This window comes from Musca vetustissima, unplaced genomic scaffold, assembly GCF_032173495.1.
Source record: "Musca vetustissima isolate MV318-11 ecotype Yass unplaced genomic scaffold, APGP_CSIRO_Mvet_v1 utg77645, whole genome shotgun sequence".
NCBI lineage: Eukaryota > Metazoa > Arthropoda > Insecta > Diptera > Muscidae > Musca > Musca vetustissima.
Window position 1 is genome coordinate 1 of NW_026875371.1, and position 103,171 is coordinate 103,171.

The 103,171-nt window shown below is 34.5% G+C and overlaps 1 protein-coding gene across 1 annotated transcript; it reads right to left on the reverse strand.

Moving 5' to 3' along the window:
- Nucleotides 1–6,618: 6,618 nt before the first annotated feature.
- LOC133337821 (uncharacterized) lies at nt 6,619–60,387 on the reverse strand (the record flags this gene model as incomplete). The annotated part of the gene is made up of 3 exons (XM_061546025.1): nt 60,226–60,387; nt 53,841–53,974; nt 6,619–6,729 (listed from the first exon to the last, which is right to left on the reverse strand). Coding segments are annotated over exons 1-3 (377 nt in total), but the record flags the coding sequence as incomplete, so codon positions are not given.
- Nucleotides 60,388–103,171: the final 42,784 nt, after the last annotated feature.

The window sequence follows — 103,171 nt, forward strand, 5'->3', positions numbered from 1 at the left end:
ATATGTGCAAAATTTCGAAGTCATATTTTAAATATTGTGAGCTATATCATGCCTTCAACAGATAATCGGACATGGCTATATCGACCAGAATTTAATTCTGGCCAAGAAAATGCATATGGGGTCTCCGAATAATACTATCATTCGTAAAGCGGTTCGATTTTTATACCCTTCACCACACTGTGGTACAGGGTATTATGTCTTTGTGCATATGTTTGTAACAGGCAAAAGGAAACGAGGTAGACACATGGTTCCTTTGGAGAATATGCATAGAATCACATTCTGAGTCGTTTTACGTATGTCCGTCCGTCTGTCCGTCCGTCCATGTAGTTTTGTGAACAAAGTACAGGTCGCATTTATGATCCGATTTGGATGAAATTTGGCATATGTCACTTATTTGGCCCAAGGACGAACCCTATTGAAATTGGTAAACATCGTATCAGATTTATATATAGCTCCCATATATATTTTCGTCCGATTTAATGTAAATGGTGCACGAAAGTCCCTATATACCTCTCGATTTGCACGAAATTTGGCACAGCGTAATGAATTAGGTATAGAATGATGTGTGTTAAATTTACTGAAAATCGGTTCAGATTTAGATATAGCTCCCATATATATTTTCGTCCGATTTAATGTAAATGGTGCACGAAAGTTCCTATATATATATCTCTCGATTTGCACGAAATTTGGCACAGCGTAACGACTTAAGTCTAGAATGATGTGTGTTAAGTTTCCTGAAAATCGGTTCAGATTTAGATATAGCTCCCATATATATTTTTGTCCGAGTTAATGTAAATGGTGCACCAAAGTCCCTATAAATCTTTCGATTTGCACGAAATTTGGCACAGCGTAATGAATTACGTGTAGAATGATGTGTGTTAAGTTTACTGAAAATCGGTTCAGATTTAGATATAGCTCCCATATATATTTTCGTCCGATTTAAGGTAAATGGTGTACCAAAGTCCCTATATATATCTTTCGATTTGCACCAAATTTGGCACAGCGTAACGAATTGGGTCTATAATGATGTGTGTCAAGTTTCCGGGAAATCGGTTCAGATTTAAATATAGCTCCCATATATATTTTCGTCCGATTTAATGTAAATAGTTTACCAAAGTACCTATATATCCATCGATTTGCACGAAATTTGGCACACGAAATTAGGTCAAGAATGATGTGTGTTAAGTTTCCTGATAATCGGTTCAGATTTAGATATAGCTCCCATATATAATTTTGTCCGATTTAAGGTAAATGGTATGCCCTTAATATCATTCGACTTGCACGAAATTTGGTACCGCGTAATGAATTAGGTCTAGAATGATATGTGTTAAGTTTCCTGATAATCGGTTCAGATTTACATATAGCTCCCTTATATAATTTTGTCCGATTTAAGGTAAATGGTGTACCAAAGTCCCTATATATCCTTCGATTTGCACGAAATATAGTAATGAATTAGGTCTAGAATGATGTGTGTTAAGTTTCCTAAAATCGGTTCAGATTTAGATATAACTTCTGTATCTGACCAAATAAAAAAGTTAGTATCGGTTGCTAAATGACATGTTTATGGATCCAATTTCCTTTTACTGGTCCTTTAAAAATGCGACGTCCAAAATGGTGAAGGGTATTATATAGTCGGCCCCGTCCGACTTTACTACTTTCCTTACTGGTTTTCGGTTCATTTTTTTAATAAGAAGAGAAAGGCCTTTCTGAAAAAGCCTTTCAATAGTTTACGAGGGCCTCTGTATCTATTTTTGGTCTAATAATTTAAATGCGAATATTTATCATCAAATGTGGTGTTATTGTTTTGCAAAGTATTTTCCAGTGTTCGACCATCATGCGCTTGACCCAATTGGCGTAAAACTTTTTGAGAACTCCAAATACAATTTTTTGAAGCTTCAACAGTATTTGGCTATAAAAAATCGTTGACCATACATATATTTTTGATTGATGGGGTGTTAAACAAAGTCAGTCGTTTCAAGATAGCATTGTACGGGGGATGACCCAACGTTAACACCTTTTGACCGGTCAATGGGGCGCCGGTTTGAGACGATTTCAGAGTTCACGTTCCCATAGTGCAAAATGACTCGTCTTCTCTTGTTCGTCTTCCTACATCGGGCAAACCAATTGTGGTGTACCTCATAGATTTGCGGAATTAGATACAATAGAATTAGATCATTAATGAACAATTGAACTCTAATAACTCTGTGATACCAAATCGAATTCGTGGTCTGGGGTGAAAAATTACTTACGACAATGAAAGCCCTTGGGAGTATATTATGAAAAGTTGCAATAGATCATGTTTTTGGGTTGAGGCATAAATAGGCGTTCAAAGTTTAGCTTGGGCCCTTTATTTCAAAAATTGTCTAAGGCAACGTTTTGAAGTCCTGCCTTCAAAATTGTAATTTTCTTATAGAATGTACTTTTTTTAAAGACATTGATTTGAAAATAAATGTATTGGGACACAATGTTTATGCAGAGGAGATTAAGTTGGATAGCCAGAGTTTCCATTTGTCCATAGGAGAAAGTCATAAATTGCCGGCCGAATGCAATTAAAAGGAGATTCCGTCGACCACCTACTTCTAAATAAAATAAGAACGTCTCCCAAAATATGGACTTTTTTTATTAAGATAATTATATTTTAACAACTGGCTTTTGTGTCGTTTTGAATTGATACCCATATTGTTTTTAGGAATTTTGAAATGGTAACGCGGAATTTTAGAGGCCATTTTTCGGGATCTATGGACTTCAAGCAGGTTAATAGAGTGAAAAGATTACTTTTGACATCCCTTCTACGTAGCAGCGTATTTATAATTGTTTTAAAACTTCTTGTAGATCCTTAAATGATCTCTGATACACTTCAGATGTTCTCTTAAAAAAACATAGCCTGCTCTCTGCAAAGACGGATCCTTCTAAGTCCAAGAGGTACACTCAGTACCCTTGTAATACATTTCAGATTCCAATGGGTATTCCCAAAATGTATGACAAAAAATAGACCACTGAAACTCTTTGTAGAAGAGTGTATTGGAAATATATTTTTTGTTTTAACTATTTTTACCCATTTGTACCCAACATCGTAAAAAATGTGCTCTAGGATATTTAAATATTTAACCTCACCCTAAAAATACCTAATACATAAATTAAGTTTTAACAGCCTTTGCAACCAGAAAACACATTATTTCTTCCTCAAAGGACTATCCTCACAAAATGTGTTTTGCTATAAATAAATAAAACTACAAATCTGTAGACATTTAGATTTTGCCCAAAGCAGTTAGCATTTGTTTTCTTCTCCTAAAACATCTAGGCCTCTGAGATTAGCCATATGTTTAAAACTAATGCAATTGTATGGTTAGTGGGTCATGATGAACATCGCTTTTTTGCAATAAGAAAACATGATTTCTCCTCCTCCGTTTGTTTGAGTGAAGGAGGTGTGTCTTTTCACTATTTGTCGCATCTATCTTTTGGGTCAACAACATTACAAAAGAATGTACGACAAATCTAGTTCACACACACAGAGAGAGATGCAGCAGCACTCAAAGATGAGCTGCAATGTTCTGGGCTTCTGTATCTTAAAAATAATCCTTAAACGAATGTGAACTTAGATACGAGGAGGTTAGTTTAGATTTCATTCAAGGACGTTTTTCAAAGTGGCAAAGTGAGAGATGAAGGATGAGAGGTAGACAGAAATTGATATGCTTGGTAGAATATTTAATTTAGAAATCATGTCAAACATTATTTTTAGATTAGAAAATAAATTACCCGTTGTGCAATAGGTAGAGTAGAGGTGTGATGGGGTGGTATTGAGGATGCAGGGTTTTAAATTGAATTTGGTTTAGATATCAAAAAGAGGGGCAACGTTAAACGACTAAGGCGATTTCCGGATAAAATGGATATTGTTCATATTAAAAAAATCCATGATGCTTCTTAAAAAAATATATTTTATTTAAAAATATACAATTGTGGAAGTCCCTAGGAAAAACATAATTAAAAAAAATATGTTTTTATAAAATTATTTTATAAAAAAAAACATATTTTTCTAATAGTAATTAAAACATTTTTGTTAGAAAACATACGCTTGTTGTAATCTTCTAAAAAATATTTTTAAAAATCTACCCTTGTTGTAATCTTCTAAAAAATATACGCTTGTTGTAAGCTTCTAAAATCATCTACGCTTCTTACAGTCCTTAAAAAAATAAACTCTACGATTGTTGTAGTATTTTTAAAAGATCTACGGTTGTAGTAGTATTTTTAAAGTATATTTTTTTAATCTACGCTTCTTACAGTCCCCTAAACATATTTTTTTTTTTAAATATCGGACTGGGCCGACTATGTGATACACTTCACCACTTAGGGTATATTCTACATGTGTCTCCTAACAGACGTCGCCTTTTCTAAGGAACATTGACATGAAATTGAACTTCAACGTATAAAACATTCAATTATAGTAACTTCAGTACATTGTACAAAATTGTATGCCCGTCGGACGAAAATATATATGGGAGCTATATCTGAACCGATGTTCCCCAATTTCAAACCAGTGAGCGGAGCAGTATAGTCGGATGGGGCCGACCATACGATTCCCTACACAACTACCACGGAACTCTAACTTTCTGCGGATATTTATTCCAGATTCCCTTTACCGTGGGTTGTGTTGTGATGTTCGGCTTTCAATTCAGTTTTCGGTCCACTTCATCCCAAAATTATTATATGATCATCACCAAAAATTATAGGCGTTGTCGGTGACCATAACTTGAACCTCATGGAAAATTTCAAAGCGATCAGCGCTATATTTCCGCCCTCTAGTGTGGTAATGGGTTACTAAATAATATATGAATACGTAAGCACCTGTAAATATTTATGTGTAAGTCCCGCATCCGAGTACATACGACAATATAATTGGTATCAATTTAAAGATCAACCACTCCTCTTGAACATACTATCAACTTCTCGAGTCTAGGACCTTCAGGTACAAATGTATACCCCATAGAATACAAATTTTGTAATTTTTCACACAAAAGTCAGGGTCCATTTGACACGCTAAATATTGACCGATCTTTATCAAAACAGGCATACTTATTCATAGGCCCAATCCCCTTCTCCTTGCAAAAATTTTCGGTGTTTGGGTCATAATTGCGGCCTCTGGAGCGACCAGAAAAACCGACAAAAATAATGTTTTTGGTCCATTTCATCCCCTAAATATTAACCAATCTTTTCCAAAAATAGGGGTCTTCATTGGCCAGAACCCATCCTACATGCAAAATTTCGTGAAGATTGGTCCATAACTGTGGCCTGTATCGTGTTTACAAATTATAATGGACAGACGGACGGACGGACATACATGTCTAGATCGACTCAGCTAGTCGAGATATGACGATCGGTATACTTAAAGGTACGTCTAGGACCAATATTTCGGGGCGTTGAAAAACTCTTGGGGCTGCACAAAGCTATAATACATAGTTGTGTAGGGTATAAATATAATTAAAAATCTTAACCGATTTTTATGAAACTTAGCGCACACCATTCTGGACCTAATTCCGAACTATATGTCAAATTTTATACAAATCGAAATATATATAGGGACTTTAGTGCCCCATTTACCTTAAATCGGACGAAACTATATACAGGAGCTATGTCTAAATCTGAACCGATTACGAAACTTGGCAGACATCACTCTAGGCTCAATTCAGTTATGCCAAATTTCGTGCAAATCGAAATATATAGGTACTTTGAGCCGATTTTTATGAAATTTGACACACATCGTTCTCGACTGTATTCAGTACACTATGCCAAATTTTGTGCAAATCGAAGAATAGATAGGGACTTTGGTGCATTATTTACCTCAAATCGGACGAAACTATATATGGGAGCTATATATAAATCTAAACCGATTTTTCCCAATTTCAATAGGGTTCGTCCTTGGGCCAAATAATTGAACTGTGCCAAATTTCATCCAATTCGGATCATAAATGCGACCTGTACTTTGTTTACAATTTAACATCGACAGACAGACGGACGGACATGCATAACTCGACTCAGAACTATTTTTAAAACATAAAAGCTTCTGATAGCCCTCAAAAAATATTTTAAAAAATCCAACCTTAGCCCGGGATTAAGTAATAAATCAGCCACTTGGAAAATGGGGACCAAATTAAAATTTTTCGATACATGCGATCTTAGAAATTGGTTTTTTAAATTAAGAATAGGAACTTTTAATAATTACAAAAGTTCAAATACTGTTTTCATTTTACACCCTACGAAGTGCAATCTCATGCATTAATCCTAAATGCAGATGATTATGACAGTTGAATTTTGATATTCAATTTAAAAAGAGGATTTTTGCACACCTGATACCAAAATTTTTAGATTATATATATTTTTTTTTCTAAAAACTTAAATCGAAAACCAAATTTATTGAACTAATTATTAATTCAAATTTTATATTTGAAATTCATAATTTTGAAAACTTCTATCACGTGTGCAAAAATTAAATAAAAAAAACATCGGCACCATTCTTAAATTTAAAATACTTTTTTTTTGAGATACACTTTTTTATAATTTTGTTGAATATGTTTTTTTTTTTTTTGAAATAAAATAAAAAATTACACAATTTTCAAATTTTACCATAATTCAATTGGTCCGGTAATGATATTGGTGTGATATGTGCCATGTACGGTTATATTTGCCGGTAAATAACTGCGGCTATTCGAATTTGGTTTTAGTGAATAAACGACCCTAGAATGCAATCAAGAAAAATATTGGAATAAAAAAAGAACGCACACAGAGAAAAAATTGGAACAAGTAGGGAAACACACACAGAGCAAAATAAACCAAATGCAATAGCCATATTACCTAGGTGGTGGGGATATTCGTAGGGCACTAATACTCTCTATGCTCTATGTAATGGCTTAAGTTGGGGTGGGGCCGGGAAACTGTTGGAGGCTAGAGGACCACAAAAAGTATACACATACACATTTACGTAAATCACTAACATGTTGAAATAAGCCAACCAACATAAAATTGAACAAAAAAGAGGAGGAGAATGATGATGCAAATAATAAAACAGAACCTACAAAAGAGGGTTGCTTGCCCGTTATATGGTTTATAGAGGTATATACGAGGAGGCTTACTTATTACATACATAGGTAAAGGGGTTACTTTGTGGATATGGGGGCTTACAAATAAGGTAGCTAGCTACTAAATACGTATAAATTATAATTTTTTATGATGCTTCATTGCATAATATAAGCATTCGTTAAAAAATACAAATAAGAAATTAATATTTATGCACCCAGGTATTTTTTTATTTTTTTGTAAAGATGGAGTAGGATATTTCAGTATGTATGCACCATTAACCAGGAAACTTGTGAAGAACGAGAAGTTTCCTTTCATAGTAATTAAATAATGTATTTTTAATAAAAGGTCCGGTAATAATTTAATATCAAAACATACAAACTGGATCAAAGCCCTATATATCTCTCAAGTCTGCGAATTGAGAAAAAAAAACTCAAATTTAATTTATTTTATCAACCCCAAATATTCCATGGAGTCTTCATATAGAATATAATCCAGTGTATGTCGTTTATAGTCCCTTACTCGTATGGTAGAATTTCAGATATTGTCGTTTTTTATACCCTCCATCATAGTATGGAGGGTATATTAATTTTGTTTTTCCGCTTGTAACTCATCGAAATAATCATTTCCGACCCTATAAAGTATATATATATTCTTGATCAGGTAAAATTCTATGACGATAAGCATGTCCGCCTGTCTGTTGTAATCACTCTAGCGTCTAAACGAATTGAGATAGGTCGACAAAATTTTGCATTGAGGCGTATTTTTGTCCGCAGGCAGGTTAAGTTCGAAGATGGGCTATATCGGTCCACGTTTAGACATACCTCCCATATAAGGGTACCCCCAAATTTTCAGTATTTTGGGGTTCTTGAGCGCGTTTTTCAACCAAATTCGCTGAAATTTGGTAAAATGGGTTCTCTTTAGATACCAAATTTCTCAACTAAAAATTATAAATATAGGTCCACTTTTTCTGGTAGCCCCCATATAACGGTACCTCCCAATTTTCAGTTTTTGGGGCGTTTTGATCGCATTTTTTTCACCGAATTGGCTGTAATTTTGTATTTTGGGTTCTTATTGGGTATCATATCTCCCCACAAAAAATTATAAATATAGGTCAATTTTTTCGGGTGGCCCTCATATAAGGGTACCCCCAAATTTTCAGCATTTTGGGGTCCTTGAGCGCGTTTTTCAACCAAATTCGCTGAAATTTGGTAAAATGGGTTCTTTTTGGATACCAAATTTCTTACCTAAAAATTATAAATATAGGTCCACTTTTTCTGGTAGCCCCCATATAACGGTACCTCCCAATTTTCAGTTTTTGGGGGGTTTTGACCGCATTTTTTCACCGAAGTGGCTGTAATTTAGTATTTTGAGTTCTTATCGGGTATTAAATCTCTCCACAAAAAATTATAAATTTAGGTCCATTTTTTCGGGTAGCCCTTATATAAGGGTACCTCCAATTTTCGGTATTATGGGGTTCTTGAACGCGCTTTTCAACAGAATTCTCTGAAATTTGGTACTTTGAGTTCTTATTGCGTAGCAAATCTCTTCACAAAAAATTATGAGTATGGGTCAATTTTTTCGGATAGCCCCCATATAAGGGTACCCCCAATTTTCGGTATTTTGGGGTTCTTGAGCGCGTTTTTCAATGGAATTTGCTGCAATTTGGTATTTTGTAGTCGTATATGGTAACAAATCTTCCTACCAAAAAATTTTAATATTCGCCCCTTTTTTGGGGTAGTCCCATATAACCCTCTTTTTTATATTAAAATAGTTATCTGATTTGTTCCGCGTTTTGAGTTTGGTTCTAAGACTCTCTTGTAATCATTTCACCTGCGGAAGATAGCGAGATATCAAATTAGAACGTAAGATTCGATAATGAACTATAGCCGCATTTAGTCCCTGTGTGGAGGTTCCAGAAGGAGTGGACCGATTTTCCCCATCTTCGAATTTGAACTAAGTTTGGAGAAATAATAAAATGGGAAAAGTTTGAATGAAATATAATTTTTCTGAAACGGATTTGGTCCAAAGAAACATGGGGTCTAGAACCACATTGAGACACATTTTCACCGTGTTAAAATGTATATACCCTCATTGGCCATAATGCTGAGGGTACAATTATCCATTATAAAAAAATTTAAATAAATTTCTGAAATTTGTATTAAGGTTTACATAATCCGTTTTTAGAAATGTTGGCATAGGTCCACTTTTTGGTATGTTCCCTATATTTTCATTTCTAGTACCTGTCAGTATATCTATGGTGGAGAGTATCCAAAGTTCGGCCCGGCCGAACTTAACGCTTTTTCACTTGTTTATATTAAAATAGTTATCTGATTCGTTCCGCGCTTTGGGTTGGGTTCTAAGACTTAGTTGTAATCATTATACCTGCGGAGGATATCGAGATAAAAAACGCAGGTAGGTCATGATACCTACCGATTTTCGGTATTGTTAATATTTAGCGTAAAGGAAGTTATTTTGATGCACAAATTTTAGTTTCGAAATTGTGCTATATCAGTACTCAATTAGGCATAGCACCTCAAATAATGATAACTTCAAATGTTCGGTAATTTCTACACGATGTAATGAATAGTGGTCCAGCTTTAGGTATCGCCTCCAGGGACGTACTCATACAGATTTTTTCTGCAATGAAAAATTTCAATATATTGACCGATCATCATCTAAACCGCCGTTCGAAGTATTTGGTCAGATCCCATTCACCATGTAAAATATGTGATGTTCTGCATACTATAATGACCTCTAGAGTGACTAGAAAATCTGATAAAAAATATAGTTTTCGGTTCATTGCACCCCATAAATATCATCACAACATCACCGAAAATTATAAGCGTCGTCCTTGACCAAACCCCAATCTTCATGTAAAATTTCAAGGGGATCAAAATACAGTTTTTAATACAATACAAAAATACAGTTATTGGTCCATTTCATCCCCTAAATATTAACGGATCATTACCAAAAACAATAGGTGTCTTCATTGGCCAGAATCCATCCTACATGCAAAATTTCGTAACGATTTTTCCATAACTGTGGCCTGTATTGTGTATACAAATTATAATATGGACAAACGGACGGACGGACACACATGTCTAGATCAACTCAATTAGTCCAGATATGACGATCGGTATACTTAAAGGTGGGTCTAGGAACAATATTTCGCGGTGCTATAAACTCTTGGGGCTGCACAAAGTTATAATACCTGACAACATAGTGGCGTAGGGCATAAAAATAATACTTCGGATAATCCTTCCAATATTATTGAAAAAATATATAAAATTCCCATTACATTTAAAATAGTTCACATTTTAATTCCACTGTGTCTCTCGGCATATATTTAATTTTCATTACATACATATATACATACATATATACATATGTATATATGTATGCACATATGCAAATTGTATGTTTTTACATTTACATTTGCATAAGAAACGTCGTTCTGATTTTTCACCAACAATTAGTTCCTTTTAATTTCTGGGACAACAATGTGTGTCTGTCTGCCAACCAGCCAGCCAGCCAACAAAGCTTCCTTGTCCGTGTGGGGACAGTCAACAACCATTCAACACAACGGTAGTTATAAAAAAAATCGGCTTCTGGCTGCAGTCGCATTTCTCTTCCACATAGTCTCGGATATTTTTCGCGTTCAGTGGCGTTCACTTTTGCCTCAAGTGCCTGCTGCTTAACGATCTGAAAGTTTTTCTGTTTGCCAGCAATCGAAAATGCAACAAATATTTACACCCCAATTCAACACTGACAACAACAACAGCAGCAAAAATACTGAAACTGAATAAATAAATGAGTGAATGAATGAAAATGCCTTTTTCCAATCCTTCCTTACATTGTTGGCGTTGGTAACAACAGGAATATTGTTGGTTTTGATTCGGTGTTTTTTTCTTTCTGGTGTCATTTATTAAACTACCTATATCGGCGGTATAACACTGTCTATCGGCTCTTCTCCTCCTCCTCTTGCTCCTATATTCCATTTGAAATTAATGTATACCAAACTATTTGATTTTTTTTGTTTTTGTTGTTGCTTTTGTAACTAGTAGTGTTTGACCCAATTCGGTAGCTATTATGCAAAGTGTTGGGAGTTCCTCCCACTTTTCACTTTGGTACTTATAACCGAACACACACATACGTATATATGCATATACGCCGCAGGCTCTTAAATTATTATTCAAATAGTAACCGTTATAAGTGTATCCTATTTTCGCTTATATGATGTTAAAATCTTTTTGTTTTTAAATCGCGCGCGCGTTCTTCTGCTTCATAGAAGCTGAAGTACTCTCTGCAATGTGGCAACCAGGAAAAATAAATATAGTTTTTATTTTTTTTCCTTTAAATTTCCCATTGCGGCATAATCACGTTCGTGGGATTATGATTTCAATTCAATTGATTTGCTGAATTTTTTGCTTACGCTTTAACAAAAATCAATATAGTGAAAATTTGCCAGCATTGCATAGACATTTGAAGGTAATATTTTCAGAAGGTATTTAAACTTCCTGAAACATGTTGGAAGCTGGTAGTGTTTATTTTAATATTGAAATAGTTGCAATCAGGCAAACATTTGTATGCTTATTTTACAAAGAAATCGGAATTTTGTTCAAACATTTTTTTTGGAAATGCTATCTTGGAACTATTCCAGATATACATTTTTAAAAACCATTTAACTAGTTTGAAACAAGGATTTTTCGATATTGCGACATTTTAAAATTTTGCGGCCTGTGTAAAATTTTTAAATGTTGGAACTTTGCAACCTTGTTTTCGAGCAAAAACTATTTCGTGTTGCCATTGTTCAGAAGGTGTTGGACTCAGTGCGAAACACAGAAGTTCTACAAAGGGTCATAACTGATGACAAAAACTGGCTAAACGACACAAACAAAAAAAACGGGATTTGCGAACCGTTAAAGCAAGACACTAATATCGTGAGGTAGAGGCCTTGGGTATTTCTTTAAAATAAATCCTAAATATTCCCTCGAAATGCCGAAAATTGAGCTGGACCTTTATATGGGGCTATGTCAAAATACATACTTATAATAGGGTTTTCCAAAAATGCGATTGAAACTCTCGAAAAAAAAAAACAAAAATTGGGCTGAGCCTTTATGGGAACTATGTGAAAAATGTTTTGATAATTTTCTTCAAAATCCTGGTATTACAGATATAGTCGGACGGGGCCGACCATATGATACCCTACACAACTTCCACGAAAAACTACCTTTCTGTGGATCTATATTCTGAGCTTGGGCAATATTTCACGATATTTGAACCATATGGACCAACTAGAGGCCGACAATTATAACTAATGTTCAGTACAGCCCTTCTAATTACTTGTCGAGATTCCCTTACCTTGTGTTGTGATCTTCTTATTCCCATTGAAGCCTATAGATAGACTCGAAAAAAACACAAAAAATTAAGTTTTCGGTCCACTTCATCATAATATAATTATCTGATCGTCACCGAAAACTGTAGGCGTCATCCTTGACCATAACTAGAACTTCATGGAACATTTTAAAGCGATCAGCGCTATATTTCCGCCCTCTAGTGTGGTAAAGGGTTACTAAAATAATATCTAAATACATAAGCACCTGTAAATATTTACATACGACCATATAGTTGGTATCAATTTAAAGGTCAACCACTGCCCTTGGATATACCAACAACTTTTCGAGTCTAGGGTAAATCTATACGCTATAGAATACAAATTTGGTAATTTTTCACACAAAAATTAGGGTCCATTTGACCCACTAAATATTGACCGATCTTTATCAAAACAGGCATGCTTATTCTTTGGCCCGATTCCCTTCTCCATGCAAAAATTCGCGGTGTTTGGGCCATAATTGCGGCCCATGGAGCGACCAGAAAAACCGACAAAAATAAAGTTTTTGGTCCAATTCATCCCCTAAATATTAACAGTAGGGGTCTTCATTGGCCAGAACCCATCCTACTTGCAAAATTTCGTGAAGATTGGTCCATAACTGTGGCCTGTATCGTGTTTACAAATTATAATGGACGGACGGACGGACGGACGGACGGACACACATGACTAGATCGACTCAGCTAGTCGAGATATGACGATGGGTATACTTAAAGGTGGATCTAGGATCAATATTTCGCGGCGTTACAAACTTCTGGGGCTGCAGCTATAATACCCTGACAACATAGTTGTGTATGGTATAAAAATACGATCCCGTTGTTCACCTGTTTTTTTTTGCGAAGGAAGGAATCTCAGGGCCATTTTGACTGACAAAAACGTTCGCAGTGCAACACTTGCTTGGCACCAAATGACTCGTTGTCTAGACAGCCTTTAGCCCCGAAAATGTGGACTTAATTTAAAAAAATCCTAATTCTCTCCATAAGTTCGATTAAAGACTTTTGGTAAAATATAAAAAAAACATATAAAAATACGATCCCGTTGTTCATCTGTAGGAAGTTCGAAGTAGGAATCTATTGTTCAATGTCCACACAATGACTCAAATCAGGACCAAATGACTCCATCAATAAAAATAGATGGTTAACGATTTTCGTTGTCCGGACTTCATTTTGAAAAAAATCTTAACCATCTCCTTAAGTTCGATTAAAGAATGTTTATAAAATCGAAGAAACATTATTTTATAGGGGATATTTAACAAGAACAATGTTGGAGAACTCTGTTCCCAATTGCAAATTGAAATACCCAATTTCAGGCCAATATGGGACCAATGTTGACTATTCCCTGCAAAGAAGTATGTTATACTCTAAACCCCAGGCAAGCCATTTACAAGCACTACCATTGACAAATGAGTCTAGAGACCACAGAATATGAGAGATTAGTAGGGACCGTTATATGGGGCCTACATGGAATCGTGGACATGTATGTCTTAATAGAAATAATAGGCAAAAATTAGGCAAATTTTACCCTCTTAGAACCCGAAATATTTAATTACAACTTTTTCGGATTAAGACCTTCATACGCTTAGTCGAGGTGAGGAACTATATTGGTGTTCCTCCATAACATGGGCCTATTCTGAACATTTCCTGCGTTAAACTCTGTTACCCATCGACAACCCAAATAAGAAATTTTCGTAACTTAGGTTAGTTATATCCTTCAAGCCTTTATGAACTCCAAAGGACAAATTCAAATGTCAATTATTAATGTTATGGCGTGGTGAATTTTTGACTTGCGGTTTAATACGGTTATTCTTGGAACGTCATATCTTAAGTCAAATCGAATGAGGAATATTTTTGTAAAATATATCTTTCATATATCTCGAGTCCTTGTACATAGTCTTCGTCACTTTTTTCATGACCCCTTAAACATAATACCAACAGACAATATTTTTGGACCCTCCAAATATTCTACAGAAATTTCAGTAGTGTTGGCGGTTTATTTGGGATACCATTTGTATTTTGTTTTTGCAAAATACAAATGGTTGAATCCCAGTTTCTTGTTTTGATAAAAACAACTATTTATTAGTGGGGAATGTATGGCATTGATTGCCGAGGGGTAAGGCAGGGAAGACTATAGTTTCGGATCACGCCACTGATCCTCATCAGTTTCCTTAGTTTTTTGTTGGGATACTCTCCCCAGAAGCGATTTATTGCTTCTATACAAAAAACCGTTCATACCCAAATGCCTCTTGTAACAAAGCGAAGTACTTAGCTGACCAACGAAATAAACTGCATGAGAATTTTGCTGGTGCCCCACTTCGAGGTTAACAAGACATTTACAAACAATACCACACCTTTGCCACTGAAATTTCGCTCAAAAGGTTTTAAATATGGTCAAAACAGGCAAGAAATCGGTATTCGTATGTATTCATCGCCATAACTGTAAAATATGGTATATGACCATGACCCTTACCATGAGCTCGATTTTGTATTACACGGTTTTGAGTGCTATTGAAATTTCAGATGCCTCAAGCGGACAAATATATCGAGTTGTCACAAAATAAAAAAATATAGCTTCCAGTATTTTAACATTATAAATAAAAAAATGTTCATACGTAGCCATATAGAGCGAATTATTTTTCCCGAGCATACATGAATTAGTGTTCTTCCTGATTTAAGATATTTAACACTTTAACAAAAATCCTAAATATTCCACTTTTTGCAGTATTTTTATCCAACTATAAATCAGTATCTAAGGAATGATTTCTTATTCCCAATTATTTTACCCTTGAACATTCATAAGATATACAAATAAAACTTCCATTGGAATTAGCATTTGAAACAATAAACAAAATCCATGTCCTTCCTTTTCATTCAGATTTGTTTTAAAATCCCAACAAAACCCCGTTTTCTATCTTCTCCCTGTTTTAATATCACGCTTAATTCACAACTTTTTCCACCACAGGCAATAAATACGTGACAAATTCACTTTTAATATTTTCGTTTCTTTACACAGCCACCACCCCGCCCCCTTCTTTATCCGTCAAACGACAAAATTCACAATCTTTTGTTTTCCGCTCCACATCACTTTTGCTGCGTTTCTGTCAGTAAGTCTCTTATCATCAAGTCTTCTTTTTTGACTTGCTCGAGGGAGTTTTTTCTTCTTCTTCGTCGTCTTTTGCTTTAGCAGGACGCTAAGAAATTACAAATGAAAACAAACGTCCGCAACATTTCAAAGTATCGCTTCATCCACTTATTATCAAGGGGTATACTTCTCCTCTATGTGTGTGTGTATATATACACACACACACTTTTCTTTTTTGTCGCATTTCGAGGACTCCATATTCCCCATTATCGCATCCTGTCAAGTTTCTGTTTGTCTTTTATTTTTTGTTACGTTTTCTGTGAGCGCGAGTCAGCTCTCCAGAGCTGCATGTTTACAAACAACACTAAAACAAAATCTGTGGTGCGGTAGGCAATGGTTTGTTCGTTCGTTTGTTTGTTTCTTTGATGATATCGTCTCGTTCTGCATTTTTTTTGGGTGGCTGGCTAGCTGGTTGGCAGGCTGGATGATGATTATGGAGTAGTAGTTATACTTTGCAGTCCAAGTACTGCAAGATGATTCAGTATGGAAAGTTTCACATATAAGAGGCGATGATAGAGTACATCTGTTGTCCTTTCATGTTACTGCAGTTTTGTTTTTTCTTTTTTGTATTCTTTGTCTTTATTTTTTCAACATACCATTGGGAATGTGTGTTACGTTATGTTGTAAAATGTTGAAATCTGTTTTGGACTCTTTCTCTCCTTAGACACATTTTCATAACCGGAGGACATTCACATCCGGCTTTTATTAAATTACAAAAAGAAAACAAGTCAAGAAACTATGTAACGGAAAAACGACTGTATTCAACTTGCAGCAGAACAAACTTCTGTTTATGTTGTGTTCATTTCATTTCTTAATTGAAAATAGTGTAAAATATCTGTTTGAAATATTGCAGAAAAAATTGCCAAAGAGAATATTGATTTTGTATAATTGCATGGAAAATATAAGTGTTGAACAAACTTTATGGGCATTTAATTAATGCAACAACATGCTGACACTGAGAAGAACAATAGGTTCGATTTTAACCTTTAAGTTAAGATGTGAAGGTGGTAGTAAATTTCACCCTTATACATTTTCAGAAATATTTTTTTATATAACTGACTTATTTCTAAAGTATTTTGCATTGCTTCAATGTGTAGCTTTGTGAAAACTATTTGATATCTCACCCAACTAATGCCTATCCCCATACCATACAAATTTCAGTACATATATTTGCGTAAAACCACAAAGGCTGCAACATTTTGGCATTTCCTGGGAAAGACTCTGTTTTGCCTGATATCATCTAATATTTCCATAGAAAATATTGAAATTTGTTAGCATAAACGTACTCAGTACGGTTTGACGAACCAAGATGTGCTGTGCTGTTTACATGATAAATCGGTTAAAAAACAATTAATTAATTTTTGAATCATTTCCCTGCGAATACTTTTCACAGCATTCGACGTGGATTATCACGACAAGAGTGCATCGATGATCTTAAATCTTTTTATGAAGATAAAACAGAATTTAATGACCCCGTGAAACTCTGGTTTATAAAAATTCTATCATGTGCTGATTAAGCCATGCAAGAAATCCTTGGACATTCCGGCATCAATTCGATAGTCTCCTTGGACCCCGCCCAATATAACAATCAGTCAACAAAGAAATATTGTAAAAATACCATATGCCTTATGAACCCGAATCAAATTTGTTATCGACCATGCGGACCTTTGAAGACGATTTTTCTTAAAAGTGACCATGTTGCGACTATTCAGCTTTAGCAAGGTAGGACGGTCAATTTTGACTGTAAAACCATAATTTGTTTGTCTTAAACCTTATATCGGCAAAAGGTGGAATTAATAGGTCATCCGCCGTGTTTTAATCCCGCACGTAAGGAAACAAATTGTAGTCAACAATTTTGCCAGAAACAAACACTTTTCAAAATCCAAATATTTGGTATGTTCATGTTTATTAGAAACATATAAATTTTTGGAGTCTATCTAATAATTTGAAAATTATAATTTCCCGGAATCCCGGCCATTTGTGACCCGAACCTCTTTTTATTTGTCATGGTTCAACATTTGTCTTCACACTAGAAACGGTCCTTTTCAAAATAGATTTTTGTTGTAGCGATGGATAATTAATCCACACACCTACAATTGCTTCCATGGTATGATGGTGCTTCCATGGTGTGTTGATGGTTTAGAGCGCAAAGTGGCAACATTTGTATTGCAGTGGGAACTTAGGTTCGATCCCTAGCGATGCTCAGATGGAATAATTTTAATTTGTTTTAAGAGTAAAGATAAATGTCGAACCTTGAAACATTTGAATCTAATTCGCAGATGCAATTTCGCATCAACTGCAGCAAAAATACAAGTTACCAACATTTGTAAAGCCACATAGCCCAATAGCGGTGAAACGCGTCGCATAATGGTACGTATGTTCTTCATCTGGCTTTAATTTTTATTGCAAAACTTCGATCATTAAGCTCAATTCGACGGGCAAAAACTCACTTAAAATTCATTCAAATGATCATTGCCCAAATAGGGACAATTCAAATAAATATTACTTGTCAACAGATTAAGTAAAATTGTAGGACATGTACATTTTGCAAAAATTGGGCTTTGTGATAATAAACCAAGTGTTTATGAAGAATATCGAACGCCGGTCTTGAAAAGTCGATTTTGTAATTTTCTCAAAGATCCATACCGATTTCCACGTTTAGACCTTTCAATACAAAAATTCGATTAACACATTAGTCGAAATCGATTTACTTATCCCTTTTAGAAGTCCCGCTAAAATAAATATTTCTTAGCAGAATTTGTTCAAAATAGGTGATTGAGTTGACATGGGAGCACTATAGAGTTCCTCGTACATTTTCGTTATTTTAAAGATTTTTAATCAGCCTTATTTTCGGTATATCCTCCACCATTAGGTGCAAATTCAAATTAACTAAAATCGATCGGGACTTTTGTGTGTGTGCTTTACCATGAAAATTTTGTGTCCAAAATACACAATATTGGTGACCCCTATAAATCTCATATTCAGTACCATACATACTCGAATAGTGGCAATGTATGTGCTAAAATTTCAAATTTTTGCCTTAAATATTGCGATCCCTTTAGCTTCCATATAACCGTACCGCCCCATATTCGGGATTTAGTGAAGATTTTAGCTCCTTTTTTAACGAAGGAGCTGTAATGGAATTCTAAGTTCCTTGATGGTATCATAAATATATGCAGAAAATATTCAATATAGATTCATGTTTTGGCGTAGTCCAAAAATTAATGTCCCTACCCACTTTCGGTATTTTGAAGCTTTTAATTGCATTTTTCAAAAAAAAAAAAAAAAAAAAATGGCTGGAGTTTGACATTCCGTGATCTTGAAATCTGAACAATGTGTTTGCCAAAATTTTTCGATATAGGTTGAAGTTTTGACCTAGCCCATTTTCACTATTTTGCATTTTCTAGTTGCATTTTCAAACTAAATGGCTGTAATTTGAAATTCCAGGATCCTCAAAGACATTGAAAAAATGTTCTATATAGGTTAAAATTTTAACATGGTGCTCATATGAAGGTCCCAATAAATTCAGGTAGATTTGAATATACACTTATACCCTTCACCACACTGGTTACTAAATCATTGTGCATGAGTTTGTAACATGCAAAATGAATCGATATGGACCCATTCTTTTGAGGTTATATATAATGACTTTATGAGTCGACTTATGTATGTCCGTCTGTCTGACCAACTATTATTATGAACAAAATAAAGGTCGCATTTATTATCCGATTGGGTATAGCTCATTTATTATTATTAGCCCAATGAAGAGCTCTATTGAAATTGCTTGTGTTTTAGATATAGCTCCCATATATAGGTTTATCCGATTCACCCAAGTTGTACTGAATTAAGTACAGACGTATGTGAAGTTTTGTCGACATCGGTTCAGATCTAGATATAGTTCCCATATATATTTTGGTCGGATTTTATGTAAATTGTGCACTTAACTCCCAAGATATGTTTGATTGAGACAAACTTTTGAATACCATACTGAATTGAGTCTAGAATGGCATGCGTTAGGTTTTGTTGAAATAGGTTCAGATTTAGAATTAGGTATGGTGCACCAAAGCCCCTATAGTTCTCCCGATTTACACCAAATTTAGCATAGCGTATCCAATTGAGTCTGAATTGATGTGTGTTATGTTTCGCCGAAATAGGTTCAGATTTATATATAGTTCCCATATATAGGTTTTTCCTATTTTTTGTAAATCGTTCACTAAATTCCTAAAGTTTGTCCGTTGACGACGAAATTTGGGTTACCACACCTTATTGAGTCTATAATGACGCATTTTATTCCGATTTCATGTATTGTATATACCCAAAGTGGTGGTGAACTTTCCTTATTGGTTTTTATTCGATTACTTGTTTCGATTATTTGACAAAGCATAGTAATCGATTTAAAAGTCGACGAACGATTTTACTGATAGTCGAATAGTTGGTTCTTCTTGAACTAAGACGATGTTTTGAAAATACACCTCTGGAAATGATTGTTTCATGAGGAAAGTATTTAAGCCCAGAAGGCTGAAAACTAAATTTTTACAATCCTAATTAAAACAAATAAGAAAATATTTCAAAATATTTTCGCCGGAGTCATATTAGCTTATTGGCTCAGAATTTGAGTCCATTATATTGACCGAAATGAACCCATAGGAAAAAAAGTCATTCTATATTCCTCATCTGTTAAAGCCCTTTTATATCGGACAAAACATTTACATAACCGAATTGACTACGGTTTTATCTTCTCTTAATCAGAAGACATGGGATCACTATAATTTATATATAAAATAGTAGAAAATATGTTACATTTTCATGTCAACCATAACAATTGACTATTCAAATTCCTTTTGACTACTGGCCAAAAAACACACATTGATTGGCATACGTGTTTGGCGGCAAATACTACTAAAACCATGTGGGTTTTACTATTTCCTCAAGAGAAACGAATAAAAAAAACAAATACTATAATAATTTCAACTTGGTCCTACAACATAACACCAGACACTTTGGCATCACTCCAAACTGTCTGGCTGGCTGGCCAGTTCCACATCAATGAATGGCAAACAGGCTCACAGGCTCACAGGACAAACACACACACACATACAGCCATACACTTTCAAAACAACACATACAATTTGAACAGATTTACACCATCAACAGTATAACAATATCCTTGAATAAGTCCTTTTTTTGTATTTCTCGGGCGTTGCTGTTATTGTTTTTGATGTTCGTTCTTTGTTTGTTGTGAACCCAACAATCGAAGCACTTTGCAATGTTGTGTTGTTGTTTTTATTTTATTGCTGAACATTTTCATTTCAATTGTTGGAACCAAAAAAAAAGAATTATGTAGAAAATATACATTTGAATTCAAATGAGGAACATTTAACCAAACCAATGTTGTTGTAATGTTAGCTTTATATATTAACCTTTGTAATGGCTGTGGCATAACATTTTTTAATTCCATTTCCTTGTTGGCGGCATTATTCTTTTCAGCACTATCGGTACTGCCGGTGGTATGGGAACGTGAAACTGGTAATGTGGCCATATTATCACCGCCCTCAACATCAACTGTGGCAACTTTGACTTCACCGCCGTTACCCATAATTATTAATTGTTTGCTTGGTAAGTTTTTTTTTTAATTTTTATTTTGTTTTTTGTTTTTAATTTTATTTTTTTTAATAAAATTTAAATTTATTATTTTTTTAATTTTTATATTTGTTTAAAAATTGTTTCACATTTTTCTTATTGTTTTTTTTTTAATTTTTTGCACAATTTTTGGACGTTTTTATTTTTATTTCATTTGTTTGTATTGTATTACAATTAAATTGTAAATTTTATTGATACGTTATGCTGGCGTTGTATTCGTTGTCTCTTAATCACGATTGAACTGTAAAACTATAGTAAAACTGCGTTAGGGATTTGTGTTCAGTTTTTCGTTGATCATTTCGTTGTGGTTTCCTACAAAATTTTCAGAGATAGCTCTCAGCATATCTTCCTACCCCTTATAACAAATGCGCAATTTGTGGATGCTATGTTGCAGAGAATTTCTCCTTTTTTCACAATGGAGAGAGAGAACGAGAAATACATTTTGAGAGAGAGAGGAGTATGACAATACCCCTTACCACTCTCAAGGACACTCCATAAGGACAACAATTATTTTTGGGATTATAAAGCTTTTGTTTACAACGTTCTCTCTTGACATAACTCTCTCTCTCTCATGCTTAGTTAAATGTCTCCTTTGTAATAAGTTTTGTAAGTTCAGGTTTAGCACAAAATTTCCTGTTGGCTTTCCTGCAGGATATGATAAAGCTTTTTTGTTTTTGCAAAAATTCGTTACAGTTTGAAAATTTGCCACAATTTTTAGTTCAAGATGTAATTCATTAATAAAATACCAACAAAACCTATTTCCCATTTTCACACAAAAAATGTTTCACACCACATCCCGGTTTCGGTTTCACTGAGAAAATCGAAAAAAAATTCCCTCCTAATGCTGTTCTGTAACACATTTTCCTTCATGTGGGTGTGTCTGGCAATTTGTTTCTATTGCGGGTGTGTATATTTTTTCCAACAGAATTTTTTTTCCTCCTCATTTATACACACAAACACATTTTCCTAATATACAAATACACACACATACTTGGTTCCTATTGTGTGATTTTCATCCACAGCTTCCTTTTATACAAATTAGCCCGAACAAAAATTAAATGAACACCCTGCACTCATAATTTTCAACATCACTTCCTATTTCCCTCAATTTTCGTGTGTGCCTAACAGATTTCCCAAAACTATAATAAACATTATTTTTAATTTTTGAAATATTTTATTTTTAAATAGTATCAAATGTTAAATTTTTTAATTCCCCTTCAGGACAACAACAAACAAACAAAGCACAACAACAACTCCCTGTGCCTATGGCTATTAACACCCTCAATGGCTAAATTAACCAAAAATGAAAGGTAATTTCACCCACCCTCACTCTTCTGTTGCATCGCCACACAACAACCAGCCAGCACCCCAGCATCCCTTATCACCAGATTTTACATAGCTTATTATAGAGTCTTGTGTGCATGTCCTTTTTCCACACACACACACGCACTCACCAACAGGGACGTGCTATTTACAAATGTTCGGGTAGGTTTCATGAAAAACACCAAACGTATGGTTGTTGTCCATAATGAATTAATTTGTGTCAAGTTTGTAGAAGTGATTTATTAGATGACCTACATTACGAACAAATGGTATATCCTTATAAGGATACTATGGTGTCAATTAGACCAATAAAGTTTTATGAGGTGGTATTAATTTTAAATTAACTTCCCATTTGATTTTTGTTTCGATTTGAAGACTTATTTGGGAATTTTCTAGAGAATAGACAAGATTCTGAATACCTTGTTGTGGGGCCTAGAGAGAAATAATTCCTCTATTTTTTCGCGGGTTCTTTTATACTGATGTTTTATTTTGTAAGGAAATTCTTTGAAATTATTGTCTTGTGCACAAATTGCATTCTGAGTTATATCCAGCATTTTTATACTACCCCTAAGAAGGTCAGCACCTCCGCGTTACTTCAATTTAATTCGAGAAAATTACCCAAGGAGATTTCTGCTGAAGACCCTAAAATATATACAGTTCTTGAAATTTTTTTCTGTATCTTCTACAAGTGGTCCAAATAAGTTTTATAAGTTTGATCGACATCAAAAAAACTGCGGACACCATTTCCACATAGCTTAATATGAGAAAATTCACCAGAACATATTAATGTTCCAACAATTCAGGTAGGAATCCTTTTCTATTTTTTTAGCCGCCTTATAATATCAGCAATTCCGAAATGGGATATAGTTTTACCCCTAAATATGTCAGTACTTCCACGATGGGAGATAATAGCTACAGGAGATACTGCAATAACATTCTGGAGGTCAGCTTCCATAAAAATTATGTTTTAGAAGTATGGTCTACATATCACTTACGATGCCAGGAAAGTTATATACCTCTATATGAGTTATTCTACTCTAGGTCTATCATTCCGTTTGTAACAGTTTGATATATTCAAGGGCAACCACACATAGTATTGATCAGAATAAACTTCAATGTGAATTTATTCGCCCGTCACGATATTTCAGATAGAGCTTAAAAGGTTATGCAAAGTATAGGTATGACTTTCATATATTGATATCCTATAATATTTGTTATTTTGGACGATTTCGGATACGTTTTTAACCGAATTGGCTGTAGTTGGATATTCTGGGTTCACATTGGATAGCAAATTGTCCTACCACAAATTATGTATATTGATCTTATTTTTGTTTTACCAAACTATCTTTAAATTTGTAGTCTCATTGGGTAGAAAATCTCCCTGCAAGAAGTTATTGATTTTTGCCCAAGTTTCAGGGTAGACCCCATATAACGACACCTTTCATTAATGGGTAGTTTTGGGTAATTATGGGCCACCAAAACTACTCTTTAAAAGAAAATCTCTAATATACAATGATAATATATTCAAGACCAAATTCTCTCACCCGCACTTAGATATTTATTTTTCACAGGTCTATAGAAATCCCTGCCCGGGTATCCTATAATATTACGATTTTATTACCAAGGTCATTTCTGTTATAATTCTTCAGAAATCCTTCTCTTGTAGAGAAATCAATCCCCCAAATTGTTTCCTGTATAGGAATCTCTTCCACAGAATTCATCTGGAGGCGATTTCTGGTTTCGTTCCTATAAAAAGGTCGAAAAAGAGGTTTCTATATTTCTGTGGTACTACATTCTGAGCTTGGGCAATATTTCGCGAAGTTTTGCACCCTCTCCCTTCAACGTGGATTGTTTTGTGATATTTATTCGGCTTTCAATTGTGGCCTGTAGATCGACTCGAAAAAAAAAAAACAAAAAAATAAGTTTTCGGTCCACTTCATCCAAAAATTATTATCTGATCATCACCGAAAATTAGAGGCGTTGTCCTTGACCATAACTGGAACCACATGGAATACTTCAAAGCGATCACCGCTATATTTCCGCCCTCTAGTGTGGTAATGGGTTACTAAATAATATCTGATTACGTAAGCACCAGTAAATATTTAAGTGTAACTCCCACATCGGAGTACATACGACAATAAAATTCGTATCAATTTAAAGGTCAAGCTCTCCTCTTGGGTATAATGTCAACTTCACGAGTCTATGTCCTTCAGGGGCAAATCTATACGCTATAGGATACAATTTTTGTATTTTTTCACACAAAAGTCAGGGTCCATTTGACCCGCTATATATTGACCGATCTTTACCATGACAGGCATGCTTATACTTTGACCCGATCCCCTTCTACATGCTAAAATTCTCGGTGTTTGGGCCATAATTGCGGCCTTTGGAGCGACCCGAAAAACCGACAAAAATTAAGTTTTTGGTCAATTTCATCCCCTAAATATTAACCTATCTTTTCCAAAAACAATAGGGGTCTTCATTGGGCCGAACCCACCCTACATGCAAAATTTCGTGAAGATTGGTCCATAACTGTAGCCTGTATCGTGTTTACAAATTATAATGGACAGACGGACGGATGGACACACATGTCTAGATCGACTCAGCTAGTCGAGATATGACGATCGGTATACTTAAAGGTGGGTCTAGGACCAATATTTCGCGGCGTTAAAAACTTTTTGGGCTGCACAAAGCTATAATACCCTGACAACATAGTTGTGTAGGGTATAAAAAGACCTTTAAGGCTTCTTTCGTGGGAAAAATACCTTTAAAGGCTTCTGTCTAAAAAAGGTATTTAAGGGTCTCTATCTTCGACGATTTCTGGTTTCTTTCCTATAAAATAGCCTTTAAAGATCAAAAATCTAATCTAGTGTCCAAAAAGACCATTAAAGGCTTCGTCGGAAAAATGTCTTTAAAATATTTTATCGTCAAAAAAGACATATTAAGGCGCCTTTCGTCTAAAATAATCCTTTAAAATTTTTATAGTCAAAAAAAGTCCTGTAAATGCTTTTATTGTCGAAAAAGGTCTTTAAAGGTTTCTAGCGTCGAAAAAAGAAAGCATATTTACATATTCTATAGGAAACATTTTGGAGAAAGTTATCTCTCATAATCGTTCATTGTCTTTTCTAAATGATCCCGCCAAATTTCATTCATTATACAGAGTGCATTTTGAGAAAGAAATTGCATCAACATAAGTTTTTGCAGAGAATTTTCAATTGAAAACACTAGAAAAAATCGATAAAATCGTATAATTTATATATTCTATAGATTTAATTGTCCCAGATATGGGTGTTATAGATTCCATGTATCTGACATATAAATGATGACCGTTAAATTGATGGACCTTTCCCAAAAAAAGTAAAATGTTCAACCCCCACCCCTAAGTAGACGCCCGTGGCATAAATGCTGTAAACTGAAGACCATGTTAATAATACAACTACTATCTATTACAAACAACCCGGGACGACCTAGTGACCTCTCAACGTTTGAAGGCATTTCTATATACAGAGACACACACACAGGAGAAAAAACACCCGCGCTTACACACACACGTATTACTAACGTACTCAAATATGTATGCTACCTAATTCAAAAGTTACTCACACTAACAGAGCGTAACATGACAATCAAAAGCCATTCGTTACAGTGTGTTACATTTCCAAAAGATAGTCCTGATGATGCTTCGACAGCCGCTGCTGCTCTTGCTTCCATTGTTATTTTAGTTAACTATAGTTTTATTATACAGCTAGCACTCAAATGAAGACAAATGTTTAAGAACGCCTAGAAATTAATTTCCCAAATTTGATTTTATTGTTGCATAGATACAAATGATATGGTAACCCTAATAGGGAGTAGTAGAATGTAGGATATACAGGATTTTCTTTAAAGAAAAAGAGGTGGTATTGTACTATGTTGTGGCGGAGTATAATAAAAATTTACTCTCCTACATTTTACGCACACATGTTGGTATAGATTCATACACATATATTTTATTGTACATCTGTTGTTATCAGGGATGGGAAGTTGACATTACTTCTGTATATTTTTAATAGTACCTCACTAATGATATTTTATGGTACTTAATTGACAATATATTCAAATGGTTTCCTAAGAATAAACAATGCAAGACATTCACATTGCTCTGGACTTGCTGGAGGCAGTCTTAAAAGTCCATAATATGCTTCAGAGGGTCTTATGATGATAACTGAGGAAACCGAATACTATTGGAATTGTTATTGAATGGAAATATACTATGGAAACAATTTCTATTCACATGCCATTACTAATGTTCGAATTTCTGGATGAATCCAACATATTGGTTGTAAGGCATATACATCGAGCGAGTACTTTTTGTTTACCTTTATCAAAATTATCTACAAAATTCATTGCTGGAATTTTATATTGTTCTGGATTGAGAGGACCAATCCTAAATATTTCGAAAGTCTTCCGATGATTTATAGACTTTTTGTGAATATGCTTTATAAAATGTGCCTCACAGAAATATTGGTTGGGACCAAATCCCGTTCAGACAATTTGGAGTCAGACATGCACGATAAATCTGGAAGGAAGTAACTTTGCCTAAGGGTTCTTTATAGAAATGAAATCCAAACCATAGCCAGAGGGTGTTGCAGATCAATCTGGAGATATTACGAACAAGGAGGATAGTAAACGAGACGAGATGAAATGTAGACAATTTTATGTATATATATAAAATGAAGGCCAGGTTAAGGACAATGAGGAATGTAGCCAATCTGAAGGTTAGGGTGCTTCTTTATATATATAAAATGGGTCTTAATAGCACATCTAAAGGCCAGAAGCCTTTACACACAAGCTGATGATCTAGGAGCATTTGAGAACCATATTGAGGTCAGGGAGTTTTAATTGTCGAAGTGAAGACAAGCATCGATTTCCAGCACAGATATTTCCTCGTAGATGACCAATGGACTAACTACATGGTGGAAGAAAAACTTAGAGGCAGGGAGTCTTCATGTTCAATTCAATTTTATTTCATAAACGAGAACCTACCCCAAAGGGCCACAAGCGATTCCAAAAACTTCATTACATGGACTACTCCAAAAGTGACGTTGTTCATAGCAAAGTGAAAAATTGTCATAATAGAGAGCACCGATTTTAGATCTTTTGAAGCCCTGATAGTTTTTATAGACTAACTGAAGTATAGACTCTTAACGTGTAATTGTTATAATAGAACGAGCCGATTTTAAGGGCTTCTGATCATTCTAGCCGATTTATTTATATTAAAAGCTCAACGAGACAAGTCGAATTTGGTACGAGTGTACGTCGATCCTTGTCCATTATAGCAGCATTTTCCGTTAAATAATTTGGAAATATTTACCGACAGAACTAATGTGGATTATTAAAGCGAACCTACCGAGAGAAAGATAGGGTAGGGCTGACGTCAGAGTGCAAGCGAGAAGCGATGCGATACTACATGCTACATCGCCTATTTCTGTTGTAAACTGGTGTTTATTGGCTCAAGAAGGATTCAGACGAAGAATTTTTCATATCGCAAAATATTTTCAAAGTAATTTTTAAATAAAAATTCATCAAATTAACAAATATGTATGCATCGATTCCCCTTATTTTTTCCAAATTATTTTATTATTTATTTAAATTTGGACATGAGTCCACAAAAATACATGAAAATCAAAAAAAAAAAAAAAAAAAAAATGATCCATGCCATTAAAATTCGATAAGATGCAAAAGAACGATGTCAAAAACGATCAATAACGGAAAATAAAAATAATAAACAAAGAGACTCAAACAGAGCCAAAGCAAGCTCTTGCTATAAACCATTGCCCAACACGCTTTATCGCTTGCACTCGCTTTGTCTTGCTTGTAGCGTAGCATCCACTCTGACAGCTTTTGCGCTATGCCATAAGAAAACACACGCAGAGGTTTATAGCGTCGTCTAGCGGCATATCATAGCATCCCTTCTCGCGCCTCTCTCTGACGTCAGCCTGGGAGCCAAAAGAGGTGGATAAATAGATCCAATCTTCAATCGAGGAATAGGTTTGGATTAATTTAGATTATCAGTTACAATAATATGAGAGTTACAAATGTTGATCCATAGTGAGGAACTTATTAGATCCTGCTGAGGGTATAAAAAACGCATATTAAATAAACTTAGATTTGTCACCCTGAATATTTTTGCATAGATTTTATATTATTTGTAAGACATAATTTTATAATTAAGAATTTCCATCCCTGGCCATTTAATGTATTTTATAGTTGTTATATATAAGATATATATTTATATTCTATTCGGCTCATTTTTCAACTCCAATTGTTCCCATAATAATGACATGGTTCCTAATAAATGAAAAATATTTTGTCGTTGTAAAATTTTGTTATAGAAAATTCAGGTCAGATTTCCAATAAGAAAATTGTGTACAATAGTCACAAATATTAGAATGGTTTTCCAATTTTATGATTATCCATCAATGGATAATCATAAAATAAGTTTTTAAGATCAAATATCAAAACTATATAAAAACATTTTACAATTTAATTATTTAAAATTTAAGTTTTTTTAAGTATTATTTATAATTGATTTTGGTTTCAAACCTTTCAAACCTTCATTCATTTTATTATGAACTTCTAATATATTAATAATACATTTTCTTAATAACCCGCAGTTAAATATCCCAAAATATTTGTAATGCCAACAATTGAAATTTCGATACTATTCATCATTGCGAATTCCAAATTTCCATCCCTGATCATCCCGCATATACACTTAAGTGCTCAATCATAGCGCAATGAAATGAGAAAAAAACTCATAATACAGATTAAATGTGTACTATTCGTTGATGTCGTGTCGTTTGTTGTTGTTGGTGTTTTGGTTCGTTTATGTTTGTTGCTGTTGTTGCTATATATTTTTCTACAACATCCTTATGTTGAATATTTGTTTGTTTGTGTTTGATGATTCTTTTGTTTCGAGTTAAGGTAACATTGGTGTGAATGAATGTTAAATTTCATATTGTGGTGTTGGGGGGAGAACGAGGTGTGAAGAAAGAGAGGATATTTTTTTTCCTGTTTATGGCAAATGAATACATTTTACGCTGTATTTTATGTGAATAGAAATATTTCCAACATCTAGGACCTCTGCTGATGTTTATGTTTGCTTTGCTATCATGGATTAAATAAAACTCTTGGATGGTCATAACTCTTTTTTTTCTTTGCTTTTTGCCCCTACCGACTACCGTCGATGTTTGTATAGCTTTACCAGCCTGTTAGTCAAAGGACTAGTCTGACTGAATGAATGGTTGGTAGGTAGGTTGCAATGGCCCTAATTAGCCAACCAACAAACCATTCATGCAGCATTTATTATGGCTAAGCCTAACGTTAGAGACAAATGAAATGAAAGCCAACAGGAAGTGCAGGTTTTTGCTGATGCCTACTGCTCCTATGGGAAGGTAGGCAGGCTGCTGAAGGTACTAGGTGGTGTTGTATGCTGTGGAGCCTTAGGAAACCACAAGGTAATGATACAAATCCGTTATGGAAATTTCAAATGACACAGCGACAATTAAAGTCGTTTTTACAGAGTTTTCTTTTGAGATTGTCTATTTCTAATTAGAAATTTTAAACGTTTGAGATTCAAGTGAGTTTTTTTGGATTTCAATATTTTAAAGGCTTTAATAATTTTTTCAGATGTTTTTGAGGTTTTTATTTTTTGAATATTATTTTTTTTTAATTTTAATATTTTTTTTTTTTGTTTTTGGAGTATTTTTTATTAAATAAAATAAAATTTCACGATTTTGATCCATTTTTTGCACATTTTCAAAATTATTATTTTTCACTTCCAAGATACACACACTACATAGTTTCACTTTATCACTTCGTTGCCCATCACTGAGATTTTGTGTACATTTAATTTTTGTTTTTCGTTTGTATACCTTTTTGATAGAGATAGATTTTTTTTTGGTTCAGTTTACACTGCAAAATTTTACACATCCGCTTTTGGTCATTACCGACAATCACAAATGAAACGGCAACGATGTCTGCGACGTTATCCTATCCAACTACAACTGAAAGGAAAATTTCAACATCCTGGCTGAGCTGATGGTTGGTAGAGCAAAAATTAACTCTCAATTTGAGCAGTCAAATAACATCCAGCGAAGCCGAACTGAGCCAGGCTGGCTGTGTGTCAGTCAAGCATCCGAAAACCGAGGTAAAAGCTTTTGTCTCTACTCCACCAAAATTGAAGGCATATTGATAGTGTGTATGTGTGTTTGCCAGAAGATTTTTCCTGTTACCCAGCTTCCCTGATATGGATGCTGCTTGCTTGGGTATCCGGTCTACTCAAAGATTCTGCGCAATGTGTCTCCAGCAATTGGATTATAAGTTAAACTATGCTCTCCCTCAGCATACTCCAACCGGAAAAGAAAGAGATGACCATCTAGCCTCTCACAAAACAGGGGAAATTGTTTTGTTTTTGTAACAATCGCCACACTTTTCACGACGTTGAAAGGTAGAGAGAGAGTACCAGGTTTTGCAATGTTTTTGTTTTTTTTTCTTTCTGGGAAAACTGTGTTTCCTTTTTGCCTTGCCAAAAGTAGGACATTCGGTTTTCCATTGTGTATGGATGGGTGTTTTTCGTAGTTGTTTTTATTATTTTTTGGTTTTCCTCCCCCAACCTCGCGCACTCACTCTCTCACAACCCTCTACTTAGTTCATTATGTACTTCAGTACTGGTGCTGTTGTTGTTGGTTTTATGATTTTCTTGTGCTACGTTTTACTTCGCTAGGTTTCTTTTTTGATATTTACTATGAAGATTTTCATTTTTACTATACTAACGTGCTCGTTGTTGTTTTTATTGTGGCTGTCATTTTTTCATATTTTCTAGGGTTTTGTTTATATTTTAGCTAAAAGAACCCCCTTCACATCATAAACCGCACATAATAACGTAAGTAAATCGTTTGTTACTTAAGCAGCAGTTTAGAAGTATGATTTTCCTAAGTGGTTTTGCATACCCTACAGAAGATAGCACAATTATTGGGTTACTGCTTGGTTTTACGGTAAACTGATTGGAATATACCCCATAGGCGGGATACATAATTTTTAATATGTTTATAACCTCAACTATAATGTTGAGTGAATATTACATTTTTCATTTGGTTTCCAACTCTTCGATTTTGATTAGAATAAAATTCTATGTATTTTAAGTCATGTTGATTTTTTTTCGATTTCCATTTGTTGTCAAGTCTGGCTACCAAATTGTTATCATATAACATTGGGTATTGGGAATTCTGAAGATTTCAGACATCATTTTCTACCGTTAAGCGTCATAATCGGTATATTCAGGGTGCTATCCTGGTATAGTTAGATATTTTGGAATTCACCAGAAAAGGCAGTGCAACCGAACAGTTATGGTGGCACTTGACCTATCGAAGAACTTTGATACCGTCAACCATGCCAAGCTGTTCGAGGATATAGAGAAGACAAATCACCGACGGTTTTTGAAACGTTGGATAATAAACTATATGTGTGGACGCCAGTCCAATGTGGAATTCAGAAACAAGAACCCCGTAGAGTGAAACAGGGAGTTCCCCAAGGAGGGGTCATATCTCCGGAAATTTTAACCTCTTCCTTTCTGATACCACCGGACGACATAGAGATCGTAATGTATGCAGATGATTGGGCGATAATGGCGTCGGGTTCCACTATTGATGACATTTGTGAGTGGTAACACTTCTACATAGCTGATCTCGCATATTAATTTCATCTAAGGAATATGAAAATATCCGCCATAAAGTCAACACCCGCACTATTCACCACATGGACTGCTGAAATGAAGATTCCGCTAAACATAATGGTCGATGGAGAATTGATTCCGATCACTATCTACCCCTACCACTGAGAGTAACGTTCGACAACATTTCAAAGTCGTCTGCACTAGCCACTGCTTTATGCGATTAGCTGAGAAGTAGGAACAAGGTCCTCAAGATGCTAGCCGGCAGAACTTGGAGCGCTGACAAAGAAACCTTGTTCACCTCTTATAAAACAATAGGCCGGTCAGTGGTAAGCTATGCGGCACCAGTGTGGTTTGAGAATGTTGCCCTGAGAACTGCAGCATGGTGTCTCCTCATGACTCCAGTGGACCATCTACATGAGGAGACGAAAATCTTACCCGACCATCGACACAATTACATGCAGTACTTGCTTGGGTGCAATCGTCGGGAACACCCCTGTTTTAGTCTTATGGACAAAACTCCTCCGCCAAGGCGCCTCAGGAGAGATATAGAGAGAGAGAGGGAGAGAGAGGTCCAAAGATATAAACGTGAACCTCTAGATTGAGAAGCATATCAAGCAGGACTGAATGGTATTTACACGGACGCATACGAAGATCTTACCCGTCCATCGACACAATTATATTTTGTCAATGCAGTACTTGCTTGGGTGTTGTCGTCGAGAACACCCCTGTCATAGTCTTATGGACAGAACTCCCCCGCCCAGGCACGTAAGGAGAGATCTTCTAGACCTTGAGAGAGAGATATAGATCCAATGATATAAATGTGAACCTCTAGATCGAGAAGCATATCAAGCAGGTCTGATTGATATTCACACGGACGCAGTAGAGCAGTGTCGTTTGAATACCATAATCGGGGAACACCTCCATCCATCGCAGCAGAGGAGAAGAAACTGCCCTGACAAACACAAGTAGTCTTAGCTCATCTATGATCAGGATGGTGCAACCGCATCAATTTCTTTTGGGCGAGAATTGACGGCTCTATACCTAACACATGTTCTTCAAGTGGACTAGGACCACACGATACGTTGCACCTCTTCAGCTGCCCTGCTAAGCCGACTCACCTATCATTGAATTCAGTATGGACACAACCCATAGACATTACAATATTTAAGATAGAATGCTGAAATTTTGCTCAACTAAGATCAGGATGGGGCAACCGACTCAATTCCTATTGGGCAAGAATTGACGGCTCTATACCTAACACATGTTCTTCAAGTGGTCCTAGTCCACTTACACGATACGTTGCACCTCTTCAGCTGCCCAGCTAAGCCGACTCACCTATCACCGAATTCAATATGGACACAACCCATTCAAGTCGCAACATCACATACCCTACGCAACGCAACCGAACTCCAATTTTCTGCAGGTCTATATTCCGTGCCTAAGCGATACTTTGAGGCATTAGTTTAGATGTCAAGAGGTCCTCTTTCTTACCCTTGCATATTTTACGAACCATGGTTTCCCGGAGTAAACATTTACACCATACGAATCAAAATGGGTGTTTTACACACAAGAGTCTTGGTTCACTTGATTTAAATAAATAGATGGCCAGGTCCTTTCCACATGTAACATTTGTGATGTCCGGCTTACAATAGTGGCCTCTAGAGCGATACATAAAAAGTTTTTGATCCATTCCATATCCTTAAGATTATCTGATCATTATCGAAATTTGTAGGTATCGTTTCTGAACGAAACCGGAACCTCATGTATAATTTCATAGCTATCCGTGGTAATGCTTATTACAAAATCAAAATACGTATAATTCCCACATTCGAGTATATACAACAATATAATTGGTATCAATTTAAAGGTCAACCACTCCGCTTGGATATAGATCAAATCCTCGGGTCTATATTCTCGGAAGTAAATAGGAATATTGTAATTTTAGACACAAAAGTCTGGATCCATTTGACCCGTTAAATATTAACCGATATTATCCAACCACCATGCGTATTCTTTGGTCATACCCCTTTCTCTCGGGCTAAAACTGTGGCCTCTAGAGCGACCAGAAAAAAGTCCAAAATAACGTTTTTGGACCATATCATAATCCTTATATTAATCAATCATTAGCAAAACTGTAGGGGTATTCTTTGGCCAGATCCCGGCTTAAAATTTCGTGGCGATTGGTCCATAACTGTGCCCTGTATCGTGTTTACATACTAACGTGGACGGAATGACGAACAGACAGTTATTCCAGATATTCGATTAGTAAACTAAATATGGATCTAGAAACAATATTTCACGGGGTTACAAACTCTTGGGTCACACAAAGCTATAACACCCTTACAACATAGTGGTGTAGTGAATAAATAACATTTTATTAGCAAACTATATAAAATTTCTCCTCCTGTTATGTTTTCCATGAAACATCTAACATGACCATTAATTGTTGTAGCCTGTCCTAGGTAATACCGCTCCAATTGTACGCAGTGTGGTTGCGGTCCTTAGTTACTTAGTGTTACAATTGGTCTCTGGGTGGTGCTATCTTCTGTCATTCCAATAAACAACGCCTCCTTAAAATGTTCATGGTTCATGTCCTTGCTTATTTAGATGGTCCTATCTCCTGCCATTCGGATACATTTCATATGGAGGGGATTTAAGCCTCTGTTATACCCTTTACCACACTGTGGTACAGAGTATATGTTTGTAACAGGAAAATCGAGATAGACCCATGGTTTCTTTTGAGAATATACATAGAATCACTTTCTGAGTCGATTTATGCATGTCCGTCTGTCCGTCCATGTATTTTTGTTAACAAAGTACGGGTCGCATTTATGATCCGTATTGGATGAAATTCGGAAAAATCGGTTCATATTTAGATATAGCTCCCATATATATTTTCCTTCGATTTAAGGTAAATGGAGTACCAAAGTCCCTATATATCTTTCGATTTGCGCGAAATTTGGCATAGCGTATTGAATTAAGTAAAGAATGGTGTGTGAAAAGTTTCGTGAAAATCGGTTCAGATTTAGATATAGCTCCCATATATAGTTTCAGCCGATTTTAGGTAGATAGTCCACTAAAGTCCCTATATATATTTCGATTTGCACGAAATTTGGCACAGCGTAATGAATAAGGTCTACAATGATGTGTGTTAAGTTTCGTGAAAATCGGTTCAGATTTGGATATACCTCCCATATATAGCTTCGTCCGATTTAAGGTAAATTGTGTATCAAAGTCCCTATATATCTTTCGATTTGCACGAAATTTGGCATAGCGTACTGAATTAAGTTTAGAATGATGTGTGCAATCTGTTCAGATTTGGATGTAGCTCCCATATATTTTCATCCGATTTTAGGTAATTGGTGCACCATCTTTCGATTTGAAAAATTTTAGTATAGGGTACTGAATTAAGACTAGAATGATGTATCTAGGCCGATTGACACAACGTACTGAAGTAATATAAATTAGTCTCTGGCAAGTTTCCCTGTTAGCATACATATGTAGAATATACCCAAAGTGGTGAAGGGTATCATATAGTCGGCCCTGCCCGACTTTACTACTTTCCTTACTGGTTTTAATATTCAAAAACCACTTTGAAATAATTTTTTCCTCTTCCGTTGCGATTCGAACCCATCGGTTCGTTGTCTGGCACATAAGACACTGTTTTATTGTTTATAAATTTCTTCAGAGTTCTTCCTAAAATTCTGAATATATTTCTTAAATTTCGATGTTGTTTAAATATTGTAATTAGTGTTGAAAAGTCATATTTTCTGTCTGTCAAACAATTGCTTACATATACAGCACAATCTTGTCGACTTTGCCATCCTCAGCCGTTTTTTATTGTTTCCATGTTTTTGTGCTATCATTTCCCTAAGATTTCCCCTATGCATCACATACACACACAAAACATCAACTGCGGCTTATTTTAAGTTAGCTTGACACAACAAAAACGTAAACTAAAAAGATTTAATTACGATAATTCTTGCCAACAAATTGTCATCGTCATCATAGAAGTGAAGAAAGAAGATTTCATTCTTATTGTCGTGTATATATGTATGTCTTCGTCTTCGTCAACAAATGTACGTCAATCATCATGAATACTAGAAATTAAAATTTGTAATTTCTTTAAAGAAAAAAGAACACACATCTGATTCGTTATTCTCTCTAATGAATAGGCTAGACAATTATCTTAATTTTTGAGAAAAAATAAAGAAACAGAAAATACACAAATTTAATTAAAACGGAAGTCGAGTGACACATAAATTGATTTGGTTTGTATTTGTTATGTAAATTGAATTATTCTTAGTAAATAAGATAGTTGAGTTCATTCTTCGGACGGTGATTCAATGAAGAACTAATTGCTAAACAGAACTGGAAAAATGCGGTAAAATGGATAAAGTAATGAAAATAGTAAAGTGTGTTAATAAAAGCAGTTGTTAAATATTGTCGGTAATTTCGAATGAAATTCAAATAATTCAAAATGTTGTAATTTGTAGAAATGAAGGTTTAAGTACTTCAGAAATAATATTAATATAAAATATAATATAAATAATTAAAATTTTTGGTCGTAATGGTATTACGAAAGAATATCATAACACATAGGCACCTTTTATAAGCCATAGAATGCAAATTTTGTAATTTTTCACAAAAGAAGTCTGGGTCCATTTGACCCGTCAAATATTTATACTTATTCCATGGACAGACCCCTTTCTCTGTGTAAAATATTGAGATGTTTGGGTCATCATTATGGCCTCTATAGCGTCCAAAAGAACAGACAAAAACAAACTTCATTACCATAGGGATCTTCTCGGACTAGAACCCGTCCTTCTTGCGAAATTTGGCGGCGATTGTTCCATAGCGGTGGCCTGTATCGTGTTGTAACAATGAGCAGGCGGACGGATGTACGGCACGCTAATGTGGTAGATTTTAAAAATATATTAGGTCCTTTCAGAGATATAAGTGCCGACCAAGGTGACTGACATTCCTTGTTCTTAGATATATAAATTAATTTTTCCATATATAATTCCCACTCCACGTTGCCGTATTTTCCAACCGAAGAGTCTGTAATTTGGCATTGATGTTATCAGTTTTAATTTTCCAAACGAATTAACCGATTCTCGATTCTTGAAGGGTAAAACCCATATTAAACCCCCTTTTGCCGAATGGCAAAGAATTTGGCTACATTTACAAATAGAAATGGCAGTATTTTGCAAAAATATTTCTATATGTTGAGATAGTCCGGTATAAAGATCCCGATCTATTTTCGGGTTTTTTGGCGCATTTATCAACCAAAGTAGCTTTAATTAGGCATTTCGTGCACCCGGTGGTTGAAAACATATTTGCAGAACAGTTTTAATATAATCCTTGTTTCGACTTAACCCACAAATGCAAGTCCTCTCCAGTTGTATTTATTTTGATGATTTCAGCCGCATTTTTCAACCAAAGAGGCTTTAATTCCGTGTTCTTGAAGGATGAAATAAAAATGTTTAATATAGATTGGTGTTTTTTCGTAGCTTCTATATTCAGATCCCATCCAAATTTGATGATCCTAAACGAATTTTCGGATCGAAGAAACAGGAATTGGGCGTTCTGGATCGTGGTTATAAGGACTTCTTCGCAAAAATTTCTATCGACTTAATAATGTATAATTTGTGACCTCAGACGATAAACTACATCCTCTAAAAATATTTCGAAAATATTTCACATTTTCATTAGATTTAATTTCTAACTGATATGAATTCAATTTGATTTCCCAGTTTTTTTTCCTGTTACTCCTCTTGGAAGCCTAGGGCTTCCAACAAAGCACCGCCATCTTGGCCTTGTAACATTATGTTTTACTGGTGCTGTTAATTTTTATGGCCTTTGCGTGCCAGCCTCCCCAGATCTTCTACTTTTGACTGCATGTTGGATATGTTGTGTCTATGTGTTTGAGCTGTTGTGAGAGACTCCATGTTCTGTTAGATCAGATTTCATTCATTATTTCATCCAGTAAAATTAGGAACAGTAGGATTGGCAGAAGGTATCCTTGTTTTACTCCTATGTTGGTGCGAATCGGTTGGCTTGTGTTGCCGATGTGAAAAAAACTGAGAGTTCTACATGTTCGAACATTGCTCATATTCTCCTTTCTCCTTGACTTTGAATTTTTGGGAAGTTGGGCTGATATCACAGAAGTGGGTGTAAATATGAACCTCTTATTTTCCTATATATGAAGACTTTGACGTCCTTCTGGTCAAAGCACCGCCATCTTGGCCTTGTAACATTATGTTTTACTGGTGCTGTTAATTTTTATGGCCTTTGCGTGCCAGCCTCCCCAGATCTTCTACTTTTGACTGCATGTTGGATATGTTGTGTCTATGTGTTTGAGCTGTTGTGAGAGACTCCATGTTCTGTTAGATCAGATTTCATTCATTATTTCATCCAGTAAAATTAGGAACAGTAGGATTGGCAGAAGGTATCCTTGTTTTACTCCTATGTTGGTGCGAATCGGTTGGCTTGTGTTGCCGATGTGAAAAAAACTGAGAGTTCTACATGTTCGAACATTGCTCATATTCTCCTTTCTCCTTGACTTTGAATTTTTGGGAAGTTGGGCTGATATCACAGAAGTGGGTGTAAATATGAACCTCTTATTTTCCTATATATGAAGACTTTGACGTCCTTCTGGTCAAAGCACCGCCATCTTGGCCTTGTAACATTATGTTTTACTGGTGCTGTTAATTTTTATGGCCTTTGCGTGCCAGCCTCCCCAGATCTTCTACTTTTGACTGCATGTTGGATATGTTGTGTCTATGTGTTTGAGCTGTTGTGAGAGACTCCATGTTCTGTTAGATCAGATTTCATTCATTATTTCATCCAGTAAAATTAGGAACAGTAGGATTGGCAGAAGGTATCCTTGTTTTACTCCTATGTTGGTGCGAATCGGTTGGCTTGTGTTGCCGATGTGAAAAAAACTGAGAGTTCTACATGTTCGAACATTGCTCATATTCTCCTTTCTCCTTGACTTTGAATTTTTGGGAAGTTGGGCTGATATCACAGAAGTGGGTGTAAATATGAACCTCTTATTTTCCTATATATGAAGACTTTGACGTCCTTCTGGTCTTATATATGAAGTCTTCCTAGTCTACTATATGAAGACTTTCTGGCCTTCATTATGAAGATCATCTATATGAAGATTTTCTGGTATTCGATATGACGACCTACTCCGGTCTTAAATATGAAGACCTTCTGGTCTTCGATATGAAGATCTTTTCTGGTCTTCTATATGAAGACCTTCTGGTCATCTAATGAAGATCTTCTTGTCTTCCTTATAAAGACCTTATGGAGTTCTTTGTTAAACCCCCCTATATATAGACCCTTTCTGTTCTTCTTAAATAAGTGTTTCTGCTCTTCTATAGAAGGCCTTCTCGTCTTTTAGAAGAAAAAAATTGCTCCTCTTCAGCTCTTTTTTGAAGAAGACCTTCAGCACTTATTTGAAGAAGACTTTCAGCTATTCTTTCGGATTTAGAAGAAGACCTCCATAAAGTGTTTTAAGAATCTCCACTTTTTGCCATAGCACCAATAAAGAGGATATTGGTATTTTGTTTGTTGAGTTTAATTTTAACGATATATTGAAAACTTAAAAAAAATATTATCATCCAAATATAGGTTTTTGGTCCTCTATGGTGGAGGGAATCCAATAACTGGGATGGCGATTTGCGTCGGCCCTATTAGTTTCGGCATTTTTTTCTACTAAAACATTTTTAGTAGGCATGAGTATGTGTCTATTAACTCATTTGGTACCACTGTCCCCTTAAAGCTTAAAAATTAAGTATTCTATTTTGTTGAACAAATCTCTAGCATTATACGAATTAATAAACTCTATGCATATTTCTAACCTACATTAATTCCCAAATTGTGAATATAATACGTATTTTAAAGCGAATTAAATAAATTCACCACAGACAGCCACCAACAATATTTCATTTCACCACAGTCTGACCAAAAATCTCTTATACTTCATACTCCCCAACATAAATGTTACCAAAAATCTCTGCTACACAACATATTCACCACACAAGTCCTTTTCCTTACACTCTCCACTTTTGTTATGATTTCAGTTTTTTGTTTTTATTTTCTTCCTGTCTTGTTTTGCTTTTCACATTCGTAATAACGTAAAACGTAGTGCTGACAAAAGGCGGACCGAACAAAAGAACCAAAATTCTCATACAGCAACATAAGCAGAGCGCATAATATTTTTTGTTCGCATTTCATTTTAAGGCGCAAATTCGTAAAGGCGCAATATGCCAACAACAACAAAAACCATTACGCCACAACATAATCTCTTCACTGAATGTCCTTTGAATGGGTGTGTATGTATGAAGAAAAAAACCTATGTGCGAGTGTGTGTGTGTACGTTTTATGTTTCATAATAACGCAGCAATATGGAAAACACACAAAAATAGCAATATTGAAACAATGAAGTTGTTATTGTTTTACTCGTACACATACACACGTACAAAGTACATATTCTCACGTAGCAAAGGGACAAAGGACAATTATTGCTTTGTAATGCCGGTCGGTGTGCGTTGTAAATAAATTGAAAGACTACCATGATGATGATGAGGGAAAGAAAAATAGATGTGTATTTTTGTGTTCTAGGACAAGACCAGAATTATTGAAAACTCTTAGCGAAAAACTTGATGATGTGAATTTGATGCGCACTTCGGCATTGTTGCGTTTTAGTTTTTCTTTGGAAGTATTGTGATTGGTTGAAAGTAAATTTTCATCACTTCCTCTTTAACGAGAACCACTGATCTTTCATATGAAGGCCTTCTTGTTTTCTACATGAAGAAATTCTGGTCTTCTATATGGAGGCCTGTTGTTCTTCTATACAATGATCTTCTGGTCTTCTATATGAAGACCTCTTGGTCTTTTATGAGAATACCGTTTGTTTTTCAATATGAAGTCCCTCAGGTCTTCTATATGAAGTCCTTCAGGTCTTCTATATGAAGAACCTTGTGGACCTTTTGGATATTTTATCTATGGAGACCTTCTGTTCTTCTATATGAAGAACTTCTGGTCTTCTTATGATGATATTCTAGACTTATCTATGGAGACCTTCTGTTCTTCTCTATGAAGACCTGGCCTTCTATATGAAGACCTTCTGGTCTTCCATATGAAGACCTTCTGGTCTTCTATATGAAGACCTTCTGGTCTTCTATATGAAGACCTTCTGGTCTTCTATATGAAGACATTCTGGTCTTCTATATGAAGACCTTCTGGTATTCTATATGAAGACTTTCTGGTCTTCTATATGAAGACCTTCTGGCCTTCTATATAAAGGCCTTCTGTTCTTCTATATGAAACCCTCCTGGTATTCTATATGAAGACCTTCTGGTCTTCTATATGAAGACCTTCTGGTCTTCTATATGAAGACCTTCTGGTCTTCGATATGAAGGCCTTATGGTCGTCTATATGAAGACCTTATGGTCTTCTGTATGAAGACCTTATGGTCTTCTATATGAAGACCTTATGGTCTTCTATATGAAGACCTTATGGTCTTCTATATGAAGACCTTATGGTCTTCTATATGAAGACCATGTGAAGACCTTATGGTCTTCTATATGAAGACCTTATGGTGTTCCATGTGAAGACCTTATGGTCTTCTATATGAAGACCTTATGGTCTTCTATACGAAGACCTTCTGGTCTTCTATATGAAGACCTTCTGGTCTTCTATATGAAGTTTTGCTGGTCTTGTACATGTAGGTCTGCTGGTCTTCTATTCTTTTAGCTATTTTATAAAAAAACTTTCTGCTCTTCTTAAAGAAGTTTTTCTGCTTTTCTATAGGAAGGCATTCTGCTCTTGTTGAAGAAAATATTTTGCTCCTGAATAAAGTAGACATTCAGCTCTTCCATGAACAAGACCTTAAGCTCTTCTTTGAAGAAGACCTTCTGCTCTTCTATAATGAAGACCTTCAGCTCTTCTATAAAGAAGACGTTCACTCCTTCTAGAGGTAAGACCCTCAGCTCTTCTATGAATAATATTTTAGCTCTTCTATGAAGAATGCATTCTTTTCTTTTATTAAGAAAACATTCTGTTTTTTATTAAGAAGACTTTTAGCTTTTCCTAGAATGAAGAAGAATACCTACAAGTCTTTTAGGAAGAATACCTTCAACTCTTTTAGAAGGAAGACCTTCAGCTTATTTATGAAGATAACCCTCAGCGGTTCTATGAAAAAAGCCTTCAGATCTTCTATGAAGAATATTTTTAGCTTTTCTATGAAGAAGAACTTTTGTTCTTTTATTAAGAACACATTTTGCTCTTTTATTAAGAAGATCTTCAGCTCTTCTATGTAGAAGGCCTTCAGCTTTTCTATGAAGAATACCTTCAACTCTTTCAGGAAGAGTACCTTCAACTCTTTTAGGAGGAAGGCCTTCAGCTATTGTATGAAGAATGCCTTCAGATCTTCTATGAAGACGACCTTCTAATTCTTTGAGAGAAAACCCTGCCGGCTTTGCAGACCTAACCTGACCAAAATCTAATGACACCCTCTTGACATTTATTAGCTTAGTAATTTGTTTCAGAAATATACCTTATAAAACTAATCAAAACACTAAAATATGCCGCACAAACCATAAACTACCGATACCCCACTGATATTCCCACCACTTCATTTCCGGAGTATTTAATTGATAATTGCAAAAATATGTGCCGAATCTGATATCTCTAAAAATTTTAAAGAGATATATTTAAATAGATTTGTCATATAACAGCGGGTGATTTTCCCCACCCTAACAGACTGAGTGAAAATTTTAAACCAATTTCCTTAACACCCTTCAATACCTCATGCTGTAAAATTTACCCTATTTAACCTTATCACACGTATTTCTGAAAAAAAATTCAAATTACAATGCCAACAAACTGTGAAAAATTGCATTTCATTTAAATGAAAAGTATTTCTGTTTTTCCATTTTCCACTCTCCATCCAGTTTGTTTTTTAATGTGCTTTGGAAACTGAATCCGAACAGTGGTGATGTGCCAAGTGTGCCATTCGTTTTATAATTCGGATTATTATGTCAATGAACGCCAAAGCCTCTGTATTTGTTGGCTTTTTCTGTAGGATTCTTCTAGTTGTTGTTATTGTCGTTGTTGATGTTGTTGGGAAAACAAAAGTTTTCTTTTCCTTTCTTGTGTAAAATTTTTCATTTGCTTTTTTTGTGTGCTAAACCTTTTCTTTTTTACTCCCTACTCCCTTTGCATTCATCACATTCGCATTCGTATTTACAATAACAAAATATGTGGCACAAGCGATGTGTAAACAGAGTCGAGATATGAAAGTTGCAAAGAGGTGTTGGTAATGTGTGTGTGGACACATGTGGCACAGTGTGCAGAAGTTGGATATTTTAGTTCTTCATTATTTCTAATAGAATTATTAAGAAGTGCTCTTCAGATCAGTTTTGCTATGAAGAAGATCTTTAGCTCCTTTATGAAGAAGACCTTCAGCTCTTCTATGAAGAAGACCTTCAGCTCTTCTATGAAGAAGACCTTCAGCTCTTCTATGAAGAAGACCTTCAGCTCTTCTATGAAGAAGACCTTCAGCTCTTCTGTGCAGAAGTATAGTTTCAGCTCTTCTATGAAGAAGACCTTCAGCTCTTCTATGAAGAAGACCTTCAGCTCTTCTATGAAGAAGACCTTCAGCTCTTCTATGAAGAAGACCTTCAGCTCTTCTATGAAGAAGACCTTCAGCTCTTCTATGAAGAAGAAGACCTTCAGCTCTTCTATGAAGAAGACCTTCAGCTCTTCTATGAAGAAGACCTTCAGCTCTTCTATGAAGAAGACCTTCAGCTCTTCTATGAAGAAGACCTTCAGCTCTTCTATGAAGAAGACCTTCAGCTCTTCTATGAAGAAGACCTTCAGCTCTTCTATGAAGAAGACCTTCAGCTCTTCTATGAAGAAGACCTTCAGCTCTTCTATGAAGAAGACCTTCAGCTCTTCTATGAAGAAGACCTTCAGCTCTTCTATGAAGAAGACCTTCAGCTCTTCTATGAAAAAGTCCTTCAGCCCTTCTATGAAGAAGTGCTTCAGCTCTTCTATGAAAAAGAATAAGACCTTCATATCTTCAATAAAGAAGACCTTCAGCTATTCTATGGAGAAGACCTTCAGCTCTTCTATGAAGAAGACCTTCAGCTCTTCTATGAAGAAGACCTTCAGCTCTTCTATGAAGAAGACCTTCAGCTCTTCTATGAAGAAGACCTTCAGCTCTTCTATGAAGAAGACCTTCAGCTCTTCTATGAAGAAGACCTTCAGCTCTTCTATGAAGAAGACCTTCAGCTCTTCTATGAAGAAGACCTTCAGCTCTTCTATGAAGAAGACCTTCAGCTCTTCTATGAAGAAGACCTTCAGCTCTTCTATGAAGAAGACCTTCAGCTCTTCTATGAAGAAGACCTTCAGCTCTTCTATGAAGAAGACCTTCAGCTCTTCTATGAAGAAGACCTTCAGCTCTTCTATGAGGAAGACCTTCAGCTCTTCTATGAGGAAGACCTTCAGCTTTTCTATGAGTAAGAATTTCTTCTATGAGGAAGACCTTCAGCTCTTCTATGAGGAAGACCTTCAGCTCTTCTATGAGGAAGACCTTCAGCTCTTCTATGAGGAAGACCTTCAGCTCTTCTATGAGGAAGACCTTCAGCTCTTCTATGAGGAAGACCTTCAGCTCTTCTATGAGGAAGACCTTCAGCTCTTCTATGAGGAAGACCTTCAGCTCTTCTATGAGGAAGACCTTCAGCTCTTCTATGAGGAAGACCTTCAGCTCTTCTATGAGGAAGACCTTCAGCTCTTCTATGAGGAAGACCTTCAGCTCTTTTATGAGGAAGACCTTCAGCTCTTCTATGAAGAAGACCCTCAGGTCCTTCTATGATGTATGCCTCTTCCTCTTCCTATAAATAAGACCCCTTTATGTCTTCAATGAAAAAGAAGACCTATAAAAAAAGACCTTCCTTTCTATAAAGAATAAGAAGGCCTTCAGCTCTGCTATGAAGAAGATGACCTGCAGCTCTTCCTATAAAAAGTACGACCTTTAGACATTCTATCCTCTTCTTCTAATTAAGACATTTAGGTCTACTCTGAAGAAGAAGATGTTCAGCTCTTTCATGAAGAAAAATAATTTAAGCTATTTCATGAAGATGATCTTCATATTTTTCTATGAGGAGACCCTCAAATCTTCTCCAAAGAATACCTTTTTCTGATCTACTTGAAAAATCTGAGGATAGGTGGCCTTTTAAACACTGTTCAAAAACTGTTTTCCCTCTGTTGCTAATGCTTTTGTTGCAAACTAAAAGTGGCAAACAGCAGTAGTATTAAATGTCATAAACACACATACATACCTACATACATACACACGCACACAACTGTAGACATACATTGCAACACTTTGCTCTACAAGGAGTGAAAAATAGTGTTAACAGATTCAAAAACACAAATGTCGCTTGAATATTTTTCTCTCTCTACCGGATTGGGCCATATATGAGCCATGCCTTTGTAAATGCGGCATTTCGTTTCAGTTTTCCTCTTTCTTTTTTGCTCGGATTTATGCCAAAAGTATTCATTCAGTCCGGCATGTTTCACATTATCTTTGACATCTGTTTATGGCCACATTCCGCCTCATATGCTCTTGGCTCCAGAGTTTCCTATTTTCTTTTGTTTGTAATCATGTGTGTGTGTTTTTGTATTCTTCATTGTTGCTCGTTTTTGGTGTTAATTTTTAATGCTAGAAGCAACAAGGAAATATTCCGGGTTTCTGTTATTACGTCTATGGGAGAAATTAACTCCAATCTTAGTTTCATTTTGTACATATTTCATATGACGTGTTTGCATATGTAGGTATGTGTGTAATGATGTGTCGACATCATTATCATAATCATAAGAAGATGAAATAGCGGAATTCTTCTTTTTAAGTTGTACTTGCGAGGCATTATTAAAAGAAAATGTCAAGTGTGACATGGTGCAAGAAGAAGTTCAACGATGTTTTAATTATTGATTATTCGATCAGAGATGATGGTAGCTGTTATAGTTGAATTTTAATTAAAATAATGAAACTTTAAAAATTAATAATACTCTTGAGAAGTTTTTCTCTTTATAGAAGTTATTATATTAAATAATAAAGAGTTGTTTTGTAGATATTATTGTTTTGGTAATACTGGTTCATACAGTTCACGCTCATTTCGTATTTTATTTCATTGTAAAAAATCTTCAGTTTAAGCTTTAATTTAACCACCAAAGGTCTTCCAATCGAACAACGCTTGCAAATCATTTTATTGCAAAATTCGTGGTTTATTAAGAATATTCATTCTTCATCTTCAATTTTATGGTCAGATCATGTGCACAAATTGTCCATTCTGGAGTTTAGAAGAGCCAGAAGCATTGTAAAAGCTATCAATGCATCAAGAAGAAATCACAGTTTGGTGCGTTCAATGGGCATCGTTGGATCCTATTTCTTTAAAGATGCGCTACCGTGACTTTTTCAAAATTTATTTCCTACAAGAGATTAACTTTCATGACATGTGGTTTCCAGAAGATGGTGCAACGTAACGGACAGTACGCGTAAAAATGGACTTATTGAGAGGCAATTTCTCTGAATTATATTCGGATTTTTGCCTATAAAAAATTATCCTTTTATATACTTACCCTAATATATTTTTTTATTTCTTAAGATAGTTTTCATTGTGGAATAGCCCCAATGTTCTGTACATTGCTGACTACTCTCAATCTGTTTCTCTACCAAAATTAATAAGCATTGGTTAAGGGTAGGTTCTGTATTTTCTCAATTTAGGTATTTTGTTTAAGCTAATAAACTGTTTGTCTAGAAAAACTCCCTACCAAGACTTACAAATATTTGTCCAAGTTTCGCCGTAGCCCGCATGTAACGTATAAAGATTTAGGCAAGTTGTTCAACCGAATTGGCTCTAAATTATTACATTATATTATCATTGGGTGTGAAATCTTCTTTATAAATAATATCATCATCATCCCCACATTTTCCATCATATTAACTCCAATTTGGCATTGTGGGTTTTTGGGGGCTTACATTTGTATGTGGAAAATGTTTCAAAAAAATACAAGTTTTGACATAGCCACACATAAAGGTTTCAGTACTTTTGCAGCATTTTCCCATTGTAGGGGCTGTAATTTGGCATTCCGAGTTGTCACAGGTTAAAAAAATGTCCTAGGAGGAAATATTCAATATATATCCATGTTTGGACATAGCACCCATACAAAGGTTCTTTCTCATTTTCGGTATTTTGAAAAAGTCCATATTTTTACAGAGCCTCCATATATAGAAGGGCCTAACCAATTTACTGCATTTTGAAGATTTTACCTCCACAATGGTTTTAATCTAGCATTCGAGTTTCCTAGTGAACAAGAAAATGTTTTCAGAATCTCTCTCTCTCTCTCTCATACAATGGCACAACATACTTTCATGTACTTTGAAATTACTAGTAATTTTTTTTCATCTGAGGGTTTTTTTTAAGTTCCCCAAATAAACTACTAGCAGACAATTTACAATCACATAACCGACCTTGTTAAGAAATTATGAATGTACACCACATCGTGGAGGGTATAACAAGTTTGACCCGGTGGATTTTAACATGTATTTAACATTTAGCTCAGCAAAGATCTGCTACGTACCAAACCATTGTCATGTCTTTAACTAATTCTCTGCAAATTTCCATCGAGACGTTTTGCATTTTTAGCAGAAACGTGCTCAGTACGGTTCTTCCACCGTAAAACAAAGTTGTTCTAATTGGATCCCGCACAATTTGATAATTAGTTAAAGAAAGACCCGTAGCGATTGGTTCCAAATTATGGATCTATGCGCAGCAATTGACCATGGGGACCTTCGAACCAAATCCATATAATAAAGGAAGCCGCTCAAAGCAAATCGTAGCCTATTTCTTCGCAATACTTTGTATAAGGCGATCGTTCTGCTTGAGCACTGTAGTGAAGTCAATTCTGAGTGGTACACCACAATTTGTTATACCCTTCACCACACTGTGGTACAGGGTATTATGTCTTTGTGCATATATTTGTAACAGGCAAAAGGAATCGAGATAGACCCATGGGACCCTTTTGAGAATATGCATAGAATCACTTTCTGAGTCGATTTATGTATGTCCGTCCGTTAAATTGTAACCAAAGTACAGGTCGCATTTATAATCCCATTTGGCTGAAATTTGGTACAGCTCATTTATTTGGCCTAAGAACGAACCCTATTGAAATTGGGAAAAATCGGTTCAGATTTAGATATAGCTCCCATATATATTATTGTCCGATTTAAGGACTTTAGTCCCTGAAAATCATTCGATTTGCACGAATTTTTGCATAGCGTACTGAATTAAGTCTAGAATGATGTGTGCTAAGTTTCGTGAAAATCGGTTCAGATTTAGATATAGTTCCCATATATAGTTTCGCCCGATTTTTGGTAAATGGTGCACCAAAGTCCCTCAAAATTCTTCGATTTGCACGAATTTTGGCATAGTTCACTAAATTAAGTCCAGAAAGACGTGTGCTAAGTTTTGTGAAAATCGGTTGAGATTTAGATATAGCTCCCATGTATATCTTCGTCCGATTTAAGGTAAATAGTGCATCATAGCATAGCATTTTCAAAATTTAGCATAGATTGCAGAATGACATGTGTAGGGATTGATGTTAGTCGGTTCAGATATAGATAAAGATCACATATTTAAGTTCGTTCAATTTCATTTAAATTTTTCTTCGAAAAAAAAATCTTTTAGGATACATAAATCTTTAGGATCATATAGTCGGCATAGTCCGACTTTACTACTTTCCTTACGGATTTTTCTGAGGTCTTTGGGGAAACATCAAAAACAAAAGAAAAACGATGGCGAACCATTTTGTGTTCAATGTCCAGCTCTCACATATCGAATCAAACCAGCGCTTTCTTGACCGACAAAAAAATGGAATTGATGGTCGTTCCGATGAAGAACCGAACAACTTATTTTTATGCTCGCATTTTGTGGGGCTATATCAAAACGGGTCTTAATATCAGACGTAACATGGCCCGGGAGCTAAAAATTGACCATGAAACTGTTTTAAACCATTTACACAAAGTTAGATTCAAAAAAAGTCCTATAGTTCATATAAAAATAATGGAGTTCTTTTTCCCCAACCTAATATTATATATTAAAGTTTTAAAATTAAATTTAAGATATTGAAAAAAAATCTCTGGCGATATTTGGATTAAGACAATTTGGTCTGTTTTGTGATTACACGTCTTTATAAATACCAATTGGTATGTATAGAGGCCGATCGAAAATATAAAGAGACCACAGGTCTGTCTAAAAACACACCTGTGGTTTCTAAAGACCTATGGTCTCTCAAAAGACCTGTGGTCTCTATACACTTTCAATCGGCCTGTATACAGATAAATTGAACGCCAATTGGTGTGTATATATAGACATAGTGTTTTTTATAGTTTAATTGATCTGTATAGAGACCACAGACCTTTATAAAGACCAATTGGTCTGTAGACAGGCCGATTGGTAGTTTATAGATACCACAGGTCTGTGGACACCATAGGTCTTTAGAAACCACCGGTGTGTTTTTAGACAGACCTGTGGTCTCTATATATTCTCAATTGGCCTCTATAAAGACCAAAGGCCTGTATAAAGACCAATTAGTCTGTGTAGAGAAAATAGGGGTGTATTGGGATCAATTGGACTTTATAAAGACCTGTTGTCGGTATACAGACCACACGTCTTTCATTATTAGGCCAGTAATTTAAGTTGTAGCCCTTGTACATGGGTCAAATAAATGTAAAAAATAGTTTTGATATATATAAAATGTTTATAAGACTAAAGTTTATGTAGAAAAGCATTTAATTAAAAAATATGAGTATGTACAAATATATGTATTATGTGTATATACATATATGAACATATTAGGAATATGAGAAATTAGTTGTCCCCTGGAAAAAAAACTACATTTCCCCAAGTTAAGAACCGAGTGATGTTGTTGCTATTAGTGTGACGTTTAGGGTGCAAAGTGCATTTGGTTTTTTATAAAACAAGTGCTTAAGAACATGTGGTGTGTTAAGATTATGTGTTGAGTGGTTTGAAAACATGTTGTAATGAAATTCACACAAACACACATATACAAATCATGCACAAAACACCAACTAATAACTTCCAAATGAATAGAAAACATTCCTTCCTCTTTCGACTTCCACCAAATGTGTTACAGCGGGTGTTTGGAGGCAAAGAGATTTCCATCATAATTACAATTATAATATAAATATATCAACGAACTATAAACACTAAATAATAAATTTAATAAAAAATGGTGTTAGAAACAAAACTATGTAAACTATGCAAATTACTTAAAGAAATTTTCCAAAACCCAATATTTATTTTAAAAAAAGTATATAGGCAAAAGAATGATAGAAAACTTAATTCACTAATTTTCTAGATTAATTCGTTTATTTTAATTTTATTTGTTTGCCAACCTTTTTGATAGTGATGCTGAAACTTGTTCCAGATTCGTGCTGGCTGATTTTCGTTCTTGGTTATTACTTGAATTTCAAATTAGTTTTGTTTTTATTTTTTGCGGTTTATTCAATTTTTTTATTTTCGTTATGGTTATAATGGGGCACACACACAGAGACACAGATTGAAACATACAGTTTGTTTTTGACACACAGAAATTATGAAAGAAAGAAAAAAAGTAGGAAACAAAAAAGAAAAACATTTAAACAAACGAAAAATTAAAACATGATTTTTATTAAAAATTGTTTTTATTAGTAATTCGTTTTAATTGTTAGTTTGTTAGTAAAAAAATGGACGGTTAGGTATTTTTGATTGAAATTTAAAATTGAACACTACGTAAATATGGAAAAAATCAACTCTTTGAATTGAATGTTCACGATTATTTAAATATTTCTATAGAGAGGTATAATAATCGTATTTATCTAAATTGTAATTTATATTCTGATCACTTTAAGATTGACCAGTTTGGAAAAGTTAAGGCTATGCAGAATTCTCCGTTTCTGTTATATTGCGTTTTTTTTTCTCTAAAGTTTGGTCATTTTGTGGGCGATGTATCAAGGAGTGAACGTTTTTTTTTTAATTTTCGAACTTGATCTGAGCTTGGAAGGGGAATTGCGATGAGCAAAGTTTGGATAAACCGGTTACTCATTTTCTTAGCTATCCTGCGCACCAGTCAGGCAGCACATAAAACAAATTGAAAGGCCGTTTCTAAATCTACACCATATTGTCTAAAAACGATATTTCGATGAGGGACATATATTGTCGTATCATTAGACAGAGGCTGAGGGTGTTAGTTAAACCTGGAGGTAATGCGATAGTTTGATCACCGACCTTTAGGGCTTATTATCCGCGGACCAACACTGACAAGGTTATTTTCCCGTGCATAAACTAAATAACTCAGTGCCGGTCGGCGTCGTTGATCTGTCCACGAGTCACGCCCGTTTGCCATCCTGCGGTCGTGAGCAACAAATGTAGCTCTCTTGGCATTTATAATCGAGGTGTACCGCCAAAGAAGCAAATGATGAGTGAGAAGTGAGCAATGATATTGCTTAGTACACAGCAAAAAATAAGCAGCTATCTGTGGTACACAGGCGGAATCTGACCTGGATGAACCGGAAAACCAAGAGTGGACAGCAGAATAACGCCCAGAAGTATAAAACAGGTCAGTCGAATATGCAAACCCAAAGTAAAATGAGACTACCATGAGAATCTATCGACTAGTATCCAGAAGACGAGCGCTGCATCGGAAAGACGGGAATCTCAGGTGGACTAACTAGTCTGTACGAGAGAGTAAAGTGACAATAACTGGTAGCCCTATCTAGACCAGCAATAAGATCATGGAATACCTGCTACAAGGCTGATACTCAACCGACCTGGATTGGTTCGACGTTAAGGGCGCTTACCTAATGCCTCAATTTGAGACCTAAAAGAGTATAGAAGACCTGAAAAAACTACTAGTTATTGTATGCATAACTGAGAGAATTAACCTCAAGTGAGGAGAACGAGGCTTGGTCTCCATAAGAAGGGAATTAAACTCAATCTGGTGAGGAAAAAGGAAATTCCTCTACTATAAAAGGCAATCCTCTACTAAAAGGGGCAAAAACCTAACTCAAGGTGATGGTGCCAAGGAGAAGATGACAAACTCCCAAGAAAATAATTTATTGGAGCGCAAATGTTTGAGGTGACTGGAGAGGAAAACAAAGAAAAGTGTCAACGAAGTACTGATAGGTATCGATACTAATTCAGAGGACACTGACCTAACGAGATTCAAGAATGGAGTGTCTGTGTTCCGTTTTTCATATTTCTTCGAAGACTTCAGGTGAACAAATTGTGAGGTACCACTCTAAATTGACCATCCAACGAAGTTGGACAATTGTCGAAACCGAATCCAACGAGAACTATTATTTATGACTAGGTATTAAAGCAATATCGAATATATCCTGGCGAAAGAAGTCCCCAAAGATGCTTCTATGATACGCTATGTCACATGGCATTAGCACTTCAGCACGGCATCAAAACCGTTTTTGGACGACTTTTATTTAAGTGGGTATCTACCAAGATTGAATTCATTGGCCAGGTTTTATAGGATGGCCTTCATCAGCATACAAATATTTAAGTTCATCGTGATTCGTAATGCACGAGTTAATACCGATTTTATTGCAAAGTTATTTTTCAAGTCCCTGTAAAAAACACAATACATGGTCGTACGTCAAACTGAACTGGATACGTTTAGGTTAAAAACCAGTAAGCGGGACAGTATAGACAGACGGTGCGGACCATATAATACCCTACACCGCTTCCACTGCACTACCATATCATTCCTCCTACATCAATAGCAAAGTGAACATATACATCATATTTCTTATTTTTTTACAAGAAAGCCTTAGTACATTTCATCCGCTAAATATTTACCCAATTTTTTTTAAATTAGTCATGCTTATTCTTTATCCAGATCCCCTTAGGATAGGTTTAACGTCTACAATATATCGTGACCTATTCTATAATTACAAAATAATTAACTTCATTCCGACATGTGGAACTATTTTTCCTCCATCTATAATTTTCCACATTTATGGGCATTGGACTTGTATTCTCAATAATTTTTAACAAGTTAACACTTCCCAAATATCGATTAATTCCCTAGTAACATTTAACGTTGTAGTGTTCAATTTTTTTGGATTGGTTAGAAGAAAATAATTTAGTAAAAACATAAAATTTCATTTTAAACAAAATTTTGGAATCATTTTTATATTTTCAATTTTCTAACGCAACTTTAATTCTTTAACTTTTAAGTTAGGAAATTTTTAACACAACAAAATTATTTTAAACAAGCACAAAATATATACCAAAAAATATATAGAGAGGAAAATGAAATTTTACATTAATAATTGTTTTCAAATTTACTTCAAAATACTGGGTTGGGAGTTTTAGATTTCTTGTGGGAGGTTAAAAATAGAGCAAAAGCCTTACAAAAGGATAACTGATAAGCAGAGAACATATTTGTAAATATTCAAATTTTGATACTCACTTTGCATTTTTTGGCCTTCTTACTTCTATGGGGAAATCATCATCGAAATCCAAATTGAAATCTTCACCTAAATCACGTGGCACCAATGGGGTACGTTGATGGGCCGGACTTGTGTGATAGCCATCGCCATGCAGCTGTAGCATTGCATTTAATCAAATACAACATTTCATTTGTAGCAAAGAACAATTGTAAATATTTAGAGATGTAGTGTTTCGGATATTTTTGTGATGTTGTTTTTGTTGTAACAAATTTTTGTTCGTTTGTTGGTGGGTGGTTGGATGAGTGCGAGTACAGAAGGGAATCGATTTATGATTTATGTCCATTCGATCAACATCATTGTCGTCATCACAAATGTTTGCAGCATTGTTTTTGTTTATGGTGTGCGGCATATGTCGGCATCGAAGTGGAGGTCAAAAATTATGAACATTTGTTATGCATAAAGAGGGTGGTGTATGGGGGAAACAGAAGAAAAATATAGAAACTTGTTATTTTGTGTTTATTGTAAAATTCGTCCGATGCAAGTCTGATAGTTTTTTTACAAATCACTCAACAACATTCAGAGTTATTGTTATGGTTACAGGTTCCACACACGAACCAAAAACTTATATAACGTTGGATGTAACAACACATACGACCAAAGGCATTCAAAGAAAATTGGAATTGAATATAAACTAAAGAGATTTGATTTTCTTATTGTTGTTTTTTTGGAATGTAAACAATTTTAATAAAGAAAAGAATTTTGTTTGTTCTAAAAATGATATATGGCAAATGCGGGTATTTACAATATTCTAATCGAAAATTTTGTACTCATTAACCCATTTGATTTATGACGAAATTTTAAATTTATATCAATAAATTTTGCAAGTCAATTTCAGTTCCATATCTATAAAATTTGCATATGTTAAGAAATGGGTTAATAAATTAAATTTAATAAATATGCTAAATTATAAATTTATACAAAAGATAAAAATTCTAAAAATCATGCATAATCGAATTGAATAAATTATGCAAAACAATTTGTGAAAAAAGGGTTTTACTTTATATTTGAATTAATTAATTTTTTGTTTTTTTCTTTTTTTTTTGTAATTGTTTTCATACAGAGGAACAAATTTTATTTGCAGTTCAATTAACAAGTTTTAACTCCTAAATAAACACATTGGAATTAATGTCAATTTCTAGGGTCAGATAAAAAGACACCTAAAATCTGGACATAAGTCGTCAAAATACTAATTTCCGACTCTATAGAATCTATATATTTTTGATCAGGAAACACAATCTTAATTAAAATGATACATATGGATACACTAAGTGTATTTCCCCCATGGCAATTAATGTCAATTTCTAGGATCTGATGTTAAGGATTCTTAAAAATGTGGACATTTAATTCAGAACCGTCCACCATAATATGAAGGGTATATCAACTCGGTAATTCCGTTTATCAATATCGATCCATTTTAAGTTATTACCCCCTATGACGGTACCTATAAATGTTCGGTATATTCACGATATTGAACACGTTTTAAAAAGAATTGACAATAATGTAATATTTGGAGCTCTCACTGGATGGAAACTGATCATGAATGGTCCTCGTTTAGAGTACCCCCAATTTTGCGTATTTTGAAGGATTTGATGATGGATTTCCTCCGCAATGCTGTAATTCCGAATTGTGAAATTTCATTGGTTTCCATATTTCCCCACCCAAATCATGGGCCAATAAATATTAATCTATGTTATTATAAAATTTTATGAAAATTTACCATAAAAAGTTGCTGCAATGAAGGTGTTTTGCAGGTTAAGAAATATCGGGATATGTCAACATTATTGTTGTTTTTCCTAATTAATTGTCAGTTCGACCTAGCCAAATCTACGCTTTTTTCAATTGTTATTTTATTTTATCATTGCGCGTAGAATTTCATAACAGTCCATTATCGTATAGTTCAGACCTGGGTTGACTTCAAGATAATGCTTTGAAATGATATTCCCATATATTGGTATGACAAATGTCCCATATGGTACCATTTTCGATTAATTTGAAGGTGTTGGTCGCATTGCAAACCAAACAGCTATGTTTCGCAAAAATAGCCTGTTATAGGTTCATTTTTTGGCATAGTCCTTATACAAAGGTCCCCGCTCTATTTTCGGTGTTTTGAAAGTTTGAGTTGAATTCCCCAACGAACTGGCTGTAATTTGGCATATCGGGTTCTTGGAATGTATTTTATCACCAAATTCCCTGTAATTTGGCATTCCCGATTTCTGGTGATTAAAAATATTCTTTCCAGAAACTCGGGACCTCAGGTGGAAATCATCCTACAATTTTTGTTCAAACGATTATGAAGAAGTCCATCGAATAAGGCACACTATAGTGCATAATATCATCCTTTGAATGAGATTTGTTCTCGTTTCGATTGGTCCAAAAAAAAAAAAAAAAAAAAACGATTGCGGAGCTTTGAAGGACATGTATAAGTTTGTCACAGGTTACGAGTACTTCGAACGAAATTTGTTTGTGGAAGAAATACTTCAAGTAAATGGTCGTCTGGTCCTGACCCATAGTGTATAACTTTGAACCAGTAAGCAAAATTAACCACCACAGTACCTTAACTTCCTATGGATCTAATTCCCAGCCTGACAAAATTTCGGCTAAACTAGTGACGAGTTGGCTATTCGCCTTTTTGACCGACAATAACGTGGAATTAATGGGTCATACTCCGCACAGCCCTGACATAACATCAACAATTTTTGGAAAATCGCCGATTTTTGACCAAAATCTATGTTAAAAAATAAGGAAGGTCTTCGCCGATTGGCTTTATCCTAGTTCATACGATAGCTATACACTCACAGAGAAACGTGTAAAAATTTGGAATCGATTGGGTTATTAATTTTTGAGTTATCGTGCCCGCCATTCGCAAAAAAAAATGTTTAGAGAAAAACGCGTTTAAAGTTTGAGAAGCCCTTCAGCCGTCACTTGATGCTGACACAATAAATCGGCTATATCTTCAAGAGTTCTTGAGATTTTCACTTGAAATTTTGTAAGCACATTCTTTAATTAGTGTAGATTCGAATTATATCAACAAAACTGTTTACCCCGAGAATAGGGGGTCCCCTTAATTGTGACTGTTTGTGGTGGATGTACTACAGATGCTGGTAGCCGATAATTGTCCTAAATTTGCCTTGTTCAAATCGGGCATTCCATTCGCCTAATATTGGGTTTATAAATACTGAACATTTGGACACTTTTTGATGATGTACCAGAATCGATGAATCCCATCTTTGGAGTTGATCTAGGCTTTAAAAATATTACGATGGACTAAGTTTGACAAAATAGATAATCCATTCGCTTCAATTTTCCAAATATTGACCCTTTCATGGGTATGTACAGAATTAGTGGACCATATTTCACGGCTTGTTTAAAATATTATGTTTTACAAAGCTTATAAAATTATGTTCACCAACATTTTTGTGGGAGAGGTCCCAGAAGGAGTGGTTTGATATTCCCCATCTCCGAATTTTATTTAAGTTTGGAAGAAAAATTTTGCAAAGTTTGGATGAAATCGGTTACTCTCTTCGAAAGTTATCGTGTGCACCAGCCATCCAGACAGACTTATATTGGACTCCAAATTGTCTGAAATGGATTTGGTCCAAAGACACATAGGTTCTAAAATGAATAATTTGATGCGGTACATTTTGCCGTAGGAAAGTGTATAATCCATAAGGCTGAGTGTATAAATATTAGTACAAATTCTTGAAACAAATATTATAAAAAGAAAACTATTTTACTTTTTCAAATCGTGACTTTTTATACCCTTCACCACACTGTGGTACAGGGTCGATTTATGCATTCTAAGTCGATTATGTATGTCCGTCCGTCCGTCTGTTGATGTTAAATTGTAAACAAAGTACAGGTCGCATTTATGATCCGATTTGGATGAAAGTTGGCACAGCTCACTTATTTGGCCTAAGGACGAACCCTATTGAAATTGGAAAAATCGGTTCAGATTTAGATATAGCTCCCATATATATTTTCGTCCTATTTAAGGTAAATGGTGTACCAAAGTCCCTATATATCTCTCGATTTGCACGAAATTTGGTATAGCCTACTGACTTAGGTCTAGAATGATGTGTGCCAAGTTTCGTGGAAATCGGTTCGGATTTACATATAGCTCCCATATATAGTTTCGCCCGATTTTAGGTAAATGGTTTACCAATTTCCCTATATATCCTTCGATTTGCACGAAATTTGGTATAGCCTACTGAATTAGGTCTGGAATGACGTGTGCTAAGTTCCGCGAAAATCGGTTCAAATTTAGATATAGCTCCCATATATAAGTTCGCCCGATTTAAGTAAAAAACAACCAAGGTCCCTGCAAATCTTTTACACTAATTTTGGCACAACGTACTAAATTAAGTCTAGAATAATGTGTGCAAAGTTTCGTGAATATCGGTTCAGATTTATATTTAGCTACCATATATATTTTCGTCCGATTTTATGGAAATGATGCACTAAAGTAACCATATATGTTTCGATTTTGGTATATCGTACTGAATTAAGAATAGAATGATGTATGCAAATTTCGTCAAAATCGGTTCAGATTTACATACACCTCCTATATATTTTCGTCCGATTTTAAGTAAATAGTGCACTAAAGATGCATAGCTAGGCCGATTGACACAACGTACTGAAGTTAATATAATTTGATCGCTGGCCAAGTTCCTTGAAATCGGTTCAGATGTAGCATAGCTTCCATAAATAATTTTGACTTTTTCATGTAAATTGTACACCAAATAATAAATGTATGTCTGATTGATGTTAGTCGGTTTAGATATAGATAAATATCACATATTGAAATTCGTTCACATAAGTAAAATATACCCAAAGTGGTGAAGGGTATCATATAGTCGGCCCAGTCCGACTTTCCTTACTGGTTTAGTTTAAATTGTTGATTTTGTGCACTATTTAGGAGAAATTTTGGGCGTAAGATTTTTTTTCGACCGGCATCACTGCTTCGGATTTATACACAGGTTTTATTATTCGTTCTATTTAAGCCATATATTTAATTGAAAATGTTTCGGATTTTATGTTGATCAAACCTTGACCCTTTTTGTAGCATGTACCAGAGGAGAGGGCAGACGGGTCCCGCCTTCAGACTTGATCTAGGCTTGGTAAAGATAATAGGTTGTGAAACGTTTGGGTCAACTCGGACATTACCATCTTCTGATATTAGATTTATAAATATTGAAAATTTTTACCCTTTGTGGGGAAGGTATCAGAAGGAGTGGAGATTTGGTCCAAAGAAAGATGGGGTCTTAAACCAATATACCGATGAGACTCATTTCCACCGTATCAAAGTGTATATACCCTCATTAGCCATAAGGTTAAGGGTATAATCAATAGTTTGATTTTTAACTGGTTTCTGAATATATATTGCATTTGTAAATTGTTCCCCTGTGTGATGTTACTATTTCGCTAAAATTTATTGATTTAAATAAAATAATACATATCCAATATTTATATGTAGCGGTTTTCTGGTGTAAAATTTTTGGAGTGATTTTTGAGAAAATTTAATTTTTAACGAAAACTATTCAATTCCAATTTACAAGTGTTAAAATTTATAAATGAAATATGTCTGTAATGTTATCCAATTGAATGAGATGAAGTACAGAGCATGAAATGTATTTATGTATGTCATATATACAATGTTAAGATATTAGGTGTGTTTTCCCTTTTGGAATTTTGCGTCATATTTCAAATTTCACTAAATACCTCAGGACGCTAAAATATATTTGTCAGCATAAATTAAAACAAATGTTTAGCATATTTTAATTAATATAAATTAATTTATTCGACATCTCCCATTTGGGGAGAAACACACCTAATGTAAAATATGAAACAAATGTGTCAATAATGTATGTCATGTTTCGTATGATTGATTGTTTGATTGATAGATTGAATGATGAGTTGAGCAACTTAATTATAAAACTTAAACATAATAACAATAATAATCATAATAATTAATTAAAGATAAAGGGCCAACCATTACTCGTGCAAGGATATTAACTTTAATTTTTGTTTTTGTTGTAGTTTGTTTTTTCATTGGTACTTTTATTTCTGTATGATGACTGTTGTTGTGGTAATTTTTTGGGTCTGTAAAAGGTTTATGTTTTGGTTTAATTTTATTCATATTTTTTTAACGAGAGTATAAACACAGCAGCAAAACAACATAAACTGTAAAAATTCATAATTACAAAATTTTGTAAAGAAAGAAACTAGTGTTTAATTCGTTAAATTTCATTGGAAAAGGTTTAAAGAAAAAAACATTTGAAATTGCAAACAAATCCTTGTATCGAGTAGTTTTGTAGTTCTGGCCCCTACCTTGACTATAGTGCCGACCTGTTGCAATTCAGCCGATTGTCTATTGTCCAAAAGATTTGCACGCTCCATTTGTTCGAGTGGTAATGATTCACGATTTTGATCGTTCAATAAACGTTCTCGCATTTCATGTATGTAGGGACAACGCTGCATTCCTTTGGGTTGCCGTCTTTGTTAGAATGGAGGGGGGAGAGATAGGACAATTTGGGTATAGGGATGAAGGCAGGGATGGCCAAATACTTTATTGGTATATAAATAAGGCGTGGCGTTTTTGCGTTGTAGATTTTTTTCTTTCAAATTTTAAAGCTTCCAAATAAAGGGAAACTTTTGTTTATCTTATCCAAAAAAATGTTGTAGCTAAATTTTGATGTTGGTCGCTGCTGGTTGTATAATATAAAATTTTTTTGCAGGCTTTTCCTTTTGTAAAAAATTTAATAGGCAAAAATCAGTCGATTTTGTTGTTGAAATTCCATTAGCTTTGCTGAAGAATATTTGTTTTTATTGTTGTTGGTCAATCTGTAAAGAGAAAAAAAAACAAAAATATGTTAATTCAAAATGTTTTAAATATTTGAAATATTATAGTCTGACATTAATAATTTACAGTATCATTTAGTGTCGTTTTCATAAAAGTAGATTTGTTTAACATTGTTGCAATTTTTTCACATAATCATTCTACATTGCAAAATTTATGCCAGACATACTGTAAAATCATTTGCTGTCCGACTAAAAAAATTTCATAAATTAAATGAAAATTTAGGCCACATGTGCGGCTGAGATCATTATGGACAACCATCCATCCATTTATATGAGGATGGATAATTCATTTGAAAAAAAATGGAATAAAATCCAAATTTTGGATTTCCATTAATTTTTCAAGATTTTCAATGGGCTTGTAAATCAATACCAATGCTTGTTAAGGTTTGTAACTTTGCACATATATATTTGAAGATTTAAAAGAGAAGAAAAATAATTTACAAAAAATGTTTGTTATTGTTTTGTTGTTGTTTTTTGTAATTAAAGACAAGTCCTTATTTTTGATGACGGGCATGATAACTCCTCACAGGAACATCGGAATCCGAAAATTCCAACGGTGTTAGAAAGAGTACATGTCTGGCTCTCGTATAAACTAGGATTATTGACTTCCCTTTAAAATAACAAAATGGCGGACCTTTGAAAAAATATTTTTGGAAAAACGCCGGTTTTTGAGAAAACGCGTTTAAAGTTTGAAAAGCCGTTTAGCCGTCACATAATTCTGACACAATAAATCGGCTTCAAGAGGTCTTGAGATTTTCACTTGAAATTTTGTACGAACATTCTTGAACTAGTGTAAATTCGAATTAAATAAAAAAAAAAATTGACATCGAGAATGGGGGGTCCCCTTAAACAATTTTTTGTGAGCAACTTTGGAGGCGTGAATTCGTTTGAATATTTTTTGGGGGCAACTGTGAAGGCGTGGATCTCTTTAAATAATTTTTTGGGGCAAGAGTGAAGGCGGGGATTTCTTTAAATATTTTTGGGGCTACTATGAAGGCGGGGATTTCTTCAACTATTTTATTGGGTAAATGTGAAGCCGTGGGTTTCTTTAAAAAAATATTTGGGGCAACTTTGAAGGCGTGGGTTTCTTTAAAAAAATGTTTTGTTCTTTAAAAAAATGTTTTGGGGTGAAGGGGTGGCCAATGTTTATACCCTTCACCACACTGTGGTACTGGGTATTATGTCTTTGTGCATATGTTTGTAACAGGCAAAAGGAATCGAGATAGACCCATGGTTCATTTTTATAATATGCATAGAATCTCTATCTATGTTGCTTTACGCATGTCCGTCCGTCCATGTATTTTTGTGAACAAAGTCCAGGTCACATTTATGTTCCGATTTGGATGAATTTTTGCACAGTTCACTTATTTGGCCCAAGGACGAACCATATTGAAATTAGAGAAAATCGGTCCAGATTTAGATATAGCTCCCATATATAGTATCGTCCGATTTTATGTGAATGATGCATCAAACTCCCAATATTTGTCCGATTGGAACAAGATTTTGCACAACGTATTGACTTATGTTCAGACTGATGTCTGCAAAGTTTCATTAAAATCGGTTCCGACTTAGATATAGCTCCCATATATAGTCTAGTCCGATTTTATGTGAATGATGCACCAAACTCCCAATATTTGACCAATTGAGAAAACAATGTTGCACAGCGTACTAAATTAGTTCCAGACTGATATCTGCGAAGTTTCATTAAAATCGGTTCAGATTTAGATATAGCTCCCATATATAGTTTCTTCCGATTTTATGTGAATGATGCACCAAACTCCCAATATTTGTCCGATTGGAATAAAATTTTACACAGCGTATTGTATTATGTTCAGACTGATGTCTGCGAAGTTTCATTAAAATTGGCTCCGATTTAGACATAGGTCCCATATATAGTTTCGTCCGATTTAATGTGAATGATACACCAAACTCCCAATATTTGTCCGATTGGAACAAAATTTTGCATATCGAATGCAATTGAGGAAAGTATGATGTGCGATAAGGTTTGTTGAAATCGGTTAAGATTTTGACTTAGGTCTTATATATTTTCGTTCGATTTTATGTAAATGTGCACCGAAGGGCCTATGTCTGTTTGATTTACAAGAAATTTGCCAGAGGGTATTAAATTGAATATAAAGTGATAACAAAAGCAAATGGTGTATGCAACGGTTGCTCAATTAGGTCCATGTGTTTATATATAGCGCCCATACATAATTTGACTCGATGTCATACAAATGGTACACCAAAGAATCCAAGTCTGTCCGTTTGACATGCAATTTTTCATTGATTTCAAAATGGTATGTGTATGGGGGTTTTCAATTGGTTCAAATATCTATCTAGATAGCACATTTAATTACGCCCATTTCCATCTCAATGGTCCTCCAAAGATTCTATGTCTGTTCTATCTACAGAATATTGTAGATATTAACATCTCTTGTATGTACCCAAAGTGGTGAAGGGTATCATATAGTCGGCCCCGTCCGACATTCCTTACTGGTTTTATATGCCAAAATTTCTGCTTACGGTACGATGGAGTTTCTAGCTCAGTTTTCCAGCCTAATTGTCTGTAGTTCGGTATCAAATTTTTAAAATAATTAAACTGTGATTTTAAATACATTCTCAAAAACAAGTATGAGTTTTTTTTTAATTTCCACATACTGTGGTTTAATATAGTCCTACCCATCTGAATATTTAAATGTTTTGTAGTTGTGGTGTATTCACACAAAATTTCGTTAGAATTTTTTTATGATTGCAATAAATTATGGATAATAAAACAAACAGTACAAGCACGCACGATGGTTGATGGTTCATTATTAAAACCACCCAAGGGGGTTAGGGGTGAAGCGGGTGTAAAACAGATGAATTCAAAATGATTTTCTGGCCAAATGCCCATTTAGATTTTTGGTTTGGTGTAAACAAATGGCAATTTAAATGACCATTCATAAAAATGATACACCGCAAAAGTAGTTCATATAAAATTTTGGAATTTGTTGTTGTTTTTGGGTTTTGCGTATAAACAAAAGCCCATTGTAAACTATATATAATATATTCAGCAATGTGTGAAATAAGTGCTAAATGAAATATCATTGTTTATGGAGATTATTGTTTTTTTGTATTATTTTTGTTATTTTAGCTGAGAACATTTACATGAAATGTTCTTACAAGTGCAAAAGTTAATATTTTGAAATAGAAATTTTGGAAAATGTATAAATATATATTTTATTTAAAAGAAAAAAAACATGATGGGAATATTAAAAGTAATAAAGCGACGAGGATATGGAGCTTATCCTTGTTGAAGTTATGATAACCTATAACAAATTTTGGTTCGGCATCGATTCTGCAAACGTGTTGGTGATTCTGATTATCATCCTTTTGGTGTCAAGACCCATAATTTCATTCAGTAGTATTTTTCAAAATTTAAAAATAATATGGTATAATATTAGCCTAAAATTTAAAGTTCATAAAATAAATAAAATTAATTTAATTAATTAAATAAAATTCTAATAGACCTCATTAAAAAATCCAAGTACAATTAATTTTTGGTCACCTCCATTATTGTCTCTCCCAATAGTTATATTATTCTTATATATTCCATCATTAATAATTTTTTTAATACCATCGGAAATAATTAAAATTAGCAGTTTTTTTTCGCATTTTGTAATGCCTGACAAAATTTCATTGCAATTAAAATGCTATCAAATGACAAAACCGGCAGCCAACTGCTGATGATCTCACAACAAACATCTAGAAATAGAAATTGAACTTTTTTATGTCAGCTGAGTTTATTTATTATTATTTTGTTGTTTTTGTGTGTGTGTTTTTTTTTTCTAAAATTCTCATATATGGAAAGTTAAATCGTATTCGCACAGAGACAATTCAACCGGCAAACAAAACGCAAAAAAACACAGCACAGACAAATAATAAATGAATAGAGAGAGAGACACAGACAAAAAATACATTAAATACATTTCTGTTTTGGGAATTTGAAATAAATATCAATACGAATGGCAAAAATGGAAACAAAAAACCTGAAAAAGTTCACGTAATCACCAAAAAAGCGTAAACAAAACATGAGACAACTTTAAAGCAGTTTTGCAAAAAAAAACCAGTAAGGAAAGTAGTAAAGTCGGACGGGGCCGACTATATGATACCCTTCACCACTTTGAGCATATTCAACAGATGAAATAGAAGCTATATCTAAATCTGAACCGATTTCAACGATTTCAGGAAACTTAACACACATCATTCCAGACCTCATCCATAACGCAGTGCCAAATTTCGTGCAAATCGAAAGATATATAGGGACTTTGGTAGACCATTTACATTAAATCGGACGAAAATATATATGGGAGCTATATCTAAATCTGAACCGATTTTCAGGAAACTTAACACACACCATTATATTCCTAATTGATTACGATGTGCCAACTTTCGTGCAAATCGAAAGATATATAGGGACTTTGGTGCACCATTTAAATTAAATCGGACGAAAATATATATGGGAGCTATATCTAAATCTGAACCGATTTTCAGGAAACTTAACATACATCATTCTATACCTAGTTAAGTACGCTATGCCAAATTTCGTGGAAATCGAAAGATATATAGGTACTTTGGTGCCACGTTTACCTTAAATCGGACGAAAATATATATGGGAGCTATATCTAAATCTGACCCGATTTTCACGAAACTCAGCACACATCATTTTGGACCTCATTCAGTACACTATGCCAAATTTCGTGCAAATCGAATGATATATAGGTACTTTGGTGCCTATATCGGGCGAAAATATATATGGGAGCTATATCTAAATCTGACCCGATTTTCACGAAACTCAGCACACATCATTTTGGACCTCATTCAGTACGCTATGCCAAATTTCGTGCAAATCGAATGGACCTAATTCAGTACACTATGCCAAATTTCGTGCAAATCGAATGATATATAGGTACTTTGGTGCCTATATCGGGCGAAAATATATATGGGAGCTATATCTAAATCTGACCCGATTTTCACGAAACTCAGCACACATCATTTTGGACCTCATTCAGTACGCTATGCCAAATTTCGTGCAAATCGAATGATATATAGGTACTTTGGTGCCTATATCGGGTGAAAATATATATGGGAGCTATATCTAAATCTGAACCGATTTTTCCCAATTTCAATAGGGTTCGTCCTTGGGCCAAATAAGTGACCTATGCCAAATTTCATCCAAATCGGATCATAAATGCGACCTGTACTTTGTTCACAAAAATACATGGACGGACAGACGGACAGACGGACAGACGGACGGACGGACGGACGGACAGACGGACATGCGTAAATCGACTCAGAAAGTGATTCTATGCATATTCTCAAAAGGAACCATGTGCCTATCTCGTTTCCTTTTGCCTGTTACAAACATATGCACAAAGACATAATACCCTGTACCACAGTGTGGTGAAGGGTATAAAAAATGGTAACTGAAAGAACAACTGCACGCCAATGTTTAGAAATTCTGCCGGTGAAAAGGGGGAGGAAAGGAAACAGAAAAAGTAAACAAATAAATTGTTCAATACACTAGTCTACTGGAATTTTACAAAACATCGAATGGAAGCTACCTTCTATACACATTAAGTTGGAATTCTATATAGAAGTCTACAGTTCTGGCTCCTGTAAAAGGAAGGCTGATCTCCTAGAAACAACACAGTCCTAAAAATAAATAAATAGATATAGAATAAAATAGGGTTTCATATTAAAGGAATGATCTTCTTCTACAGAAATTATACATATCCAGCCTTCTGATCTTCTCTCTACAAATCCATATTTTTTTTATAGATTTATAACTGTCCTAACAATTGAAAATAAATGTATTAAAAGGTGAAATTCTGAGGACGGCGATTAATATTATGCTAAATAGAACACGTAATTATTGATCTGCACTATATTGTTAATAGCATTTTCTAAAATACTAAATTTCGGATGGAAAATATAACTTAACTTTGTCGTATATAAAATTAATGCGGGAATTGCATTTTCGGAAATACTAAATAGTCGAAATTTCGGTTATGGGTAAAATCGCCAAATTCCGAAAATAGGAGCTAACTTTATATGGAGTATCCAAAGCATGGATATATTTCGCATTCAATATTAACAAGTAGATATGAAATTCCAACTAGTATCGGTCTACTACTTCTGGTATTTCCCACCAATAATAGTCAACATGTTGCTGAAATTTATAATATTTTAACTAACCCTTCACAACTTTGGAAAATGGGACTTGTCGATCCACTCCTTCTAGTAGTGTAGTAGTAGTCGATTTTCATAAACCCTAGATAACCAATTTTTATCATTAAAGAAATTTTGAAATGCAAGAAAAAAGATGATAATCGCTTGGTGCCAAGTCCGGACTGTATGGCGGATAAAACTTCCCATGCTCCCGAAGTTGATGTGTGTGGCTTTGCATTTGCCTGATGGAACACGACACCTCTCCTGTTGGCCAATTCTAGCCGTTTTTGTTCAATTGCTTTCTTCAAACGGCCCATATGTTAACAGTAGAGATCCAAATTTAGCGTTTGGCCATATGGAAGCAAAACTCATAATAAATAATCCCCTTCCAGTCCATAGCAGAAACTTCCTGGCCGTTAGTCCTGGTTTGATCACCGTTTGAGGTGCTTCACCGCTCTTTGGCCACGATCGTTTTCGCACAGGGTTACCGTATGTGATTCATTTTTCAACTCCAGTCAAGAAATGGGTCTATCTCATTCCGTTTAACCAAAGCTTCGCAGATGAAAATTCGATCCATCCTATTTTTTCGGTTAATTGGCGTGGAACACAAACATCGATCTTTTTATACCCTATACAACTATTTTGTCAGGTTATTATAGCTTTGTGCAGCCCCAAGAGTTTGTAACGGTCCTAGAACCACCTTTAAGTCTCGACTAGCTGAGTCGATCTAGAAATGTGTGTCCTTCCGTCCGTTATAATTTGTAAACGCGATACAGGCCACACTTATGGACCAATCTTCGCGAAATTTTGTATGTAGGATGGGTTGATATTTAGGGGGTGAAATGGATACTTAATTTTTGTCAGTTTTTCTAGTCGCTCCAGAGGCCACAATTATGGCCCAAACGAATTTTTACATGGAGAAGGGGATCGAGCCAAAGAATAAGCATGCTTATTTTTATAAAGATTGGTCAATATTTTGCGGGTCAAATGGACCCTGACTTTTGTGTGAAAAATGACAAAATTTGTATTCTATGGCGTATATATTTACCCATGGAGGAAATAGACCCGAGAAGTTGATAATATATACAAGAGGAGTTGTTGACCTTTAAATTGATACAAATTATGTTGTCGTATGTACTTGGATGTGGGAGTTACACTTAAATATTTAAAGGTGCTTACGTATTCATATAGTATTTAGTAACCCATTACCACACTAGAGGGCGGAAATATAGTTCTGGTCGCTTTGGGGTGAATTAGACCGAAAACTTAATTTGTTTGTGTTTTTTTTTCGAGTCGATCTATAGGCCACAATTGAAAGCCGAACATCACAACACAACCCACGGCGATGGGAATCTGAACAAGTAATTAGAAGAGCTGTATTGAATATTAGTAACATTTGTGGACCCCAAGTCGGTCAAGAGGGTGCAAATATCGCGAAATATTGCCCAAGCAAGTAAGTTCTGTAGGGTATCATATGGTCGGCCCCGTCCCACTATACTGCTCCGCTCACTGGTCTTGAATCTAGCTTTGTGCGCATTAGCAATCCAGCCAGACAGACGAACGGATATTTGTAAATCGGCATCAAGTAGGCGGAAACCGGTTTGATCCAAAGAAACATGTGGTCTAAAACCAATTTGGCTGAAGGTATAAAAATACTTGGGACCAAAAAAAATTCGGGTACTTATGTTGGAACATTTGGCTGGACATTCAGAAATGTTGATCAATATTGAACATTATCTGTACCGAAGACAATGTGCGTGGAACTACTAAATTGCCTAACAAGACCTATGTCAAATGAACATTTTCTGTACCTAAGAAAATGTGCGTGGAACCATTAATTGCCTAACAAGGCCTATGTCAAATGTGCGTGGAACTATGGGTATATACAGCATACATCACTTATCAACATCACGATCGTATTTTACAAGCCTTTATTGAATGATGGTCAAAATGTGAGTGATATAACGAGAGCATGCCTATTGCACGTCGACCACCGTTGAATCCATATAACACGTTTCCTATAGAGCTGTAGTATGGTGCTTCATCGCCATAAAAATATTGAGTGCACTTTTGTAATGATCGCATAAATTTAATTAATCCCAACACTACACATTAAAAATGTCATACTTTCCAATGGAAATGTCAGATGGCTACGTTTTACGTAGGTCAGAAAAATATATAATAGACTTCGTATATATGTACCAATTTTAAAGCTATATCGGGATTATTAATGACAAAAAATTGGTTTTGCAGACGGGTTTTTTTGGTAGGGTATAACATGTTTTCATTTTGTTGGCCAGTGTTTACCTGACATCACGTTCCGCACAGTTAAATACACGTTTATGGAGATGATCATTAGCAAATAAAAAACAAAGCAGTTACACGAACAAATTAACAAAACGAAATAACAAGAATAACAACAGCAACAATTTTAAACAAAATAAATGTTCTAAACTGAAGTGTTGTTCGTTAAAGTTGTTGTTGTAGTTGTTATTATTTCATGCATTCAAAAATGTGCCACTGACAGAGTGACTGACTAACTACTAACTAAAATGCATTAAACTATTGAAAATGCAACACCATTGTTGGGTGTATATGTGTGTGGCCCAACCCATCGGGGGCTAGATGGTTTGGCTGCACTGAATGAATGACTGAATGAACGAAGCAATGGGGAATGAAATGAAGTTTTTCCTTTTTTGCTGGGTTTTTATTATTATTTAATGTGGTTAGGAGGTTTTGATGTCTGTTTGGTTGGTTTGTAGCGGGAGATTTACGTATATACGAATATGCATGTTGTAGCCAGTGGTAATTGTTACAATGATAATGACAAACCGTATAAAATTACACTTGGACACTCGTGATGTTCAATGATCTTTGCATAAAAATACTCGATTTTTGTTGCTTGTTATGTCCATCCATGTGCTTGGCATGTACATATGTTATTGTTGTTAGTTTTTGTTCAGTCAGTTTTTCTTTTAGTTGGTTTATTTTTTCAAGCAGGGTAAAGATCGCCTAATATTTAGGCGATGAAATGAAATATTTTTTATGACGTGTGATAATTATTTAACACAAAACTTTATTTTTGTTGCAAAAATGTAAATTTTAATATTCTGGCTGCTCCATAGGCCGCAATTATGGCCCAAACATTACGATTTTGTACATGGAGAAGGGGATCCGACCAAAGAATAAGCATGCCTATTTTGATAAAAATCGGTCAATATTTAGCGGGTCAAATGGACCCAGACTTTTGTGTGTAAAATTACAAAATTTGTATTCTACAGCGTATAGATTTACCCCTGAAGGACATAGAGCCGAGAAGTTGATTGTATATCTTATATTGTATATATTATATTGTCGTATGTACTCGGATGTGGGAGATACACTTAAATATTTACAGGTGCTTACGTATTCCGATATTATTTAGTAACCCATAACCACACTAGAGGGCGGAAATATATTCTGAAATTTTCCATGAGGAACCAGGTATGGTCAAGGACAACGCCTATACTTTTCGTTGATGATCAGATAATAATTTGTGGACGAAGTGGACCGAAAACTCAATTTTTGTGTGTTTTTTTCGCGTCGATGTGGCCTATAGCCACAATTGAAAGCCGAACATCATAAGACAACCCATGGTGAAGGGAATATAGACAAGTAATTAGAAGGGCTGTACTGAATATTAGTAATATTTTTTGACTTCTAGACGGTCAAAAGGGTGAAAATATCGAGAAATATTGCCCAAACTCAGAATATAGAACCACTCAAAGTAAGATGATGGCCTGAAAAAAATTCTTTAATAGATCCACGCCTCATATGATGGCCTAAAAAAAATTCTTTAAGAGATCCACGCCTCATATGATGGCCTGAAAAAAATTCTTTAATAGATCCACGCCTCATATGATGGCCTTAAAACTTTCCTTAATTAACCCATGATGGCCTTAAAACTTTCCTTAATAAATCCACACCTGATATGATGGCCTGAAAAAAAATTTTTAATAAATCCATGAGACCGGGACGAATGGCCTGGATCGCCAGCGAAGGTGTGGTTTGTTCATACTTTAATACGGAATTCAACAATAGTTATTATCTGTGTCCAAGAAGGTAACCGATGTTCAACAAAGCATTTGGCATTGATTATCATATTTTTTCCTTTTCGATTCTATTTTAAATCCATTGAAAATAATCATTGCAATGTACCTCTCTTTTGTACCCATTAAAACTGTAAATCATGTCAGGGTCACATACGCATTTCCAGTTCATAATCAGCAACTAAATTCACAACATCTTTATTTATTGCACATTAATCGATTAACTGCAATAAAAAAAATCTACTATGCAACGATAGATAGACCGTCCCACTTTCACACGCAAATGAACAAAATAAAATAGTTAAAGCAACATCAATTTATAAAGTCTATTTTCAATTTCAAGGATGTTCTACTTGGGTGCAAATTGTACACACACACATACAAACTCAGTTTCCTCACAGATATACAATGTCTGTCAGTTCAGCATAATCTCTTCCTCCCTCTTTTGAGCCTATTAAATATGTTGATGATGCTTGCATTTATGTTTCCTATTACAAAAAAAACTGACTTAACTTTAACATAAAATAAAAGAAGTGTGATATACACCTAGACAGGGCTCTTTGCTGTCTGTATTATATTATGTTATCCTTGAAACACTTTGCTGCTGTTGCCATTGCCTTTTTTATTTATTTGTAGCCTCTTTGATGAGAAGGGTGCAAAGCAACAATTATTAGACCTTATCATAATATTACAATGTCGACATGTATCCACATCAAGTTGACTTGGTAGACAGGTTTACATCAACATGCTTACAGATATCCTTGTTGAAGGATATATTAGGTGGGGGAAGGATTAAACTAATTATATTTAAATATGGAAAATGTATATTATTTTTTTTAGAAAGATACAAAAATCTGTTAATAAAAATGATGGTGAATTCCTTGGAAAACATACATAACAAAAAAGGATTGACTACATACATATGTATGTGTGACAAAATCACAATAGAGCACTTAATACTACTCCTTAAAGGGTTAATATTGAAAACAGGGTATATCGAAATATCTTTATAAATATAACATGACTAATTGATAATCGAGATCCTGACGAAATGGCTAGAATTAGAATTAATTGAAATTTTGCAGTGCGTACAATATTAGTGCGTAAGTGTGTGATAAGACTGAACGATAACATTGATATTTTAAAATCTAGATTAGAAACGGGGTGTAGCGTATATTTCCCGAAGTGGACTGAATATTCTTACTTAAAATGTTCACAAACAAATTTGATTTTGTGATGGCACATTTTGTGTAGAGTTGACGTTTGGGATAAATTACAGAAATTCAGCATTGAAGACACTGTTGATGTATGGAATTAGAAGTAGGCGGTTCTGTCAATTTTTGTATAAGTTCGTAGTAGTACAATGAAGGCAGAGAAATAAATATTGAATTTTATGGCGTATATAGCTTTTGATGTAGAAATACTGTTTTGGAAATCCCAACGGCTGAAATTTAGAATTTTGGGTTCTCAGATTTCAAAATATCTCCTCGCACGTCGGTGCTTTGACATTGTCCCAATATAATAGTCGCGTTCTATTTAAGGTATATAAAAGATCTTATATTCCACGGTACAGGTTCTAAACTAAATTGATTTAATATCCTATACAGGGTTCTCGGAGAAAATTAATTATGCCGAATGAGGGACGAAATATAGGTTTTAGATCCCAAGCTTCTTTTTACCAAATCCGTTTCAGACAATTTGGAGTCGATTTACAAATGACGGTCTGCCCGGTGCGCACCATAACTGTCGAGGGATTTCATCCAATCATTGCACACCGTAATATTTTTTCCAAACTCAGTTCAAGTTCGAAGATGGGGAATATCGGTACACTCCTTCCGGTACCTCCCCCACAAAATGGTCAAAATTGTGCAATAATTTAAATTTGATAATATGATGTAAACGTACTATCCAATTTGAACTAAACTTTGTAGAACATTTTATCTTTACAAATCCCAGATCAAGCCCATTGGTGCACTCCTTGTCGTAACTTCTCCACAAATGGTCAAAATTGTCAATATTAACAAATCGAATATTAGGCGAAAGAAATGTCCGATTTGAACCAAACTTTGAACAACAACTTTACCAAGCATACATCATATCCGAAGATGGGACTCATTGGTCCACTGCTTCTGGTGCCTCTTCCACAAATAGTAAATTTTTTCAGTATTTATAAATCCTGGAGTGTCTGATTTAAACCAAAGGATGCACAACCTTGTATCTTTACCTAGCTTAGATAAAGTCCGCAGATGGGATCCATTAGTCCACTCCTTCTGGTACCTATCCCACAAATAGTCAAAATTATCAATATTTCCAAATTTAATATTACTCAAAAGCAATATCCGATTTGAAACAAACATTGCACAAATCATTATCTTTACCAAGCCTAGATTAAGTCCGAATATGGATTAATTGGTCCACTAATTGGGTAAAAATTTTAAATATGTATAAATCCAATATTAGGCGAAAGGAATGTCCGATTTGAGCCGCACTATGCACATCCTATAATCATTGCCAAGCCTAGATCAATTCCGTCGGCCCTCACCTTCTGGTGTTTCGCACACAAATATTTTATAAACGTGTAAAATTAATTTGATGCGAATTGAATAATCGATTTGATCAACTTTAAATCGGAAACCTAAGATCTGTGTGTAATTCCGAAGACCTCTGCAAACCATAGGCTGTGGGTATATATATCTGTCGGCTACACAGACTTACATTTTTGTACTTGTTAATATACGCAAATGTTTGTGTATAACCCCAATATAAAGGTCCCACTCCTTTTCAAGGTCCCCATTCTAAACTAAATTCCTTTAAAGGGTTCTCAGAGAAAAAGACTTTTAATTGAGGGTCTATGTTTCAACCCAATTATAAAGGACACGATATTCGAGCGTTTTCTTATCGAATAAACTCTCGTTTAGAAAGCCGCATTTTTTTAGTATTTCAAGTCCCATATAAAGGTAAAGCCCCATCTTAGGTATTTTCAAAGTCCCATTAATATTTACCATTTTCCCCATAGGTTATATTATTGATCGGAATAAACTTCTATGTCGATTGAGCTATGTCCATTTATCTTTCTGATCGATTGGCAAACATTTCCATTCAAATATTTTTTTATACCCTTCACCACACTGTGGTACAGGGTATTATGTCTTTGTGTATATGTTTGTAACAGGCAAAAAATAATCGAGATAGACCCACGGTTCCTTTTGAGAATATGCATAGAATCACTTTCTGAGTCGATTTATGCATGTCCGCCCATGTACTTTTGTTAACAAAGTACAGGTCGCATTTATGATCCGATTTGGATGAAATTTGGCACAGGTCACTTAATTGGCCCAAGGACGAACCCTATTGAAAATGGGAAAAATCGGTTCAAAATTAGATAAAGCTCCCATATATATTTTCGTCCGCTTTACGGTAAGTGGTGTACCAAAGTCCCTATAATATTTCGATTTGCACAAAATTTGGTACAGAGTACTGAATTAGGTCCAGAATGATGTGTGCTAAGTTTTGAGAAAAATCGGGTCAGATTTAGATATAGCTCCCATGCATAGTTTTGACCGATTTAAGGTAAATGGTGCACTAAAGTCCCTATATATCTTCCCATTTGCACCAAATTTGGCATAGAGTACTGAATTAGGTCCAGAATGATGTGTGCCAAGTTTCGAGAAAATCGGGTCAGATTTAGATATAGCTCCCATATATAGTTTCGTCCGATTTTATGTGAACGATGCACCAAACTCCCAATATTTGTCCGATTGAGACAAAATTTTGCACAGAGTGCTGAATTAGGTCCACATTAATTTCTGCGAAGTTTTGTTGGAATCGGTTTAGATTTAGATATAGCTCCCATATATAATTTCGTCCGATTTTATGTGAATGATGCACCAAACTCCCAATATTTGTCCGATTGAGACAACATTTTGCACAGAGTACTGAATTAGGTCCAGACCGATGTCTGCGAAATTTTGTTAAAATCGATTCAGTTTTAGATATAGCTCCCATATATAGTTTCGGTCGATTTTTTATGAATGATACAGCAAATTTGTCAACATTTTGCATAGCCAATGCATTTGAGGAACAAATTATATGTGATAAGGTTTATTGAAATCGGTTCAGATTTTCATATAGGTCTTATATACATTTTCGTGCTATTATACGTAAATGGTGCACCGAAGGGCCTATGTTTGTTCGATTAACACGAAATGTGGCAGAGGGTATTAAATTGAATATTGAGTGATAACAAAAAAAAAAAATTGTATGCAACGGAACATCTCTTGTATGTACCCAAAGTGGTGAAGGGTATCATATAGTCCGACTTTTGAGCTTTCCGTACTGTTTTTTTTTTTTTTTTTATAGAAGTCACATCCTTTTGCGATTCACCCCAATAAAATTACATTATCCCTTTAGTGAATGCCTTTGATTTCACAGAACTTTGACATTGTGTAAAAGCGTATATACATATATATGTAAAGTTACACTAGCTCAAAACACACACACATACATACCCATTCATATATGAAATTTACATTGTTCATCGATACAAAGGCAGCGACTTGTTATGTGTTCTTAACACTTTTTCCAGCGTGTGTCAGTTATTTTTAATGACCTGATTTGATTATCTTTTCTCGCTTACATTGTTCATTATTATGAAATAAACTTTATTAAAAAATACTAATAAGAATAGCTGCAGCGACAGCGACATGAGTGAGGGGGGGAGTTCTAGAACACTACACGAAGAACCTCTTACACCAGTGCTGGTATCCCCATGGATTATTAAAGTGTAAGTGATTTACACCATTGAGGAGGCGATGATGAACAGACCAACATTGTAATTCAATTTTCTTGTCATTAATGACTAGTGGTGTTGTGGATATTAGTTGTTGTTATTACATATTGCCAACATCATCGTGTCATTGTTATCCTGAGGATAAATCTGGGTTATTGGATTTGTTTGGGACAATATGGTCATTTGTAGAAGATTTTAAAGAAAATAATTTACGATATATTTGATTTTAGTATTTAAATATTTAAAGCTCTGTATACACATTTTGTAATTAATGTGCTTCACAAAACTAATTCCTATTTTTTACGGAGTTGTACGCTGTGTTATTTTTTTACTTCTTCTTTAAATTAACAATATTGTGCGGGAGAAAACCAAACAAAATATACAAAAATCGTGACCACCACAATAACAAACCATTTAAAATCACGAAGTTCATGACCTCCTACAACACCGAAAAACAAAAACAAACGAAGTGCTCATTAGAAAAGAAACTACCCTACAATTTTGAATTGTTGAACAACAATCCGTTTGCATCATCGTCATCATCACCATCTCCACCATAATTATCGTTTACACCATTTAATTTGAAACTAATAATTAAACGTAACGACGGCATGACTTCCTGCTTCCTCAAGAACAATAAAGAAAATCTTCGCCAGCAAAAATTCTATTTATTCTAATTTGTTCTCAAATCCACAAAAAGTGAAAGAACGCACAAATTACAAAAAAATAAGAAGAATACAATGATGGAACTATAATGGGAAAATTACAATTCCAGCACACCGAAAAAATAAAAACAAATGTACGCATCGTTACTGTATACGAGAAAGTAAACAAAAGAGATTCTCCGATCTTCTATGCGAGTTTCTGCTCTATTAAATAGAACGTGCTTGTATTTCGAAAAAAGACAATAGCGAAGGTATGGTCGGGCCCCGCCACCATCACCACCAATTATTTATGCTGGCAAAAAAAAAAACTGTTGCGCCAGCCAGCCATCTATAGTGGCCCTTCAAATGCGTCTATTGTTTAGGAATTCTATCGTTTCATACTTAAACATTTGCTTGCACACTTTGTTCGGTGGTATTTATATCAAAGATATAGTGTTGTAAACAAGCTAGTAATTTGTCCCCCTCTTCTTCTCTTATCCATTTGAGAATCTTTAGAATTTTTTAGATGCAAAGAAGAAAATCTTAAGTGAGATAGGCATGTATTAGGTTAGAACAAATCTGGATTAAGGAATCACCAAATCACGATTTGAAATTTCGACGATTTTCTAACGGAAAATAAGGACATGGAAGCAGAACAATTCAAAATTTAATACCAATTTGAAAACGCAAAAAAAACTGAAAGAAGTATATATAGGGGCTGTATCGAAAACTGAACCCATATTCTAATTTATACCCATTTGAAGACAACTTAGAATGCGCCATATAGGTGAAATCAATATTGGTCCTAGACCCACCTTTAAGTATACCGATCGTCATATCTCAACTAGCTGAGTTGATCTAAACATGTGTGTCCGTCTGTCCGTCTGTCCATTATAATTTGTAAACACGATACAGGCCACAGTTATGGACCAATCTTCACGAAATTTTGCATGTAGGATGGGTTCTGGCCAATGAAGACCCCTATTGTTTTTGGAAAAGATTGGTTAATATTTAGGGGATGAAATGGACCAAAAACTTTATTTTTGTCGGGTTTTCTGGTCGCTCCAGGCCGCAATTATGGCCCAAACACCGCAAATTTTGGCATGGAAAAGGGGATCGAGCCAAAGAATAAGCATGCCTGTTTTGATAAAGATCGGTCAATATTTAGCGGGTCAAAGGGACCCTAACTTTTGTGTGAATAATGACAGAATTTGTATTATATAGCGTATATATTTACGACTGAAGGACATAGACCCGATAAGTTGATAGAATATTCAAGAGGAGTGGTTGACCTTTAAATTGATACCAATTATATTGTCGTAGGTACTCGGATGCGCGAGTTACACTTAAATATTTACAAGTGCTTACGTATTCATATATTATTTAGTAACCTATTACCATACTGGAGGGCGGAAATATTGCGCTTACGGCTTGGAATTGTTCCATGAGGTTCCAGTTATGGTCAAGGACAACGCCTAAAATGTTACATGATGATCAGATAATATTTTTAGGATGACGTGGACCGAAAACTTAATTATTTGTACTTTTCGAGTCGATAGCCGAACATCACAACACAACCCACGGTGAAGGGAATCTGGACAAGTAATTAGAGGTGCTGTACTGATTATTAGTAACAGTTGCTGACCTCTAGCCAGTCAAAAGTTTGCAACTATCGCGAAATATTGCCTAATCTCAGAATATAGAACCACAGAAAGTTAGATTTTTATGAAAGTTGTGTAGGGTATCGTATGGTCGTCTCCGTCCGACTATACTGCTCCGCTCACTGGTTTTTTCTAAATCTGAACCGGTTGAAATTGGAACATGAAATTGGACAAAAAATTTATATGAGAACTATATCTAAATTCGAGACCACTTTAATTGTTTTCATTTCGTACACCATTTAGATGAAATCGGTCAAAAATATATGTGAGCTATATGCAACTCCGGGCCGATTTAATTTGACGTAATACCCATTCTAAACTTAATTGGATGCAGTGCTCAAAATTACTTCCAAATTGGACAAACTTTGGGTCTTTGGTGTATATCTTGACGTCAGAAAAAAGGGAACTATATCTAAATTCGCATCGACTTCAATAAAACAGGTACAGGTATTTCTAGGCTCAAATTGGTACTGTGTACAAAATTTATTCGCATACGGACAAACATTGGGTATTTGGTGCATAATTTAGATAAAATCGGTCGAAAATATATTAGGTTGGGGAAAAGAAATTATTTTTTCGGCAGATGGCTGCACTGATAGATTTCTCGTAAAGTATCGTTTTACAGTTTTTCTTTGACAAAGGCGAAAATGTACGCCAAGCGGCTAAAATTATGAATGGTGTTTATTGTTCCGATACTGTAACAGCCAAATATGTGCAATTTTGGTTTAGGAATTTTTGATGTTAAAATGTCGATAAAATCGAAGAAACGACCGAAATGATCGATCCTAAAATTGTTTTATACCATTTGCAATTGACCAGAAACAGCCAGAATTGGCCAACAGGAGAGGTGTCGTGTTCCACCAGAGCAACGCTAAGCCATACACATCTACCGTGACTCGACAGAAAAAATTCGCTCGCGAACGTATTAAAATACATTATTTTCGTTTTGTGCTAATTTTACGAATGAATTTATGGCGATAAATTCCTTATCAAACGAGCATTCGCCAAAGAATGTTCGCACACACATAACAAACGAGTGAGAGCACACAACAAATATCGTTCGTTTCGTTTGGTTGTTGACATTTTTTTCTGACAATCTCTCACGAATGAAAACAAGTGCTCGCGAGCATTTGTTTTTTGAGTTTTTCAAAAGAATGTTCTTGCAGCGAAATTTTATCGTTCGTGAATTTTTCGTACAATGCGAACATTCGCGAGAGATTGCAAATGCATGTTCATTTATTGTAACTTTATCATTCACGATAAATTGAAAACATTCGAATTCTCGCCGTGAGTATTCGTGAGAAAGAGTGTATTTTAATCATTCTTCGCACCCTGCCAGAATTTTCGGGAGCTTGGTTGGGAAGTTTTAGTGCATCCGCCATACAGTCCAGACTTGGCACCAAGCGATTATCATCTTTTTCTTGCATTGCAAAATTTCTTTAATGATACAAAATTGGTATCTAGGCATCATATAACAAAACTGTGTATATTTGGCCAAAATCGGACATGCCGAAACATGTTCCTATAAATCAAATACAAATTATGGTTTTCTTTTTCCCCAACCTAATATATAGGATCTATAAATAAGTCTGAACCGTCATCCTATATTTTGTCTTAATCGGAAAAACGTTGGATCTTAGAATCGGACACAAATTTATAGTGATGATATTTCTAAATCTGCACTCTTGTAGAATCTGACAAAAATTTATGCAGAAAAACTATTTATAATTCTAAACCGATTTTTACCAATTCAAATATAGTTGGTCCTTAGGCGCACTACATGTTCTATAAATATTCTATAAAAATCCGCGACTATTTCCCTATGGTAGTCTCACAAATATCTATAAATATATATAAGTATCTATAAATAGTATATAATAAATATTCTCTGAAAAAAGCATATTTCCCTAATGATAAAAATCTACCTTCTTTTGACCAGTTGATCTAATATTTTTATATTTTTTTCGGACCACTCTAATGTAAATTACAACATTTCGTGTCGATAAACCATTTGTTGCTTTGTTCTGCTTTTGTATACAAAATTAAAATTTTTGTGTTTGTATTATTGTCGACTTCTACGTTATTTATATATTTTTATTGTAGTTATGTTGTCGCATTGGTAGCGGTCATTGTAAACATTAATCACTGACGCCGTTAATAAACGGCAATAAACTAATTTCGTGATTTACAACAACCCCTCTGCGAATGTGAAGTTTGGTTTTTATAACGCACCCTATTTGAATATTTAAATTAAAACCGAACTTGGATATATTTATATTACCGTTAATTATATAGCTATATTGCCACATTGTCCGACTACCACCTGTTTGCATGTAATTAACATAAAAATACAATCAAGTTCAAACGCCCCTATTTGTAGTGTTGTCAAAATGAAATTTGTTCAAGAATAATTTTGTAATATGTTTTGGAATTTATTAACCTAAATAATGGGGTGGAATTGTTTGCAACCACCTGTGCCAGCATGATGTACTAAACTGAAGGCAGAAAGTGTATTTATTTCACAGATGATTTATTTTAATAATGTAATCTATTTTATATTTAAATTTGAAAATTATTTAGACTGATTGCAGTATGCTCAATGTTTGCGCTAACTAAAATTCTTTAAATAAGAATATTATTTATTTATTATTTATACTTACAAGTATTGTATTTTTCTAATACGTATAAAACATACCTGAAAATATAAAGAAATACTTTATTAGAAAATAATTTTTAAATATATGTTAGTTAGATATATTTGATTGTAATTTAGAAAATTTTGTAGAAACGTCTCCATAAAAAAACTTGATATTAGTCAATTTTCTATACGTTAGAAATACAATTATACATATATTTTTTGTGGTTCCCATATATTTTTTGGCGATACCAAAACTTGGGGTTAGAATGACGTGTAATAATTTTTGTTCAATTCGGTTAATATATATGAATATTTTTTCGTCCAATTTCATGAAATGTGTGTATAAAGATCTTAAAGATTGTCTGATGCGATAGGGTTTATTGAAATTGGTTCAGATTTTGAGTACGTCGATACGACATCATAATTCATGAACTTAAGGATGATACAATTCGGAAATTCAATTATGCCTTAGCGTCATCTAAAATGTATATAATGAGATGTAGTTGTGTTTTATTGCTATATCCTGCAGTATAAATACAACATACGAATATGACGTGAGATCTGTGAATAGGACAATGTAGAAAAATGGTCTTGTATTGAAAATATTATGTAAGTGGAAATATTATGTAAGCGTTCGAAGAACTTAATTTTCAAATTGGGCGCCATTCGAAGTGTCATTTTCTGACATTTAAACATTTACGAGGTTAATAAAAGTGGAGCGCTATACGAATGAATTGAATCGTTAATGGCGCATTGGAGAGGCTACATGCTCATTTTGCCCATGACGTGGCTCATTTACATCGTAATAGCTTCGTCAATAGGCAGAATTCTCATATTATTGGTGAGGAAAATCATCGAGTGATTTACGAGAATCAAATGCTTCATCAAAGTGTCACAGTGTGTTTTGGTGTTTGGACAAGACATTTTTTATGAAAATGACTGGTCAAGCACAAACAGTCAGTGGTATTCGGTATCTTTAAACGATAACCAGTTTTTTCTTGCCAAAAATTGAAGAATTTTGGACACGTTTTCCAACCCAATTGGCAATAATTTGATATTTTGAGTTCTCATGGTATAGCCAAAAATTATTAATATTGACTTAAGTGTCAGGGTAGCCCCCATATTACCGTACTTCCCAATATTCGGTATTTTTAGGATTTTAGACAGGGTTTCCAACCGAATAGTTTGTTATTTTGGGCTTCCAATGAATAACACATATCCGTCCAAAAAATTATAAGTATTGACCAAAGTTTCAGGGTAGCCACCATATAACGCACTATGGGTCAGAGATCCCATTTTTTAAATGAAATAAATATCATATATATATATAGGTTTCGAGGATCCTGATTACGATTCTGCAAGTAAAAAGTAGGTAACAATTTTTTTTACCACAATGTGGTACAGGGTATTACGTATTTGTGCATATGTTTGTAACAGGCAAAAGGAATCGAGATAGACCCATAGTTCCTTTCGAGGATATGCAAAGAATCACGTTCTGAGTAGATTTATGCATGTCCGTCTATCCGTCCGTCTGTCCGTCCATGTATTTTTGTGAACAAAGTACAGGTCTCGTTTATAATCGGTCCAGATATAGATATAGCTCCCATATATAGTTCCGTCCGATTTTAGGTAAATGGTGAACTAAACTCCCAATATTGGTCCGATTGAGACACCATTTTGCACAGAGTACCTAATTAGGTCCAGATTGATGTATGCGAAGTTTTGTTGGAAACGGTTCAGATATAGATATAGCTCCCATATATAGTTTCTTCTGATTTTATGTAAATGGAGAATTTACATTGTTCATAAATTTCGTCCGATTTCATTACAATGGTCTTCCATAGATGCTATGTCAGTTCTATCTACAGGATGTTGTACATATTAGCATCTCTTGTATGTACCAAACCCACTAAAAATTATTAATACTCCTTGGCTGTCAAATCTCACTACCAAATATATCAATATTGATCTCGTTTTATTATAGCCACATATAATGGTAGGTCCAATATTAGATATTTTGAGAATGTCAATAATCATTTTCTCACTTATTTTTCTCTATGGCCAAGGTCCTATGCGTTTTCTCCTTGGAGCCTCCATTAATTTTAGATAATTTGGTTGTCATCCTCATGGTGGAGAGTATAAAAAGTTCGGCCGGGCTGAACATAACATCGCTTTTACTTGTTAATCTTATTTACCCACAATATTTAATTTATATTATATTTTACAGGTGAACACATCATCGGTTTCAACATATTGATATCGGTAAGTTATATTTTACAAAATTATTTCCAACATTTTTTCCATTTTATTTAAAATCCCCCAGTTTGACTTTCTATTTTCAATTTCATTCGTCTCTCTCACATATCTCACAAGATTAATTTTTCATTATTTGCTTTTTTTCGATGCTTCAATTGCACTTTTCATTGAAATGTATTTAGCGTGTGTTGGTGCTGGTGGTGTCCACCAAGAGAGTGAAAATGCAAAAACAAAATCAAAAACCATATAAAGAACGAACTAGTAGGAGTACATGTAATTTTCATTGACAATTAGTAGTGGCCAGCAATTAGGTCACTAACAAAGTGTTTTTGGGTTGGGTGGTGTTTAGCATCCATAAATTTACAAATGGAATTGAAAAAAATAAAAATAAAGCGAAAAATCACAATTATCGTTTGTTCTCTTTACTGTTGTACTGCAACTATTGGCTGGTTGGTTGGCTAGGCTGCCTTTCATATGAAATTCTATAGATAATTAAATTAGCACTGAAGGCAAAATTGTGTGTCAAGTAAAAAATATAAAAAAGAACATATGTATGTACTCGTACATAGGAAAATGTGAGGAGGAGAAATGACAAAAATGAAAATAGCACATAGGCTTATGTATGCAATTGAAATGTCAAAAGCATATCTGATTTTGTAGTTCCAAGAAAAAATTTAACTATTTACATAAAAATGATATGAAAATAAATTTGTTTTGTGGGTGTATCAATTAGAAAAACTGGCAGTTTTTTTCGTATATTTTGTTTATTGACAAATAACAAAGTCTTATGGGAACATTTTTTAAATTTTTGCACTTTTTCAATAAAATCCATTGATGTTTAAATCAAAATTCATTAAAGAAACATTTTACACCTGATTATGTCACCGTTTGTTCCATCATCACTCCAGGTGTAAAAAAGCATCTGTGAGTAAGTGATTTGTCTTCAACACTCCTTGCACTACATATTTAAGTTATCAATTAGCGCATCAGTCCAAATCAATGAGCTCACTTGGCGGTATACTTGAAATGAGGAATGGAAGAGAAAAAAACCACAATAACAGGTGACTGAAAAAAAACTTTGCGGTGACACTAAGCAAACAACAAGTAGCTCCATAGAAACAAGCGGTCACTCTATATGAGACTGCTACTGCTTAACATATTAGCAAACAAACTAAATATTTGTTTTAGTTCTCTCGTTCTTATGTCATTGTCTTCTTCAACTTGTTGGCAAATAAGTAGAATTGTCTAATAAATTATGTGCAAATTTATGTTAATCACATTTAACACATTTCTTCTTTCCCTCAACAAAATGACTACAACAAACATGATGGCCATTTGGAATAGACCAAATATTTACCCAACATTTTGTGTGTGTGCGTATAAAGCAGTTATTAATTTATCAACAGGTTTACCATATAACAATAACAACAAATTGTTTGCATGGTTAACTGACCGACTGACTGCTCACTCTCAGCTCAAAACATAGAAAATGAATTAGGGATTTTGTAAACTTAATTTAAATGTTTTGTGTGTTTGAATTGTGGAATCAAAACATATTTTTTTGGTTAAGGGTATAGGGTGTGAATATAAAATCAAATAAGAGATACCATTTTGATAAGCAAAAGTTATGGGGCAGTTTGGTAATTTGATATGTTCATAGCATAAATCTGTATAGGTCGATGAATATTACAAAATTCTTGCAGTTTTGAGCGTCTATTTTAATACGCTGAAAATATGTTGCCGTACTCTATCTTTTATATATCAAACTGCGTCAGTTTCGAGGGCAATGACATGCTATTTAATTTCTGAAATTATAATTGAAATTTTCAAAATTACAACATGTAGGGAATAAAGTGGCACCTTCGGCATCGCGGCACATACGGCAATCACGTTTTCGATATGAAGCTCTCACCGTACGTAACTAGCTTCGATACACAGATATCGAATATCAAAATAAATAACTGTCACAAAGTTGGAAATCTCTTTTTATGTATTTCGTGTATAAAAATTTTATATTTTTAAGGCAGCATTATTAAAAAATAGTTAATACAATATAAATTGTTATAAAAATAATTAAAAATTTATTGTTTTTATAAGATTAATGGAAATAAATGAAAAAAATATAAAAAGGATATTCGGAGTAGCTTCGGCAATTTGAAGTGGGGCACATTCGGCCACAGATAGTGCTATATTATTTCCTTAAAATGTTTTTGAGTTTTTCTTTAAAAATATTCGTTAATACAGTTCGAAATTACATATATAAGACCAAACCATAGAAAAACGCTATTTCTGATTGTGTGTGTGTGACCGCTAGAAAATATAAGGTCAAACTTTGAATCCCATATTAAAACAAAGTGGAACATTTAGAGGATCAGAATTTCAACCAGACTGATAGCGTTGATAATTACCAGGCTATGACCATGGTGCCGAATGTGCCCCATCAAATGCCGAAGCTACCCCGGGTAGGGGCTTTATTGACTTCTTTTACAAAACTGTAAAATGGTTTTGGTACTACATTTTATAAATGAGTATCAGGCGACAATAATCAAGCATAATATTATATCTGTTGAATAAGTACTGAGATATTATAGAGCTACAATTTTTACGTCCTGTCACTTATTATGTTAGAATTATATTTCATAGTTTTCGGAATATTTTTAAAATTTCAATGCTCTTTCTGGCGCCGAAAATTGTTCACCACACATTTTATGCGGAAATATTAATAATACTAATATTCTATTCTGATTCTCGGCAAGCTTCAAATAAGTAAACTGTGGTTTACCACTCAGAATTGACCGGATAAACAAGCGGTAAAAGGCTTCGAATATCAGTGAACAACTTTCGATGGATTTGGCATGTCCTCGAAGATCAACACTGTTGATTGCTGATTTGGGCTCAGACACACAGATCTATGATCTGTCTCTTGTGCCGACCTTATAAACGCCTTTTAGAACCACGATCGCATTCCTTCAGCATTTCAATCAACACGAGCCTTTTTGCGGCCAACACAATACATGGTCGCATGAGGCAAAAATGTTGAAAATTATAAATATGTTTGTTTTTTTTTTTAAATCCACGTTTATAGCTCTGATGGTCCTTTTAAAAATCATTATTTTTTAAGTCCACGCTTATAGCTCTGATAGTCCTTTGAAAAATTATTTTTTAAAACCCAATGCGTTTAGCTCTGATGGTCCTTTAAAAAAATATTTTTTTAAAACCCAATGCGTCCACGCTTATAGCTGTGATTGTCCTTTGAAAAATTATTTGTTTTTTTTTAAACCACGTTTATAGCTCTGATGGTCCTTTTAAAAATTATTATTTTTTAAGTCCACGCTTATAGCTCTGATAGTCCTTTGATTATTTTTTTTTAATCCACGTTTATAGCACTGATGGTCCTTTGAAAAATTATTTTTTAAAACCCAATGCGTTTAGCTCTTATGGTCCTTTGAAATATTATTTTTTTTTTTTTAAATCCACGCTTATAGCTCTGATGGTCCCTTGACAAATTATTCTTTTTAAAATCCACGCTTATAGCTCTGATGGTCCCTTGAAAAATTATTGTTTTAAAAATCCACGCTTATAGCTCTGATGGTCCTTTGAAAAATACGTTTTTAAAAAGCCACGCTTATAGCTCTGATGGTCCTTTAAAAATACGTTTTTAAAAAGCCACGCTTATAGCTCTGATGGTCCTTTAAAAATACGTTTTTAAAAATCCACGCTTATAGGTCTGATGGTCATTTGAAAATTTTGATTTAAAAAGTCCACGATTATAGCTCTGATGGTCATTTGAAAATTTTGTTTTCAAAAAAATCCAATCTTATCGCTCTGATTGTCCTTTGATTTTTTTTTTTTTAATGCACGCTTATAGCCCGGATGGTCCTTTGAAAAAGTATTTTTAAAATCCTTGCTTATAGATCTGATGTTTCTTTTGAAAAATTATTTTTTAAAAAAAAATCCACGCTTATAGATGGTCCTTTGAAAAATTATTTTTTAAAAATCCACGCTTTGATGGTCCTTAAAAAATTAAAAATCCAAGCATATATCTTTAAAAATAATAACAAATGTATGCTTATTAGACAAATGATGAATTGATAAGAATGGTCCTTCGTCTTTTGTAATAAACCTTTTTTTTTAAAAAAATGCGCTTTTTGCTTCGTGTTTTGTAATCTTTAAAAAATTATGTATTTAGCTTCGCCTTTCGGAAAATATTCTTTAAAAACTCCATGTTTTTTTTTTCGTTATGTTATTGTTATTTAAAATCATCATGTTATTTAAAAATCATCGCTTATAGCTTAGATTTTTTAAAGAAAAATGTATCTTAAAAATATTTACGCTTTTTATACTCGCGTTTATGTAGGCATTTGAAAAGAGTATACTTTTGAAATCAATATTTAAAAATCCACACTTTGGAAGACTATAGAAAAATTTGTATATTACAAGCTTTTTATTTGAAAACTTGAATTTTTTGAATCCATACTTATGTAACTTTGAATATTTTTTTAAACATTGCTTAAAAAAGTCCATTATAGACTTAAAAAATATAAATATCTAATATAATAAAGATCCACACTTTGAAAAAGAAATACCCTGAAAAATGTTTTCACTTTTCCAAGTTCTTTTAAAAATCCACATATCATTGAAAAAATATTTTTTTAACACGGCTATGAGAATTTTTGAAACATATATTAAGACCTTTGAAAAAAAATGTTCAAAAATTCTTGCTTTGAAAATCCTTTTCCTTGAGGAACCCCCATCCTTAAACATGAATGTTCCTTCCATTCTAATCTAATTTTTAGTTAAATTCTCTAATAAAACTGTACATTTTGTTCTTCTCCACCCCCCAAAAAATGTAATTCCAATATTGTTACAATGTTATTTGAACAAATCAACATAAAAAGCTTACATTTCCAGCCATAAAAAGGTGTAATGACCACAGGTGGTTGCCAACAGCAACAAACTTTCTAACTGTACTTTTTTGTGCATTTGTGGTGGTATGACTTTTTGCAATGACATTTTCTGTTGAAAACTTCTTCCCCCGAGAGGACTTTTCAATATAACCCCAACATATTATTGACCATATGCTGGTGAATTAGTTATAGAAGTTGTCAATGAAGTTTCCAAGAGTTCTAGGCCTAAGGGATGGTAATTAGTAGGAAATGCATAATACGATTTAAAAGTGTAAAAATATCAATCATAATATAAATAATTTATTAAAAGAAAACCACACAGACACACCTAGTATGTTCATTGATGTTGTTGTGGTAGATTTTCCAAATAGGTCCTAGGCAGGAAATAGAAAAATATATTATGCAAACACCAGAACTCATCCCTGAACTTGAAGATGATTTAAAACAGTCCTTACCTATGCTAGACTTAGTGCAGCCAAGGCAAAGTGTGGTGAGGGAGGTGTGTTGGTGGGGGTTGATATTCAAATAAAATTTATGCCAAAGTTCATTAAAGTTTTATGCATTTGTTGCGTGTGGCAAAATGGAATGCAACCAACAACGGCGTCATTCATTTGGCCATAGTTTTTAACACCAGTCAACCCGCCAAACAGTCAGCCAACAAGTCATGGCATGAAGGAAGACAGAATTACAATAAAAACAGTTCCATTGACATACCACCAGGTTGCAGCATTGGCAGTAAACACCAAAAGGACATTGCACTCTACGTTGAAAGGATCATAAAATATTTAAATTATATGCATGTGTGGGAGTAGATATGTTGGTGTGTGTGCACCCACCATTAAAAATGGGTGTGGAATAGTTTACCAACTGACCATTTTATTCAATATCATAACACCCTGTCCGTTTCCCATTGGGGCCAGCTATTATTAAATGTGCATTTATTTTAGACAGGATAGCTATTTATATACCCTGCCCCCTTGTTCATCATCATAAATATGTTCCTTTATTATTTATTAGTTAATTAATCGTAATTATGTTATTGTCATCTGGTGTTCGGTGTCAAGGGAGTGTTTGCCGGTTCTGTTCAGTTGTTTGATTTATACAAAAGAAAGGTGACGTCTGTTTGTCTAATACCAATATAACCATAATTTCTAACTTCTATGTCAAATGATTGCTTAAAGACACCCTTGTTGCAATTGAGTTAAGAGGTCCTTTATGACAGCTTGTAAAACATAAATTTCTTTCTTTTTTGCTGAGCGGGAGATGGAAACGCAACACAAACTTTTCCAACTAAGTCTGAACTTTGTAGTTGTTCTTCGACATAAACTTGGTTATCTTAGTTGGGTTAGAAAAAACTTTTTGTCGAAGTTGTTTTTAATGTGTGTTTTATGTTGTTGTTTTTCTTTTCTTCGAACAACATATGTGTGTGCGGGTGTATTTGTGTTCGTGTTTTAAGCCCTTTACTTGTTGGTAAGTTGCAATAACCAAACAATTGCTGCAAGTGGTTTGGGTAATTAATACCTTTAGTTTTGCTTCAGTTGTCATCGATCTATTGCCTAACACCGAACCACATTGTTTTGTTGCAACTTTTCAAATATCAAATAGAGGAGGTTTTTTTACTAAACCGCAGAGTTCAAAGGTTTCGAAAAAGAAATTAATATATACTATAGTTTGAACATACACCGTTTTTCTATAGAGGGTGAAGTATTACAATTTAATTTCGGTTTCAAACGTGATTACTATAGTGGTCATTGAATTGTTGTATGCTTATTGTGCAAGTACAGTTCTGCCACTCTTATTTAATCGTTATCAGTAGAAAGTATAAGAAACAGTCCCAAATTGCACCAAATCTATGTTTAGAAAAAATATTGAGCTTTCCTAGAAATATCCATAGACTAAATCAGATAACATAACAAATAATACAACCTGGGGCTCAGGGTCTGGAGGTTAGAAATTCATTTTAGGGATGAAATTCCTCAGCTAGTATATAAAGAACCCAAAAGGGAAAATTCGCGATAGTTTTTAAGTTATGGTGTGATCCTATCATTCATGAAGAAGTCGCCTTATATTATCTTTTGTGGCTACTGCAGGTTTTTAGTTGTCAAGTCTTCAGTCAAATCAAATGAGGAATATTTTTGTAAAAAAAATATCTTTCATATATATCGAGTCCTTGTGAATCATTTTCGTTAATCGCAATATTGATGAAATTTGTTGGCATTCAAATATTTTACAAAAAGTTCGCTCGTACAATTTCAGATAGTCGTATCTTTTTATCGGCCTTTTTTATTTTTGCTTATGCTTCCATAGAAAACCTTATGTCTAATAAATTTCCTGTAAATGGTAGGTTATGGATAAACAAATCAGGCGAATCTGACTGGTTTGTGGAAGCTGACATAGTTCTGTAGAGGAAATGATAAATATAGGTTTCTGGTCCTTTTTCGATATTTTGAAGAAGGTAGTCATATTTTTTGTCTTCAATGGTGTGACTTTTGACACACCCCCCCCAAAATGAGATACTGCTCTATTTTGGGTATTTTGAAGATTTTTGTTAATTTGGTAACCGAAGTATCTATAATTTTCTAGAGTTTCTTGGAGAGTACGAAACATATTACAGAATATATTTTATATAGATCCTTATTTTGCCTCCACATCATCACTCTCCGTCTACAAAGGCTGCATTTTGACATTCTAGGTTTTTGAAGTTATAAAACATTTTTGCTTTACTATTTCCGTGTTTTGAACAAGCACCCATTTTCTGTACTTTAAAGGGTAAGAGGCCTATCCACAACGAAGTGGTTAATGTGGTATTTCGGGTTCTTAGAGGTTAGAAAATATTTTAGAAACAATTTTTTATATCCTCAGCCTTATGGTTAATGGGGGTATATAAAATTTGATACGCTTAAACCCATTGGTCCACTTCTTCTGGTACCTCACTTACAAATGGGCAAAACTTTCACTATTTATAAATCCAATAGCAGGCAAATGAAATATCCGATTTGAACCAAACTTTGTACCGAACCTAGATCAACCTCAGAAGGTGGGACCCTCAGATCAACTTCAGAAGGGTCGACCCTTTCCTTCTGGTACTTCCCGACAATGGCTCAATATTTTATAAACTTCTAAATTGTATTGGAAGCGATTTGAATAACCGGTTTCATCAACATATAAAGCGAATAATAAAACATGTGTGTTATTCCGATGAAATCCTCCGCAAACCATAAGCTGAAATCCAAAGGTTTGGTTGCAACACTGGCTGACACTTTTTTAACTTGTTTTGATTTAAGTCTATGTTTTGATTTGTAAAGGTTTTGCCCTATTTTTCGACTTATTGAACGTTTTAGCCGAACTATTCTTTCGAAATGGCTGTAAATTGCGATTGGACTTATCTCAAAATATTTTTGATATAAGTCATTTTCAGCATTTTGAAAGTTATAGCCGCATTTTCTTCATCATAGTGACTGTAATTTGGCATTCCGGGTTCTTAGAGGCTGAAGACATGATTGCAAAAAAAAGTGTAGACATAAATGCCATAGAATGACTCGTGGTTCCAAACGAAATGGTTACATTTTCGCTATCGGTTTCTTGAATTGTAAGAAACATATTAGCCGAAATTTGTTGATGTATACCCCTGTTTTGACACAATTCCATTTAATAAAAGGATCTGACTCATTTGTTGGTACCGGCCAATGATCACATTACTAATGGGTCCTTGATCGATATATTTAAATTTTTAAGTCCATTTCCAACCTTAGTGTCGATAATTTGATTTTCAAATTTCTATGACAACCAACTAGCAGAATATTTAAAATTACAGGTACCAACATTTTTAAGATGTTCGAATGTAACTATGTTGTGGCTTCTTAAAGATATGTTTAAAGAGATGTCAAAGCCATACACCTGTATTTTTAAAGTATATATTATTAAAGAGCCTTTGGATTTCAAATGAATATTCTCGAAGAAATTTTGGAGCCATAAGCGTGTATATACTAAAAACTAGTAGGACTTTCAGGCCCAGGGTCGATGTTTAAGGTCTTTCAGAGCTATAAACTTTTAAAGGTTAATTTTAAAGAACTTTGTATAGGAAATTTCGAGCGGTGAGCGTAGAATAATAATTTATTCAGAATGATTAATTTTTTAAAGTTTTCAGAACCATGTCAATGGATGGCTAAAAGCGTTGATTTTTAAAGAACTTTCGGAACCAAGCTTGGATTTTTAATTATATTTTTGAGGGGGTCGGAAACTCTTTTGGATTCTTAAGTGTGGTTTCTGGAACCAAATGCATGTTTTTAAGTACTATCAGTACCGCTTTCAGGCCCAGAAACTCATAAGCGTGAATTTGTGAAGATATTTTTATTGAACATTCGAAGCCACATTCAGAATCATTCTAAGCCATTTTCAGAATCGTAAGCATGGGCTTTTAGGGATTTTAATAATTAAGTTTGGAATGCACATAAAGAGGTTTTTTTCTGATATGTTTAAAGGACTTTGTGAGCCTTTTCCAGAGCCATGAATTCGGATGTATAGGAAATGAAAAAATGTCATTTGCAACTGGGTGGATTTTAAAGTTTATTGTTTTTAATATTTCTAAAATACATTTTGAGCCATAAGCGTGGATTTTGTAAGGATATTATTAATTGAATTCCAGAACCACTTGCAGCGGAGTAAGTGTGGATTGCTTAAGGATATTTTTATGAACTTTCGGGACTTCTTACGGTGGCAAAAAAGTGGATTGTAGAGCAATATTTATACAAGTTTATGCTATTTTTATTTGATTTTATATGGTGTATCCCTATAAGGAACAATATTATTGTAATTTTATCTTATTAAATATTAAAGAGTATATAATTTAAAATACAATTTATAATGAACATCCCCAACCTATCTTTAAATGTCTGCATATGCAATATTTTAAATTATATACGTATTTCATCCTGTCTTCTGTTGCATTTTCCGTACATAATAATTTAAGATTGTTCCCATTGATAGTGACCCTTCTTCGCCAACTGCTAGTGTTGCATGTTCACAACTTTCCATATTCCATGCATTCACATTGGGTGTGGAGAATCCAACAGGAAGTTTTTTGTTCTTTCAGAACACCCTCACCGCCACCGCCAGACCCCAACCACCCAACACACTTTTCCACCGACAACAACAAACTGCAGCAAAATTTAACAATTTTAGCCTTCAAGCTAGAGGGTGGCGTCCAAATGCATTCAAGTTCAGCTAAATGCTCTTCGTGTTTTACCTTCATCAGGCGCTGCCTGCCTTTTGCTACAATTTTTTATCGTATTTGACATTTTCCGTTGGCTGTTGGCTGTTCTGTGTTGGTTTCTCCACTCCACTAATATGATGAACTAAGCATTAGGTTTTTTTGTTTTGTTTATGTTGGAGCGGTATTCCATTTATCCTGTCGTTGTACAGTTTGCCTTCGCCGTGACAATGTGACAAGGCAAATGTAAAGGAAAGACGGACAACCACTTGTATTTTTTGTAGCCCAGAGTGTGTGCCATAAACAAGACTTTGTTCGGGTTCCTGTGTGAGATTGTGTGTGTTTGTGCCAGCGTTTATGTGGGTTTGTCTCAATGATCCTTGGCCGTATGTCCTTATTTTGCTGTTGTCGTCGTCAACGTTGTTATTGCTGCTGTTGTCTACTTGATTTTTGCTTTACATTTGCCACGATTTTTGTGCTCTACCGGGGTTGGGCTTTTTTCGTTAATTGTATTTGTTGTTGTCGCTTGTGGCCATTGTTGTTGTTGATGTTTTTGGTGGTCTGTTCGATTGGATTTGCGGTGGCGTTTAGAGTTTGTTCCTGTCACAAATTCTGTTTACATTTTACGCCTTTAAATAATTGATAAAACAACTCATTTGTCCCCCTCCTTGTCAGTTGCAAGAGTGAAAGATTTGTAATGTTTGCCCAGAAGCTTGACGTGACATTAGTTAGTAATTTTCGTAATCAAGGAAACGACGCTAGACGATGGAAGTATTTTTTTTCGTAGGCAGAGTAAGTATTTATCGGCATTGGGTTTTATGTGATCTGTTTACTGTATTTATATTAATCACTTCTATCTCTTCTCCTCGTAGAAATTTCAAGGTATTTATTGGTTTAAATTCCCAGAGCATCAAAAGGGTCTGATGTTGTATTCCGTGTCCGCAACAGTTACTAGGCCTTATCATGAACAAATTACCTGTATAGGCCTCTAAAATTTACGATTTCGAAAATTGAAAATTGATAAAAAAATTAACAATTTCACTGTGAATCAAAAAGGAACTTATGGACTTGGCGTGGAAAATTCCTTTCGGGCAATTTATTGGTATATATCTCATTTCGTATTTGGTCTGTAAATATATAAAGGCCCCATTATGTTCGGTTTATATGTAGAGAAAGCTCCATTTCAATATTTTACGGAGTATATCTAAATGGTATACTAAATACCCAGCGTTCATTTCTTTAATATGATATGTCTAAGTCAAATCGAATGAGAATTTTTCTGTAAAACACATCCTCATTCTATATTGAATCCTTTTTTTGAAGTGCGATTATAAATTGAAGTCAATGGGTCCAAGTCGGGGCTGTTTGGCCTTTAAAAGAGTACTTGATTATTGCTGAATTGTGCGTATTTGTGTATCACTAAAAATTTACCGTTCTACCTTGCTCAAGTGGAATAAAGACCATATACTTTGTATTTGGATCGACTTATGTTGAGTTTGTGTTTTTATGCCCTTCTCCATAAGGTACAGTCTACATTAAATTTGTCATTCGGTTTGTAACGCTTATCTGTTAAAAATAGAGATCGCAATCCATTCACTTTGTTGTAGTGCCTATATAACAGAATCCGTAAATATTTTGGATCATTCAGACACGATTGTGGACCGATGTTGGCCCCCCTGTAAGGGTATCCCCAATTTTCGGAGGTAATTAATCCAATTTTATATTTTGCATTCTCATATCGCTCAATACTCAGGTATATCATGTATATAAACATCTCGCCCTTTATAGGTATTAAGCATTTTCGAACAGCAGGGCCTTTAATTTTTTTCAAAATAGGTCCCATATTAGGTTCCTAAATAATTCTGGTATTTTAAGGGTTTTGAAACAATTTCCTATACTATGGGGCTGGAATTTGAAATTCAGCGTTCTTGGAGGGTGACATAGATATGTCCTAAATATGTTGAATATATCATACATGTTTACAAAGTCCCAATACAAAGGGCCGTTTCATTTTCGGCATTTTGAAGGTTTTACTTAATTTTCTATGAGAGAGGTAGGGTGGGCAAGTGTGGGAGTAAAACCATCAATCTCCCTTGTTTCAGCAGGTGTACCAGGCGTTTGTGTTGTATTTATTCACGTGTGTTAAAACAAAAATTTAATTTTTCGTCCCCTAGGGCTATTGGTGTCTGGGATGGAACCGCCCTGATAATTGGTTCCTGGGCTAGCGGCCACAGTTACACCATAGTGCCGAAGTAGGTGGCACGTAACATTCCTCGCTATAATTTGGCATGTTTTTTTATATGATTGCGGTTTTCGTCAAAAAGTATAATGTATAAATTGTAATGAATGTAGTAAACGTCATTTATTTCAATATTATCACCATATACAGTTATTTTCAAGAATATTATTCTCATACTAGCATATGCCTGCTACTTCGTTAGCGGATGTTAGAACACACCAATATTGATCATAAAAAGATAGTACCACTTTGTTCCTTTCTTATCTTATAGTACGTATTTCCAAAACTACTTACAACACATAAGTATGCATTTCTAAACTGCTTATATAGTCCAACCCAACACCCCATAAGTGATCCTAACTCAAAATTTCAGGATCTAAGACTTTCGGTTCACCCAAAATTTAAATTGTACCAATGTTAGTACCAGAAGTATGAATTTCCTAAACTACGTCCATACCCAAATCCTATACTTCTTACCTTATTTTTAAATTTCGGTGTTCTAGCTCTATCGGTTCACCGAAATACACATTTGGTACTATTTAGTACACATATCAAAAACACCGTACATATCCCAATCCTACAACCCAACAATGATCCTAACTCCAAAATTTCTGGATCTCAGCACTATCGGTTCATTTCTTCTAAATTCCAGTGTTCTAGCTTTATCGTACACATTAGTACAAACTTTCACACATTATTACAAACTTTCACCCCAAATCCAAATTGTACTAAATATAGTATCACTTAGTACCCATAAGTATGAATTTCCAAACCCAATTCAGTGTTCTAGCTCTATCCAAATACACATTTGGTACTATTTTGTACACATTAGAACATATTGCCAAAACTTCATACATTTCCCAATCCTACACCTTAACAGTGACCCTAACTCCAAATTTCAGGATATCAGCACTATCGGTTCATTTCTTTTAAATTTCAGTGTTCTATCTTTATCGGTTCACCCAAATACACATTTGGTACCTATAAGTACACATTAGTTTACTCAAATAGACATTTGGTACACATTAGTACAAACTTTCTACATATCCCAATCCTACACCTTAACAATGACCCTAACTCCAAATTTCAGGATTCCAGCACCCAAAATTGAAATTGTACCAAATATAGACTATTTAATACCTTCCGTGCACATAAGTACACATTTCTAAAACTATCTACATATCGCTTCACTTCGACCTTAATGTTAATTTTAAATTTCAGGATTCCAGCTTCATCCGTTTCTCTAAATGCAAGTTATACCACATTTAGTACACTTTAGTACTTTTCGTATATATGAGTGCACGCTTTCAAATATACCTCCGTATATCGACCCCACATCTCAACCGTGATTCGCATTCCAATTTTCAAACTTTTAGATCTATCCGTTCACATTCTACGAAATTGTAAAAAAAAATAGTACATTTTAATATTTTTCGGATAATTGTAGTTCGAATTTCCAAAAACCCTTTGGTACATCTATCCTACACTGTATCAATGTCCCTCAATCCACATTTCGACACTGCATCAATGACCCTCAAACATCATTTCTAGTACGAATTTCCAGAAAGCCAGCCTTATCTGACATCTACATTTTCTTGAGCACCATTTCCTTACCTTTAAACAATACAATTCTAATCCACTGCATTTAACATTTTTCCAGGATGGAAAATTTATCTTGTGAAGTAATTTTTGTTCACTTCTAAGTCACATTATTTCTTAAACTAAAATGTATCAAATAAATACAAACGTGACAACTTATTGCATGTCAATATTCTGTCAAACATGCAGTTAATACAATTTTCCTCTGGAGGGTGTCATTGTCTTACTAATCGCCTTAACGCTTTTTGTTATTTTATTTTTAGTTTTTGGTATATCAAATTTCTTATTAGCAAATAAGCTAGTTTATTTTCCAAGTAAGCTAGCTAGTTTATTTCCATTATAGTATGACTAAAACTATTCATTAATTCGTAGATATAACTTGCGAAACATGCATGAGTAAATTTGATATCGTTAAACGACAAAACCAAGCTAGTTCTTTTTATACCCTTCACCACACTGTGGTACAGGGTATTATGTCTTTGTGCATATGTTTGTAACAGGCAAAAATAATCGAGATAGACCCATGGTTCCTTTTGAGAATATGCATAGAATCACTTTCTGAGTTAATTTAAGCATGTCCGTCTGTCCGTCCGTCCATGTATTTTTGTGAACAAAGTACAGGTCGCATTTATGATCCGAATTGGATGAATTTTGTCACAGCTCATTTGTTTGGCCCAAGGACGAAATTGGGAAAAATCGGTTCAGATTTAGATATAGCTCCCATATATATCTTCGTCCGATTTAAGGTTAATGGTGTACCAAAGCCCCAATATATCTTTCGATTTGCACGAAATATGGAATAGAGTACTGAATTAAGTCTAGAATGATGTGTGCAAAGTTTCGTGAAAATCAGTTCACATTTAGATATAGCTCCCATATATAGTCTTGTCCGATTTTAGGTAAATGGTGCACCAAAGTCCCTGGAAATCTTTTCATTTGTACGAATTTTGGCATAGCGTACTAAATTAAATCTAAAAGGATGTGTGCAGAGTTTCGTGAAAATCGGTTCAGATTTAGATATAGCTCCCATATATATTTTCGTCCGATTTAAGGTAAATGGTGCACCAAAGTACCTATATATGTTTCGATTTGCGCGAAATTTGGCATAGCCTACTGAATCAAGTCTAGAACGATGTGTGTAAAATTTCTTGAAAATGGGTTCAGATTTAGATATTGCTCCCATATATATCTTCGTCCGATTTAAGGTAAATGGTGCGCCAAAGTCCCTAAATATTTTTCGATCTGCACGAAATTTGGCACAGTGTAATTAATTAGGTCTAGAATGATGTGTATAAAGTTTCGTGACAATCGGTTCAGATTTAGATATAGCTCCATATATATTTTTGTCCGATTTAAGGTAAATGGTGCACCAATGTACCTATATATGTTTCGATTTGCACGAAATTTGTCATAGCGTACTGAATTAAGCCTAGAAAGATGTGTGTAAAATTTCGTGAAAATCATTTGTGATTTAGATATAGCTTCCTTATATATTTTCGCCTAGAACGATGTGTGTTAAATTTCGTGAAAATCGGTTCAGATTTAGATATTGCTCCCATATATATTTTGTTCCGATTTTATGTAAATGGTGCACCAAGTCCCTATATATCCTTCCATTTGCACGAAATTTGGATTTATAAGTAAATGACGAATGCAAAAAAAAAACGTACTGAAATAAGTGTAACCTAACATGTGGCAAGTTTCGATGAAATCGGTTTAGATTTCGGTATTTTGCTTTAAATTTATTTACATAATTTTGTCCCATTGTAAGAAGCAACTCTATATCTGACCAAAATTTAGTATAGGTTGCAGATTGACATGTTTAATGTCATGTTAATGGTTCTTCAAAAATGCGACGTCTGTTAGGATTCCATCTGTTGGATATATGGATAAGTGGTGAAGGATATCAAATAGTCGGCCCCGTCCGACTTTACTACTTTCCTTACTGGTTTTATTTTGCTTTTAGAATAAGAAGAAGATACATTCTCACAGATGTATACATACATATGAACGGCTTTGGTCTTCGTATCATCGCTATATATCATTTGCAATTCATTGATCAATAGTTTGCGGATTTTGTCTTTTCTTGTGGTTTTCTGTTTTACTGATACACCCTACACCACATTGGTGAAAACGAGTTCTTTAAAGTTTAATCGTTTACAATCGATTATTCCGTACTTGTGACCCCTGACCTCTTACGAGTGTTTTTTCTTGGATATTTTAACGTTTGTTAGTGGTGAAGTTATAATGACAAAGAGGCCTATGTTTCTGGCCTCTTAATAAAATAATGGGAATGCTAATCATCAAAGACGTTTTTATTGTTTTTTGAAGTATTCTCTATCATTTTGATATGTACTTAAACGAACAGTAGAAGAATTGTATTCGCTTCCATTGAGATACCTACAAAACAGGTGTTCAGCACGATCTTCAGCGATGAAAATCGTTGCCCACGCATTTTATGATCGGAAGTAGAAAAGGGAGTTATTGGGTGCAAAATGAAAGCAGTAACAGTTTGATTGGCCATAAAATACGACAATCCTTCAATAAGCATACATTTTGTAATCCCCATACACTATGGAAATGACATTTTAAACTTGACACCCATTGAGGAAATGAAATATCATAACAACTCATAAAATGGTGTCAATGTCCTACTGACCATTTTTACTGTTAATAAAATCAAATAAAAGACGATAACAATCTTCCCACTCCATATTTTTTCAGCATTTATCAAATGCCAAAGAAAATTCTTTCATTTATGACTATGAAAAGGCCCGTCACTTCTTAGCACAAAGAGAAAAACGTAACAGAAAAAAATATATATGGCAAAAGCTTTAGGAAACGCAGACAGGCGCATGTTCCTGTGACAGTAGTGATAGTTTTCTTTATTTCGATCTTCCGTCATACTCGTTGGGTTCTATTATTATTCGCATATTTCTATAAAAAATATATATTGAAACGTGTTGCCACAACGTGATGTCTGTAAATTCGTAATCAATGAATGAATGAACGAGAACGACTGGTTGACGGAATGAATGAAAATGCCAGTTGTATGTGGCAATAAATGTGAGACTAGATATGTGTCTGTGTGTTGGTATCAATAATGGAAAATGGAAGATAACACCACTGGTAGCTGAGACATGTGTCGTTGTCGTCTGTTGTCATTATTTTTGTGCAGAAAGTATAAAAATAAAACCGTTTGCGCAAAAAAAGTAAACTGTGGAAATGTGAAAAGCTCAAAAGTAATAAAGACGGACCACCGGACGTTAAGTCGGACACTTTACCCATGACAATTGTTAGTTTCAGGAAGACCAGAACATAAAACTTTGGAAATGGTAATGGGGAAACTATTATATGTACAATGGAATCGGATAGGGAAATGTCGATGGAATTAAATAACAGCAAACTGTGGGATGATACCCCTACAACAAGTAAGCAAAGCTGAAATGTCGGACAGGCCTGACTATACGATATCCTTCACCACTTTGGATACATACAGGAGATGTACAATATCATGTCGATACAATGTCTTTGGGGGCCCTTTGTCATGATATCAGAGAAAATTAAATATGTGATCTACAAAGTTATATGAAACAATTGAAGTCGTAAACAAATGGTTCAATAAAAGAGTTCTACTGTTTTACCACCGGATCTATTTGCGTTTTAAGTAGACAATTTATTCCACGAGATTAGCAATGACTTTAGCTTGCACATAATATAAAAATAAGTTTATTAGTTAATGAAACCCGGTACAAAAATTGGCTTTATTATCTGAAACTTCGGATACGAAAATTTAGGGATCTGGATCTATCTCCGGCAAGTATATGTTAGAAGCGTGTTTGGTTTGGAAAAGGCATAAGAAAAAGCTTAAGCGGCATTTTTAGAATATTTGGAGTAAAACATCTCGTCTTGACGAACAAAATAACTCGAAAGCCTGACCTCGACGAGATCCGGATCTATTTCCGACAAATAATGATAGCGTGTTTCTCATATTTATAGGAAATTAGCATATGCCCACTACTTCGTTAGAGAATGTGGGAATTATTTAAAAACCAACACCAACCATAATTAAAATGATAGTACCATTTCGTACCTATGTTATTTTATAGTATGTATTTCCAAAACTACCTCCATATCTCAAGACTAGACACCAACTCTTACCGCAATAGAAATCTAGGTTTATACATAATTAGCTATCATTTAGTACACTCTTTGTACTCTTGTAGCACTTATTTCTAAATAATGCTCTATCGGTTCACCTAAATCCAAATTTAGTGCCATTTTATAGACATTAGTAACCATTTCTAAAACTTACTACATACCCCAATCCTACACCCTAACTTAAAATTGCAAGATTCCAGCTCTATTGGTTCACCCAAATCCAAATTTGGTACCATTTAGTCCAAATTTCCAAACCCTACTCTACCTACAATGATCCAAACTCCAAATTTCAGGATCCAAGCTCTATCAGTTCACCCAAAATTCAAATTGTACCAAATTTAGTACAATTAAATTGTACCGGATTTAGTACACATATGTACGAATTTCAAAAATTCCCTACATAGCTCAATTCTACACTCCAACAGTGATCCTAGCTTCAAATTTTAAGATTAAGATGCGATACCATTTAGTACTCATTAGTACCAATTTCCAAAACTTTCTACATTTCCCAATCCTACACCTTAACAGTGGGCCTAAATCCATTTTTTTTTTTTCGAACCAAGCTCTGTCAGTTGACCCAAAATTCAAATTGTACCAAATTTAGTAAAATTAAGTACCCATAAGTATGAATTTCCAAAACTACATCGTTACCCCAGTCCCACACTCCAACGGTAACCTTATTTCCAAATTTCAGTGTTCCAGCTCTATCGGTTCGCCCAAATTCACATTTGGTACCATTTTGTACACATTAGTACAAATTTCCAAAACTTTCTACATATCCTAATCCTACACCCCAACTGGATCCTAACTCCAAATTTGAGGATTCCACCTCTATCCATTTACACAAAATTCAAATTGTAAATTTAGTACCATTTAGTACCCATAAGTACGAATTTCCAAAACTACATCCTACACTCCAACAATAATCTTATTTTCAAATTTCAGTGTTCCGGCACTATCAGTTCACCTAAATCCAATTTGAAACAAATTTAGTACACATTAGTAAAAAATTTCCCCAACAATGATCGTAACTCAAAATTTCAGGATTCCAGCTCTATTGGTTCACCCAAAATTCAAATTGTACCAAATTTAGTACACCTATGTACGAATTTCCCAAACTACCAACATACATCAATTCTAGAATGCAGTAGAAAATTTTTTTTAGCTCTATCTACTCACTCAATTGTACCAAATTTAGTAAATGTTAGTACTTTTCGGATACTTATAGTTCGAATGTCAAAAAACAAAAACCCCTTTGCTACATCTATTCTATACTCCATCAATGACCCTCAATCCAAATTTGAGAGTTCTAGCAGCACCGGTTCGCCACATATAAATGGTACCACATTTAGTACTTTTCGTGCCGTTCTAGTACGAATTTCCACAATCCCAACCTTATCTGAGACCTTTGACCCTCACACCACATTATAAGATTCTGGGCAGTGAATCAGTCAGTCAATCACTTTAATCTTTTATTAGTACAGATATATAAGATGTAGGTTCTTCATAATCTAGAATTTATACAATTTGTATACAGTTTGGTAAAAATGTGCCTCATCGAAATATTGGTTGTATACCCTATGTTTCTTTGGACCAAATGTGGTGCGCACGATAACTCTCAAAGGGAGTATCCGATTTCTACCAATCTTTGTTAAAGTTCGAAAATGGGGAATATCGGTCCACCCCTTCTGATCAAAAAAATTAAATTTATAATATCATGCGAACGGATTGTCCGATTTGGACCAAACTTTGCACAATTCATTATATTTACCAAGCCTTGATCACCTAAAAAGGATCAAAATTTGAAATATTATAATAAATTCAATATCCGGCGAATGGAATGCCCGTTTTGAAATCAACTTTGTACAACCTATTATCATTACAAAGCTTAAATCAAGTCCAAAGATAGGATCCGTCTGCCCATTCTAGAGGAGAATGTTTTAAATTTACACTGTGACCAACACCAATTTTCATCATAAATTCCACACTTTAAGAAGAAAAATTTACAAATAAACCCAATTTCTCAATTTAC